The 118,895-nt window shown below is 43.5% G+C and overlaps 1 protein-coding gene across 3 annotated transcripts; it reads left to right on the forward strand.

The window, feature by feature from the left end:
• The first annotated feature begins 9,251 nt into the window (after positions 1-9,251).
• LOC112235892 (1-phosphatidylinositol 4,5-bisphosphate phosphodiesterase delta-1) lies at positions 9,252-98,123 on the forward strand. 3 transcript variants are annotated; one of them, XM_042298659.1, is made up of 16 exons: positions 9,253-9,527; positions 30,429-30,587; positions 57,222-57,450; positions 57,637-57,766; positions 58,147-58,375; positions 58,844-59,045; positions 68,533-68,677; positions 69,022-69,174; positions 73,341-73,394; positions 90,786-90,953; positions 91,752-91,908; positions 92,105-92,221; positions 93,401-93,579; positions 94,063-94,198; positions 97,361-97,510; positions 97,661-98,123. In XM_042298659.1, the coding sequence occupies exons 1-16, from the start codon at positions 9,497-9,499 to the stop codon at positions 97,750-97,752; spliced, it is 2,331 nt and encodes a 776-aa protein (XP_042154593.1). In that variant the 5' UTR covers positions 9,253-9,496; the 3' UTR covers positions 97,753-98,123. The 3 variants fall into 3 exon arrangements, with proteins under 3 accessions (XP_042154595.1, XP_042154593.1, XP_042154594.1); XM_042298661.1 differs by lacking the exons at positions 97,361-97,510; positions 97,661-98,123 and adding an exon at positions 94,447-94,505 and having other exon boundaries at positions 9,252-9,527; XM_042298660.1 differs by lacking the exon at positions 73,341-73,394 and having other exon boundaries at positions 9,254-9,527.
• Positions 98,124-118,895: the final 20,772 nt, after the last annotated feature.

The following is a 118,895-nucleotide window of genomic DNA, read 5'->3' on the forward strand; positions in this document are numbered from 1 at the left end:
TTGATTTGATTTGATTTGCCAAATCACCAAATCGGCTGGCCCTCGCCACATATTTTCGCCAGACCCACTGGCTCCAGGTCATCTATAAGTCTGTGCGAGGTAAAGCTCCGCCTTATCTCAGCTCACTGGTCACGATAACACCCACCTCTAGCACGCTCACCAGCAGGTATATCTCACTGGTCATCCCCAAAGCCAACAACTCATTTGGCCGCCTTTCCTTCCAGTTCCCTGCTGCCAGTGACTAACGAATTGCAAAAATTGCTGAAGCTGGAGACTTATATTTCCCTCACTAACTTTAAACATCAGCTATCTGAGCAGCGAACCCGATCGCTGCAGCTGTACATAGTCCATCTGTAAATAGCCCACCCAATCCACAGACTACAAATGTCAGTGATGTTTGTGTCAGTATGAAGGAAGTTAGAGGTAGTTGTTGGTGATCTGCAGCGATCCAGATGAAGAGTACCTGCTGTCCCGAAGGCATCTGTCCTGTATGTAGATATAAAAGTTATTATTCATGTTCTCTTTAGATAATGTTTTGAAGCATTAGAGAGTTTATGGTTGATCCATTACAGTACAAAAGGGAGAATATACTGCATGTTCTAATATGGTTAAGAAATTTCAGACGACCTCGGCTACGGTGCTAACAGTCAGAGTGAAGCAGAGACAGATCAGACTGCAGATCATGTAGTTGAGGGAAGCGGCACAACTGACAAATGGTATGATATGCCTTATCATTTCATGTATTTAATGGTTTCAAAGAAAAGCGCACTGCACACTGCTCTTGCTAATATCACTTATTATTATTCAAGTGATACTAGCACCTAAAACAAGTTCTCAGATGTGCGAGTGCTTTTTTGAATGATGTATTCAGTAGTGAAATTGTTTAATGTTGATGGAACGCTAATCAACTTTGAAATAACAGAACAAACCAGATTCTCCACGGAGGAGTTTCCCGTTTCAACTACCGACAAGGTAAAGCAGTAAAACAGTGTACGTTTAAAGCATGTAACCTCTTTCCCGTGAGAGCATTTCATCATGTTTTTTGCTGTTTGGTTTTTCATCTCCAGCGTGTCCTTTACAGGATCTATAAAGAGGAAACCAACGAGCAGAGTACAATCCTCAGAATCAGAAATCCTCTTACCACTCTGGAGGACTTTAAGAGACTGGTTAACAGAGTACAATTGTAATAGATGTGATGTCTTGCTCAACATATGGCAGTCCTACAGTAACTGGTAACACTAGTATCACTGTCTTGATTTCACAATTTGATGCTCACTGTCTAGACACCAAGTCATCCCAGCTAGCAGCAGACACCAAGTCATCCCAGCTAGCAGCAGACACCAAGTCATCCCAGCTAGCAGCAGACACCAAGTCATCCCAGCTAGTAGCAGACACCAAGTCATCCCAGCTAGTAGCAGACACCAAGTCATCCCAGCTAGTAGCAGACACCAAGTCATCCCAGCTAGTAGCAGACACCAAGTCATCCCAGCTAGTAGCAGAAATGGAGACCAAGGATGTACGTATACAAATATTAGAAGTATAGTAGTTAATGTTATGTCTGTAACGCAAACATCTCCTCTCGAACACATTGTATTAACAGTGACTTTATTTCTCTCAATAGGTGAAAGCTCTTGTCGTGTGTCATATCCTAGACTAACAGCAGACATGTCCATGAACGTGTCCGGTCTTGTTACCTGACGGTATGATTTAAAAAAAATAAAAACTTTTAACCAGGCAAGTCAGTTAAGAAAACAATTCTTATTTACAATGACGGCCTACCCCGGGACGATGCTGAGCCAATTGTGCGCCGCCCTGTGGGACTCCTAATCATGGCCGGATGTGATACAGTCTGGATTTGAACGAGGGACTGTAGTGACACCTCTAGCACTGAGATGCAGTGCCTTAGACCGCTGCGCCACTCAGGAGCCTATGGAGAAATGCAGACTGACTGAACTTAAATAATATTTAAAAAATGAAATGACTGCTCTCTTGGTTCATATGCATTCGTTCAATTGTGAAAGTATTTTAATCCTTATAAACTCTAAACCAAAATAGGATGTTCAGATAAACGGCAAGATTGTTGTTCCTCAGTGTGTGGGAGCTGATCCTGGGAAAGGAGACCATTACATCCTTTGGGTGAGAGTCCACTTAATGATATATTGAATATCTAAGACTTATTCCCATGTCATTCAAAATGGCTGGTACATGAAGTCTCATGAGATACACATGATATTTTCAAGTCAATAAGGATTTTTTTGCTGGTTCTCGCTTCCCTCTGGAAAACACATTCACCCCCACATTACTACCATACACAAGTCACATCTGACTACCATACACAAGTCACATCTGACTACCATACACATCACATCTAACTACCATATACAAATTCTAACTATCATACAAATCACACCTTACTACCATATACAAATCACATCTAACTACCATATACAAACATCTAACTACCATACATCTTACTACCACAAATAACTACCATACACAAGTCACATCTGACTACCATGTACAAGTCACATCTGACTACCATGTACAAATCACATCTGACTACCATGTACAAATCACATCTGACTACCATGTACAAATCACATGACTACCATGTACAAATCACATCTGACTACCATGTACAAGTCACATCTGACTACCATGTACAAATCACATCTGACTACCATGTACAAATCACATCTGACTACCATGTACAAATCACATGACTACCATGTACAAATCACATCTGACTACGGTATGTGACTGATTGGCTCAAATTGGTCTGAAGTAGAAAAATTGAAATGTTTATTTTTACATTTGATAAAAGTAGAGAATCAGAGCTACAAAGGTATATCATACACTGCATTTTAGAGGAACAATGGGAAAGTCATTCTGCTTTGAAAGTTGTTAAACTTGTAAACTCACTTTTGAGAAAAGGGCCTTTGAATGTTTTGGTACCTACTGTACTGGAGAGCTCTCCTTGTCTACACCCATTCAGCATTGTTCACACACTCTTAAGCCAGCACCACCCATCTCTTTAAGGATTCACACGTAAGGTCATGTGCTAAACAGTGAGTAGTGTAGTAAAGATTAAGACTTAAAGTGGTAGTAGCCTACAATAAGGAAGAATTCCTGGTAAACAGAGTGTCCAGATGAAAATATTTGCTAAATATTGGATGACACTTATCCAGAAACACTGGTCTAAATTGATGGGTCATGTGAAAGAATTGCTACAACCCCCAGCCACAGCCAGTGGTGAAAAAAGTACAAAAGTGTCATACTGGAGTAAAAGTATAAATCATTTGAAATTCCTTATATTTAAACAGACGGCACAATTTTTTATAAAAAATGTTTTTATTGACGGATAGCCTGGGGAACACTCCAACAATTTATAAACAAAGCATTTGTGTTTAGTGAGTCTGCCAGATCAGAGGCGGTAGGGATGACCAGGGATCTTTTCTTGCACAATTTCTGTCAAAAAGTTATTTTGTGTATCGGGAAAATGCTGTCACGACACACAGGTTAAAATATCAAAACAATCTGAACCGATTACATTCATTTGGGGACAGGTCAAAAAGCATTAAACATTTATGGCAATTTAGCTAGCTTGCACTTGCTAACTAATTTGTCCAATTTAGCTAGCTTGCTGTTGCTAGCTAATTTGTCCTGGGGTATAAACAGAGTTGTTATTTTACCTGAAATGCACAAGGTCCTCTACTTTGACAATTAATCCACACATAAAACAGTCAACCGAATCGTTTCTAGTAATCTCTCCTCCTTCCAGGCTCTCTTCTTTGAACTTATATGGTGATTGGCATCTAAACTTTCATAGTATTACCACGATGACCGACAACACAGTGTGTCTTTCAATCACCCACGTGGTTATAACCAATGAGGAGATGGCACGTGGTATCTGCTTCTATAAACCAATGAGGAGACGGGGGAGGCAGGTCTTCCAGCGCTATCTGCGTCACAAATAGAACTGACTATTTTAGCCCTTGGCAACGCAGACGCTCGTTGACGTGTGCGAGCAGTGTGGGTGAAATAATTGAATAATATAGATTTCTACATTTATTTTGCAATGCTCACGCGAAGTGAGCAGTGTAGTCAGGGTGTCAGTGAGGTGCACATGTCCAGTACATAAACAGATGCATAAACAGATGCATGCACCATATATTTATGTGGTGGACACTTGATACGGTCACATGATATTGTTGTGGTGTGTCACAAAATCATGTTACGACCACACAAATATTAATTTTATATATATCAATATTTAGCTAAGTTTTGCTAAGTGGTTGGGTCTCAACAGAAGGTGTAAACGGTACAGCCAAATGATTAGTTGCTGAAAGATTAGTGGGATCTGTGTGGGTAGCTGGACAGGTAGGATGACTGACAGTGAAGGTGAACAGGTGGTCACGTGTCAGGTGACAGAGGAATGGATGAGACTGAGGCAGGAATTCCTTTAACCATAAAGTGGTATATTTACTGAGTAGTCTGTGCTGCATCAAAGGAAACAAATAACATGTATCCAATCAAATTCATAATCAAAGATCAAATCAGATCCTTCATTATTAACATAAGTTAGGGAGTTCAACAGTTCAGTTCATTAAGTCAATAGTAATCATCCGCGAGTCATTTAGGCTCGTAACTATTTATCATAAATCATGAAAGAATACAAACAGTGAATGGTTATACAATCTATAATCCCCATTATCAAAGTCAATCAGTTAGCAAACAATGACGTTTCTCATTTCACTCATTCAATTGTCTTCATGTGTACATTTAATTAATTTCAATACACATGAACCATATCGATTGCATAATTGGCCTATGAGGATCCGTAGGGCCGTGATCATTGACAATTCACATTACACAATATGTTTGAAGCGTGCGCTCCACGCCGCGCTCCGCGGTAATAACTATACACAATAACTGAATGGCCCACTCTCACGATCGCCACAGATAATTCAGATGAAAGGTAAGAGTCGGTGGACTTACGTGGATTCATGGACGCACAGAACTTCTGGATCAGATGGAGTTAAGGAAGAGAAAGCAGCGAGATCAGGCAATGGCAATTTCCTCCTTTTATGGAGTTGAGATCTGTCAGACATTTCCACCTGACCTAATTAAAGCGCCCCTGGCTGAGTAAATGGCAATGAATTTAAAGGGTTATTCCACCAACTCCATGGGCCTTTTCTACATTGTTAGCAATATTGTAGCAATATCAGAAATAGTGTCAATATAAATAAAATAATATACAGTACGTACAAGAACAATATAAATAACTATATCAGTGATAAAGTGAACCAAATAGGTTCAATGTTAGCTAGCAAGCCAGCCATTGAACTTCAGTTGGCTAGCTAACAACATTGTTAACAAACATGCCCCATAAAGAAAATGTGAATTAAAAACAGGTTCAACCATGATCTTGCAGAGTTACTCCGCCTCAAGAATTGCATTTGGCAAAAAGCTTGGCACATGCATACTCAGGCTGACTGGCTCTCGTTCAGGCAAATGAGAAATAAGTGCACTCTATCCAGGTTATCCGGAAGGCCAAAGTTAGTTACTTTAAGGAGCAGTTCTCTCTCTGTGGGTCCTACCCCAAAAAGTTCTGGAAAATAAACCCTCCTCCTCACAGCTGCCCATGTCCCTTAATGTTGACGATGTTGTTACCGACAAGAAGCACATGGCTGAGCTCTTTAATCACCACTTCATTAAGTCAGGATTCCTATTTGACTGAGCCATTGCTCCTTGCCTGTCCAACATTTCCTCATCTCCCACCCCTTCTAATGTGACTAGCCTCGATGCTCCTCCCTCTTTTTCCCCCGCCCCACTACACAGCTTCTCACTCCAGGCAGTCACTGAGTCTGAAGTGCTAAAAGAGCTTAAACTTGATCCCCCAAAAAACATCTGGGTCAGATGGTTTAGATCCTTCCTTCTTTAATGTTGCTGCCCCTATAATCACCAAGCCTGTCTCTCCTTTCTGGGGAGGTTCCCATTGCTTGGAAGGCAGCCACTGTTAGTTCTTTATCTAAAGGTGGGATCAAGCTGATCCTAACTGTTATTGGCCTATTTTGCCCTGTTTATCAAAAGTGTTGGAAAAACGTGTCAATAATCAACTGATCGGCTTTCTTGATGTCTACAGTATTATCTCTGGTATGCAATCTGGTTTCTGCTCAGGTTATGGATGTCACTGCAACCTTAAAGGTCCTCAATGATGTCACCATTCTAATCAATGTTGTGCTTCTAGTTTTATTGACTTGGCCAAAGCTTCTGATTTCCGTAGACCATTCCATTCTTATTGATGCTTCTGAAGAGTCTTTGGCCTGGTTTTCTAACTACCTCTCTCAAAGAGTGTAGTGTATAAAGTCAGAACATCTGCTGTCTCAGCCACTGCCTGTCACCAAGGGTGTACACCAAGGCTCGATCCTAGTCCCCACGCTCTTCTCAATTTACATCAACGACATAGTTCAGGCAGTAGGAAGCTCTCTCATCCATTTATATGCAACTGATACAGTCTTATACTCAACTGGCCCCTCCCTGGATTTAGTGTTAAACGCTCTACCACAAAGCTTTCTTAGTGTCCAACAAGCTTTCTCTGCCCTTAACCTTGTTCTGACACCTCCAAAACAAAGGTCATGTGGTTTGATAACAAGAATGCCCCTCTCCCCACTGGTGTGATTACTACCTCTGTGGGTTTAGAGCTTGAGGTAGTCACCTCGTACAAGTATTTGGGAGTATGGCTAGATGGTACACTGTCCTTCTCTCAGCACATATCAAAGCTGCAGGTTAAAGTTACATCTAGACTTGGTTTCCTCCATCTTAATTCCTCCTCTTTCACCTCAGCTGCCAAACTAACCCTGATTCAGTTGACCATCCTACCCATGCTAGACTATGGAGACGTAATTTATAGATCAGCAGGTAAGGGTGCTCTCAAGCAGCTTAATGTTCTTTACCATTTGGCCATCAAATTTAATACCAATGCTCCTTATAGGACACATCACTGCATTTAAACTCTGTAAACTGGTCATCTCTGTATACCTGTCGCAAGACCCACTGGTTGATGCTTACTTATAAAACCCTCTTAGGCCTTACTACCCCCTATCTGAGTTATCTACTGCAGCCCTCATCCTCCACATACAACATCGGTTCTGCCAGTCACATTCTGTTAAAGGTATCACGTTTTAAAGTATGACCTAGATGCAGCCAGTGTCTAAGAAACAAACGTTTATTTCTAAAATAGGGGCAGGCAAACGACAGGTCAAAGGCAGGCAGGGGTCAATAATCCAGACAGGGTGCAAAGAGTCCAGAACGGCAGGCAGTCTCAGGGTCAGGGCAGGCAGAATGGTCAAAACCGGGAAGGACTAGAAAACAGGAGCAAGAAACAGGCAGGAGAAGGGGAACAAACACTGGTAGGTTTCACGAACAAATGAACTGGCAACAGACAAACAGAGATCACACAGGTATAAATACACAGGGGATAAGGGGGAAGATGGGTGACACCTTGAGGAGGGTGGAGACAAGCACAAACACAGGAGAAACAGATCAGAGTGTGACAAAAGGTCCCCAAAGCACACACATCCCTGGGTCGCTCGTCTTTTCAGTTCGCTGCAGCTAGCGACTGGAACGAGCTGCAACAAGCACTCAGACTGGACAGTTTTATCTCAATCTATTCATTCAAAGACTCATCATGGACAGACACTCTTACTGACAGTTGTGGATTTTTTGCGTGATGCATTGTTGTTTCTACCTTCTTGCCCTTTGTGCTGTTGTCTGTGCCCAATAATGTTTGTACCCTGTTTTGTGCTGCTGCCATGTTGTGTTGCTGCCATGTTGTGTTGCTACCATGTTGTTGTCATGTTGTGTTGCTACCATGCTGTGTTGTCATGTGTTGCTGCCATGCTATGTTGTCATCTTAGGCCTCTCTTTATGTAGTGTTGTGTTGTCTCTCTTGTCGTGATGTTTTGTCCTATATTTTTATTTAATATATTTTAAATCTCAGCCCCTATCCCCGCAGGAGGCCTTTTGCCTTTTGGTAGGTCGTCATTGTAAATAAGAATTTGTTCTTAACTGACTTGCCTTGCGAAAATTGAAAAAAAGTGTTGGATCCATAAGATGTAAAATAAAGGTTAAACAAAAAATACAAATAAAGCTTTAACTAGCAATACAACCCGATTGTGGTTAATTTATCTACTAATTTGATTCGTTTTTTTAAGTGTCACTAATACCTGCTATAACATGGTAGATCACTATCAGAGATAGTGTTTATGTAGGTTGGACATTTCATTGGTATTATTGCTTTTGGTCTGAGACCTGCCATGGGGAGAATTAATAGGTTTTTATTGGATAGTCTGTGGGTCTGTGACCTGCCATGGGGAGAATGAATAGGTTTTTATTGGATAGCCTGTGGGTCTGAGACCTGCCATGGGGAGAATGAATAGGTTTTTATTGGATAGTCTGTGACATCTCTTCCTCTCATACCTTGAAATAAAATATGTTTCACTGTTCATTTCTGTGTCATCAACCTAATAAAGCATTATGACCATGAACTGGCAAAGGACACCTGGGACTTGATTTCTCCCTGGCATTATTGTGAAGACACACAACACAATTAAGTATTCAGTTCCAAATTACACCAGTAGAGGTCATTCGTTACATAAATTATAGCAAAAGTATGATTTTTGGTGACATTCACAACATTAACAAGGCATCATTATTTTGCAATACCAATCAATGCGTGTTGACAATGTATTATTATTCACTTTACTACGAATTGACATTACATTTATTTGTAGTGCTTCCATTTCACTTTCCACTCAACGATTGGTCGAGCAGAGAGTCAAGGTAGCTACTGGCTTCGGGTAAAGTCAGAGACGGTGGGTAATGAAGGGTCCTTGCTATTCTGGGTCCTTTGGATGTCGCTATGCCATTGAAGTTGACATTTAAAATTGTTAAAGTAAAGATTAAGATTATGGCAAAATAAAAATTATGGTTAGGGATTAGAGTAAGGACGTCCCAAGGATCCCGGATAGGACTGTCCCTTGAGTAAGGACTGTCCTTTGTCTCCATGGCATAACCGTGATTAATTTAACCTTGTGTCTTGTTCCAGTGCAAGGAAACACAAAGACACACAGCAGTAGAAATATGTATTGGAAAACAAATCAGAATTTCCCCTGCGTCAGGAATTCCATGAAGAGGTGTAGCCTACCCCAGGCTGCAATACGATCACCCGTCCGACCGGTGTGGCGGTGCGGAGGGTGTTGGCTGGTTGGGCTGAAGGGCAGGGCGCATACTTCGTACTGGTTATGCTGTAGACTACCGGCTACTTTGCGCACTGTCTGTCTGGATCTAATCGGCAGCCGAAAGTGCCCAACGCTTTCTATCGCCGCTTTGCTATTTGTCCATAGAGACACTTGGATTTGTACGTGCGCGTCATTTCTGACCTGTGGAGTGATTTTACGCACAGGCAATTTGGGACTGATCTTATCGAATCCGAATGGAATCAAACGGCAAAGCGGGAAAACATGGTAGGTTGAGCTGCAGATATATGGACTATTGTGTGATATCTGTTCATATTTAGAGAACCTTCTTTTTTATGCTCTACTACCCGAACCACTGCAACATCCGTTTGATTCCATTCCTCAATGGGCGTTGTGACCAGTAATGCTTGAGTGGAATGTGATTTGTTTGTCTGATTTTGTTGTCATGCGTCTTGTATAGGGCTGACTGACTGAGATTGTTGTCCTGCTTCTTGTGTAGGGCTGACTGACTGACTGAGATTGTTGTCCTGAGTCTTGTATAGGGCTGATTGACTGAGATTGTTGTCCTGAGTCTTGTGTAGGGCTGATTGACTGAGATTGTTGTCCTGCCTCTAGTGTAGGGCTGATTGACTGAGATTGTTGTCCTGCCTCTAGTGTAGGGCTTATTGACTGAGGTTGTTGTCCTGCGTCTTGTATAGGGCTGATTGACTGAGATTGTTGTCCTGAGTCTTGTATAGGGCTGATTGACAGATTGTTGTCCTGCCTCTAGTGTAGGGCTGATTGACTGAGATTGTTGTCCTGCGTCTTGTATAGGGCTGATTGACTGAGATTGTTGTCCTGCGTCTTGTATAGGGCTGATTGACTGAGATTGTTGTCCTGAGTCTTGTATAGGGCTGATTGACTGAGATTGTTGTCCTGCCTCTAGTGTAGGGCTGATTGACTGAGAGTGTTGTCCTGCGTCTTGTGTAGGGCAGGTGTTAAACCAAGGATAAAGTAATGGTCGTTATTGTCCTAGGAAGAATAAGTAGAATAAATACTTAACATTTGGAATTAACAATGTGGTTTATTGATGAGCAACAACATGTTTGTGTGCAGCCAGATCAGATGTTATTATGTCTGGAGGCAGGCAGAGAGAGGCAGCCAACCAGGGAGCAGGTAGATAGAGGCAGCCAACCAAATCAAATCAAATTTTATTTGTCACATACACATGGTTAGCATGGAGCAGGCAGAGAGAGGCAGCCAACCAGGGAGCAGGCAGAGAGAGGCAGCCAACCAGGGAGCAGGCAGAGAGAGGCAGCCAACCAGGGAGAATACATCCCAGGAGCCAACTCCTTCCTTCTGTGAATGATAAGTGAAAGGGTAGCCAATGCACCTTAGGCGTTGTTGTATGCTGGATAGGCTGCAACTTGCTGTATCTGACTGCAATTAACTGTGGCCACAGTCATTGATATACCCCTTGATTTTGTCTTACCTTATCCTAACCAAAAAAAGTACAATCATTTAACTCCAATTTACACTTAAATTAACGAGGAAGGACAGAGCAGTAATTAACAGATACTACTTAACATTTGAACTATGTCCAACTGACTCACCACCAGGGTTGGGTAGCTTACTTTCTAAATGTAATCCATTACAGTTACTAGTTACCTGTCCAACATTTGTAACTATGTAACTTTTGGATTACCCAAACTCAGAAAAGTAATTGGATTACTTTCAGCTACTTTTAGATTTCTTTCCCCTTAAGAGGCATGAGAAGAATACAAAAATGTACAGTGCCTTCGGAAAGTATTCAGACCCCTTGACTCTTTCTATATTTTCATACGTTACAGATACATTACACACAATACCCCATAACCCACTGGAAATATCACATTTACATAATTATTCAGACCATTTACTCAGTACTTTGTTGAAGCACCTTTGGCAGCGATTACAGCATTGACTCTTCTTGGGTATGACACTACAAGCTTGGCACATCTGTATTTGGAGAGTTTCTCCCATTCTTCTCTGCAGATACTCTCAAGTTCTGTCAGACTGGATGGGGAGCATTGCTATACAGCTTTTTTCAGGTCTCCAGAGATGTTTGATTGGGTTCAAGTCTGGGCTCTGGCTGGGCCACTCAAGGACATTGAGACTTGTCCTGAAGCCACTCCTGTGTTGTCTTGGTTGTGTGCTTAGGGTCGTTGTCCTATTGGAAGGTGAACCTTCGCCACAGTCTGAGGTCCTGAGCCCTCTGGAGCAGGTTTTCATCAAGGATCTCTATGTACTTTGCTCCGTTCATCTTTCCCTCGATCCTGACTAGTCTCCCAGTCCCTGCCACTGAAAAATATCCCCACAGCATGATGCTGCCACCCCCATGCTTCACCGTAGTGATGGTGCCAGGTTTCCTCCAGATGTGACGCTTAGAATTCAGGCCAAAGAGTTCAATCTTGGTTTCATCAGACCAGAGAATCTTGGTCTGAGTCCTTTAGGGTCTTTTGGCAAACTCCAAACTGGATTTCATGTGCCTTTTACTGAGGAGTTCCTCTCCACAGAGGAACTCCGGAGCTCTGTCAGAGTGACCATCAGGTTCTTGGTCACCTCCCTGACTAAGGCCCTTCTCCCCCGATTGCTCAGTTTGGCAGGGCGGCCAGCTCTAGGAAGAGTCTTGGTGGTTCCAAACTTCTTCAATTTAAGAATGATGGAGGCCACTGTGTTCTTGAGGACCTTCAATGCGGCTGACCTTTTTTGGTACCCTTCTACAGATCTGTGCCTCGACTCAACCCTGCCTCGAAGCTCTACGGACATTTCCTTCAACCTCATCGCTTGTTTTTTGCTCTGACATGCACTGTCAACTTTGGGACCTTATATAGACAGGTGTGTGCCTTTCCAAATCATGTCCAATCAAATGAATATACCACAGGTGGACTCCAATCAAGATGTAGAAACATCTCAAGGATGATCAATGAAAACAGGATGCACCTGAGCTCAATTTCAAGTCTCATAGCGAAGGGTCTGAATACTTATGTAAATAAGGTAATTATGTTTTTATTTTTAATACATTTGCAAACATTTCTAAAGACCTGTTTTTATTTGTCAAGCTCACTGACTGGGGTCTACCTTACAATAACAGACCAATAACAGACCAGATCCTGACTGACTGGGGTCTACCATACGGGTGTCATCACAGATGATAATTTTTTTTAATGACTTATAATTAATGCGTATGTTACCCGTTATGACAGCGTGAACCTCCTTGCCATCCAAGTGAGAGGATACACCCACTGGGACACCACAGAGGATAAACCCACTGGGACACCACAGAGGATAAACCCACTGGGACACCACAGAGGATAAACCCACTGGGACACCACAGAGGATAAACCCACTGGGACACCACAGAGGATAAACCCACTGGGACACCACAGGATAAACCCACTGGGACACCACAGAGGATAAACCCACTGGGACACCACAGAGGATAAACCCACTGGGACACCACAGAGGATAAACCCACACCACAGAGGATAAACCCACTGGGACACCACAGAGGATAAACCCACTGGGACACCACAGAGGATAAACCCACTGGGACACCACAGAGGATAAACCCACTGGGACACCACAGAGGATAAACCCACTGGGACACCACAGAGGATAAACCCACTGGGACACCACATAGGATAAACCCACTGGGACACCACAGATGATAAACCCACTGGGACACCACAGAGGATAAACCCACTGGGACACCACAGAGGACAAACCCACTGGGACACCACAGAGGACAAACCCACAGGGGCACCACAGAGGACAAACCCACTGGGACACCACAGAGGACAAACCCACTGGGACACCACAGAGGACAAACCCACTGGGACACCACAGAGGACAAACCCACTGGGACACCACAGAGGACAAACCCACTGGGACACCACAGAGGATAAACCCACTGGGACACCACAGAGGATGAACCCACTGGGACACCACAGAGGATGAACCCACTGGGACACCACAGAGGATGAACCCACTGGGACACCACAGAGGATGAACCCACTGGGACACCACAGAGGATGAACCCACTGGGACACCACAGAGGATAAACCCACTGGGACACCACAGGGATAAACCCACTGGGACACCACAGAGGATAAACCCACTGGGACACCACAGAGGATAAACCCACTGGGACACCCCTCTGGGACAGAGGATAAACCCACTGGGACACCACAGAGGATAAACCCACTGGGACACCCCCACTGGGACACCACAGAGGATGAACCCACTGGGACACCACAGAGGATAAACCCACTGGGACACCACAGAGGATAAACCCACTGGGACACCACAGAGGATAAACCCACTGGGACACCACAGAGGGATAAACCCACTGGGACACCACAGAGGATAAACCCACTGGGACACCACAGAGGATAAACCCACTGGGACACCACAGAGGATAAACCCACTGGGACACCACAGAGGATAAACCCACTGGGACACCACAGAGGATGAACCCACTGGGACACCACAGAGGATGAACCCACTGGGACACCACAGAGGATGAACCCACTGGGACACCACAGAGGATGAACCCACTGGGACACCACAGAGGATAAACCCACTGGGACACCACAGAGGATAAACCCACTGGGACACCACAGAGGATAAACCCACTGGGACACCACAGAGGATAAACCCACTGGGACACCACAGAGGATAAACCCACTGGGACACCACAGAGGATAAACCCACTGGGACACCACAGAGGACATATAGTATCTGCAGAAGTACAATGTAATTACTATGTGTTACACACGATTGAGCTAGTTAAAATGAAGTGTATATGGAGGGAAACTTGTAATCAATGTCTACCTACATAGTATGTTTCCTCCTGTATATACAGTGACCATACAAAACATTAGGAACATGACATAGACTGACCAGGTGAAACCTATGATCCCTTATTGATGTCACTTGTTAAATCCACTTCAATCAGTGTAGATGAAGTGGAGACAGGTTAAAGAAGGATTTGTGAGACAAATGAGGCATGGATTGTGGGCCATTCAGAAGGTGAATGGGTAAGACAAAATATTGAAGTGCCTTTGAACGGGGTATGGTAGTCGGTGGAAGGCAGACCGGTTTGAGTATGTCAAGATCTGCAACGCCGCTGGGTTCTTCACACTCAACTGTTTCCCATGTGTATCAAAAATCGTCCACCACCCAAAGGACATCCAGGAAACTTGACGCAACTGTGGGAAGCATTCGAGTCAACATGAGCCAGCATCCCTGTGGAAAACTTTCGACACTTTGTAGAGTCCATTCCCCAACGAATTGAGGCCGCTCTAAGGACTTTAGTCAACTTTATCGCAACGTGAAAATACCTTACATTTCCTACAAAACTATATGGATTTTTATTATTTGGTTAATAACTGTATTAATTAGAATTAACAAAGATATATTGGCCTACTCCATAACATAAAATAACTATTTTAATAGTAGTGACTCAAATCTGCAGCCTATAGTCTGGTGAGCAGCCTAGCTAGCTAGATAGCTAATTATGAGAAAACGAGATCGTCATTCTCTACCCTTTTTAACATTACAAGTAGCAAAGGAAATCAACCATGTCTGTTTCTTCTTTATCTGTTTCTTTGTAAGCATTGTCCCATCCTGGAGTCTGAGACCTTGTGGGAGTCTGTGGGAGTGAAGAAGAATATACAACAATTAGCTTACTAGCTAGCTATCATTAGAGAAGGTATAGAAACCTTTCTCCAATATACACTAAAGTATGTGGACACTTGCTCGTCGAACATCTCATTCTGAAATCATGGGCATTAATATGGAGTTAGTCCCCATTTTCTGCTAGAACAGCCTCCACTCTTCTGGGAAGGAAGGCTTTTCACTAGATGTTAGAGCATTGCTGCGGGGACTTGCTTCCGTTCAGCCACAAGAGCATTAGCGAGGTCGGGCACTGATGTTGGGCGATTAGGCCTGGCTCGGAGTCGGCGTTCAAATTCATCCCAAAGGTGTTTGATGGGGTTGAGGTCAGGGTTCTGTGCAGGCCAGTGAAGTTCTTCCACACCAATCTCGACAAATAATTTCTGTGTGGGCCTCCCTTTGTGCAAGGGGGCATTGTCATGCTGAAACAGGAAAGGGCCTTCCCCCAGACTGTTGCCAAAAAGTTGGAAGCACAGAATTGTCTAGAATGTCATTATGTGCTGTAGCGTTAAGATTTCCATTCACTGGATCTAAGGGGCCCGAACCATGAAAAACAGCCCCAGACCATTAGTCCTCCTCCACCAAACTTTACAGTTGGCACTGTGCATTGGGGCAGCTAGCGTTATCCTGGGATCCACCAAACCCAGATTGGTGAAGCGTGATTCATCACTCCAGAGAACGTGTTTCAACTGCTCCAGAGTCCAATGGTAGTGAGCTTTACTTCTCTCCTGCCGACGTTTGGCATTTACGCATGGTGATCTTAGGTTTGTGTGCGGCTGCTCGGCCATGGAAACACATTTCATGAAGCTCCAGACAAACAGTTCTTGTGCTGACGTTGCTACCAGAGGCAGTTTGGAACTCGGTGGTGAGTCTTGCAACCAAAGACAGATGATTTTTACGTACTATGTGCTTCAGCACTCATCGGTCTCGTTCTGTGAGCTTGTGTGGCCTACCATTTCACTGCTGAGCCTTTGTTGCTCCTAGACATTTCCACTTCACAATAACATTTGATGAACTGACTTGTTGGAAAGGTGGCATCCTATGACATCTGGACAAGAGGAATACCTATGTAAGAATGCAGTTCATTGACTATAGCTCAGCATTCAACACCATAGTACCCTCCAAGCTCATCATCAATCTACACACAATATCCCATAATAACAAAGCAGAAACAAATCTTTATAAATGTTGCAAATTGATATAAAAAAACTCATATCACATTTACGTAGGTATTCAGACCCTTTACTCAGTACTTTGTTGAAGCACCTTTGGCAGCGATTACAGCCTTGAGTCTTCTTGGGTGTGATGCTACAAGCTTTGCACAACTCTATTTGGAGTTTCTCCCATTCTTCTCAATATCTGTCAGGTTGGATGGGGAGCGTTGCTGCACAGCTATTTTCAGGTCTCTCCAGAGATGTTCAAGTCCTGGCTTTGGCTTCTTTTTTTTCACCAGGTAGGCTAGTTGAGAACAAGTTCTGGCCAAGATAAAGCATAGCAATTCGACACATACAACAACACAGAGTTACACGTGGAATAAACAAAACATTCAGTTAATAATACAGTAGAACAAAAGAAAACAAAAAGTCTATATACAGTGAGTGCAAATGAGGTAAGTTAAGGCAATAAATAGGCCATGGTGGCGAAGTAACTACAATATAATAATTAAACACTGGAATGGTAGATGTGCAGAAGATGAATGTGCAGGTAGAGATACTGGGGTGCAAAGGAGCAAAATAAATAAATAAATACAGTATGGGGATGATAGGTAGATAGATAGATGGGCTGTTTACAGATGGGCTATGTACAGATGCAGTGGTCTGTGAGCTGCTCTGACAGCTGGTGCTTAAAGCTAGTGAGGGAGATGTGAGTCTCTAGCTTCAGAGATTTTTGCAGTTTGTTCCAGTCATTGGCATTAGAGAACTGGAAGGAAATACGACCAAAGGAGGAATTGGCTTTGGGGGTGACCAGTGCTGCTGGAGCGCGTGCTACGAGTGGGTGCTGCTATGGTGACCAGTGAGCTGAGATAAGGCGGGGCTTTACCTAGCAGAGGCTTGTAGATAACCTGTAGCCAGTGGGTTTGGCGACGAGTATGAAGCGAGGGCCAACCAACGAGAGCGTACAGGTCGCAATGGTGGGTAGTATATAGGGATTTGGTGATAAAACAGATGGCACTGTGATAGACTGCATCCAGTTTGTTGAGTAGAGTGCTGGAGGCTATTTTATAGATTACATCGCTGAAGTCGAGGATCGGTAGGATGGTCAGTTTTACGAGGGTATGTTTGGCAGCATGAGTGAAGGATGCTTTGGTGCGATATAGGAAGCCGATTCTAGATGTAATTTTGGATTGGAGATGCTTAATGTGAGTCTGGAAAGAGAGTTTACAGTCTAACCAGACACCCAGGTATTTGTAGTTGTCCACGTATTCTAAGTCAGAGCCGTCCAGAGTAGAGGTCGACCAATTAAATCGGAATGGCCGATTAATTAGGGCCGATATCAAGTTTTCATAACAATCGGAAATCTGTATTTTTGGGCACCGATTGGTATTTTTTTAATATATATATTTTTATATACCTTTATTTAACTAGGCAAGTCAGTTAAGAACACATTCTTATTTTCAATGACTGCCTAGGAACGGTGGGTTAACTGCCTTGTTCAGGGGCAGAACGACAGATTTTCACCTTGTCAGCTCGGGGGATTCAATCTTGCAACCTTACAGTTAACTAGTCCAACGCAATAACGACCTGCCGCTCTCTCGTTGCACTCCACAAGGAGACTGCCTATTACACGAATGCAGTAAGCCAAGGTAAGTTGCTAGCTAGCATTAAATTTATCTTATAAAAAACAATCAATCATAATCACTAGTTAACTACACATGGTTGATTATATTACTAGATATTATCTAACGTGTCCTGCGTTGCATATAATCTGACTAAGCATACAAGCATACAAGTATCTAAGTATCTGACATTCATTCAAACAGCACTTTCGTGCGTTTTGTTAGCAGCTCTTCGTTGTGTTTCAAGCTTTGCGCTGTTTATGACTTCAAGCCTATCAACTCCTGAGATGAGGCTGGTGTAACCGAAGTGAAATGGCTAGCTAGTTAGTGCGCGCTAATAGCGTTTCAAACGTCACTCGCTCTGAGCCTTCTAGTAGTTGTTTCCCTTGCTCTGCATGGGTAACGTTGCTTCGATGGTGGCTGTTGTCGTTGTCCAGGGAGGAGCCAATGAGAGGGACGGAAGCTATACTTTTACACTAGCAATACTAAAGTGCCTATAAGAACATCTAATAGTCAAAGGTTAATGAAATACAAATGGTATAGAGGGAAATAGTCCTATAATTCCTATAATAACTACAACCTAAAACTTCTTACCTGGGAATATTGAAGACTCATGTTAAAAGGAACCACCGGCTTTCATGTTCTGAGCAAGGACTTAAACGTTATCTTTCTTACATAGCACATATTGCACTTTTACTTTCTTCTCCAACACTTAGTTTTTGCATTATTTAAACCAAATTGAACATGTTTCATTATTTACTTGAGGCTAAATTGATTTTATTGATGTATTATATTAAGTTGAAATAAGTGTTCATTCAGTATTGTTGTAATTGTCATTATTACAAATAAATAATTACAAATCGGCCGATTAATCGGTATCGGCTTTTTTGGTCCTCCAATAATCTGTATCAGCGTTGAAAAATCATAATCGGTCGACCTCTAGACCAGAGTAGTGATGCTGGATGGGCGAGCAGGTGCGGGCAGTGATCGATTGAATAGCATGCATTTAGTTTTACTTGCATTTAAGAGCAGTTGGAGGCCACGGAAGGAGAGTTGTATGGCATTGAAGCTCGTCTGGAGGTTAGTTAACACAGTGTCCAAAGAGGGGCCAGTAGTATACAGAATGGTGTCGTCTGCATAGAGGTTGATCAGAGAATCACCAGCAGCAAGAGCAACATCATTGATGTATACAGAGAAGAGAGTGGGCCCGAGAATTGAACCCTGTGGAGGTGTTCTTATTCTCCATGGACTTTACAGTGTCCTAGAACTTTTTGGAGTTAGTACTACAGGATGCAAATTTCTTGTCCACTCAAGGACATTGAGATTTGTTTCGAAGCCACTCCTGTGTTGTCTTGGCTGTGTCTTACTTGTTGTTTCAGTGTTATTACCCTGTAATAGAGACCCCTTAAAATGAAGCGTTATCATTATTTTTTGCAGTGTAGGGAACACGCCCTGTCCTCGCAGACCTGCGAATGTCATGACTTTTGAGCTTATTTTTGCAAATTTCTAAAGGAAGCATCGGTAGCATCGGGATATATTAGAGGAGAGAAGTGAAAGGTGTTCCTGATGTATTGTTCGCATAAATGTCTGAAAAGGACTAAATCAGAGGAGGTGTTCCAAGAGCACGCGAGAACAGGAGAATGGCAAACTCTTAGGTGTTACCTGTCTGTCGGCTTTCAGTGCAGTCTGTTATATTATTGCAAAGACATAGCATGGCAGTTGCTGAATACACAGGCTGGCGGTAGACAAAGTACTACTCCTGGATCTTCTTTTGGCAAGGGACACCACCGCCACCCATGCCTACAATTGTGATTGGAGCATTTTCTCGCAAGGAGTGTGCAGGAATGCCGCATCAAATCCTAAAATGGCTCAACAATGTAGAAAATTAGCTATGAAAATAGTATTGATAGTGGTGATATGAAGGCATGTCGTAATGACAAAATATCAGGATACATAGTATGAGCCTTTTTACTATTCCAAACATGAATCAGTCACATGGACGACATCAACATACAGTACATAGAATAAATAAACAAACAGTAGGGATGTATTTACATTTGAGTCATTTAGCAGACTCTTATCCAGAGCCACTACAGTAGTGAGTGCACACGTTCTCTTACCTTTTTCGTACTGGTCCCCTGTGGGAATCTAACCCACAACCCTGGTGTTGCAAGCGCCATTGTAACGGCTTTCTTCTATCTCCTCCTCGGACGAGGATGTGTAGCAAGGATCGGACCAAAATGCAGCGTGGCTATTGCAATCCATGTTTATTTAATAATAAACAAACACGAACTTTACAAAAACAATAAACGTAATGTGAAAACCGAAACAGCCTAAACTGGTGCAAACTAACACAGAGGACACTAAGGACAATCACCCACGACAACCTCAAAGAATATGGCTGCCTAAATATGGTTCCCAATCAGAGACAACGATAAACACCTGCCTCTGATTGAGAACCACTCCAGACAGCCATAGACTTTGCTAGATACCCCACTAAGCTACAATCCCAATACCAACACCAAAACCCCAAGACAAAACACACCACAATACAAAAACCCCATGCCACACCCTGGCCTGACCCAATACATGAAGATAAACACAAAATACTTTGACCAGGGCGTGACAGCCATGCTCTACGAACTGAGCCACACAGGACCACATGAAGTCCCAGTGAGACCAGATCTCTTTATATGACTCACTCTTTATCCAGTGTTAATCTGCTAAATTGTAATTATTCACTCCTTTGGCCTATTTATTGCCTACCTCCTCATGCCTTTTGCACACGATGTATATAGATTCCTTTTTTTCTATTATGTTATTGACTTGTTAATTGTTTACTCCGTGTGTAACTCTGTGTTGTCTGTTCACACTGCTATGCTTTATCTTTGCCAGGTCGCAGTTGCAAATGAGAACTTGTTCTCAACTAGCCTACCTGGTTAAATAAAGGTGAAATAAAATAATAACATTTACACAGGAAGTCCCATGGAAACTAGATCTCTTTATTTACACAGGAAGTCCCAGTGAGACCATGTGTCTTTTTATTTACACAGGAAGTGTGTAAATGTGTCTTTATTTATACAGGAAGTCAGGAAGTCCCATTGAGACCATGTGTCTTTTTTTACATAGGAAGTCCCATTGAGACCATGTGTCTTTATTTACATAGAAAGTCCCATTGAGACCATGTGTCTTTTGCATGGGAGCCCAGCTCATCTAAATCTTCAATAAAGGTTGGATGTCCTTTCAGTCCCAGTTACAATATGCCTATAGGGTGTCTTTATACTGTAACTGTTGTAAACAATGTTTAGACGACTGTGGTGTGGCTGTTGAGCTCCCAGAATGCAATATGTGATTGTTATGGAGCTGTTTAATCATCAAGGGAGCACTTTGTAAACTCTGTCTGGCACAAAACACTAGGACGTTGTAAAACTTTTCAACTTTTCACAGTAACATCTACATCTGGTTTGGCGTTGGGGTTAGAATGTGGAATGCTTTATTTTCCCTCCAACACTTGTCAGGAAAATACACTCATCTCTGCAGTGCTGCTGGTCAGCCTGTGGTTCATATAGAAACAGCCAACAGATCAACTATGAGAACACTGGCTTACATCTAAGGGTTCTTCATGTTGCTGTTACTGACAGGTTTTTCTATATTTGCTGAATTTCTCTTTTTCCTGCAAACATTCTTTGTTGAAGAAAATGAAAAATGTTTTATGAAGATGTAAAACATCTTTGCCACAGTCCTCTCTTTCCTTCCACCACCCTGCAGTCCTCTCTTTCCTACCACCACCCTGCAGTCCTCTCTTTCCTACCACCACCCTGCAGTCCTCTCTTTCCTTCCACCACCCTGCAGTCCTCTCTTTCCTTCCACCACCCTGCAGTCCTCTCTTTCCTTCCACCACCCTGCAGTCCTCTCTTTCCTTCCACCACCCTGCAGTCCTCTCTTTCCTTCCACCACCCTGCAGTCCTCTCTTTCCTACCACCACCCTGCAGTCCTCTCTTTCCTACCACCACCCTGCAGTCCTCTCTTTCCTTCCACCACCCTGCAGTCCTCTCTTTCCTTCCACCACCTTGCAGTCCTCTCTTTCCTACCACCACCCTGCAGTCCTCTCTTTCCTTCCACCACCCTGCAGTCCTCTCTTTCCTACCACCACCCTGCAGTCCTCTCTTTCCTTCCACCACCCTGCAGTCCTCTCTTTCCTTCCACCACCCTGCAGTCCTCTCTTTCCTACCACCACCTTGCAGTCCTCTCTTTCCTACCACCACCTTGCAGTCCTCTCTTTCCTACCACCCTGCAGTCCTCTCTTTCCTACCACCACCCTGCAGTCCTCTCTTTCCTTCCACCACCCTGCAGTCCTCTCTTTCCTTCCTTCCACCACCCTGCAGTCCTCTCTTTCCTTCCTACCACCCTGCAGTCCTCTCTTTCCTACCACCACCCTGCAGTCCTCTTTCCTTCCACCACCCTGCAGTCCTCTCTTTCCTACCACCACCCTGCAGTCCTCTCTTTCCTTCCACCACCCTGCAGTCCTCTCTTTCCTACCACCACCTTGCAGTCCTCTCTTTCCTACCACCACCTTGCAGTCCTCTCTTTCCTACCACCCTGCAGTCCTCTCTTTCCTACCACCACCCTGCAGTCCTCTCTTTCCTTCCACCACCCTGCAGTCCTCTCTTTCCTTCCACCACCCTGCAGTCCTCTCTTTCCTACCACCCCCTGCAGTCCTCTCTTTCCTTCCACCACCCTGCAGTCCTCTCTTTCCTTCCACCACCCTGCAGTCCTCTCTTTCCTACCACCACCTTGCAGTCCTCTCTTTCCTACCACCACCCTGCAGTCCTCTCTTTCCTACCACCACCTTGCAGTCCTCTCTTTCCTACCACCACCCTGCAGTCCTCTCTTTCCTACCACCCTGCAGTCCTCTCTTTCCTACCACCACCTTGCAGTCCTCTCTTTCCTACCACCACCCTGCAGTCCTCTCTTTCCTACCACCCTGCAGTCCTCTCTTTCCTACCACCACCCTGCAGTCCTCTCTTTCCTTCCACCACCCTGCAGTCCTCTCTTTCCTACCACCACCCTGCAGTCCTCTCTTTCCTTCCACCACCCTGCAGTCCTCTCTTTCCTTCCACCACCCTGCAGTCCTCTCTTTCCTACCACCACCTTGCAGTCCTCTCTTTCCTACCACCACCTTGCAGTCCTCTCTTTCCTACCACCCTGCAGTCCTCTCTTTCCTACCACCACCCTGCAGTCCTCTCTTTCCTTCCACCACCCTGCAGTCCTCTCTTTCCTACCACCACCTTGCAGTCCTCTCTTTCCTACCACCACCCTGCAGTCCTCTCTTTCCTACCACCACCTTGCAGTCCTCTCTTTCCTACCACCACCCTGCAGTCCTCTCTTTCCTACCACCACCCTGCAGTCCTCTCTTTCCTTCCACCACCCTGCAGTCCTCTCTTTCCTACCACCACCTTGCAGTCCTCTCTTTCCTTCCACCACATTGCAGTCCTCTCTTTCCTTCCACCACCCTGCAGTCCTCTCTTTCCTTCCACCACCCTGCAGTCCTCTCTTTCCTACCACCACCTTGCAGTCCTCTCTTTCCTTCCACCACCCTGCAGTCCTCTCTTTCCTACCACCACCTTGCAGTCCTCTCTTTCCTTCCACCACCCTGCAGTCCTCTCTTTCCTACCACCACCCTGCAGTCCTCTCTTTCCTACCACCACCCTGCAGTCCTCTCTTTCCTACCACCACCCTGCAGTCCTCTCTTTCCTTCCACCACCCTGCAGTCCTCTCTTTCCTACCACCACCCTGCAGTCCTCTCTTTCCTTCCACCACCCTGCAGTCCTCTCTTTCCTTCCACCACCCTGCAGTCCTCTCTTCAAATCAAATCAAATCAAATTTTATTTGTCACATACACATGGTTAGCAGATGTTAATGCGAGTGTAGCGAAATGCTTGTGATTCTAGTTCCGACAATGCAGTAATAACGAGCAGGTAATCTAACTAACAATTCCAAAAAAAAAACTACTGTCATACACAGTGTAAGGGGATAAAGAATATGTACATAAGGATATATGAATGAGTGATGGTACAGAGCAGCATAGGCAAGATACAGTAGATGATATCGAGTACAGTATATACATATGAGATAAGTATGTAAACCAAGTGGCATAGTTAAAGTGGCTAGTGATACATGTATTACATAAGGATGCAGTCGATGATATAGAGTACAGTATCAACGTATGCATATGAGATGAACAATGTAGGGTAAGTAACATTATATAAGGTAGCATTGTTTAAAGTGGCTAGTGATATATTTACATCATTTCCCATCAATTCCCATGATTAAAGTGGCTGGAGTAGAGTCAGTGTCATTGACAGTGTGTTGGCAGTAGCCACTCAATGTTAGTGGTGGCTGTTTTTTCCTACAGTCTGATGGCCTTGAGATAGAAGCTGTTTTTCAGTCTCTCGGTCCCAGCTTTGATGCACCTGTACTGACCTCGCCTTCTGGATGACAGCGGGGTGAACAGGCAGTGGCTCGGGTGGTTGATGTCCTTGATGATCTTTATGGCCTTCCTGTAGCATCGGGTGGTGTAGGTGTCCTGGAGGGCAGGTAGTTTGCCCCCGGTGATGCGTTGTGCAGACCTCACTACCCTCTGGAGAGCCTTACGGTTGAGGGCGGTGCAGTTGCCATACCAGGCGGTGATACAGCCCGCCAGGATGCTCTCGATTGTGCATCTGTAGAAGTTTGTGAGTGCTTGACAAGCCGAATTTCTTCAGCCTCCTGAGGTTGAAGAGGCGCTGCTGCGCCTTCCTCACGATGCTGTCTGTGTGAGTGGACCAATTCAGTTTGTCTGTGATGTGTATGCCGAGGAACTTAAAACTTGCTACCCTCTCCACTACTGTTCCATCGATGTGGATGGGGGTGTTCCTCTGCTGTTTCCTGAAGTCCACAATCATCTCCTTAGTTTTGTTGACGTTGAGTGTGAGGTTATTTTCCTGACACCACACTCCGAGGGCCCTCACCTCCTCCCTGTAGGCCGTCTCGTCGTTGTTGGTAATCAAGCCTACCACTGTTGTGTCAGTCCGCAAACTTGATGATTGAGTTGGAGGCGTGCATGGCCACGCAGTCGTGGGTGAACAGGGAGTACAGGAGAGGGCTCACCACCCTTGTGGGGCCCCAGTGTTGAGGATCAGCGGGGAGGAGATGTTGTTGCCTACCCTCACCACCTGGGGGCAGTCCGTCAGGAAGTCCAGTACCCAGTTGCACAGGGCGGGGTCGAGACCCAGGGTCTCGAGCTTGATGACGAGCTTGGAGGGTACTATGGTGTTGAATGCCGAGCTGTAGTCGATGAACAGCATTCTCACATAGGTATTCCTCTTGTCCAGATGGGTTAGGGCAGTGTGCAGGTGGTTGAGATTGCATCGTCTGTGGACCTATTTGGGCGGTAAGCAAATTGGAGTGGGTCAAGGGTGTCAGGTAGGGTGGAGGTGATATGGTCCTTGACTAGTCTCTCAAAGCACTTCATGATGACGGATGTGAGTGCTACGGGCGGTAGTCGTTTAGCTCAGTTACCTTAGCTTTCTTGGGAACAGGAACAATGGTGGCCCTCTTGAAGCATGTGGGAACAGCAGACTGGTATAGGGATTGATTGAATATGTCCGTAAACACACCGGCCAGCTGGTCTGCGCATGCTCTGAGGGCGCGGCTGGGGATGCCGTCTGGGCCTGCAGCCTTGCGGGGTTAACACGTTTAAATGTCTTACTCACTTCGGCTGCAGTGAAGGAGAGACCGCATGTTTCCGTTGCAGGCCGTGTCAGTGGCACTGTATTGTCCTCAAAGCGGGCAAAAGTTATTTAGTCTGCCTGGGAGCAAGACATCCTGGTCCGTGACTGGGCTGGGCTTTCCTACCACCACCCTGCAGTCCTCTCTTTCCTACCACCACCCTGCAGTCCTCTCTTTCCTTCCACCACCCTGCAGTCCTCTCTTTCCTACCACCACCCTGCAGTCCTCTCTTTCCTACCACCACCCTGCAGTCCTCTCTTTCCTTCCACCACCTTCCACTGTAGCGCTCTCAGGTTGGGCTGTTCAGGTTGGGCTGTTCAGGTTGGGCTGTGTTCACGTTGGGCCGTGTTCACGTTGGGCCGTGTTCACGTTGGGCCGTGTTCACGTTGGGCCGTGTTCACGTTGGGCCGTGTTCACGTTGGGCCGTGTTCACGTTGGGCCCAGTGTTCACGTTGGGCCGTGTTCACGTTGGGCCGTGTTCACGTTGACCCGTGTTCACGTTGACCCGTGTTCACGTTGACCCGTGTTCACGTGTGACCCGTGTTCACGTTGACCCGTGTTCACGTTGACGCGTGTTCACGTTGACCCGTGTTCACGTTGACCCGTGTTCACCCCGTGTTCACGTTGACCCGTGTTCACGTTGACCCGTGTTCACGTTGACCAGTGTTCACATTGACGCGTGTTCAAGTTGACCCGTGTTCATGTTGGGCTGTGTTCATGTTGACCCGTGTTCACGTTGACCCGGGTTCATGTTGACGCGTGTTCATGTTGGACCGTGTTCACATTGACCCGTGTTCACGTTGACCCGTGTTCACGTTGACGCGTGTTCATGTTGACCCGTGTTCACGTTGACCCGTGTTCATGTTGGGCTGTGTTCATGTTGACCCGTGTTCACGTTGACCCGTGTTCAGGTTGGGTTGTGTTCAGGTTGGGCTGCATTCATGTTGGGCTGTGTTCAGGTTGGGATATGTTCAGGGTAAGATGTGTTCAGGTTGGGCTGTGTGTATAAAAGGTGCCTTGTTTACATTATTTACAATAAAGCAGCAATCAGCAATTGAAACATTAACAGAGCGTGTACAAAGCTGAGGGCTGGAGAAAGGTAATCACTCTCAAATTCATAAACAAAGCTATGGATGCAAGGATTGACCATCCATGATATTACAGTAACAGGATCTTTTTAAACATGTTTTGAGGCTGTACAGTGTTTGTTTACATGTACTTTGTTTACAAATATTGGAGTAAAACAAGCTTATATTTTGGGTTCTCATGGAGTGTGACAGTTGAACTAAGCATTTATAAGGCATTTATAAGTTATATATTTCAGGAATCAATTGGTGTATATTTTTTATTTATAAGCTAAGAATGGATGTATAATTGTAGATTGCCCCTTTAAATGAGGGTTGTGAAGCCCCAGACTAGCCCAACCGTTACTACTGCAGATGTAAATACTGTTTTAATTAAAAATACTGCAATGTTTCATTACACCCAAACATGGGTACAGACACACGGACTGACTGACTGGCTGACTGACTGACCGACTAAATGACTGGCTGCCTGGATTACTGACCGACTGGCTGACTGACTGACTGACTGACCGACTAAACGACTGGCTGACTGACTGACCGACTAAACGACTGGCTGACTGGATGACTGACCGACTAAACGACTGGCTGCCTGGATTACTGACTGACTGGCTGACTGGATTACTGACCGACTGGCTGACTGACCGATTGGCTGACTGACTGACTGGCTGACTGACTGGCTGGCTGACTGGATTACTGACTGACTGGATTACTGACCGACTGGCTGACCGATTGACTGACTGGCTGACCGATTCACTGACTGGCTGACCGATTCACTGACTGGCTGGCTGATTGACTGGCCGACCGACCGTCTGGCTAACTGGCTGGCAGACTGACTGACTTTTATTAGCTGGTGTTTATATTGGTTAGAGGTCGGTATAGTGGATGGATAAAGAGTCTGTTTTTAAAGAGCATGTCTCTCTGAGTTTCCATGTCTCACTGGAAACGGATTAGTCAGCTTAAAGACAGGAACAGAAACTATCCACTGCTAAAAGTAAAGGAAAACCAATGGGAAATCCGTCCCATATAAACTGATCAGGTCATATTTACAATGGTAGTGGTTAGGATTGTGTTTATAATGGTAGAGGTTAGGATTGTGTTTATAATGGTAGAGGTTAGGATTGTGTTTGTAATGTTAGAGGTTAGGATTATGTTTATAATGGTAGAGGTTAGGATTGTGTTTATAATGGTAGAAGAACAGCTTCTATCTCAAGGCCATCAGACTGTTAAACAGCCACCACTAACATTGAGTGCCTGCTGCCAACACACTGACACTGACTCAACTCCAGCCACTTTAATAATGGGAATTGATGGGAAATGATGTAAATATATCACTAGCCACTTTAAACAATGCTACCGTATATAATGTTACTTACCCTACATTATTCATCTCATATGCATACGTATATACTGTACTCTATATCATCAACTGTATCCTTATGTAATACATGTATCACTAGCCACTTTAACTATGCCACTTTGTTTACATACTCATCTCATATGTATATACTGTACTCGATACCATCTACTGTATCTTGCCTATGCTGCTCTGTACCATCACTCATTCATATATCCTTATGTACATATTCTTTATCCCCTTACACTGTGTATAAGACAGTAGTTTTGGAATTGTTAGTTAGATTACTTGTTCGTTATTACTGCATTGTCGGAACTAGAAGCACAAGCATTTCGCTACACTCGCATTAACATCTGCTAACCATGTGTATGTGACAAATAAAATTTTATTTTATTTTATTTGATGATTTGAAGTTAGGATTGTGTTTATAATGGTAGAGGTTAGGATTGTGTGTATAATGGTAGAGGTTAGGATTGTGTTTATAATGGTAGTGGTTAGGATTGTGTTTATAATGGTAGAGGTTAGGATTGTGTTTATAATGGTAGTGGTTAGGATTGTGTTTATAATGGTAGTGGTTAGGATTGTGTGTATAATGGTAGAGGTTAGGATTGTGTTTATAATGGTAGAGGTTAGGATTGTGTTTATAATGGTAGAGGTTAGGATTGTGTTTATAATGGTAGAGGTTAGGATTGTGTTTATAATGGTAGAGGTTAGGATTATGTTTATAATGGTAGAGGTTAGGATTGTGTTTATAATGGTAGTGGTTAGGATTGTGTTTATAATGGTAGAGGTTAGGATTGTGTTTATAATGGTAGAGGTTAGGATTGTGTTTATAATGGTAGAGGTTAGGATTGTGTTTATATTGGTAGTGGTTAGGATTGTGTTTATAATGGTAGTGTTTAGGATTGTGTTTATAATGGTAGAGGTTAGGATTGTGTTTATAGTGGTAGTGGTTAGGAGTCTGCCAGACAGACCTACTCTGCAGTCAACATTGAATTGTTTTCTCAAGGTTTCTTGGGAAAGCCTTTAGAAACGTTCATTCAAACAGTGCATGATGACTGGATCGTGCATCACTTCAGACTAAACGTTATGAATAGTGTGCATACCCTTTGTTGCATATCCATTGCTGTTTAAATAAATCTTGATAATAAAAAAGCTAATTGTGAAGCAAAAACTAACGAGACCAGCTCGTTAACACCATAACACCACAACAACCATAAGACTATAACACCATAACAACCACAACACACACAACAACCATAACACCATAACACCACAACAACCATAACAACTATAACACTATAATACCCATAACAACCACAACAACCATAACACTATAACACCCATAACAACCATAACACTCATAACACCCATAACAACCATAACACTATAACACTATAACACCCATATCAACCATAACAACCATAATACTATAACACCCACAACAACATTAACAACCACAACACCCATAACAACCATAACAACATTAACACTATAACAACATTAACAACCATAACACCCATAACACAAATAACACCCATAACAACCATAGCACTATAACACCAATAACGCCCATAACAACCATAACACCCATAACAACATTAACAACCATAACACTATAACGCCCATAACAACATTAACAACCATAACACTATAACACCCATAACAACATTAACAACCATAACACTATAACACCCTTAACACCCATAACAACCACAACACACACAACAACCATAACACTATAACACCCATAACACTATAACACCCATAACACTATAACACCCATAGCACTATAATAACCATAATAACCATAACGACCATAACAACCATAACAACCTTAAAAAGATCCCGGTAACGGGATTGATTTGACAACATCCAGTGAAATTGCAGGGCACCAAATAGAAAAACAGAAATACTCATAATAACAATTCACAAAACATACATGTATAATACATCAAAATAAAGCTTAACTTCTTGTTAACCAAGCCGCAGTGTCAGATTTCAAAAAGGCTTTATGGCGAAGCAGACCATGCGATTATCTGAGGACAGCACCCCGCATACAAACACATGAAAATCAGATTTCAACGAGCCAGGTGCGACATAAAACTCAGAAATAACGATATAATTCATGCCTTACCTTTGAAGATCTTCTTCTGTAACACCCATAACACCTTAACAACCACAACACCCAGAACAACCACAAAACCCATGACACCCATAACAACCACAACACCCAGAACAACCACAAAACCCATAACACCTTTAACAACCATGACAACCATAACAACCATAACACCCATAACAACCATGACAACCTTAACAACCATAACACCCACAACAAACTTAACAACCTTATCAACCATTTTTGGTTCTAGGTCGATTTTCAAGCATTTTGAATGAGGAGCCGTTTGGGAGCCAAATGATGCAGCTCTTTTACGTGACGGTTAATGTCTGCCTGACCTCTAACCTCTGTGTGACCCCACTAGGTTTAGAGGGTGATGTGGACCTTCAGTTCCTGCTGGTGGGGGGAAAGCTGATGAAAGTAAAGTCTTCCTCTTGGAAAAAGGAGCGAATGTACAAGCTGCATGATGACAATGCGACCATATGGCATGAGTCACACAGGATCTTCAAGAGAAAACAGACCTGTGAGTACTGCACTGTTACTGTACCATTCATCTACATCTACAACTGAATTAAAGGTAGCCCATTGATGGGCCTCAAACACATTTACCTCCATTCTGTTATGAAACAACAAAGCCCTGGATACCACTACTGGTCAGGCTGGGGGTTACATCCCTGGATACCACTACTGGTCAGGCTGGGGGTTACATGCCTAGATACCACTACTGGTCAGGCTGGGGGTTACATCCCTAGATAACACTACTGGTCAGGCTGGGGTTACATCCTCGATAACACTACTGGTCAGGCTGGAGGTTACATGCCTAGATACCACTGCTAGTCAGGCTGGGGGTTACATGCCTAGATACCACTACTGGTCAGGCTGGGGGTCACATCCCTAGATAACACTACTGGTCAGGCTGGGGGTTACATGCCTAGATATCACTACTGGTCAGGCTGGGGGTTACATGCCTAGATACCACTACTGGTCAGACTGGGGGTCACATCCCTAGATAACACTACTGGTCAGGCTGGGGGTTACATGCCTAGATATCACTACTGGTCAGGCTGGGGGTTACATGCCTAGATAACACTACTGGTCAGGCTGGGGGTTACATCCCTAGATACCACTACTGGTCAGGCTGGGGTTACATCCTAGATACCACTACTGGTCAGGCTGGGGTTACATCCCTAGATAACACTACTGGTCAGGCTGGGGTCACATCCCTGGATAACACTACTGGTCAGGCTGGGGGTTACATCCCTAGATACCACTACTGGTCAGGCTGGGGGTTACATCCCTAGATACCACTACTGGTCAGGCTGGGGTTACATCCCTAGATAACACTACTGGTCAGGCTGGGGGTCACATCCCTGGATAACACTACTGGTCAGGCTGGGGGTTACATGCCTAGATACCACTACTGGTCAGGCTGGGGGTTACATCCCTGGATACCACTACTGGTCAGGCTGGGGGTTACATGCCTAGATACCACTACTGGTCAGGCTGGGGTTACATCCCTAGATAACACTACTGGTCAGGCTGGGGTTACATGCCTAGATTCCACTACTGGTCAGGATGGGGGTTACATCCCTAGATAACACTACTGGTCAGGCTGGGGTTACACGCCTAGATACCACTACTGGTCAGGCTGGGGGTTACATGCCTAGATAACACTACTGGTCAGGCTGGGGGTTACATGCCTAGATACCACTACTGGTCAGGCTGGGGTTACATCCCTCGATAACACTACTGGTCAGGCTGGAGGTTACATGCCTAGATACCACTACTGGTCAGGCTGGGGGTTACATGCCTAGATACCACTACTGGTCAGACTGGGGGTCACATCCCTAGATAACACTACTGGTCAGACTGGGGGTTACATGCCTAGATTCCACTACTGGTCAGGATGGGGTTACATCCCTAGATAACACTACTGGTCAGGCTGGGGGTTACACGCCTAGATACCACTACTACTGGTCAGGCTGGGGGTTACATGCCTAGATAACACTACTGGTCAGGCTGGGGGTTACATGCCTAGATACCACTACTGGTCAGGCTGGGGGTTACATCCCTCGATAACACTACTGGTCAGGCTGGAGGTTACATGCCTAGATACCACTACTGGTCAGGCTGGGGTTACATGCCTAGATACCACTACTGGTCAGGCTGGGGGTTACATCCCTAGATAACACTACTGGTCAGACTGGGGGTTACATGCCTAGATATCACTACTGGTCAGGCTGGGGGTTACATGCCTAGATACCACTACTGGTCAGACTGGGGGTCACATCCTAGATAACACTACTGGTCAGGCTGGGGGTTACATGCCTAGATATCACTACTGGTCAGGCTGGGGGTTACATGCCTAGATAACACTACTGGTCAGGCTGGGGTTACATCCCTAGATACCACTACTGGTCAGGCTGGGGGTTACATGCCTAGATACCACTACTGGTCAGGCTGGGGGTTACATCCCTAGATAACACTACTGGTCAGGCTGGGGGTCACATCCCTGGATAACACTACTGGTCAGGCTGGGGGTTACATCCCTAGATACCACTACTGGTCAGGCTGGGGGTTACATCCCTAGATACCACTACTGGTCAGGCTGGGGTTACATCCCTAGATACCACTACTGGTCAGGCTGGGGGTTACATCCCTGGATAACACTACTGGTCAGGCTGGGGGTTACATCCCTAGATAACACTACTGGTCATACCGCCACTGACACGGCCTGCAACGGAATCATGCGGTCTCTCCTTCACTGCAGCCGAAGTGAGTAAGACATTTAAACGTGTTAACCCTAAGGCTGCAGGCCCAGGCGGGGCGCCCTCAGAGCATGCCAGACCAGCTGGCCGGTGTGTTTACGGACATATTCAACCAATCCCTACCAGTCTGCTGTTCCCACATGCTTCAAGAGGGCCACCATTGTTCCTGTTCCCAAGAAAGCTAAGGTAACTGAGCTAAACGACTACTGGTCACTCACATCCGTCATCATGAAGTGCTTTGAGAGACTAGTCAAGGACCATATCACCTCCACCCTACCTGACACCCTTGACCCACTCCAATTTGCTTACCGCCCAAATAGGTCCACAGACGATGCAATCTCAACCACACTGCACACTGCCCTAACCCATCTGGACAAGAGGAATACCTATGTGAGAATGCTGTTCATCGACTACAGCTCGGCATTCAACACCATAGTACCCTCCAAGCTCGTCATCAAGCTGAGACCCTGGGTCTCGACCCCGCCCTGTGCAACTGGGTACTGGACTTCCTGACTGGCCAGGTGGTGAGGGTAGGCAACAACATCTCCTCCCCGCTGATCCTCAACACTGGGGCCCCACTGGTTCTGAGCCCCCTCCTGTACTCCCTGTTCACCCACGACTGCGTGGCCATGCACGCCTCCAACTCAATCGGTCAAGTTTGCGGACGACACAACAGTGGTAGGCTTGATTACCAACAACGATAGACGGCTACTGGGAGGAGGTCAGGGCCCTGGGGGGTGTCAGGAAAATAACCTCACACTCAACGTCACAAAACTGGAGATGATTGTGGACTTCAGGAAACAGCAGAGGGAACACCCCCATCCACATCGATGGAACAGTAGTGGAGAGGGTAGCAAGTTTTAAGTTCCTCGGCATACACATCACAGACAAACTGAATTGGTCCACTCACACAGACAGCATCAGGAAGGCGGCAGCGCCTTTCAACCTCAGGAGGCTGAAGAAATTCGGCTTGTCACCAAAAGCACTCACAAACTTCTACAGATGCACAATCAGAGCATCCTGGCGGGCTGTATCACCGCCTGGTATAACTGCACTCACTGGCTCAGGCTAGTGAGGTCTACATGCATCACCGGGGGCAAACTACCTGCCCTCCAGGACACCTCACCACCCGATGCTGGAAGGCCATAAAGATCCCAAGGACATCAACCACCCGAGCCACTGCCTGTTCACCCCGCTGTCATCCAGAAGGCGAGGTCAGTACAGGTGCATCAAAGCTGGGACCGAGAGACTGAAAAACAGCTTCTATCTCAAGGCCATCAGACTGTTAAACAGCCACCACTAACATTGAGTGGCTACTGCATCCACTGTCAATGACACTACCACTAGCCACTTTAATCATGGGAATTGATGGGAAATGATGTAAATATATCACTAGCCACTTTAAACAATGCTACCTTATATAATGTTACTTACCCTGGTTCATCTCATATGCATACGTTGATACTGTACTCTATATCATCGACTGCATCCTTATGTAATACATGTATCACTAGCCACTTTAACTATGCCACTTGGTTTACATACCTCATATGTATATACTGTACTATATCATCTACTGTATCTTGCCTATGCTGCTCTGTACCATCACTCATTCATATATCCTTATGTACATATTCTTTATCCCCTACACTGTGTATAAGACAGTAGTTTTTTTTGGAATTGTTAGTTAGATTACTTGCTCGTTATTACTGCATTGTCCTAGAAGCACAAGCATTTCGCTACACTCGCATTAACATCTGCTAACCATGTGTATGTGACAAATAAAATTTGATTTGATTTGATTTGATTTGGTCAGGCTGGGGTCACATCCCTGGATAACACTACTGGTCAGGCTGGGGTTACATCCCTAGATACCACTACTGGTCAGGCTGGGGGTTACATCCCTAGATACCACTACTGGTCAGGCTGGGGGTTACATCCCTAGATACCACTACTGGTCAGGCTGGGGGTTACATCCCTAGATACCACTACTTTAGTGTGGATGCCCAGCTCGGACGCCAGGGTAGCATCCATAAAGCTCTCAACGGCCCCAGAGTCGATGAGTATCCGGAGAGATTTCAACTGGTTTCCCCACAGCAAGATGGCATGAAAAGGGGTGCAAGTAAGGGGAGAGGAAAAGTTCTCTGTATGGCCCACCGAAGTTCTTGCTCCTACCGTTGAGCCTTGTCTTTAAGTGGACAAGTGGAGACGAAATGACCAGTAATACAGGCAACTCTTAGTGTGAAGCCTGTCTAGCTGTTCGGCTGGGGACAGCCTAGCTCTGCCTAGTTGCATCGGCTCGGGAAGAGGTGAATCGGCAGACTTTGGAGACTCTCGGGGGAAATCGGGTAGCCTCGGGTTCTCTCGGCAACCGAGCCATAGGGGACTTCCGGAATGCTTCGGAGGTGAGGCTTGAGCGGGCGAGTGAAATCGTACCCCCTCTCCTTCCTTCACTCCCGTAGTCGCCCATCGATCCAAATGGTTAGGGCGATGAGCGAGTTGAGATCCGTCTGTAGTTCCCAGGCTGCAAGCTTGTCCTTTACTTCCTCCGATATTCCGTGCAGGAACATGTCGAACAGCGCTTCCACGTTCCAGGCACTCTCAGCTGCCAACGTGCGGATATCCACCGCATAGTCTGGCACACTGCGGGAGGTTTTTTTTGTGATTTTTTTATTGGTTTTGTTTTTTCATTATTTTGTCATATTTATTTGTTTATTTTATTTTATTGAATATTCGAAACATACAATATACTTGCAGTAAAGCCGCTCAACAACTACATCATACCAGTCATCCAACAGACTCCCATTCAGAGTGACACACAGAAGCATCCAGGGTCAATGCCCTGCTCAAGGGCACGTTGACAGATCTCCCACCAGTCCAAAAAACATGAACCCGAACCCTCCAAGATCCCCCCACAGTTCCCCAATACCTGTCCCTCAACCATTCAAGACCCCTCCCACAGTCCCCCCAAGAATAAAAATAAAAAACACAATTAATTCCATTCCCCACCCCCAAGAACCCTGCAATGCACCAACAACCAAGAGATTGAACTAAAGAGAAAATAATAAAAAGATAGAAAACAGCAAACAACAATGCAAAAATGTTTTTACTTAAAGTATATCAATTTTTTAAAAAAGGACATCAAAGACAACTAAAATCATAAAAGCAATGCCAACTGTATGTTTGTGTGCATGTCTGGCACTATTACATTTATGTGTGTGTTCTTGTATGTGTTTATTTGAATGAGAGTGTGTGTATATGCATGTGTACAAACACCTGCACGGCATCAGCCAAACCGGCATTAGTTGTAAAAACACTGCCACTCAGTGTCATTCAAACATACTTTTTATTATGTTGTATTTAGACTTAAAAAACGTTTATCTTTGACCATCATTCTATTTCCCGCACAGCAACTCTACTCCCATTTGTCTCCAATTCCACATCCCAACCATTTCCTCAGCCCATCCCATCTATCTCTACTGGCCACCCACTTCGGGATTCTACTTAACACATATCTTTCAACTATGCTGTGATGTTTAACGTACATTTTCAATCTATCTAATTGAATAGAATCCACAGATTGCGAGTTGAAGATAAATACTTTTACTAAGAGTATTAGTATATTAGTAATTGACTGAACCGGTCTCTCCAGATCTCCTAACAGTACTAGGGTCAGTTCTAGATCAATGCTATTCATTTTCAGCCATTCCTGAACCTGAGACCAGAAACAGGCTACCTGAGGGCAATAACAAAATACATGGTCTATTGATTCTGTATCCTCACAACAAAATCTGCAGAGCTTCAATGATTTTTTGCCCCAAATATTCAACATTTTGTTGGTATACATTTTGTTGCTATACTGGTATACTTTCCTATTTATGCTATTTTTATTCCTCCACCAGTTTTGATCCTTTATATTGGGCACGCAGACAGACCAGTTCCCTACCTCCTCCCCCTGCCACCTGCCTCCTCCATTTTTGGGGCAATGATGTAATCAATTGGTTGTACTCTTGGATTGAGCAGACCTCCATGAAGGACATAACTCTACCATTCCAATTTACAATATCACTTAAGAACAAAATTCCCTTTTCAAACATCTTTCCCATAAATACAGGTATTTTATCAACCAGCACATTTGAGTTCAGCCATAATATTTGTTGTAATATTTGTTCTATCTTTTCAGGGGGATGAAATTGAAATTGTAGCCAGCTCTGCAATGCAGAGAGATACTTTGACAAAAGTATCATTTTCAATTAATCGAAAATGAGACATGGCAATCTGCACAAAGGCGAAAAGGCCATTTTTAAACAATGGATGAGCTTTTCTTAGTCATCTACTTGAGAACCATTTAGGGTTCAAATAAAACTCTTGAATGAGTGAAGCTTTTAGAGAGGTTTAGTGCTTTTATATTTAATAATCTCAACCCACCCAATTAATATTCATTATATAGATAGGCATGTTTTATTTTGTCTGGTTTAGCGTCACAGATAAAGTGAAATATTTTTTGCTCATATTATTTGAAAAAGAAATCACCAGGAGTAGGCAGCACCATAAGTAAGTGAGTAAACTGAGATATGACTAAGGAGTTAATCAGGGCAATTTTTCCATAAATAGACAGGTATTTACCTCTCCATGGTTGCAGGATCTTGTCTATTTTTACAAGGTTTGTATTGAAATTCATTATGGAGAGCTTATTTATATATTTTGTGTTATGAATAACAAGTATGTCTACTTCACCATCAGCCCATTTTATAGGTAAACTGCAGGGTAATGTAAAAGTTGTATTTTTTAAAGATCCAATACGTATTATTGTACAGTTATCATAATTAGGTTTTAGTCCAGAGAGTACAGAAAAGTTATCTAGATCTTCAATGAGACATGGTATCTAGCTCGCGGACTTAATATAAAACTAGAGTCATCGGCATACATGGACACCTTTGTTTTTAAGCCTTGGATTTCTAATCCTCTAATGTTATTGGATCTGATTTTAATATCTAGCATTTCGATGGCCATAACGAATAGATATGGTGACAGCGGACACCCTTGTTTAACTCCTCTTGATGATTCAAAACTCTCTGAGAAGTAGCCGTTATTTACTATTCTACACCTGGGGTTACTATACATTATTTATACCCATTTTATAAAATAATTACCGAAATGGATAAATAAATAATTAAATCCAATAATTCATAAATAAAATCCAGTCTTACTTTGTCAAATGCCTTTTCAAATTCCGCTATAAATACCATTCCTAGCTTCTTATATGTTTCTATTATTTCTAAGTTGTCGTATATTATTATTATTATTTATTTTTTATTTTTTTTATTTATTTTTATTTCACCTTTATTTATCCAGGTAGGCAAGTTGAGAACAAGTTCTCATTTACAACTGCGACCTGGCCAAGATAAAGCAAAGCAGTTCGACACAAACAACAACACAGAGTTACACATGGAGTAAAACAAACATTCAGTCAATAATACAATAGAAAAATAAGTCTATATACAATGTGAGCAAATGAGGTGAGATAAGGGAGGTAAAGGCAAAAAAATAAATACAATATCGAAAATCAGTAAAACACTGGAATGGTAGATTTGCAGTGGAAGAATGTGCAAAGTAGAAATAGAAATAAAGGGGTGCAAATGAGCAAAATAAATAAATAAATACAGTAGGGGAAGAGGTAGTTGTTTGGGCTAAATTATAGGTGGCTATGTTTGGCGACGAGTATGAAGCGAGGGCCAGCCAACGAGAGCGTACAGGTCGCAGTGGTGGGCTAAATTATAGGGGGCTTTGGTGACAAAACGGATGGCACTGTGATAGACTGCATCCAATTTATTGAGTAGGGTATTGGAGGCTAAAACAGTGTCCAAAGAGGGGCCAGAAGTATACAGAATGGTAACGTCTGCGTAGAGGTGGATCAGAGACTCACCAGTAGCAAGAGCGACATCATTGATGTATGCAGAGAAGAGAGTCGGCCCAAGAATTGAACCCTGTGACACCACCATAGAGACTGCCAGAGGCCAGGACAACAGGCCCTCCGATTTGACACACTGAACTCTATCAGAGAAGTAGTTGGTGAACCAGGCGAGGCAATCATTTGAGAAACCAAGGCTATCGAGTCTGCCGATGAGGATGTGGTGATTGACAGAGTCGAAAGCCTTGGCCAGGTCGATGAATACGGCTGCACAGTAATGTCTCTTATCCATGGCGGTTACAATGTCGTTTAGGACCTTGAGCGTGGCTGAGGTCCACCCATGACCAGCTCTGAAACCAGATTGCATAGATTGCATTGCATTGCATAGATTGCATTATCTCCAATGTATCGTCCATGTAAAAAACCTGTCTGATCAATACCTGGTAAAACCCTTTCGCATCACAGCATTGAAGTGTAAGGGGCCTCCAGTTTTTTAGATAGACTGGGTCTTTATATATTATATATATATTTGCCATCTGGGTCTTGTTTTAATAATAAAGAAATCAGACCTTCCTGCTGAGTACCTGACAGACTACCATTTCTATAGGAATAGTTAAAACAATCTAACAATGGAGCTTTTAGTATACCGAAAAAGGCTTGATATACCTCCACCGGTATGCCATCAAGCCCTGGGGTTTTTCCAGACTGAAAGGAATTAATAGCCTCAAGAAGTTGTTCTTCTGTAATTTGGCCTTCACACTGATCTTTCTGTACATTTGTTAATTTTCCATTTTTTATACTATTTGGAAAGAATTCCTTACCATAATCTTCATTCAGAGGGTGACAATGAGACAGAAAAGATAACATCTGCCTAAAATAATTAGCTTCCTCTTTTAAAATATAATTCAGAGAATCATAGATGACTCCGTCTTCAGTGACGAGTTTCTGCAAATTATTTTTGTTAGCGTTCCTATATTGGAGATTCAGGAAGAATTTTGTGCATTTTTCTCCATATTCCATCCAGTTTGCTTTATTTTTGTAATAGATTACATTAGATCGTTCTTGAATAAGTCACTCAAGTTCTTTTTGTTTTTCCTCTAACTTATTTTGCATCTCTGTAGTTTCGTTTTGTTGCTATCTACCTGTACTATTAGTTCATAGATTTCCCTGGTTAGTCTTGTCTCTTTAGCCAGAAACTGCTTTTTATTATTGATGAATATTTAATTGAATGACTCCTGAAGGTACATTTAAAGGTATCCCAAACAATAAGGGGATTTGCTGAACCTATGTTATACATTTTTTTTGTCTTCGTTAAAAACAAGTTGTCCTCCAGTAAACTTTGATTACATTTCCAATATCCCCGTCCATGTGGAAAATCTATAAGAGTTATGTGAATGCAAGTTAGATGAGGACTGGATATTCTGTCTCCTATTAAACTTTTTTAACCTTTGATGCAAGAGAGAAAGAGATAAGAAAGTAGTCAAGATGACTAGCTTGATTAAGTCTCCTCCATGTATATCTCACTAGGTCGGGGTTTTTTAGTCTCCAAATATCCACTATTTCTAATGTGTCCATGATATTTGTGGTTTCCATAAGGGCATGGTGATGATAGTTTGTAGAGTGATTGCCTTTACGGTCCATTGAGGTACTTAACACTGTGTTATAGTCTCCTACCAGGATGATTAGATTAGATCGTTGCCTGTATGTTCAATAAATTGGTATAAATGTTTTCGAAGAAGTGTGGATCATCCTGATTTGGACCATATAGATTAATGAGCCACATCTCTTTTTCGTCCACTTTCATATTCAAAAGGATCCACCTTCCATGCAAATTATTCCTGATTATTTTCACAATCAGATCAACATTTTTGTTAATTAATATCATCACACCCTTTGAGTCCCTTTGTTCATGACAGAGAATTATTTCACCACCCCATTCCTTTTTACACGCAACTTCATCTAAGGATGTAGAGTTTCCTGTAAACAGTATATGTTATATTCCTTTTCTTTTATCCATGTAAAGACTGATCTTCTTTTTTTATAATCTGCTAAACAGTTACAATTATAACTGGCTATACTTATTTCACCCCTTACCATAACTTGATACTATTCTCAGTTTAAATTGACCATAATTAGTGCTTGTAAAGTTACTGCCATCAGAGGTATTATGGAAGGTCAAAACTAGAGCTTTCAAATGTCTGATATTTAGAATTCAAGAAATAGGTTCTAGCAATATTTGTTTTATTGCCTTGCCTGTTTGCCTGTGAGCCAATGCCACAGATGTTAGAAAATTGAGACAAGATATTATGTGTGTAGTAAATCTGAGTAGGTTGATGTGTATGATATTGGATGTGATTTAGTGAGAGTGTGTATGATGTCTGTATAAGAGTAAGACTATAATGTGTGATGTCCAAATAAATAATAACTAATGAAGTGCGTATAGCCTTAATATTCATGATGATAATTGTAATCCATAACGTATAACCATCATATTTGAATCATAATTACCTTTAACATAATTGAAAACACATCCCAACACTTCCATAGCAATTGACGTTTCACATAATCATGAAAGAGACCTTGCATTACTCCAGAGACGGCTTCACTACAGTACAAATGTATTCCATACAATATGTTATTATTCCCCAATGCACCTATTCTGATATCTTCCCCTTACTTGTTGTAAACATATATAAACTTATAGACAAATACATAAAAATGATTGACAAACAGTAAACACATTAAATTATAAAACAGTTCTCGACAATAGAGAGAGGGAGAGAAGAGAAGAGAAAAGAGAGAAAGAGAGAGTGAGAGAAGAGAGCGAGATCAGGTGTCTGTATGTATAAGTCCGTATGTGTAAGCAAGCATGTAATTGAGTACGTGTGTGTTCATTTCCACTTCATAATGTTCAGATATTATTACAGTTCCCATACTTTCTTTTTTTTCATAACCTGAAGTCCCTGTAGAATTTAATACAGCCATGGTGTTATGGAGCTGTCTCGGAATAGCTGTCCATCTATAAAGAGTTTCTCCACAATGATAAAGGCACGCCTACCATCCTTCCTTTGCTGTCTTTGTACCGGATACAGTCTCTTACGACGTTCGTTTATCTCCCTTGGAAATTGGTAATTGAGACTGAATTTGGTCTCTTTAAGCTCCCTTCCTCTGCTTTTGATCAGCTCTTTTTGTTGGTAATGTTCAAATTTTGCAATGATCGGTCAGGGACTCTTGGTCTTGTTGCTCCGAGCTCCAAGTCTGTGTACTCGGTGGAAAGCCACCTTGTTTACAGTCTCTATAAGAAGTTTGAAGGCAGATTGCATGAATTCTCTGATCGCTCCCTCTGGATTATTGGATGCGTCCTCAGGAATCCCAGAATTTGTTTTCTGATTTTCATGCCTGCTACGACTTTGTATGTCTAGTAGCGACTCCCTCATCACCCTGTTTTCCCTGAGTAGACAATCCCTGTTGGAATCGTGTATTTTTACCTTGGCTGTGAGTGCCTTGTTTTCTCCTTGGAGCGTGAGAATGTCACTCTGGCTAAACTCTAAACTCCCCCTCAGCCCTGCTACCTCCTCACACAACTGTTCCAGTGTTGCATGGATTCCAGCCAGAGCACTTGCCTCTACTTCAATGGTAAGTAAATCGTCCGTGTCTGTAGATGAATCTGTTTTTCTTTGTTTTGTTGGGTTAGAGTTATTTTGTGAGGTGATCGGATCTTTCCATGAGGGAGTATGTTGCTCCTCCATAGTGTAAAGCTATTGGTACTCGTAGATTCCCTCAGGATCTCCTTATTATCCAGATTGGCTCTTTACTACAACCAGTTGTTTTACGAAAAGATAACAATGAGTCTTTCCCAAGACGATGACAGGTGTCTGTAGTACAGCCACCTAGCACTCGCGGAATCTTCGCAAAAAAAGGAACACAAACTTGCAGTCCCCGCCGTAAAGGCTAACCACTTCGTGGAATCCTTAGCAACAAAACTTCAGTTCGGATTAAAATCGATTTAATGAAAATGTTTTATTGTAAACAACAAACCGAGTGTAGACCGTACAATTTCCTGTTGCGCTCTCTGATGATGTATGATGACGTCTGCTGAATAGTTAGCTTGTTTAGCTAGTTACCACAAACAGATTGTGTTCTAGATAGTTTGTTTGTTTAGCTAGTTACCACAAACATATCTTGTTCTAGATAGTTAGCTTGTTTAGCTAGTTATCACAAACATATCTTGTTCTAGATAGTTAGCTTGTTTAGCTAGTTACCATTAACAGATCGTGTTCTAGATAGTTAGTTTGTTTAGCTAGTTACCATTAACAGATCGTGTTCTAGATCATTAGCTTGTTTAGCTAGTTACCACAAACATATCTTGTTCTAGATAGTTAGTTTGTTTAGCTAGTTACCACTAACAGATCGTGTTCTAGATAGTTAGTTTGTTTAGCTAGTTGGCCGAAGACAAGGAGGAAATAACAAGTGGTGAATCCTGACTGTTCCCACACTACTTCCCTCTCCACTGTCCAGGCCGGTGTGTGCGTGTGTGTTTGTATGTGTGCGTGTGTGTGTGTGTGTGCTGGTGTGTCTTTCCAGTCCACCCTTGGCTTCCTCTGAGACATCTCCAGACAGAGGACTGTTCATGTTTATCTGCTCAAGCCCAGAACCCAGCCGGCCCCTCCATCCACTCCACCCAACCCAGAGAAGGCTGCTCCTGCTGAGCCTGATAACCTCTGGCCTCTCCCTGAGCAAACACTGGAGCCCGGACCATACCAGTGGCCACACACACCCAGACTGTGCAGAGGCTCAGAGGGGAGTGATCATGTGAATGACCTGGCAAGGCTATTATTTCCTGTGGGTAGGCATGCTATAGTAGGGCTGGAGATGGGTTAGAGCAGGGTCGGAGATGGGTTATAGTAGGGTTGGAGATGGGTTAGAGTAGGGTTGGAGATGGGTTAGAGTAGGGTCAGAGATGAGTTAGAGTAGTGCTGGAGATGGGTTAGAGTAGGGTTGGAGATGGGTTAGAGTAGGGCTGGAGATGGGTTAGAGTAGGGTTGGAGATGGGTTAGAGTAGGGTTGGAGATGGGTTAGAGTAGGGCTGGAGATGGGTTAGAGTAGGGCTGGAGTTGGGTTAGAGTAGGGCTGGAGATGGGTTAGAGTACGGTTGGAGATGGGTTAGAGTAGGGTTGGAGAGGGGTGTGTCAGAAATATTCTAGCTATTTTCACAACCGTAATTATGGGTAATAGCTGGCAGTGGCGAGGGCAGTAACGAGGGCAGTGACGAGGGCAGTGGCTAGGGCAGTGGCGAGGGCAGTGGCGAGGGCAGTAACGAGGGCAGTGACGAGGGCAGTGGCGAGGGCAGTGGCGAGGGCAGTGGCTAGGGCAGTGGCGAGGGCAGTGACGAGGGCAGTGGCTAGGGCAGTGACGAGGGCAGTGGCGAGGGTAGTGGCTAGGGCAGTAACGAGGGCAGTGGCGAGGGCAGTGGCGAGGGCAGTGGCTAGGGCAGTGGCGAGGGCAGTAACGAGGGCAGTGATGAGGGCTGTGACGAGGGCAGTGGCGAGGGCAGTGACGAGGGCAGTGGCGAGGGCAATAACGAGGGCAGTGGCGAGGGCAGTGGCGAGGGCAGTGGCGAGGGCAGTGGCGAGGGCAGTGGCTAGGGCAGTGGCGAGGGCAGTGACGAGGGCAGTGGCTAGGGCAGTAACGAGGGCAGTGATGAGGGCTGTGGCGAGGGCAGTAACGAGGGCAGTGACGAGGGCAGTGGCGAGGGCAGTGGCTAGGGCAGTAACGAGGGCAGTGGCTAGGGCAGTAACGAGGGCAGTGGCGAGGGCAGTGGCTAGGGCAGTGGCGAGGGCAGTGGCGAGGGCAGTGACGAGGGCAGTGGCGAGGGCAATGGCGAGGGCAGTGGCTATGGCAGTGATGAGGGCAGTGGCTAGGGCAGCGACGAGGGCTTGGCCACTCACTTGCCAATCAAATCAAATCAAATCAAATCAAATTTATTTATATAGCCCTTCGTACATCAGCTGATATCTCAAAGTGCTGTACAGAAACCCAGCCTAAAACCCCAAACAGCAAGCAATGCAGGTGTAGAAGCACGGTGGCTAGGAAAAACTCCCTAGAAAGGCCAAAACCTAGGAAGAAACCTAGAGAGGAACCAGGCTATGTGGGGTGGCCAGTCCTCTTCTGGCTGTGCCGGGTGGAGATTATAACAGAACATGGCCAAGATGTTCAAATGTTCATAAATGACCAGCATGGTCGAATAATAATAAGGCAGAACAGTTGAAACTGGAGCAGCAGCACAGTCAGGTGGAAGTTGAAACTGGAGCAGCAGCATGGCCAGGTGGACTGGGGACAGCAAGGAGTCATCATGTCAGGTAGTCCTGGAGCTCAGGTCCTAGGGCTCAGGTCCTCCGAGAGAAAGAAAGAGAGAAGGAGAGAATTAGAGAACGCACACTTAGATTCACACAGGACACCGAATAGGACAGGAGAGGTACTCCAGATATAACAAACTGACCCCAGCCCCCGACACATAAACTACTGCAGCATAAATACTGGAGGCTGAGACAGGAGGGGTCAGGAGACACTGTGGCCCCATCCAATCAAGGCGTTCCATGGCTTAATACTGCATGTGTTTTTTAGGTCATTGACAGTCTTTGCATTGTCAATTCGGCTTTGCATTGTCAATTTTTCATTGTCAATTCAGCTGGGGGCATGAATATTCTCCTCCTGGTTCATTGTGGAGTGATTATACAGATCTTTAAATATCATAGGCTACAGTAACGCAACAGTAGAGAAAATTAACATACATTGTTTTGCTAAATAGTGTCACGTATACTCCCTCATCAGGATGCTGATTATCCCACACACCTGTCACCATCGTCTCGTGCACCAGTGCCTCATGACACTCACCTGGACTCCATCACCTCCTTGATTATCTTCTCTATATCTGTCACTCACCTGGACTCCATCACCTCCTTGATTATCTTCTCTATATCTGTCACTCACCTGGACTCCATCACCTCCTTGATTATCTTCTCTATATCTGTCACTCATCTGTACTCCATCACCTCCTTGATTATCTTCCCTATATCTGTCCCTCACCTGGACTCCATCACCTCCTTGATTACCTTCTCTATATCTGTCACTCACCTGGACTCCATCACCTCCTTGATTATCTTCCCTGTATATGTCACTCCCTTTGGTTTCTTCCCCAGGTGTCATTGTTTCTGACTCTGCTTTCATGTCGGTGCGTTGTTTGTGTTCTGTGTTCAGTTTCTTTTATTCATTAAAACACTCACTCCCTGAACTTGCTTCCCGACTCTCAGCGTACTCATTACAAATAGCCTGTGTTTGGAGTTGTAGCCTAGCCTACATGCTAATTTGTGTTGTATGTGTGAGGCACAATCTCAATAAGAAAAATATAGCCTAGGCCTACCGTTCATTATAGGATTGAATAATTTGGAGGTACATTTGGAGGAGTACATCTTTGGTAACCAGATGAGAGGCTCTCTCTGAAGATGGGGATGGATGCTTGAACAAGCTAAATACAGTATGCAGGTAGGCTGTGTGTGTATGTTTTAGGATGTGCAGGATTGTTTAAATTCAAGGCACTCTGACGAATAGTCCATTTAAACACCTTTTATGGATAGGCTGATTTGCAAGTCCAGGATAAAAAAGAGAAAGCATTGCTGTTGAACCAGTCTTAGTAGCCTAGGACTAGGGTAGGAGTAGCAGAAGGTCAGGGGCAGGCAGAGTGGTCAGGCAAGCAGGGTCAGAGTTAGGACATTCAAGGGTCAAAACCAGGAGGGCGAGAAAAGAGAGACTGGGAAAAGCAGGAGCTGAGACACAAAAACGCTGGTTGACAAACAAGACGATCTGGCACAGAGAGGCAGGACACACAGGGATAAATACACCGGGGATAATAAGTGACACCTGGAGGGGGTGGAGACAATCACAAGGACAGGTGAAACAGACCAGGGCGTGTCAAAGTGTCTATGACAAATCAGGACAGGTAGTTTCACTGAGCAGCCATTACAAACACAGGCTGTAAAACAGTGATCACTAAGGTCATTACAGAAAACACCAGACTGATACCAATCAGGATTATTTGTGAGGATAACATCAAGAAGAGTAGACATTTCTACGTGTTTGGAGTCATATTTTTGGGGATTGGTAATAATCTGAGAAAGATTTAGGGAGTCCCATTGCTTTAGGACTTGGTCAGGTGGTTTCAGCATGTCCCAGTTTGTGTCACCTAGCAGGACAAATTCAGACTTAGTGGAAGGGGCCAGGAGAGAGCTTAGGGCAGGTAGGGTACAGGCCTGTGCTGATGGAAGACGATAACACCCAGCAACAGTCAACAAAGAGTTATTTGAAAGTGTAATGCGTAAAACCAGCTAATCAAATTGTCTGGGGACAGACTTGGTGGAAACAGCCGAGCACTGAAGGTGTTCCTTGGTAAAGATTGCCACTCATCCAACTTTGGAAGATATGTCTTGCCGAAAAAGATTATAACCAGAAAGGTTAACATCAGTGTTCATAATACTCTTCCTGAACCACGTCTCAGTAATGACCAACACATCTGGATTGGAGCTGTGAACCCACACTTTCAATCGATCAATTTTAGGTAATAAGCTTCCAGTGTTAACGTGCAGAAAACCCATGCTTTTACGAGAGCAGAAATCAGTTAAGCAGATATCAGAGCATAAGTCAGAATTTGGGCTATTAACAGTAGATGGGCCAAGGTGTACATGTACATTTCCAGATATCATCAGCAGTAATACAATCAGGGCACGGCAGTGGACAAGGAGAGCTCTACAGTATTGATTTCTAACATTTGAATGTGCATCAGAATGCAACAAGATCATATTGTAGCAGAATTGCATCAGGTAACATGAATACAAAGCTGGCGAGAGGTGTTTAGAATAGGAAGAGGTAGTTACATTGAGGTTTGTCTTTCATTATTTGAGGCTATCTGGTATTAGTGCATAAGCCTAAACTTTAGGGCTTCACTGTACGCACAACAAATATCCCACACAGGCAACTGCCAAATAATGCTTTTGGGAACAGGCAGAAAAAGTTAACGTCAATCCACGGAGGCAAAAAGGACATTGTCGAAGTTTAATTCAATAAGACAAAAGCTGCGAAAGGAGAGTTGAAAATAAAGAGAAGGGAGGGATAGAAAAGTTTGCTTGGAAAAGATTTGGTGAAGTGGTAAAAGAGGATGGAAGTAGTGCTGGCTGTGTTATGTGTTAGACTTCAGTGTAGCTTTTGACATTATTGATCATAGTCTACTGCTGGAAAAACATATGTGTTATGGCTTTACACCCCTGCTATATTGTGGATAAAGAGTTACTTATCTAACAGAAGACAAAGGGTGTTCTTTAAATAATCCAGTTAGAATCAGGAATTCCCCAGGGTAGCTGTCTAGGCCCCTTGCTTTTTTCAATTTTCCTAACAACATGCTACTGACTTTGAGAAAAGCCAGAGTTTCTATGTATGCGGATGACTCAACTCTATTCATGTCAGCTACTACGGCTACTAATGACTGCAACACTCAACAAAGAGCTGCAGTTAGTTTCAGAGTGGGTGGCAAGGAAAAAGTTAGCCCTAAATATTTATAAAACTAAAAGCATTGTATTTGGAACAAAACACTCACTAAACCCTAAACCTCAACTAAAACTTGTAATAAATTATGTGGAAATTGAGCAAGTTGAGATGGCTAAACTGCTTGGAGTAACACTAGATTGTAAACTGTCATGGTCAAAACATATTGATGCAGTAGTAGCTAAGATGTGGAGAAGTCTGTCTATAATAAAGCGCTGCTCTACCTTCTTAACAACTCTATCAACAAGACAGGTCCTACAGGCCCTAGTTTTGTCGCACCTTGACTACTGTTCAGTCGTGTGGTCAGGTGCCACAAAAAAGGACTTAGGAAAATTGAAATTGGCTCAGAACAGGGCAGCACGGCTGGCACTTGGATGTACACAGAGAGCTAATATTAATAAAACGCATGTTAATCTCTCCTCGCTGAAAGTGGAGGAGAGATGGACTTCATCACTACTTTTATTTATGAGAGATTTTGTTATGTTGAATGCACCGAGCTGGTACACAGCTCGGACACCCATGCATATCCCACAAGACATGCCACAAGAGGTCTCTTCACAGTCCCCAAGTCCAGAACGGACTATGGGAGGCACACAGTACTACATAGAGCCATGACTACATGGAACTCTATTCCATATCAAGTAAATTACTCAAACAGTAAAATTACATAAAAAAACAGATAAAAACACCTTTGAGAAGCAACACAAACATTGGCAGACACATACATACACATGGATTTAGTTCTGTAGATCTGTGTTAGTGGTGGAGTAGGGGCCTGAAGGCACACAGTGAGCTGTAAATCTGTGAATGTATTGAAATGTTGCTTTGGCAGCAGCTAATGGGGATTGATAATAAATACAAATACAAATTTAGTAGAAGAGGATGATAGCAGTGCTGGCTATGTTATGTGTGAGATTGAAAAATATGGTAATGATTATGATCACACTTCCTCAATTCAAATATTATGGCGACATTATACCAAAGATGGTTTGGTATGGTTTAGAAACTTTAGAACCAAGCTTGAGTTATTAGTGTAGCCTATTACTGCCTGAAAAAAAACTCCAGGCTTCTGTCATAACTGTCAATTTACAGAATAAAAGCGAAAGAATGTTCTCTAGTAATACTAGTCCCGCGTGAATAGGGCTGTAATCTTAATAATAAATACATAACCAACGTTACATTAAGCATTGCTTGCAGTAAAATGATACCTTTTGACTTGGGAACAGGAGTGGAGATATGTCTTTCTTTCAGCATCTTGAAGGAATGCAATGTTCAGTTAGGCACCATGTGTAGAGGTGCTGTCATAAAAGCTGATAGTGATTCAACCATATAAAATTCTCATCGAAGATGAACTGAAATCTTATCAGAAATATTTGGGTCATTTTCACAGCTTTTGCTTTCCTTACAACCGGTCAAACTGATGTCATTCTTTGTATTTTCTCCCCAGTCCCTTAACTTCTTTGTTGTATTTTCTCCCCAGTCCCTTAACTTCTTTGTTGTATTTTCTCCCCAGTCCCTTAACTTCTTTGTTGTATTTTCTCCCCAGTCCCTTAACTTCTTTGTTGTATTTTCTCCCCAGTCCCTTAACTTCTTTGTTGTATTTTCTCCCCAGTCCCTTAACTTCTTTGTTGTATTTTCTCCCCAGTCCCTTAACTTCTTTGTTGTATTTTCTCCCCAGTCCCTTAACTTCTTTGTTGTATTTTCTCCCCAGTCCCTTAACTTCTTTGTTGTATTTTCTCCCCAGTCCCTTAACTTCTTTGTTGTATTTTCTCCCCAGTCCCTTAACTTCTTTGTTGTATTTTCTCCCCAGTCCCTTAACTTCTTTGTTGTATTTTCTCCCCAGTCCTTTAACTTCTTTGTTGTATTTTCTCCCCAGTCCTTTAACTTCTTTGTTGTATTTTCTCCCCAGTCCTTTAACTTCTTTGTTGTATTTTCTCCCCAGTCCCTTAACTTCTTTGTTGTATTTTCTCCCCAGTCCTTTAACTTCTTTGTTGTATTTTCTCCCCAGTCCCTTAACTTCTTTGTTGTATTTTCTCCCCAGGCTCCACAAAAGATGACAGAGAAAACTTTACCGATGTCAAACTAGATTAAAGAATTCATTCTATCGATCTATTACATTGTTAAGGTTTTATATAGTCATCTAGGGCAACATATAATGACAGAAGAGAAGTTATATGTATCTACTTATAGACAAGCTGACTAAAAATAGCCTACCAAAATGTTGGAGATTATAAGCAGAAAGATGTCATAACAGGCAACAACAAAATCCTGCACAGACTTTGACTGTAGCCTATAGCACATGTTCTATATTAGTGTGTTAGGGTTGGGTGCGGGCCTCAGATTTTCACATCTAGCTTTTTCTTGTGTCAATCATCCACCAGACACAGAATAACTCTAAGGGGAAGTTAACATAGTGAACATAGAATAACTCTAAGGGGAAGTTAACATAGTAAACACAGACATGGTTTGGCTTCCTTTCCCATTCACTCCTACCTTTGGTTGCACCACAGAGTGTTGGATGTTCTTGTTCCACAGAAAGGCTTGATAATTATCAAGGGAATGAATGTGGTCAGGACCACACAGTACTCTTTCTCTCCCTGAATTTCATCTGGTATTTAAGGAATGTGTGATGACTTGGACACTGTTCTGTCTCTGAGAATGGAATTCTGCAACAACCTTCTGTTTGCTGTGTGTGTGTTTGGCTGACTGCTCGTGTGTGAAACAACAGCTTATCTTCTGCTGAGTACTTCTGTGGTATTAGTTCATCCAGCAGTCAGTTAGTCAGCTGAGTGAGTCTCAAGTCTCCAGGACTAGGACCTGTCCATATAAATTTATTCATTATGATATAAAGGCCAAACTGATCCTAGATCATCACTCCTGCTCTGTGATGCTTTGTGGATACGGGCCCTGGACACTGAACATCCTGATACCTCTCAGTGTTCCTGTGTTCAGACATAATGTAGACCTCTGCAGAAAGAGACCTCAGGCTTCTACATATGCTGATAAAGTATCATGTTTCCAGTTAAACATGACACACAGAGACAAACATCTGTTCTGTGAGAGGTCCCTCTACCTCCACCAGCACCTAGTATGGTCAGATTGTGAACCAGTATCAATGTATGGTCAGGTGGGGCTGTATCCGATTGTTCATACCGTTTCTGTACCATACCGGAGTATACGCTATTACGGGAAGTGCCTTGTGGTGCACTATAAAAAAAAAACTATTTAGGCAACAGGGATCTTGATCTAGAAGGGTATTGAATGTCTCTGCCGTAACCTAGAAGCTTGATCTTGACATCTAGCCACTTAGCTAGCAAGTTGCCAAGCCAAATGCATAGTTGGGGCCAAGAGCTAAATATCATTTATTTGACACATCTTAGATTTCTTAGAGTTATACTTACATAGTTATACACACTGGTGTAGCACCAGAGCATGTGAGTGGAGTTGAGCTGTTGGATATCCGCTCATGGCTCATGGAGTGGTGCTTTCCTAAAAACCTCTCCACACTCACAGGAAAAGCAACTGCAGCTCCAAATTCGCTCCATTCAGAAAATGCACAATTTAACCAACACCCATCTATAATCTGTGACTTCCTGGACCTACCAATAGTTTTTAAAGATTTGAAACAAAACCATATAGATTTGAATGACACGTAGTTGAATAAACATGAACAGGTGAATGTATGACATTGACATTTCAAACAGGCTAAATAGCCTATAAACACTCTAAACAGGCCAGCAGCCAGGCTGGAGCCTAAGAAGGAATGAGAATGAATGATTTAGGCTACAGTGCATTTGGAAAGTATTCACACTCATTTACTTTTTGCACATTTTGATATGTTACAGCCTTATTCTAAAATGGATTTCATTGTTTTTTCCCTCATCAATCTACACACAACACCCCATAATGACAAAGCAAAAACAGGTTTTTTTTTGATACTGCTGCTGACACTACTGCTACTGACACTACTGTTACTGCAAATACTGCTACTACAACAACTACTAATACCACTACTACTACTTCTACTACTACTAATAATACTGCTATTACTACTACTAATACTGGTGCTAATACTAGTACTATTGCTACTACTATTAATGCTGCTGCTACTACTACTATTAATACTACTATTGCTACTACTATTAATGCTGCTGCTACTACTACTACTACTGCTACTACTACTGCTGCTGCTGCTACTACTACTATTGCTACTACTAATATGTCTACTACTACTAGTACTACTACTACTGCTTCCAATACTACTGGTGCTACTGCTACAACTACTACCACTACCACTACCACTGCTACTGCTACTGCTACTACTGCTACTACTACTGCTACTTCTGCTGTACTACTGCTAATACTAATACTACTTCTGCTAATACTGCAACTCTACTGCTACTACTACTACTACTAATACCACTACTACTCCTGCTACAACTACTACTGCTACTACTACTTTTGCTATCACCGCTACTACTGCTACTGCTACTACTACTGATACTACAACAGCTACTACTACTAATCTTGCTACTGCTACTACTGCTACTACTACCACTGCTACTGCTACTGATACTATAACTACTACAGCTACTACTACTAATCTTGCTACTGCTACTACTGCTGCTACTACTACTACTGCTACTACTACTTCTACGTCTTCTTCTGCTACTAATACTACTACTGCTACTACTGCTGTACTACTTCTAATAATAATACTACTGCTAATACTACTGATACTACTACTACAGCTGCTGCTACTACTACTTCTGCTACTACTACTACCACTTCTACTACTGCTACTACTAATACTTCAACTACTACTACTACTACTGCTTCCAATACTACTGGTGCTACTGCTACAACTACTACTGCTGCTACTACTACTGCTACTACTACTACTGCTGCTGCTGACACTACTTCTACTGCTACTATTACTGCTACTCTTACTGCTAATACTGCACCAACTACTTCTACTACCACTACTACTACTACTACAACTACTGCTACTTCTGCTGTACTACTGCTAATACTAATACTACCACTACTACTCCTGCTACTACTACTTTTGCTATCACTGCTACTACTGCTTCTGCTACTGATACTACGACTACTACAGCTACTACTACTACTAATCTAGCTACTGCTACTACTTCTACTACTACTACTACTACTATGTCTTCTTCTGCTACTAATACTACTACTGCTGTACTACTTCTACTAATAACACTACTACTGCTAATACTACTGATACTGCTACTACTGCTGCTGCTACTACTACTACTACTTCTGCTAATACTACCACCTCTACTACTGCTACTACTAATACTTCAACTACTACTACTAGTACTACTACTACTGCTTCCAATACTACTAGTGCTACACCTACTGCTACTACTACTACTACTACTGCTACAACTACTACTACTACTGCTGACACTACTGCTACTACTACTACTACTACTACTACTACTCCTACCACTACTACTCCTGCTACTACTACTTTTGCTATCACTGCTACTACTGCTTCTGCTACTGATACTACGACTACTACAGCTACTACTACTAATCTAGCTACTGCTACTACTTCTACTACTACTACTACTATGTCTTCTTCTGCTACTAATACTACTACTGCTGTACTACTTCTACTAATAACACTACTACTGCTAATACTACTGATACTACTACTACTACCACCTCTACTACTGCTACTACTAATACTTCAACTACTACTACTAGTACTACTACTACTGCTTCCAATACTACTAGTGCTACAACTACTGCTACTACTACTGCTACTACTATTGCTACAACTACTACTACTACTGCTGACACTACTGCTACTACTACTACTACTACTATTACTGCTACTACTGCTGCTGCTACTACTACTGCTATTCTTACTGCTAATACTGCAACAACTACTTCTGCTACCACTACTACAACTACTGCTACTTCTGCTGTACTACTGCTAATACTAATACTACTTATGCTAATACTGCTACTCTACTGCTACTACTACTCCTACCACTACTACTCCTGCTACAACTACTACTGCTACTACCACTACTACTAATACTACTACTACTGCTTCCAGTACTGCTACAACAACCACTACTACTGATTCTACTGCTACTGCTACTACTACTACTGCTACCAGTACTGCTACAACAACTACTACTACAGATTCTACTGCTACTACTACTTCTACTAATACTACTGCTACTAGTACTGATACTGATACAACAACTACTGCTACTGATTCTACTGCTACTACTACTACTACTACTAATACTACAACAACTACTACTACTGATTCTACTGCTACTGCTACTACTGCTACCAGTACTACTACTACTACTGCTCCAACTGCTACTACTACTACTGCTACTGCTGCTGCCACCACACCTGCTACTACTACTACTACCACTGCTACTACTCCTACTGCTACTACTGCTGTACTACTTCTATTAATAATTACTACTGCTAATACTACTGATACTACTACTATTGCTGCTACTACTGCTACCACTTCCACTACTGCTACTACTAATACTACTATGACTACTACTACTGCTTCCACTACTACTAGTGCTACTGCTACTACTACTGCTACTGCTACTACTGCTGCTACTACTGATGACACTACTTCTGCTTCAACTACTGCTACTACTACCACTTCTGCTACTGCTACTACAGTGCTATTACTGCTACTACTACTACTACTAATATTACTGCTACTTCTCCTGCTAGTAGTACTACTGCTACTGCTACTGCTCCTGCTACTACTGCTACTACTATTATTACTACTACGACGACTGCTGCTGCTACTGATACTACTGCTGTTACTGCTTCTGCTACTACTACTCCTGCTACTACTACTACTCCTGCTACAACTGCTGCTGCTACTACTACTGCTGCTGCTGCTGCTGACACTACTGCTGCTGCTGCTGACACTACTGCTATTAGTACTACTACTACTACTACTACAACTTATGCTACTACTACATCTACTACTAATACTAATACTGCTACTACTGCTGGTACTACTGCTACTACTGCTACAACTACTGCGACTATTACTACGGCTACTACTACTACACCTGTTGCTGCTGACACTACTGCCACTACTACTACTACTACTTCTACTGTTACTACTGTTGCTACTGCTACTGCTACTACTAATACTGTTACTACTATTACTTCTGCTACTACAACTACTGCTATTGCTACTGTCACTACTGCTGTACCACAGCTAATGCTAATAATACTACTGATAGTACTACAACTACTACTACTGCTGCTACTACTACTGCTACTGCTTCAACTACTACTACTACTACAACTACTACTACAACTACTACTGCTACTGCTACTACTACTGCTTCAACTACATAGCTGGTCCCCTTACTATGTATTGTTGTGACAGAGTGAAAAACACCATGGTAACTACACTGCATACTGGGGCTGGTCCCCTTACTATCTTATGTTGTGACAGAGTGAAAAACACCATGGTAACTACACTGCATACTGGGGCTGGTCCCCTTACTATCTTATGTTGTGACAGAGTGAAAAAACACCATGGTAACTACACTACATACTGGGGCTGGTCCCCTTACTATGTTATGTTGTGACAGAGTGAAAAACACCATGGTAACTACACTACATACTGGGGCTGGTCCCCTTACTATGTTATGTTGTGACAGAGTGAAAAACACCATGGTAACTACACTACATACTGGGGCTGGTCCCCTTACTATGTTATGTTGTGACAGAGTGAAAAACACCATGGTAACTACACTACATACTGGGGGCTGGTACCCTTACTATGTTATGTTGTGACAGAGTGAAAAACACCATGGTAACTACACTACATACTGGGGCTGGTCCCCTTACTATGTTATGTTGTGACAGAGTGAAAAACACCATGGTAACTACACTACATACTGGGGCTGGTACCCTTACTATGTTATGTTGTGACAGAGTGAAAAACACCATGGTAACTACACTACATACTGGGGCTGGTACCCTTACTATGTTATGTTGTGACAGAGTGAAAAACACCATGTAAATGCACATTAAGTCACACTGTGCAGGCTCTATTCATATTTCAGAGCAACCTCAGAGAGTTCAACTGTGCAGCAAGGCAGTTAAGTGAGTTCACGTTGGCTTGGAAGTGATCTGTTTACCACAGTATTACCCAAACCAAAAATCCATGGAATGTGTCTGGTTGGCCAAATCAAGTATTTAGTAAACAACAGTCAGATATAGAGTACAGTGTAGAGTACAGTAGACACCAGGGACTAGGTCTGTCAGGGTGTGTAGGAAGGAGCTGCTTCTCACATAAACTAGAGACCGTTAAGGAAGGAAGTGTGTAGTTAGATAGGGGGCAGGGACGCAATAGACAGACAGACATGCTTTTATCTGCTGTAGGTTTGTGTGAGTTTTTATCTTTTGCACTGGTGGGTGCTGTGAGTGGCAGAAAGCCTTAGATGTCCACCGTCACATTGAAACACAGTGTTTTCCTGTAGATAGATGGGTGGAAGAGGGCCTGGCACACCCTGCCTACCCTCCTCTGTCACCCTGTCCTATCAAACCCACCCTCTCCTATATGTTTCTGTCTGGGGTAGATGCGATAAAGCCATGATTGGGACAGGCTCTGGTGACAGCCATGTCATCACATGGTTTTCTCTCGCCTGGATCTTGAGGCTCTTTGGTTTTAACCAAGGAACTATCAAATGCTCAGGTAGAGCATTGGTCCAAAAGGTTTGAATCTCCGAGCCGTCAAGGCACTTAACCATATTTGCTCCTGTGAGTGGCACTGGATAAGATTGTCTGCTAAGTAAAAAATAACATGCACTCCCCCTCTTGTCTCCCCTTTCAGTTTCCATTGATGACGTAGATTCTGTGCGTAAGGGCCGTCAGTCGGAGGGTCTTCAGAAGCACACAGAGGCCCACGTTGAGGACCGCTGTTTCTCCATCTTCTTTAAGGGGCGCAGGAGGAACCTGGACCTGGTGGCGACCTCGGTGGAGGAGGCTCGGCAGTGGGTCAATGGTCTGGAGAAGATCATCTCTAACATGAAGAAACTCAACCGCCAGCAGACGAGCGAGCAGTATCCTCTTTCGTTAAGCTGCTTGCTTTGAAAATCACAACTAATACGTTGTTTAGATACTTAGAGTAACACATCTGAAACTATTTGTTCAGCCTATGCAGTAAAGTGTATTCCCATCTATAATGTGCTTAGGTCAAAGGTTAATCTCTGTTCAGTGTTTGATCCTTCCATCTGGAGGTATTAAAGCTGGATCTTCAACTGTATGAGGAAAGCAGACAAGAACAAGGACAACATGATGACCCTGAAGGAGCTGAAACACTTCCTCCGCCAGATCAACATCGAGGTGGACGAGACCTACGCTAAATTGCTGTTTACAGTGAGTGGATATCTGTTGATGGATTTACAATGAGGTTGTTAATGACTTACAATGAGGTTGTGATGGACTTACAATGAGGTTGTGAATGACTTACAATGAGTTTGATATAGAAGCTTACAATGAGGTTGTTAATGACTAAAAATGAGGTTGTTCATGACTTACAATGAGGTTGCTATAGAAGCTTACAATGAGGTTGTTAATGACTAACAATGAGGTTGTTATAGAAGATTACAACTGTAGAGGCATGATAGTTCTTAATGCAGTTATTTCATGTTCCTGTATGCATATCAGTTTCATTTAAGGTTCTGCCAGGTCTCAAAGAATTTCATGTCATCTGAGGAGGAAGTCAATGTAGTAAAGTAAATGATCTTGTCCTGTAGAAATGTGACACGTCAAACTCTGGCACCCTGGAGGGTTCTGAAATCAAACACTTCTATGACCTGTTGACTCACCGGGAGGAGATCGATGTGATCTACGAGAAGCACGCTGCCACGGGGGGGCAGATGAGCGCCCAGGACCTGCTCAACTTCCTGCGGAATGAGCAGCGTGAGGAGGCCACCTTGGAGGACGCCTTAAGACTCATAGAGAAATACGAGCTGGATGACTCAGGTGAGAGATGCTCTGTTTTTTTAATTTAACCATTATTTTACCAGGTAAGTTGACTGAGAACACATTCTAATTTACAGCAACAACCTGAGGAATAGTTACATGGGAGAGGAGAGGGATGAATGAGCCAATTGGAAGTTGGGAATGATTAAATACTCTGGCACTGACTCAATATGAGCTGGATGACTCAGGTGAGAGCTGCTCTGACACTGACTCAATATGAGCTGGATGACTCAGGTGAGAGCTGCTCTGACACTGACTCAATATGAGCTGGATGACGGATGCAGTATGGGATGACAAAATACCATTTTATGGTGTTCTAGGAATGTGCTAAAATAGTCCAACCTTTAATATTTCTGTAGCACTTTTCCTTTATAAACTAAATTAAATATATCTGGTAGGCCTACTCCACACGGCCACTCTATCCCCAATCCCCTAATTCATTCTGCCCCCCCACATTCCCTCCACCAGCAAAGCATATGAATCACATGACCAAAGATGGCTTCCTGATGTACCTGCAACAGGAGGAGGGGTCTATCTTCAACCCCGCCCACAAGAAGGTGTTCCAGGATATGAGCCAGCCAATCAACGACTACTTTATCAGCTCTTCCCACAACACCTACCTGATGGAAGACCAGCTCAAAGGCCCCAGCAGCACAGAGGCCTACATCAAGTAACCATGACAACCTCTCATCTAAACTAACCATAAATTACAGCATCTAATCTAAACTAACCATATATTACAAATTGTAATATAAACTAACCATATATTACAATTTCTAATCTAAACTACCCATAAATTGCAATATCAAATCTACCATAATTTACAACCTCTAATCTAACCATACATTACAACCTCTAATCTAAACTAACCATAAATTACAATATCAAATCTACCATAATTTACAACCTCTAATCTAACCATACATTACAACCTCTAATCTAACCTAACCATAAATTGCAACCTCTAATTTAATTTCAATTACAATCTCTAATCTAACCATACATTATAACCTCTAATCTAACCATACATTACAACCTCTAATCTAACCATACACTATAAACTCTAATCTAAACTAACCATCAATTACAACCACTAATCTTAACCAAGATGGCATAGCAGTTCAGACGTCTTTTGTCCTCGTCTTGTCGTGTCCTGTATATATATATATATATATATATATATATATATTTACAACTTTTTTCAAATACATTTTATTTTTATTTTCCATCAACTCATCTTCAAAACACTCTCCTGCAACCCGCCTCACCAATTTATATTTATAAAAAAGTATTATTTACCTCAAATCTGTAATCCCCCAAGAAGCTAGCCAGAAACTCCAAGAAGCTAGCCAGAAACTAGCCAGAAGCTAGCCAGGAGCTAGCCAGAAGCTAGCCCAGAAGCTAATCCAGAAGCTAATCAGAAGCTAGTTCAGAAGCTAGTTAGCTTCTTTACTGGCAAATCGTTAGTATTCAGCTAACTACGGTTTGTGGTCATCAGCTATCGCCAGTTTTGTACGGCGCAGCGCGGCTCGGAACGGAACATACCGGATTTTACCAATTTTTCTCTCCATGTCCCTGGATTTCAACTGCTCTCTGGACATTCATACCCGGATCTCACAGCTAGCTAGCTGCTATCCGTGTGACTATCGGCTTTCGTCGATTCCGGAGCAAACATCAATTATTCCGGAGCTAGCCAGCTCTGTTAATCACTCCTGAGTTCCATCAATCACTCCTGGGCTGCAGTCACCTATCCGGACCCGTTTTACTGCCTACGCGGAGCCCCACCGGGCCTTCACAACTGGACTGCCGACATTATCTACCCGAAGGAGATCCGGCTGGCTCCTCCGTCGCGATGTTTTTGTTTTTGTTGTTGTTGTGTGATTTGGATTAATCCCCTCTACCACACGGAACCCCACTAATCTACTGACGGAACGCAAGAGGTGGCTAACAACAGACCTCCATCCTATGCTAGCTTGCTACCGATGGCCTGGCTAGCTGTCTAAATCGCCATGACCCCCAACCAACCTCTCCACTCACTGGACCCTTTTGAACACTCGACTAAGCATGCCTCTCCTTAATGTCAATATGCCTTGTCCATTGCTGCTCTGGTTAGTGTTTATTGGCTTATTTCACTGTAGAGCCTCTAGTCCTGCTCACTATACCTTATCCAACCTATTAGTTCCACCACCCACACATGCAATGACATCTCCTGGTTTCAATGATGTTTCTAGAGACAATATCTCTCTCTTCATCACTCAATACCTAGGTTTACCTCCACTGTATTCACATCCTACCATACCTTTCTGTACATTATACCTTGATGCTATTTTATCGCCCCCAGAAACCTCCTTTTACTCTCTGTTCCAGACGTTCTAGACGACCAATTCTTATTGCTTTTAGCCGCACCCTTATTCTACTCCTCCTATGTTCCTCTGGCGATGTAGAGGTGAATCCAGGCCCTGCAGTGCCTAGCTCCACTCCTATTCCCCAGGCGCTCTCTTTTGACGACTTCTGTAACCGTAATAGCCTTGGTTTCATGCATGTTAATATTAGAAGCCTCCTCCCTAAGTTTGTTCTATTCACTGCTTTAGCACACTCTGCCAACCCGGATGTTCTAGCTGTGTCTGAATCCTGGTTTAGGAAGACCACCAAAAATTCAGACATTTTAATTCCAAACTACAACATTTTCAGACAAGATAGAACTGCCAAAGGGGGCGGTGTTGCAATCTACTGCAAAGATAGCCTGCAGAGTTCTGTCCTACTATCCAGGTCTGTACCCAAACAATTTGAACTTCTACTTTTAAAATCCACCTTTCCAGAAACAAGTATTTCACCGTTGCCGCTTGTTATGGACTCCCTCGGCCCCCAGTTGTGCCCTGGACACCATATGTGAATTGATCGCCCCCCATCTATCTTCAGAGTTTGTACTGTTAGGTGACCTAAACTAGGACATGCTTAACACCCCGGTCATGCTACAATCTAAGCTAGTTGCCCTCAATCTCAACAAATCATCAAGGAACCTACTAGGTACAAACCTAAATCCGTAACCATGGGCACCCTCTTAGATATTCCTGACCAACCTGCCCTCTAAATACACCTCTGCTGTCTTCAACCAGGATGTCAGTGATGACTGCTTCATTGCCTGCGTGTGTAATGGGTACACGGTCAAACTACCACCCCTCATCACTGTCAAAACGCTCCCTAAAACACTTCACCGAGCAGGCCTTTCTAATCGACCTGGCCCGGGTATCCTGGAATGCCTGGTTGCTCTTCATACAGTAAGTGCTTTCCTCTCCATCTTAAATAAGCATGCCCCATTCAAAAAATGTATAACTAAGAACAGATATAGCCCTTGGTTCACCCCAGACTTGACTGCCTTTGACCAGCACAAAACATCCTGTGGCGTTCTGCATTAGGATCGAATAGCCACCGTGCAACTTTTCAGGGAAGTTAGAAACCAATATACTCAGTCAGTTAGGAAAGCTAAGGCTTGCTTTTTCAAACAGAAATTTGCATCCTGTAGCACTAATTCCAAAAGGTTTTGGGGCACTTTGAAGTCCATGGAGAATAAGAGCACCTCCTCCCAGCTGCCCACTGCACTGAGGATAGGAAACACTGTTACCACTTATCAACGATGATCGATAATTTCAATAAGCATTTTTCCACGGCTGGCCATGCTTTCCACCTGGTTACCCCTACCCTGGCCAACATCTCAGCACCCCCTGCGGCAACTTGAACAACCCCCCTGCTTCTCCTTCACCCAAATCCAGACAGCTGATGTTCTGAAATAACTGCAAAATCTGGATCCCTACAAATCAGCTGGGCTAGACAACCTGGACCCTCTCTTTCTAAAATGATATGTTGAAATTGTTGCAACCCCTATTACTAGTCTGTTCAAACTCACTTTCGTATCGTCTAAGATCCCCAAACATTGGAAAGCTGCAGCGGTCGTCCCCCTCTTCAAAGGGGGAGACACTCTAGACCCAAACTGCTACCGACCTATATCATATCTATACCATATCTATCCTACCCTGCCTTTCTAAAGTCTTCGAAAGCCAAGTCAACAAACAGATCACGACCATTTCGAATCCCACCGTACCTTCTCCATTATGCAGTCTGGTTTCCGAGCTGGTTATGGGTGCACCTCAGCCACGCTCAAGGTCCTCAACGATTACATAACCGCCATCGATAAGAGATAATAATGTGCAGCCGTCTTCATCAACCTGGCCAAGGCTTTCGACTCTGTCAATCACCACATTCTTATCGGCAGACTAAACAGCCTTGGTTTCTCAAATAACTGCCTCGTCTGGTTCACCAACTATTTCTCAGATAGAGTTCAGTGTGTCAAATCGGAGGGCCTGTTGTCCGGACCTCTGGTAGTCTCTACGGGGGTGCCACAGGGTTCAATTCTTGGGCCGACTCTTTTCTCTGTATGTATCAATGATGTTGCTCTTGCTACTGGTAATTCTCTGATCCACCTCTACGCAGACGACACCATTCTGTATACATCTTGCCCTTTTTGGACACTGTGCTAACAAACCTCCAAACATACTTCAATGCCATGACACTCCTTCCGTGGCCTCCAAGTGCTTTGAAATGGTAGTAAAACTAAGTGCGTGCTCTTCAACCGATTGCTGTCCGCACCCTCCAGCCCGACTAGCATCACTACTCTGAACGGTTCTGACATAGAATATGTGGACAACTACAAATACCTAGGTGTCTGGTTAGACTGTAAACTCTCCTTCCAGACTCACATTAAGCAACTCCAATCCAAAATCAAATCTAGAATTGGATTCCTATTTCGCAGCAAAGACTACTTTGCTGACTACTCATGCTGCCAAACATACCCTCGTAAAACTGACTATCCTACCGATCCTTGACTTAGGCGATGTAATTTACAAAATAGCCCCCAACACTCTACTCAGCAAACTGGATGCAGTCTATCACATTGCCATCCGTTTTGTCACCAAAGCCCCATGTACTACCCACCACTGATCTGTATGCTCTCGTTGGTTGGCCGTCACTACATATTCGTCGCCAAACCCACTGGCTCCAGGTCATCTATAAGTCTTTGCTAGGTAAAGCCCCACCTTATCTCAGCTCACTGGTCACCAGAGCAACACCCACCCATAGCACGCGCTCCAGCAGGTATATTTCACTGGTCATCCCCAAAGTCAACACCTCCTTTTGCCGTCGTTCCTTCAAGTTCTCTGCTGCCAATGACTGGAACAAATTGAAATAATCTCTGAAGCTGGAGTCTTATGTCTCCCTCTGTAATTTTAAGCATCAGCTGTCTGAGCATCTTTCCGATCACTGCACCTGTACACAGCCCATTTGTAAATAGCACACCCAACTACCTCATCCCCATATTATTACTTACCCTCTTGCTATTTTGCACCCCAGTATCTCTACTTGCACATCATCATCTGCACATCAATCACTCCAGTATTAATGCTAAATTGTAATTATTTTCACCTCTATGGCCTATTTATTGCCTACCTCCCTACTCTTCTACATTTGCACACAATGTACATAGATTTTAATATTTTTATTTTATTTTGTGTTATTGACTGTACGTTTGTTTATGTGTAACTCTGTGTTGTTGTTGTTTGTGTCACACTGCTTTGCTTTATCTTGACCAGGTCGCATTTGTAAATGAGAACATGTTCTTAACCCTAACCCTACCACGTTAAATTAAAGTGAAATTAAAAATAAAATAAATTACATCAAGTAATCATAACAACCTCTAATTTAACATAACCATACCTTTCTACTTATAGTCTATTACCTTGCAGCACTGAGACCTATATCAAGTAAAGATATATATTAAAGCACATTACAACATAGCACATACATATTACAACATAGCACATTCATATTACCTATATATTACAACAAATTACATACGTATTACATACATATTACAACGATATTACAACATATTACAACATAGCACATACATATTACATAACATTACATACATATTACAACATTTTACATACATATTACAACATAGCACATTCATATTACATACATATTACAACATAACACATACATATTACAACATATTACATAACATTACATACATATTACATATATATTACAACATATTACAACATATGACATACATATTATAACATAGCACATACATATTACAACATAGCACATACATATTACATAACATTACATACATATTACATATATATTAAATATATTAACACATATTACAACATAGCACATACATATTACATACATATTACATACATATTACAACATAGCACATTACAGCATATTACATACATATTACAACATAGCACATACATATTACAACATAGCACATACATATTACAACATAGCATATTACAACATATTACATACATATTACAACATAGCACATTACAACATATTACATACATATTACAACATAGCACATACATATTACAACATAGCACATACATATTACATACATATTACAACATAGCACATACATATTACAACATATTACAACATAGCACATACATATTACAACATAGCACATACATATTACAACATAGCACATACATATTACAACATTTTACAACATATCAAATACAAATTACACGTTAGATATATATTACATGCATATTACAACATATTACATCATTTTACAACATATTATACATATTACATGCATAGTACAACATAGTACATACATATTACACGTTAGATATATATTACAACATATTACATACATCTTACAACAACATATTACAACATATTACATGTTAGATATATATATATATATATATTACATGCATATTACTACATATTACATACATATTACTTTCATGTTACAATATATTACAAAATAGTAGATCCATATTACAACATATTACATGCATATTATTACATATTACAGCATATTACAACATAGTCCACACATATTACACAATATTACAAAATAGTACATACATTTTACAACATATTACATACATATTACATGTTAGATACATATTACAACATATTACATACATATTACATACATATTACAAAATAGTACGTACATATTACCACATAATACATACATATAACATAAATATTGCAACAAATTACAACATATTGTAATCATCGATGGGGTTGTAGTGGAGCAGGTTGAGAGCTTCAAGTTCCTTGGTGTCCACATCACCAACAAACTAACAAGGTCCAAGCATACAAAGACAGTCATGAAGAGGGCACGACAAAACCTATTCCCTCTCAGGAGACTAAAAAGATTTTGCATGGGTCCTCAGATCCACAAAAGGTTCTACAGCTGAACCATCGAGATTCTCCTGACTCGTTGCATCACTACCTGGTATGACAACTGCTCGGCCTCCGACCGCAAGGCAGTTCAGAGGGTAGTGCGTACGGCCCAGTACATCACTGGGGCCAAGCTGCCTGCCATCCAGGACCTCGAAACCAGGCGGTGTCAGAAGAAGGCCCTACAAATTGTCAAAGACTCCAGCCACCCCAGTCATAGACTGTTCTCTCTGCTACCGCACGGCAAGCGGTACCGGAGGGCCAAGTCTTGGTCCAAGAGACTTCTAAACAGATTCTACCCCCAAGCCATAAGACTCCTGAACATCTAATCAAATGGCTACCCAGACTACTTGTATTGCCCCCCCCTTTTACGCTGCTGTTATCTCTATTATTATCTATGGATAATTCACTTTAATAACTCTACCCACATGTATATATTACCTCAATTACCTCGACTAACCGGTGCCCCCACACAATGACTCTGTACCGGTACCCATGTATATAGTCTCGCTATTGTTATTTTACTGCTGCTCTTTAATTATTTGTTACTTTTATTTCTTATTTTTGTAGGTATTTTTCTTAAAACTGCATTGTTGGTTAAGGGCTTGTAAGTATTTCACTGTAATACCTGTTGTATTCGGCGCATGTGACAACTAACATTTTATTTTATTTTATATTACATACATATTACGTACAGTGGGGAGAACAAGTATTTGATACACTGACGATTTTGCAGGTTTTCCTACTTACAAAGCATGTAGAGGTCTGTAATGTTTACACTTCAACTGTGAGAGACGGAATCTAAAACAAAAATCACATACAGATACAGTACTAGATATAGTAGTACTAGATATAGTAGAAATAGTACTAGATACAGATATAATAGAAGTTATTGGGGCGGCAGGTAGCCTAGTGATTAGAGCGTTTGGACAGTAACTGAAAGGTTGCTGGATCGAGTCCCTGAGCGGACAAGATAAAAATCTGTTGAATATCTCATCTTCAAGCTTGAGGCCCTGGGTCTCAACCCGGTCCTGTGCAATTGAGTCCTGGACTTTCCGACGGGACGCTCCCAGGTGGTGAAGGTAGGAAACAACATCTCCACTTCGCTGACCCTCAACACTGGGGCCCCACAAGGGTGCGTGCTCAGCCCCCTCCTGTACTCCCTGTTCACCCACGACTGTGTGGTCATGCACTGCCCTCAATCGCAAGGCTCTCCAGGGTGGTGCAGTCTGCACAATACATCACTGGGGGCAAACTACCTGCCCTCCATGACACCAACAGTACCCGTTGTCACAGGAAGGCCAAAAATATCATCAAGGACATCAACCGCTGCGAGGTCAGTCCAGGTGCATCAAAGCTGAGACCGAGTGACTGAAATACAGCTTCTATCTCAAGGCCATCAGACTGCTTAACAGCAATCACTAACTCAGAGAGGCTGCTGCCTACATTGAGACCCAATCACTGGCCACTTTAATAAATTGATCACTAGTCACTTTATACAACGCATTCTAAATACTGCCACTTTAATAATGTTGACATATCTTACATTACTCATATCACATGTATGTATATACTGTTTTTTTTTACCATCTATTGCACCTTGCCTATGCCGCTCAGTCATTGCTCATCCATATACTTACATGTACATATTCTCATTCACCCCTTTAGATTTGTGTGTATTAGGTAGTTGTTGGGGAATTGTTAGATTACTTGTTAGATATTACTGCACTGTCGGAACTAGAAGAACAAGCATTTCGCTACACTCGCATTAACATCTGATCACCATGTGTATGTGACAAATAAAATGTGATTTGATTTGATTTACTAGATATAGTCGATATTGTACTAGATAGAGATACAGTACTAGATCAAGTAGATGTAGTACTAGATACATATAGTACTAGTTATACTAGTTATAGTAGATATAGTAGATAGCTACAGTACTAGATATAGTAGATATTGTGCTATATAGAGATATAGTACTAGATATAGTAGATATAGTACTAGATACAGATATAGTACAAGTTATAGTAGATATAGTAGATAGATACAGTACTAGATATAGTAGATATTGTGCTATATAGAGATATAGTACTAGATATAGTAGATATAGTACTAGATACAGTGGATATAGTACTCAATACAGATACGGTAATAGATACAGTAGATATAGTACTAGATACAGATACAATACTATATATATAGCAGATATTGTACTATATACAGATACGGTACTCTTAATAGTAGATAGTGTACTAGATACAGACACAGTACTAGATACAGTAGATATCGTTAGATATAGATATAGTAATATGTATAATAGAACTAGTACTAGATATAGTAGATATTGTCCAAGATACAGTACCAGATATAGTAGATATAGTACGAGATACAGTACTAGATATAATATATATTGTACAAGATACAGTACTAGATATAGTAGATATTGTCCAAGATACAGTACCAGATATAGTAGATATAGTACGAGATACAGTACTAGATATAATATATATTGTACAAGATACAGTATTAGATATATTAGATGTGGTACTAGATATATTACTAGACATAATAGAAAAAGTACTAGATACAGATCTAGATATAATAGATATAGTACTAGATGCATTACTAGATATAGAAGATATTGTACTAGATACAGTAGTAGACATAGTAGATGTAGTACTAGATACAGTAGTAGACATAATAGATATTGTACTAGTTACAGTATTAGATATAGTGGATGTCGTTTTAGATACAGTTCTAGATATAATAGATATTGTACTAGATGTAGTACTAGATGCAGTAGTGGATATAACAGATATAGTACTAGATAAAGTACTAGAGATACTAGTAGTACTCTATGTTTGTGTTGTGGTCTTTAGGGCCCTGATGAAGAGTTGTCGCTGTGTGGAGTTAGACTGTTGGGACGGGGCCCATGGGGAGCCAGTCATCTACCATGGCCACACCCTCACCTCCAAGGTCCTGTTTAAAGATGTCATCAAGGCCATCAAGGAGTATGCCTTCAAGGTAACCATAACACCTGACCCTAACCCATCATAGAGTACGCCCTCAATGTCAGTGTAACCTTGACCATTTTGATGACCATTTTTATGTCTCTGTGTCCAAAATGAAGGAAGTTGCTAACTACCTCTAGCACAATTGCTAAATAGCGTTAGTACAATGACTTGAAGTCTATGGGTATCTGCTAGCATAATAACAGATACCCATAGACTTCCAGTCATTGCGCTAACTCTAGTTAGCACTGACGTGAAGTTTGTGAAGGTGAAGTTTCACCATGAAGTCAAACCAGCCCTGTGATGACCAGTAGAGATGGACATGACTGCTAATGTTATGTTGTTGTCCTCCCCCAGACATCAGAGTACCCAGTGATCCTGTCCCTGGAGAACCACTGTACACTGGAGCAGCAGAAACTGATGGCCAAGCACATGATCTCCATCCTGGGCAGCGCCCTGCTCACCTCCCCCCTGGAGGACCAGATGCCAACTGCCTTCCCCTCACCCCAGGTCAGAGACTAACAGATAATCCATCCATCCACCCACCCACCCACCCACCCACCCACCCACCCACCCACCCACCCATCCATCCACCCACCCACCCACCCACCCACCCATCCACCCACCCACTCATCCATCCACCCACCCACCCACCCATCCACCCACCCAACCTTGTTTGTTTTTCAACCCTCATTGTTTAAAGCCTGGAGCTTCGTAACCACATACCCAGTATTTTAAAAATGAACACTAAGAGGCAAGCCTGAACAAGTTGTGGATGCTAGACAGATGAAAGTCTAAGTCAGCACTGAGAGTGTGAAGGAAGAACAATAACACCTTGTCTGACTGGTTAGGATATGATTGGGGTGTTACCAGAAGGAATTTGATTTCCCTACGAACAGTATCTGTCTGTTAGAGCCTGTCTGTCTATAGGGCTAACAGTATCTGTCTGTTAGAGCCTGTCTGTCTATAGGGCTAACAGTATCTGTCTGTTAGAGCCTGTCTGTCTATGAGGTTAACAGTATCTGTCTGTTAGAGCCTGTCCATAGGGCTAACAGTATCTGTCTGTTAGAGCCTGTCTCTCTATGAAAGCCTGTCTCTCTATAAAACAAGAAGCTCCCACGCTGAGGTCTGTCCAACGCTGGTCCGACCAAGCTGACTCCACACTCAAGACTGCTTCCATCACGTGGACTGGGAGATGTTTCGTATTGCGTCAGACAACAACATTGACGAATACGCTGATACGGTGTGCGAGTTCATTAGAACGTGCGTTGAAGATGTCGTTCCCATAGCAACGATTAAAACATTCCCTAACCAGAAACCGTGGATTGATGGCAGCATTCGTGTGAAACTGAAGGCATGAACCACTGCTTTTAATCAGGGCAAGGTGTCTGGTAACATGACTGAATACAAACAGTGCAGCTATTCCCTCCGCAAGGCTATCAAACAAGCTAAGCGCCAGTACAGAGACAAAGTAGAATCTCAATTCAACGGCTCAGACACAAGAGGTATGTGGCAGGGTCTACAGTCAATCACGGACTACAGGAAGAAACCCAGCCCAGTCATGGACCAGGATGTCTTGCTCCCAGGCAGACTAAATAACTTTTTTGCCCGCTTTGAGGACAATACAGTGCCACTGACACGGCCTGCAACGGAAACATGCGGTCTCTCCTTCACTGCAGCCGAAGTGAGTAAGACATTTAAACGTGTTAACCCTCGCAAGGCTGCAGGCCCAGACGGCATCCCCAGCCGCGCCCTCAGAGCATGCGCAGACCAGCTGGCCGGTGTGTTTACGGACATATTCAATCAATCCCTATACCAGTCTGCTGTTCCCACATGCCTCAAGAGGGCCACCATTGTTCCTGTTCCCAAGAAAGCTAAGGTAACTGAGCTAAACGACTACCGCCCCGTAGCACTCACATCCGTCATCATGAAGTGCTTTGAGAGACTAGTCAAGGACCATATCACCTCCACCCTACCTGACACCCTTGACCCACTCCAATTTGCTTACCGCCCAAATAGGTCCACAGACGATGCAATCTCAACCACACTGCACACTGCCCTAACCCATCTGGACAAGAGGAATACCTATGTGAGAATGCTGTTCATCGACTACAGCTCGGCATTCAACACCATAGTACCCTCCAAGCTCGTCATCAAGCTCGAGACCCTGGGTCTCGACCCCGCCCTGTGCAACTGGGTACTGGACTTCCTGACGGGCCGCCCCCAGGTGGTGAGGGTAGGCAACAACATCTCCTCCCCGCTGATCCTCAACACTGGGGCCCCACAAGGGTGCGTTCTGAGCCCTCTCCTGTACTCCCTGTTCACCCACGACTGCGTGGCCATGCACGCTCCAACTCAATCATCAAGTTTGCGGACGACACAACAGTGGTAGGCTTGATTACCAACAACGACGAGACGGCCTACAGGGAGGAGGTGAGGGCCCTCGGAGTGTGGTGTCAGGAAAATAACCTCACACTCAACGTCAACAAAACTAAGGAGATGATTGTGGACTTCAGGAAACAGCAGAGGGAACACCCCCCATCCGCATCGATGGAACAGTAGTGGAGAGGGTAGCAAGCAGGAGGCTGAAGAAATTCGGCTTGTCACCAAAAGCACTCACAAACTTCTACAGATGCACAATCGAGAGCATCCTGGCGGGCTGTATCACCGCCTGGTATGGCAACTGCACCGCCCTCAACCGTAAGGCTCTCCAGAGGGTAGTGAGGTCTGCACAACGCATCACCGGGGCAAACTACCTGCCCTCCAGGACACCTACACCACCCGATGCTACAGGAAGGCCATAAAGATCATCAAGGACATCAACCACCCGAGCCACTGCCTGTTCACCCCGCTGCCATCCAGAAGGCGAGGTCAGTACAGGTGCATCAAAGCTGGGACCGAGAGACTGAAAAACAGCTTCTATCTCAAGGCCATCAGACTGTTAAACAGCCACCACTAACATTGAGTGGCTACTGCCAACACACTGTCAATGACACTGACTCTACTCCAGCCACTTTAATCATGGGAATTGATGGGAAATGATGTAAATGATGTAAATATATCACTAGCCACTTTAAACAATGCTACCTTATATAATGTTACTTACCCTACATTGTTCATCTCATATGCATACGTTGATACTGTACTCTATATCATCGACTGCATCCTTATGAGGGCTATCTGTCTGTTAGAGCCCGTCTGTCTATGAGGCTAACAGTATCTGTCTGTTAGAGCCTGTCTGTCTATGAGGCTAACAGTATCTGTCTGTTAGAGACTGTCTGTCTATAGGATCAACAGTATCTGTCTGTTAGAGCCTGTCTCTCTATGAGGCTAACAGTATCTGTCTGTTAGAGCCTGTCTATAGGGCTAACAGTATCTGTCTGTTAGAGCCTGTTTGTCTATAGGGCTAACAGTATCTGTCTGTTAGAGCCTGTCTATAGGGCTAACAGTATCTGTCTGTTAGAGCCTGTCTATAGGGCTAACAGTATCTGTCTGTTAGAGTCTGTCTATAGGGCTAACAGTATCTGTCTGTTAGAGCCTGTCTGTCTATGTGGCTAACAGTATCTGTCTGTTAGAGCCTGTCTATAGGGCTAACAGTATCTGTCTGTTAGAGCCTGTCTGTCTATGAGGCTAACAGTATCTGTCTGTTAGAGCCTGTCTGTCTATGAGGCTAACAGTATCTGTCTGTTAGAGCCTGTCTGTCTATGAGGCTAACAGTATCTGTCTGTTAGAACCTGTCTGTCTATAGGGCCAACAGTATCTGTCTGTTAGAGCCTGACTCTCTATGAGGCTAACAGTATCTGTCTGTTAGAGCCTGTCTATAGGGCTAACAGTATCTGTCTGTTAGAGCCTGTCTATAGGGCTAACAGTATCTGTCTGTTAGAGCCTGTCTGTCTATGAGGCTAACAGTATCTGTCTGTTAGAGCCTGTCTGTCTATGAGGCTAACAGTATCTGTCTGTTAGAGCCTGTCTGTCTATGAGGCTAACAGTATCTGTCTGTTAGAGCCTGTCTGTCTATGAGGCTAACAGTATCTGTCTGTTAGAGCCTGTCTATGAGGCTAACAGTATCTGTCTGTTAGAGCCTGTCTATAGGGCTAACAGTATCTGTCTGTTAGAGCCTGTCTGTCTATGAGGCTAACAGTATCTGTCTGTTAGAGCCTGTCTATAGGGCTAACAGTATCTGTCTGTTAGAGCCTGTCTATAGGGCTAACAGTATCTGTCTGTTAGAGCCTGTCTATAGGGCTAACAGTATCTGTCTGTTAGAGCCTGTCTGTCTATGAGGCTAACAGTATCTGTCTGTTAGAGCCTGTCTGTCTATGAGGCTAACAGTATCTGTCTGTTAGAGCCTGTCTGTCTATGAGGCTAACAGTATCTGTCTGTTAGAGCCTGTCTGTCTATGAGGCTAACAGTATCTGTCTGTTAGAGCCTGTCTGTCTATGAGGCTAACAGTATCTGTCTGTTAGAGCCTGTCTGTCTATGAGGCTAACAGTATCTGTCTGTTAGAGCCTGTCTGTCTTCGAGGCTCGGCAGGAATGCTACAGCTGCTTCTGATTTAATATATTAACAGTATTTCTGAATTAATTTGTCTTCATACAGCCAACACAAAGAATGTTGCTGGAGAAAAACTAAATTAACCTTTCTCTCTCTCTCTCTCCCCAACATGGAAATAATTAAAGAAATGTGTGTATAGAGTATCAGCAAAAATTTTGGACACACCTTCTCATTCAAAGGTTTGTCTTAATTTTTACTATTCTTTACATTGTGGAATAATAGTGAAGACATCAAATCTATGAAATAGCACAAATAGAATCATGTACCAAAAAAGTGTTAAACAAATCAAAATATATTTTATATTTTATATTCTAAAAAGTAGCCACCCTTTGCCTTGATGACAGCTTTATACACTTTTGGCATTCTCTCAACCAGCTTCATGAGGTAGTTACCTGGAATGCATTTCAATTAAAAGTTATGCCTTGTTAAAAGTTAATTTGTGGAATGTCTTTTCCTTCTTAATGCATTTGAGCCAATCAGTTGTGTTGTGACAAGGTAGAGGTGGTTTACAGAATATAGGGCTATTTGTTAAAAGACAAAGTCCATATTATGGCAAGAACAGCTCAAATAAGCAAAGAAAAAAACGACAGTCCATCATTACTTTAAGACATGAAGGTCAGTCAATGCGGAAAATGTCAAGAACTTTGAACGTTTTTTCAAGTGCAGTTGCAAAGACCATCAAGTCCTATGATGGATTTTGATCATTTGTGTGTATAGTCCTAATTCTGCTCTGCATGCATTATTTGGGGCTTTGCTTTGTGCTCTCATGCAGAGTCTCAATTGGGTGTTAGTCCCATTTTGTGAATTCTTAGTTGGTGAGTGGACCCCAGACCTCACAACCTTTAAGGGCAATGGGTTCATTAACTGATTGGAGAATTTTTAGCCAGATCTTAGTTGGGATGTCCATTTTTAAGTTTCATTTGATGGCTTAGAAGGCCCTTCTTGCCATGTCTCTCAGATCGTTCACAGACTCGTGGAAGTTATCTGTGGTGCTGATGTTTCAACAAGCTCTCACAGTGTCAAGTCAGAATTAGACGTTCATCATCTCAAAGTGTTTGGTTACTTCTCTGTACTGTTCCAAGGTTAAGTTGTCATTAACTCTGAATGATTAAGGTTAGGCATTGACTCTGAATGGTTAAGTTCTCATTAACTCTGAATGGTTAAGTTCTCCTTAACTCTGAATGGTTAAGGTTAGGCATTAACTCTGGATGGTTAAGGTTAGGCATTAACTCTGGATGGTTAAGGTTAGGCATTAACTCTGGATGGTTAAGGTTAGGCATTAACTCTGGATGGTTAAGGTTAGGCATTAACTCTGGATGGTTAAGGTTAGGCATTAACTCTGGATGGTTAAGGTTAGACATTAACTCTGAATGGTTAAGGTTAGGCATTAACTCTTAATGGTTAAGTTCTCATTAACTCTGAATGGTTAAGGTTAGACATTAACTCTGGATGGTTAAGTTCTCATTAACTCTGAATGGTTAAGGTTAGGCATTAACTCTGGATGGTTAAGGTTAGACATTAACTCTGGATGGTTAAGGTTAGGCATTAACTCTGGATGGTTAAGGTTAGGCATTAACTCTGGATGGTTAAGGTTAGGCATTAACTCTGGATGGTTAAGGTTTGGCATTAACTCTGAATGGTTAAGGTTAGGCATTAACTCTGAATGGTTAAGTTTCCATTAACTCTGGATGGTTAAGGTTAGGCATTAACTCTGGATGGTTAAGGTTAGGCATTAACTCTGGATGGTTAAGGTTAGGCATTAACTCTGGATGGTTAAGGTTAGGCATTAACTCTGGATGGTTAAGGTTAGGCATTAACTCTGGATGGTTAAGGTTAGGCATTAACTCTGGATGGTTAAGGTTAGGCATTAACTCTGGATGGTTAAGGTTAGGCATTAACTCTGGATGGTTAAGGTTAGGCATTAACTCTGAATGGTTAAGTTCTCATTAACTCTGAATGGTTAAGTTCTCATTAACTCTGAATGGTTAAGTTCCCATTAACTCTGAATGGTTAAGTTCCCAGGCATTAACTCTGAATGGTTAAGTTCTCATTAACTCTGAATGGTTAAGTTCTCATTAACTCTGAATGGTTAAGGTTAGGCATTAACTCTGAATGGTTAAGTTCCCATTAACTCTGAATGGTTAAGTTCCCATTAACTCTGAATGGTTAAGGTTAGGCATTAACTCTGGATGGTTAAGGTTAGGCATTAACTCTGGATGGTTAAGGTTAGGCATTAACTCTGGATGGTTAAGGTTAGGCATTAACTCTGGATGGTTAAGGTTAGGCATTAACTCTGGATGGTTAAGGTTAGGCATTAACTCTGAATGGTTAAGTTCCCATTAACTCTGAATGGTTAAGTTCCCATTAACTCTGGATGGTTAAGGTTAGGCATTAACTCTGGATGGTTAAGGTTAGGCATTAACTCTGGATGGTTAAGGTTAGGCATTAACTCTGAATGGTTAAGGTTAGGCATTAACTCTGAATGGTTAAGTTCTCATTAACTCTGAATGGTTAAGGTTAGGCATTAACTCTGAATGGTTAAGGTTAGGCATTAACTCTGAATGGTTAAGGTTAGGCATTAACTCTGAATGGTTAAGGTTAGGCATTAACTCTGAATGTTAAGGTTAGGCATTAACTCTGGATGGTTAAGGTTAGGCATTAACTCTGGATGGTTAAGGTTAGGCATTAACTCTGAATGGTTAAGGTTAGGCATTAACTCTGAATGGTTAAGTTCTCATTAACTCTGAATGGTTAAGTTCTCATTAACTCTGAATGGTTAAGTTCTCATTAACTCTGAATGGTTAAGTTCTAGGCATTAACTCTGAATGGTTAAGTTCCCATTAACTCTGAATGGTTAAGGTTTGGCATTAACTCTGGATGGTTAAGGTTAGGCATTAACTCTGGATGGTTAAGGTTAGGCATTAACTCTGGATGGTTAAGTTAGGCATTAACTCTGGATGGTTAAGTTCCCATTAACTCTGAATGGTTAAGTTCCCATTAACTCTGAATGGTTAAGGTTAGGCATTAACTCTGGATGGTTAAGGTTAGGCATTAACTCTGGATGGTTAAGGTTAGGCATTAACTCTGGATGGTTAAGGTTAGGCATTAACTCTGGATGGTTAAGGTTAGGCATTAACTCTGGATGGTTAAGGTTAGGCATTAACTCTGGATGGTTAAGGTTAGGCATTAACTCTGGATGGTTAAGGTTAGGCATTAACTCTGGATGGTTAAGGTTAGGCATTAACTCTGGATGGTTAAGGTTAGGCATTAACTCTGGATGGTTAAGGTTAGGCATTAACTCTGGATGGTTAAGGTTAGGCATTAACTCTGGATGGTTAAGGTTAGGCATTAACTCTGGATGGTTAAGGTTAGGCATTAACTCTGGATGGTTAAGGTTAGGCATTAACTCTGGATGGTTAAGGTTAGGCATTAACTCTGGATGGTTAATTAACTCTGGATGGTTAAGGTTAGGCATTAACTCTGGATGGTTAAGGTTAGGCATTAACTCTGAATGGTTAAGGTTAGGCATTAACTCTGAATGGTTAAGTTCCCAGTAACTCTGAATGGTTAAGTTCTCATTAACTCTGAATGGTTAAGTTCTCATTAACTCTGAATGGTTAAGTTCTCATTAACTCTGAATGGTTAAGGTTAGGCATTAACTCTGAATGGTTAAGGTTAGGCATTAACTCTGAATGGTTAAGGTTAGGCATTAACTCTGGATGGTTAAGGTTAGGCATTAACTCTGGATGGTTAAGGTTAGGCATTAACTCTGGATGGTTAAGGTTAGGCATTAACTCTGGATGGTTAAGGTTAGGCATTAACTCTGGATGGTTAAGTTCTCATTAACTCTGAATGGTTAAGTTCCCATTAACTCTGAATGGTTAAGGTTAGGCATTAACTCTGAATGGTTAAGGTTAGGCATTAACTCTGAATGGTTAAGGTTAGGCATTAACTCTGAATGGTTAAGGTTAGGCATTAACTCTGAATGGTTAAGGTTAGGCATTAACTCTGAATGGTTAAGGTTAAGCATTAACTCCAAAATGGTTTTACATTTGATAAAAGTAGAGACTTAGAGCTAGAAAATCATATATCATACACTGCAGTTGAAGAAGAATGGGAAAGTAGTTCTGCTTTGAAAGTTGATAAACTGGTAACCCCACTTCTGAGAAAATGGCTCTTGAATGTTTTGGTACACCTACTGGAGAGTTCCTCTTTGTCTCCACCCATTGATCATCATTCACACCCTCTTTTTTTACCACATTCTTATTTACATTGACAGCCTAGGAACAGTGGGTTAACTGCCTTGTTCAGGGGAAGAAGGACACATTTTTATCTTGTCAGCTTGGGGATTCGATCTAGCAACCTTTTGGTTACTGGCCCAATGCTCTAACCACTAGGCTACTTGCCACCTCTTAAACCATGACCTCATCCATCTCTTTAAGGATTCACATGTGAAGCCATGTGCGAAACAGAGTGAGTAGTTTAGTAAAGAACCAAAGATTTCAAGGCGAATCCCTGAGCTGACAAGGTACAAATCAAGGTACAAATCTGTCATTCTGCCCCTGAACAGGCAGTTAACCCACTGTTCCTAGGCCATCATTGAAAATAAGAATTTGTTCTTAACTGACTTGCCTGGTTAACAAAAAAGTGTGAGCATTATGTTCTTGGTCACTTCCCTGACAAGGCCCTTCTTCCCCGATTGCCCAGTTTGGCGAGTTCTAGGAAGAGTCATGGTGGTTCCAAACTTCGTCCATTAAAGAGTGATGGAGGCCACTGTGTTCTTGGGGACCTTCAATGCTGCAGAAAGTTTTTGGTACCCTTCCCCAGATTTGTGCCTCGACACCATCTTGTCTCGGCGCTCTACGGACCATTACTTCAACCTCATGGCTTGGTTTTTGCTCTGACATGCACTGTCAACTGGGATCTTATACAGACAGGTGTGAAGCCTTTCTAAATCATGTCCAATCAATTTAATTTAGCACAGGTGGACTCCAGAAACATATGAAGGATGATCAATGGAAACAGCTTAAGGGTCTGAATACTTATGTAAAAAAGGTATTTCAGTTTTTTATTTTTAATACATTTGCAAAAACGTCTAAAAACCTATTTTCACTTTGTCAAAATGTTGAAAAAGTCAAGGGGTCTGAATACTTTCCAAAGGCACTGTGTGTGTATATAGTATATATATATATATATATATATATATATACATACACATATATAGATAATATATATAGTATATATATCCGACTTCAACTATATACTGTATATATATACACAATGGGGCAAAAAAGTATTTAGTCAGCCACCAATTGTGCAAGTTCTCCCACTTAAAATTTTTGCTCACCGTTCTTGTGATCATTTTGACCCCACAGGGTGAGATCTTGCGTGGAGCCCCAGATCGAGGGAGATTATCAGTGGTCTTGTATGTCTTCTATTTCCTAATAATTGCTCCCACAGTTGATTTCTTCAAACCAAGCTGCTTACCTATTGCAGATTTAGTCTTCCCAGCCTGGTGCAGGTCTACAATTTTGTTTCTGGTGTCCTTTGACAGCTCTTTGGTCTTGGCCATAGTGGAGTTTGGAGTGTGACTGTTTGAGGTTGTGGACAGGTGTCTTTTATACTGATAACAAGTTCAAACAGGTGCCATTAATACAGGTAACGAGTGGAGGACAGAGGAGCCTCAAAGAAGAAGTTACAGGTCTGTAAGAGCCAGAAATCTTGCTTGTTTGTAGGTGACCAAATACTTATTTTCCACCATAATTTGCAAATAAATAAATTAATAATCCTACAATGTGATTTTCTGGATTTTTTTTCTCATTTTGTCTGTCATAGTTTAAGTGTACCTATGATGAAAATTACAGGCCTCTCATCTTTTTAAGTGGGAGAACTTGCACAATTGGTGGCTGACTAAATACTTTTTTGCCCCACTGTGTGTGTGTATATATATATATATATATATACTTGCCAAAACTATAGTTAGTTAACAAGAAATGTATGGAGAAAAATTATGTAATTTCTTGTTAACTAACTATAGTTTTGGCAAGTCGGTTAGGACATCTCGGAAATTTTTCCAACAATTGTTTACAGACAGATTTGTTTATCTTATTATTCACTGTATCACAATTCCAGTGGGTCAGAAGTTTACATACACTAAATTGACTGTGCCTTTAAACAGCTTGGAAAATTCCAGAAAATTATGTCATGGCTTTAGAAGCTTCTGATAGGCTAATTAACATAATTTGTGTCAATTGGAGGTGTACCTGTGGATGTATTTCAAGGTCTACTATTGCTTGACATCATGGGAAAATCAAAAGAAATCAGCCAAGACCTCAGAAAAACAAGTGTAGACCTGCACAAGTCTCGTTCATCCATGGGAGCAATTTCCAAATGCCTGAAGGTACCACGGTCATCTGGACAAACAATAGTACATAAGTATATACATCATCGGACCACGCAGCCGTCATACCTCTCAGGAAGGAGATGCGTTCTGTCTCGTAGAGATGAGCGTACTGTGGTGTGAAAAGTGCAAATCAATCCCAGAAGAACAGCAAAGGACCTTGTGAAGATGCTGGAGGAAACAGGTACAAAAGTATCCATATCCACAGTTAAACGAGTCCTATATTGACATATCCTGAAAGGCCGCTCAGCAAGGAAGAAGCCACTGCTCCAAAAACGCCATAACAAAGCCAGACTACGGTTTGCAACTGCACATGGGGACAAAGATCGTACTTTTTTGAGAAATGTCCTCTGGTCTGATGAAACAAAAATAGAACTGTTTGGCCATAATGACCATTGTTATGTTTGGAGGAAAAAGGGGGTGGCTTGCAAGCCAAAGAACACCATCTCCACCGTGAAGCACGGGGGTGGCAGCATTACATTGTGGGGTGCTTTGCTGCAGGAGGGACTGTTGCACTTCACAAAATAGATGGCATCATGAGGTAGGAAAATTGCGGATATATTGAAGCAACATCTCAAGACATCAGTCAGGAAGTTCAATTTTGGTCGCAAATGGGTCTTCCAAATGGACAATGACCCAAAGCATATTTCCAAAGTTGTGACAAAATGGCTTAAGGACAACAAAGTCAAGGTATTGGAGTGGCCATGACAAAGCCCTGACCTCAATCCTATAGAAAATGTGTGGGCAGAACTGAAAAAGCATGTGCGAGCAAGGAGGCCTACAAACCTGATTCAGTTACACCAGCTCTGTCAGGAGAATTGGCCAAAATTCACCCAATTTATTGTGGGAAGCTTGTGGAAGGCTACCCGAAACGTTTGATCCAAGTCAAACAATTTAAAGGCAATGCTACCAAATAATAATTGAGTGTATGTAACCTTCTGACCCACTGGGAATGTGATGAAATAAATCAATCTGAAATAAATCATTCTCTCTACCTTTATTCTGACATTTCACAATCTTAAAATAAAGTGGTGATCCTCACTGACCTAAGACAGGGAATTTTTACTAAGATGAATATATATATAATATATATATATATATATATGGTACCAGTCAAAAGTTTGGACACACCAACTCATTATTTTTGACTATTCTCTACATTGTAGAATAATAGTGAAGACATAAAAGCTATGAAATAACACACATGGAATATGTAGTAACCAAAAAATTGTTAAACAAATCAAATATATGTTATATTTGAGATTCTTCAAAGTAGCCACCCTTTGCCTCGATGACAGCTTTGCAAACACTCTTGGCATTCTCTCAACCAGCTTCATGAGGTAGTCACCTAGATTGCATTTCAATTAACAGGTGTGCCTTGCTAAAAGTTCATTTGTGGAATTTCTTTCCTTCTTAATGTGTTTGAGCCAATCAGTTGTGTTGTGACAAGGTAGGGGTGGAATACAGACAATAGCCCTATTTGGTAAAAGAACAAGTCCATATTATGTCAAGAACAGCTCGAAAAAGCAAAGTTAAACGACAGTCCATCATTAATTTAAGACATGAAGGTCAGTCAATGCGGAAAATATCAAGAACTTTGAAAGTTTCTTCAAGTGCAGTCACAAAAAGCAAACGCTACGATTAAACTGGCTCTCATGAGGACCACCACAGAAAAGAAAGACCCCTGCTGCAGAGGATAAGTTCATTAGAGTTAACTGAAAAAAAATCCAAAATAAATGCTTCACGGTGTTCAAGCATGAGGAGACTGAATGAATCAGGCCATCATAGTCAAATTGCTGTAAAGAAACCACTACTAACGGACACCAACAATAAGAAGAGACTTGCTTTGGCTAAGAAATATGATCAATGGACATTAGACCTGTGGAAATCTGTCCTTTGATCTGATTTGAGATTTTTGGTTCCAACCACGTGTCTTTGTGAGATGCGAAGTAGGTGACCGAATGATCTACGCATGTGTAGTTCCCACCGTAAAGCATGGAGGAGGAGGTGTAATGTCCACAGACCTACTCCAAAAGGCTTTCGGAGCCATCATCGACTCAGTGGGTTTTGTCCAACATGTCTCCGGACCTACGCATTGCCACAGTCATACCCTGGATCTAGTTTTGTCCTGTGGAATAAATATTGTGGATTGAAATGTTTTTCCTCATAATCCTGGAATTTCGGAAAACCATTTTATTACATTTGCAATTGCAACAAATAATCTGCTCTGACCCCAACCAAGGATTACTAAAAGTTGCGCTATAAATTCTCAGACAACCCAAAGATTCCTAAATTCCCTTCCAGACTCCCTCCACCTACCCAAGGACGTCGGAGTAGGAAAGTCAGTTAACCACCAATCTAAATGTAACATTGTGAAATACGCTAGATGCAGTCACACCCCTAAAAACAAAAAACATTTGTCACAAGAAATTAGCTCCTTGGTATTCAGAAAATACCCGAGCCATGAAGCAAGCCTCCTCCAAATTGGAAGTCTTCTGACTAGTGTCGTGTCTTTGGCTATGCCGGATCAAGTGATATGACATGCTATTCTATAAAATCCTTTCTCCGTAATTAATATTACCTGATTGAGCTAATGATGTAAATGTAATTAACTAGAGAGTCGGGGCACAACAAAATAATATTTATAGAGCTGTTATGTTCCGAATAAACTCTTAAAGACCTAGTAATATTTTACATCAATAGCAGTCAATATTAATCGTCACCTTCATTCAGTCTCATCTGAAAGTTGTAAATTCTTCACGAACCCTGGCTAACAAGTTGAATCAGCAATACAAAATTGGGTTTAATTATGTATTTACTAATTACCTAACTAATCACACAGAATTACATATACACAGAATTAATTATACCGTGATTACAAAATACGTCATAAAGGAAAACGTCCCTAGTGGGCGGAACAGATATGACAGCTGGTTGCGCAAAAGAAAAGGGGCTGGGTTTGAGTGAAAGAGCTGGGAAGACTGAGGGACAAAGGGAGAAGCTGTGCTATCGTAAATACAGTATCTTATTGTTGAAGGAATTCTAAATTCCTCTGTATTATTTCCCAATCAGAATTAAATACTCTGTCAATGCATTCAAAGGGTTTGTAAGACCCTATATATTTATAAGAATGGACAGAGCCCCGGTCTTAAAAGTCAGGTAACAGCGTTTAATTCAAGAGAGTACTCCTTACATACACATTTTTCCACAGGTTATAAACTGAAAATGACGTCAGCGTTTTCTAAATGTTCCGTCTCTTCATGACACGGGTAGAGAGGCCCTATAGTTCTCGAGGCTTCCCTCCTCGCCTGAAGCCAAGGTCAGTCGTTGTAAATCAGCATTCTAGACAGTCTGGAGATAGTTCATTCATTTGTACAAAGGAACAGACCGTCATTGTTACTAAACTCCTGACTATATTATATACAATTGGGAATGGGAGCAAGAGAGAAAATTCATTATGTACAGTACATAATAGCATTTGGACTAGTCAGTCCTGATTGAAATGTATACATAATTAGTCATCATTGATAAAAATTCCCTTAACACTTATGCATTCTAAAATTACCGCCCATTTGGAAAAGGAAAATGCAATAAATATTTACTCTGAGCTGCGCTTCGGTAGGTTGGTGGTAGATGGAAGGTCGTGTTTAAATTTAAGTTGAACAACAATTCCATGTGAATCCGATAACTACAATGTGCAGACTTTCCACTGTAGAGTTTATGTCATCTTATCATTGATGAGAATGTGTCAGATGACAACCGAACTGACATCATATTCATTAAGTACCACTGCATATGTTCAATTGGTCGGATTACCAGAATATAGTTAATTTCCCCTCACCTTCTGATGTTCCCAGAATCTCTATGTTAACCAAGGGGTTTTCAAATTTCACATCAGTAGGGTAGAGAGAGGAAAAAGGGGTTCGATTATCCTATTTTTCCAACCTAATTGAGGAGAATAAGAGCAATCCAAAATGTATTTTTGATACTGTCGCAAAGCTAACTAAAAAGCAGCATTCCCCAGGAAAGGATGGGTTTCACTTCAGCAGTGATGAATATTGATGGTTGTACAGTCGTCTCAAATATATTTATATATTTTTTTTTATTTCACTTTTATTTAACCAGGTAGGCCAGTTGAGAACAAGTTCTCATTTGCAATTGCAACCTGGCCAAGATAAAGCAAAGCAGTGCAACAAAAACAACAAACATACAGTCAATAACACAATAGAAAAAGATATATACAGTGTGTGCAAATGTAGTAAGATTAGGGAGGTAAGGCAATAAATAGCCCATAGGGGGGAAATAATTACAATTTAGCATTAACACTGGAGTGATAGATGTGCAGATGATGATGTGCAAGTAGAGATACTGGGGTGCAAAAGAGAAAAAACAATAACAATATGGGGATGAGATAGTTGGATGGGCTATTTACAGATGGGCTGTGTACAGGTACAGTGTCGGTAAGCTGCTCTGACAGCTGATGCTTAAAGTTAGAGAGGGAGGTATAAGTCTCCAGCTTCAGTGATTTTTGCAATTCATTCCAGTCATTGGCAGCAGAGAACTGGAAGGAAAGGTGGCCAAAGGAAGTGTTGGTTTTGTAGATGACCAGTGAAATATATCTGCTGGAGCGCGTGCTACGGGTGGCTGTTGCTCTGGTGACCAGTGAGCTGAGATAAGGCGGGGCTTTACCTAGCAAAGACTTATAGATGACCTTGAGCCAGTGGGTTTGGCGACGAATATGTAGCGAGGGCTAGCAATCGAGAGCATACAGGTTGCAGTGGTGGGTAGTATATGGGTCTTTGGTGACAAAACAGATAGACTACATTCAGCTTGCTGAGTAGAGTGTTGGAGGCTATTTTGTAAATTACATCTCCGAAGTCAAGGATTGGTAGGATAGCCAGTTTTACGAGGGTACGTTTCACAGCATGAGTGAAGGAGACTTTGTTGTGAAATAGGAAGCCAATTCTAGATTTGATTTTGGATTGGAGATGCTAAATGTGAGTCTAGAAGGAGAGTATATAGTCTAACCAGACACCTAGGTATTTGTAGTTGTCCACATATTCTATGTCAGAACCATCCAGAGTAGTGATGCTAGTTGGGCAGGTGGGTGCAGGCAGCGATCGGTTGAAGAGCATGCATTTAGTTTTTCTGGCATTTAAGAGCAGTTGGAGGCCACGGAAGAAGTGTTGTATGGCATTGAAACTAGTTGTTGTTGAAGCTCATTTGGAGGTTTGTTAATTAACAAAGTGTCCAAAGAAGGGCAAGATGTATACAAAATGGTGTCATCTGCATGGAGGTGGATCAGAGAATCACCATTGGCAAGAGCGACATCGTTGATATATACAGAGAAAAGAGTCGGCCCAAGAATTGAACCCTGTGGCACGACCGTAGAAACTGCCAGAGGTCCGGACAACAGGCCCTCCATTTTGACACACTGAACTCTGTCTGAGAAGTAGTTGGTGAACCAGGCGAGGCAATCATTTGAGAAATAAAGGCTATTGAGTCTGCCGATAAGAATGTGATGATTGACAGAGTTGAAAGCCTTGGCCAGGTCGATGAAGATGGCTGCACAGTACTGTCTTTTTATCTGTGGCGGTTATGATATCGTTTAGGACCTTGAGCGTGGCTGAGGTGACCCTTGACCACCTCTGAAACCAGATTGCATAGTGGAGAAGGTACGGTGGGATTCGAAATGGTCAGTGATCTGTTTGTTAACTTGGCTTTCGAAGACCTTGGAAAGCAGGGCAGGATGGAGACAGTCGGGCAAAAAAGTATTTAGTCAGCCACCAATTGTGCAAGTTCTCCCACTTAAAAAGATGAGAGAGGCCTGTAATTTTCATCATAGATACACTTCAACTATGACAGACAAAATGAGAAAAAAAATCCAGAAAATCACATTGTAGGATTTTTATGAATTTATTTGCAAATTATGGTGGAAAATAAGTATTAAGTCCAAAATAAGTCCATAGTCTTTACAGTGTCCAAAACCTTTTTGGAATTAGTGCTACGGGATACACATTTCTGTTTGAAAAAGCTAGCCTTTGCTTTCCTAACTGACTGAGTATATTGGTTCCTGGAATCCCTGAAAGGTTGCATATCGGGGGGGCTATTCAATGCTATTTCAGGACGCATTAGATGTTTTTGTGCTGGTGAGAATGAGGGCATCTAGCTTAGATAGTAGGATGGCTGGGGTCTTAAGCATATCCCAGTTTACTCTGAAGATAGATGGGGGGCAATCAATTCACATGTGGTGTCCGTGGTACAGCTGGGGGACTCTAACAAGTGGCAACAGTGAGAGACATGTTTCTGGAAGGGTGGATTTTTTAAAGTAGAAACTCGAACTGCTTGGGCACAGACCTGGATAGTATGACAGAACTCTGCAGGCTATCCCTGCAGTAGATTGCAACTCCGCCCCTTTTGGCAGTTCTATCCGGACATAAAATGTTGTAGTTGGGGATGTAAATTTCAGAATTTTTGGTGGCCTTCCTAAGCCAGGATACAGACACGGCTAGGACATCAGGGTTGGCTGAGTGTGCTAATGCAGTGAATAAAACAAACTTCGGGAGGAGGCATCTGATGTTAACATGCATGAAACCAAGGCTTTTACGGTTACAGAAGTCAACAAATGAGAGTGCCTGGGGAATAGGAGTAGTACTGTGGGCTACAGGGCCTGAGTTAACCTCTACATCACCAGAGGAACGTTGGAGGAGTAGAATAAGAGTACAGCTTAAGGCTATAAGAACTGGTCGTCTAGTGCGTTGGGAACAGAGAATAAAAGGAGCAGATTTCTGGGCGTGGTAGAATAGATTCAGGGCATAATGTAGAGACAAGGGTATGGTAGGATGTGAGTACAGTGGAGGTAAACCTAAGCATTGAGAGACGATGAGAGAGGTTGCATCTCTGGAGGCACCAGTTAAGCCAGGTAAGGTCTCCACATGTGTGGGGGGTGGGACAAAAGAGCTATCTAATGTTGAGCATGTTTGCATGTTGAGCAGGACTCTACAGTGAAATAAAACAATAACAACTAACCAAAACAGCAGTAGACAAGGCATATTGACATTAGAGAGAGGCATAAAGCAATCACTGGTATTGATTGGTAGAGCTAAGACAACAACGGGTAAATGGCGATGAATGGGCTGAGAGGGTCAGTTAGGTACACACAGATCCTGAGTTTGAGGCTGGGGCCGACAGATTAACAAAATGAGGTACCGTGTTAGTGAGGCAACAGTTGTGTAGCCGAGTGATCATAGGGTCCAATGAGCAGCAATAGGGGAGTCAGGGAGCCGTTCGGTAGTCACTACTACGCTAGGCGAGCGGGAGACACAGCGTTCAGAAAGCTAGCGGGCCGGGGTTGGCAGATGGGTCTTCGGTGACATCGCAACGGAAAAGCCTGTTGAAACCACATCGGACAATTACGTCAGGCAGACCAGTCGTGATGGATCGGCGGGGCTCCTTGTCGACAATAACGGGTCAATGCAAACTGCCAAAAGAGGTATTGTAGCCCAAGAATTAGCTTGTTTACTTCGTCGGCTAGCCGGGAGATGGGCCTGGTTCGAGGCTAGCTCAAGGCTAACTGGTGCTTGCTTCGAGACAGAGGCGTTAGCCAACATTAGCCACTCAGTTGCAGCTAACTAGCTGCGATGATCTGGGGTAATGGTCCAGAGCTTGCAGCAGGAATCCGGTGATGTGGTAGAGAAAACAGTCCAATATGCTCTGGGTTGATATTGCGCTGTGCAGACTGGCAGGTATTGTCCGAGCTAAAGCTGGCTGATGTCCGGGCTAAAGGTGAAGACCACTAGTAGTGGCTAACAAAGACTAATAGCTAGTAGCTGGTTAGCTGGCTTGCTCCTGATGGAGGTACCGGTTATGAGGTATAAAAATAGCAGATCCGTACCACATTGGGTGAGGCGGGTTGCGGGAAAGTATATTTAGTTCATAGATGGAAAGGGAGATTAAAATATGTACGGAAAAAAAAACCAGACTATTTACACAGGACAAGACAAACACACGTCCGACTGCTACGCCATCATGGATATGTAAAATGTTACATCTTTTGCACTGGAATCAGGCTGTATTAGCTAGCTATGTTTGCGCCGACTCAGTACTTTTACTGCTACTAACTAGCATGCTACTAAATCAGCATGTTAGACAGGTATTTACCTCTCCATGGTTGCAGGATCTTGTCTATTTTTACAAGTTTTGTATTGAAATTCATTGTGGAGAACTTATTTATATATTTTGTGTTATGAATACCAAGTATGTCTACTTCACCATCAGTCCATTTTATAGGTAAACTGTAGGGTAATGTAAAAGTTTAAAGATCCAATAGGTAATATTGTACACTTATCATAATTAGGTTTTAGTCCAGAGAGTACATAAAAGTACATACAAGTTATCTAGATCTTCATTGAGACATTGCAGGGATCTAGCTCATGGACTTAATATAAAACTTGAGTCATCAGCATACATGGACACCTCTGATTTTAAGCCTTGGATTTCTAATCCTCTAATGTTGTTATTGGATCTGATTTTAATAGCTAGCATTTTGATGGCCATAACGAATAGATATGGTAGCAGCGGACACCCTTGTTTAATTCCTCTAAACAATTCAAAACTCTGAGAAGTAGCTGTTATCTACCATTTTTACACCTGGGGATGCTATACATTATTTTTACCCATTTTATAAAAGAATTACCGAAAATGTAAAAAAATATATAAATAAAATCCAGTCTTACTTTATAAAATGCCTTTTCAAAATCCGCTATGAATACTAGGCCTGGCTTAGATGTTTCATGATGACTGGGTCTTTATATTTACCATCTGGGTCTTGTTTTAATAACAGAGAAATCAGACCTACCTGCTGAGTACCTGACAGACCACCATTTCTATAGGACTAGTTAAAACAATCTAACAATAGAGCTTTTAGTATATCAAAAAGGCTTGATATACCTCTACCGGTATGCCATCAAGCCCTGGGGGTTTTCCAGACTGAAAGGAATTAATAGCCTCAAGAAGTTATTCTTCTGTAATTTGGCCTTCGCACTGATCTTTCTGTACATTTGTTAATTTTCCATTTTTAAGAAATACTATTTGGAAAGAATTCCTGACCGTAATCTTCAATCAGTGGGAGAGGATGAGACAGAAAAGATAACAGCTACCTGAAATAATTAGCTTCCTCTTTTAAAATATCATTCAGGGAATCATAGATGACTTCGTCTTCAGTAACGAGTTTCTGCAAATTATTTTTGTTAACGTTCCTGTATTGGAGATTCAGGAAGAATTTTGTGCATTTTTCTCCATATTCCATCCAGTTTGCTTTATTTTTGTAATAGATTACATTAGATCGTTCTGGAATAAGATCCTCAAGTTCTTTTTGTTTTTCCTCTAACTTATTTTGTATCTCTGTAGTATCATTTTTATTGCTATCTACCTGTACTATTAGTTCATAGATTTCCCTGGTTAGTCTTGTCTCTTTAGCCAGAAACTGCTTTTTTATTATTGATGAATATTTAATTGAATGACTCCTGAAGGTACATTTAAAGGTATCCCAAACAATAAGGGGATTTGCTGAACCTATGTTATACATTTTTTTTGTCTTCGTTAAAAACAAGTTGTCCTCCAGTAAACTTTGATTACATTTCCAATAATCCCGTCCATGTGGAAAATCTATAAGAGTTATGTGAATGCCAGTTAGATGAGGACCCGATCATATTCTGTCTCCTATTAAACTTTTTTAACCTTTGATGCAAGAGAGAAAGAGATAAGAAAGTAGTCAAGACGACTAGCTTGATTAAGTCTCCTCCATGTATATCTCACTAGGTCGGGGTTTTTTAGTCTCCAAATATCCACTATTTCTAATGTGTCCATGATATTTGTGGTTTCCATAAGGGCATGGTGATGATAGTTTGTAGAGTGATTGCCTTTACGGTCCATTGAGGTACTTAACACTGTGTTATAGTCTCCTACCAGGATGATTAGATTAGATCGTTGCCTGTATGTTCAATAAATTGGTATAAATGTTTTCGAAGAAGTGTGGATCATCCTGATTTGGACCATATAGATTAATGAGCCACATCTCTTTTTCGTCCACCTTCCATGCAAATTATTCCTGATTATTTTCACAATCAGATCAACATTTTTGTTAATTAATATCATCACACCCTTTGAGTTCCTTTGTTCATGACAGAGAATTATTTCACCACCCCATTCCTTTTTACACGCAACTTCATCTAAGGATGTAGAGTTTCCTGTAAACAGTATATGTTATATTCCTTTTCTTTTATCCATGTAAAGACTGATCTTCTTTTTTTATAATCTGCTAAACAGTTACAATTATAACTGGCTATACTTATTTCACCCCTTACCATAACTAGATACTATTCTCAGTCTAAATTTACCATAATTAGTGCTTGTAAAGTTACTGCCATCAGAAGTATTATGGAAGGTTTTCAAATGTCTGATATTTAGAATTCAAGAAATAGGTTCTAGCAATATTTGTTTTATTCCCTTGCCTGTTTGCCTGTGAGCCAATGCCACAGATGTTAGAAAATTGGGGCAAGATATGTGTGTAGTAAATCTGAGTAGGTTGATGTGTATGATATTGAATGTGATTTAGTGTGTCCATTGTCTGTATAAGAGTAAGATAATATTGTGTGATGTCCAAATAAAAAATAACTACGCCAATTTGAATGGTTGAGTGTCTGTGTGTGTAACATGTATTGCGTAAAGCCTTAATATTCATGATGATAATTGTTATCCATTTCATATCACCGTCATAGCTCAATCCAAATGACCTTTAACATCATTGAAAATCACATCCCAGCATTTCCATAGCAATTGACGTTTCACATGAGAGACCTTGCATTACTCTAGAGACCGCTTCACTCTAGCACAAAGGTCTTCCGGCATTGCATGACAGGGTGTGGTCTATGGGCCTTTACCATCATGTCAAGTTGCACCCTCCTTAGCCTTACTATTTCATGGGAATTTTCATGTTCATTTTCCTTGCTAGAAGAACCGGTATAATAACAATAACGAAAAAATACAATAGGGCTTAACCAGCTTTGCTGTTGAACCCTTAACAGGGTATCCTGGGATTTAGTAGTCATTCAATTATCTAGTATAGATGCATCTCCATTAACACAATGTGTATCTGTCTGTCTCTGTGTAGGAGTTGAAGGGTCGGTTCATCATCAAGGGGAAACGTCTGAACAAGCTGGATGCCGTCTTCAGCAATACTAGTCCTGGAGTAGAGGAAGACTGTGTCTCCGAGGAGGACGAGGCTGCAGAGACCAACAACTCCAAGACAGACACCAACGGACAGAAGGCCAAAGCCAAGGTATGGTAACACGCTGCTGTGGTGCCAAGGTAGTCAAAGCCATGGTGTCCCAAATGTCACCCTAATCCCTAGTAGTGCACTACCAGCCCATAGGACAGTGGTAAGAAGAAGTAGAATAGAGTGCCATTTTGGACATGGTCATGCTACAGTGGTGTCAAGCTACTGTTGCGCCAAGCTACTGTGGTACCATGCTACTGTGGTGCCAAGCTACTGTGGTGCCAAGCTACTGTGGTGCCAAGCTACTGTGGTGCCAAGCTACTGTGGTACCATGCTACTGTGGTGCCAAGCTTCTGTGGTGCCAAGCTACTGTGGTGCCAAGCTACTGTGGTACCATGCTACTGTGGTACCATGCTACTGTGGTGTCATGCTACTGTGGTGCCAAGCTACTGTGGTGTCACGCTACTGTGGTGCAAAGCTACTGTGGTGTCACGCTACTGTGGTGCCAAGCTACTGTGGTGCCAAGCTACTGTGGTGCCATGCTACTGTGGTGTCACGCTACTGTGGTGCCAAGCTACTGTGGTGCCAAGCTACTGTGGTGCCAAGCTACTGTGGTGCCATGCTTTTGTGGTGTCAATCTACTGTGGTACCATGCTACTGTGGTGCCAAGCTACTGTGGTACCATGCTACTGTGGTGCCAAGCTCTACTGTGGATTAGCTGCAAAACTGTCTTCAGCAGAACTAGTTCCATTTCAGGCCATATGCCAAGGAAAACACATATGGGAATACTTTGATAGAAATTCATTCAAAACATCTCTATTTCTGTAGATTTGATAAAAATGCTGTTTTATTGCTTTTCAGAAGTCAAAGATCAAGCTAGCCAAGCAGCTGTCTGATCTGGTGATCTACTGTAAGAGTGTCCACTTCTCGGGGTTTGAGCACGCTAAAGACAACCAGGCCTTCTATGAGATGTCCTCCTTTAAAGAGAGCAAGGCTGTTAACCTGGCTGAGACAGCAGGTAAAACCCTCTGTTCTGTTACAGCAAGCCTGAATAACAGCAAGCCTGAATAACAGCGAGCCTGAATAACAGCGAGCCTGAATAACAGGACCATTCAGCCTTGATTCAGTGTACTATAGACATTTCATTATGCATGTTCTAGAACAGTTCTTACAAGGATTGCACCATTAACCTGTCTGGTTTACATCTCTTCCAGCTAAAGCCTTTATCCACCACAACATGACCAAGCTGAGCCGTATCTACCCAGCTGGCTCCAGAACAGCCTCCTCCAACTACAACCCAGTTCCCCTGTGGAACGCAGGCTGTCAGATAGGTACAGTCTCTTCAATTAGACTTATATTTAAGAATCCGCTGATAGAATTGACATGAACAATCTCTGCACCAGCTCAGGTCACAGTCTTCCCCTTTCTCTATAAATGAACAATCTCTGCACCAGCTCAGGTCACAGTCTTCCCCTTTCTCTATAAATGAACAATCTCTGCACCAGCTCAGGTCACAGTCTTCCCCTTTCTCTATAAATGAACAATCTCTGTACCAGCTCAGGTCACAGTCTTCCCCTTTCTCTATAAATGAACAATCTCTGTACCAGCTCAGGTCACAGTCTTCCCCTTTCTCTATAAATGAACAATCTCTGCACCAGCTCAGGTCACAGTCTTCCCCTTTCTCTATAAATGAACAATCTCTGCACCAGCTCAGGTCACAGTCTTCCCCTTTCTCTATAAATGAACAATCTCTGCACCAGCTCAGGTCACAGTCTTCCCCTTTCTCTATAAATGAACAATCTCTGCACCAGCTCAGGTCACAGTCTTCCCCTTTCTCTATAAATGAACAATCTCTGCACCAGCTCAGGTCACAGTCTTCCCCTTTCTCTATAAATGAACAATCTCTGCACCAGCTCAGGTCACAGTCTTCCCCTTTCTCTATAAATGAACAATCTCTGCACCAGCTCAGGTCACAGTCTTCCCCTTTCTCTATAAATGAACAATCTCTGCACCAGCTCAGGTCACAGTCTTCCCCTTTCTCTATAAATGAACAATCTCTGCACCAGCTCAGGTCACAGTCTTCCCCTTTCTCTATAAATGAACAATCTCTGCACCAGCTCAGGTCACAGTCTTCCCCTTTCTCTATAAATGAACAATCTCTGTACCAGCTCAGGTCACAGTCTTCCCCTTTCTCTATAAATGAACAATCTCTGTACCAGCTCAGGTCACAGTCTTCCCTTTCTCTATAAATGAACAATCTCTGCACCAGCTCAGGTCACAGTCTTCCCCTTTCTCTATAAATGAACAATCTCTGCACCAGCTTAGGTCACAGTCTTCCCCTTTCTCTATAAATGAACAATCTCTGCACCAGCTCAGGTCACAGTCTTCCCCTTTCTCTATAAATGAACAATCTCTGTACCAGCTCAGGTCACAGTCTTCCCCTTTCTCTATAAATTCATGATCGATGCTTTATTGATCGATGCTTTATTGATTATGATTTTTCTTTCCAGTGGCGCTGAACTTCCAGACTCCATCTAAGGAGATGGACCTGAACCAGGGCAGGTTCCGATCCAACGGGCTGAGTGGATACATCCTGAAGCCTGAATTCCAGAGATATGCTGGGTCAGAGTTCAATCCTATGACCCTAACCAAGGGACCCTGGATCAAACACAAGGCCTTCCACATCATGGTGAGAGGATCACCGTTATAGTGTGTTATATACTGTATATATATACACTCTATGTATTATATTGATTCATATATGATACTATAGTGTATTACATTAGTGGAAAATCACTAGTGTATTATAATAGCTACTATTAGAACACAGTGAAGGCTACTACAGAGAATGTTACATTGATGAATAAAATAGCAATATATTGAGGAAGGAAAATGGCCTTCTGATAACATAAATGAGTTTCTGTGCAGTATATTGAGTTTTTAATTTTAGATCGTATCTTATAGTGAACACTGCTAAGAGGGGGCTAGGAACTGAGTGGCATCGTTTCAAATTAGAAGATTTGATTTGATTGAGATGAGATATGGTTCAAGAGGGATTCATTATGTTGTGTACGAAACAGCACTACAATATATCAAATGCTTTGAAATATCCTTAATCATTAGGCTTCTGCTATACACCTCTGTGTTTGTGTGTGCGCGCGCGTGTCTCCAGGTGATCTCAGCCCAGCAGCTGCCCAAGCTAAACAAGGACAAGCCTAAATCCATCGTGGACCCGCTGGTTAAAGTGGAGATCTACGGTGTTCCAGCTGACACGTGCAGCAAGGAGACACGCTCCATCGAGAACAACGGTGAGACACATACAGGCACACTCACACACACACACAGCATCAGTATCTGATCCAGGCTTTCTGTTCCTCTCACCAGGTTTTAACCCCATGTGGAATGATGTTCCTCTCTGCAGGTTAAATGTGGAATGATGTTCCTCTCTGCAGGTTTTACCCCATGTGTAATGATGTTCCTCTCTGCAGGTTAAATGTGGAATGATGTTCCTTTCGGCAGGTTTTAACCCCATGTGGAATGATGTTCCTCTCTGCAGGTTTTAATCCCATGTGGAATGATGTTCCTCTCTGCAGGTTTTAATCCCATGTGGATCCCATGTTCCCATGTTCCCATGTTCCCATGTTCCTCTCACCAGGTTTTAACCCCATGTGGAATGATGTTCCTCTCTGCAGGTTTTAATCCCATGTGGAATGATGTTCCTCTCTGCAGGTTAAATGTGGAATGATGTTCCTCTCTGCAGGTTTTAACCCCATGTGGAATGATGTTCCTTTCGGCAGGTTTTAACCCCATGTGGAATGATGTTCCTCTCACCAGGTTTTAATCCCATGTGGAATGATGTTCCTCTCTGCAGGTTTTAATCCCATGTGGATCCCATGTTCCCATGTTCCCATGTTCCCATGTTCCTCTCACCAGGTTTTAACCCCATGTGGAATGATGTTCCTCTCCCCAGGTTTTAATCCCATGTGGAATGATGTTCCTCTCCCCAGGTTTTAATCCCATGTGGAATGATGTTCCTCTCCCCAGGTTTTAATCCCATGTGGAATGATGTTCCTCTCTGCAGGTTAAATGTGGAATGATGTTCCTCTCACCAGGTTTTAACCCCATGTGGAACGATGTTCCTCTCCCCAGGTTTTAATCCCATGTGGAATGATGTTCCTCTCACCAGGTTTTAATCCCATGTGGAATGATGTTCCTCTCACCAGGTCTTAATCCCATGTGGAATGATGTTCCTCTCACCAGGTTTTAACCCCATGTGGAATGATGTTCCTCTCCCCAGGTTTTAATCCCATGTGGAATGATGTTCCTCTCCCCAGGTTTTAATCCCATGTGGAATGATGTTCCTCTCCCCAGGTTTTAATCCCATGTGGAATGATGTTCCTCTCACCAGGTTTTAATCCCATGTGGAATGATGTTCCTCTCACCAGGTCTTAATCCCATGTGGAATGATGTTCCTCTCTGCAGGTTTTAACCCCATGTGGAATGATGTTCCTCTCTCCAGGTTTTAATCCCATGTGGAATGATGTTCCTCTCTGCAGGTTTTAATCCCATGTGGAATGATGTTCCTCTCACCAGGTTTTAATCCCATGTGGAATGATGTTCCTCTCTGCAGGTTAAATGTGGAATGATGTTCCTCTCACCAGGTTTTAACCCCATGTGGAATGATGTTCCTCTCACCAGGTTTTAATCCCATGTGGAATGATGTTCCTCTCCCCAGGTTTTAATCCCATGTGGAATGATGTTCCTCTCTGCAGGTTTTAACCCAATGTGGAATGATGTTCCTCTCTGCAGGTTAAATGTGGAATGATGTTCCTCTCACCAGGTTTTAATCCCATGTGGAATGATGTTCCTCTCTGCAGGTTAAATGTGGAATGATGTTCCTCTCCCCAGGTTTTAATCCCATGTTCCTCTCACCAGGTTTTAACCCCATTTGGAATGATGTTCCTCTCTGCAGGTTAAATGATGTTCCTCTCTGCAGGTTAAATGTGGAATGATGTTCCTCTCTGCAGGTTTTACCCCATGTGTAATGATGTTCCTCTCTGCAGGTTAAATGTGGAATGATGTTCCTTTCGGCAGGTTTTAACCCCATGTGGAATGATGTTCCTCTCAACAGGTTTTAATCCCATGTGGAATGATGTTCCTCTCACCAGGTCTTAATCCCATGTGGAATGATGTTCCTCTCACCAGGTTTTAACCCCATGTGGAATGATGTTCCTCTCCCCAGGTTTTAATCCCATGTGGAATGATGTTCCTCTCCCCAGGTTTTAATCCCATGTGGAATGATGTTCCTCTCACCAGGTCTTAATCCCATGTGGAATGATATTCCTCTCACCAGGTTTTAACCCCATGTGGAATGATGTTCCTCTCCCCAGGTTTTAATCCCATGTGGAATGATGTTCCTCTCACCAGGTTTTAATCCCATGTGGAATGATGTTCCTCTCTGCAGGTTAAATGTGGAATGATGTTCCTCTCCCCAGGTTTTAATCCCATGTTCCTCTCACCAGGTTTTAACCCCATTTGGAATGATGTTCCTCTCTGCAGGTTAAATGATGTTCCTCTCTGCAGGTTAAATGTGGAATGATGTTCCTCTCTGCAGGTTAAATGTGGAATGATGTTCCTCTCTGCAGGTTTTAACCCCATGTGGAATGATGTTCCTTTCGGCAGGTTTTAACCCCATGTGGAATGATGTTCCTCTCACCAGGTTTTAATCCCATGTGGAATGATGTTCCTCTCTGCAGGTTTTAATCCCATGTGGAATGATGTTCCTCTCTGCAGGTTTTAATCCCATGTGGAATGATGTTCCTCTCTGCAGGTTAAATGTGGAATGATGTTCCTCTCCCCAGGTTTTAATCCCATGTGGAATGATGTTCCTCTCTGCAGGTTAAATGTGGAATGATGTTCCTCTCACCAGGTTTTAATCCCATGTGGAATGATGTTCCTCTCACCAGGTCTTAATCCCATGTGGAATGATGTTCCTCTCCCCAGGTTTTAATCCCATGTGGAATGATGTTCCTCTCCCCAGGTTTTAATCCCATGTGGAATGATGTTCCTCTCTGCAGGTTAAATGTGGAATGATGTTCCTCTCTGCAGGTTAAATGTGGAATGATGTTCCTCTCTGCAGGTTTTAATCCCATGTGGAATGATGTTCCTCTCTGCAGGTTAAATGATGTTCCTCTCTGCAGGTTAAATGTGGAATGATGTTCCTCTCTGCAGGTTAAATGTGGAATGATGTTCCTCTCTGCAGGTTTTAACCCCATGTGGAATGATGTTCCTCTCTGCAGGTTTTAATCCCATGTGGAATGATGTTCCTCTCTGCAGGTTAAATGTGGAATGATGTTCCTCTCCCCAGGTTTTAATCCCATGTGGAATGATGTTCCTCTCTGCAGATTAAATGTGGAATGATGTTCCTCTGCAGGTTTTAACCCCATGTGGAATGATGTTCCTCTCTGCAGGTTTTAATCCCATGTGGAATGAGACGTTCCAGTTTGACATCCAGGTACCAGAGCTGGCCATGTTGCGTTTCCTGGTCGAAGACTATGACGCCACCTCACAGAACGACCTGATTGGACATTACTGCCTGCCACTGACCAGTCTACAGAACGGTAATACCTCCCTCTGTCTCTCTCTGTCTTGTCCCTCTCTCTTCTTTCTCTCACTCTTTCCCCCCCCTCTCTCTCTGATGTTCCTCTCTCGCCTTCTCTCCTCTCATTGCTGACTGCTGACTTATTCAAACCTCACATCCTGTTTCCCAGGCTACCGCCACGTCCCTCTGCTCACCAAGCGTGGTGATGTCATCCCCTCCGCCGGCCTGTTTGTTCACCTCATGCTGCTGGACGCCAAATAGATCCCGACCCACTTCACACTGACGCCTCCCACATCACGCTGACCCCTCCCACGTCACACTGACCCCTCCCACATCAAGCTGACCCCTCCCACACCGACCACTCCCATACCACACTTGCCACTCCAACATTATACAAACCACTCACATACCACACTGACCCTTCCCACATCATACTAACCCCTCCCACACCACACTGACCCCTCCCACATCATACTAAAAAGTCCAATCCACACTGACCCCTCCCACATCATACTAAAAAGTCCAATCCACACTGACCCCTCCCACATCATACTAAAAAGCCCAATCCACACTGACCCCTCCCACATCATACTAAAAAGCCCAATCCACACTGACCCCTCCCACATCATACTGACAATTCCCACATCATTGAGTTATAACTGATAAGGTTTTTAATATGTCGATATTTAATGTTTTATCTACTTCTTTTAAGTTTGTTCCACCTGAGTAAGTCTGACCACAAGTCAGAGACCACTGTGATGACACACCAAAATGTGTTTGATGGATCGCTGGAAAATAGGATTTTGTAGGCTACAGTCCAAACTGTTGTTTTTGTCGCACTGCTTTGCTTTATCTCGGCCAGGTCGCAGTTGTAAATGAGAACTTGTTAAATAAATTAAAATATATATATATGTTTTCCAATGGTGCGATTTCTGTCGGTATGCAAATATTATCCAACTTGAATAAACTCTTGGAGGTAAGGATGACAGCAGTGGTGTAGTCTACGGTGATACGGATATCACTTATTATTGATATCTACTTAGCACATTGATGTGAATCACACTGCTGCTCTCTCATTTAGCTATTTACGCCTTACCTATTGTGGTTGTTGGCTGTTCACAAATCTAAATGTGTATTTGAACCCAATAATGGTTGAATTCAATAAGTTTAAACTGCCTATCAATCATTGTTTTTAAAACCAGTGGACAGCCAGTGAAAAATGCGCTCTGGCAGCAGCTGCATAGCGTGGATCCCAGCCTATGTAATAAAAGTGGGGCTTTCATTGCTCAATCTAATTCATGCTGATTAATAACAAATACAAGATCCACAGGCCTAATGGACACATGATCAAACTCATTATGACTGTTGTTACTGACTGTTCATGTGAAACGCACATCAAGCCCTACTTGACCTACTGTGGTTCCTCTTAACACTCTTCTCTTGATATCAGCTGTGTAACATATAACAGAGTATAGTAGCTGTGGTAGTAATATCTTGCTGTTGTTTTTCAGTAAACTGCATTTGCACATGCTCTTGAATAAAATCATAATTTAGAAAAGTTGTTTGATGGTGAATTCTTTTTGAGAGAGAGATTTTGTGGCAACTTTATGATAATTAGCCATGTTGTTATGGAAGGGTTAGTTCAATATGATCGTCAAACTGAGTTGCAGTAAATATAACAAAACACAAGCCAGCAAGATCTTCCTTGATTTAATTCATTTTGAATGTTAAAAACCACTCCTGCTTCTTATGCTGTTCAGCTGGTAGAACATGTCAGTGAAGGACTGGGCATGTTTTTCTTCAATAAAAAAATGATAAAGGGACTTTGTTAAAGACACTGAAAATGAAAGTGGTATTGCTGTTGGTAACATCCAGCATCTGGTAGGTTCTCGTCATCAGCTGGAGTATAATAATAATCTTATTTAAATTGTAGAGCGCATAATGTATGCATGTACAGTTCCTCTAGCTTGAACTGTATTTGAAAAGTATGGCAACTTAAACACAACATGGACACAATCAATGAAAATATAACCATTCAACTCTAATAAGATATGTGCCCTTGTCATCCCAACTGACTGACTCCGCCCACTCAAAACAGCCCTGCCTTCTTCAGGTCGTTTTACCGCCACTTGGGCAGCCGCTGGAAACCAGCCCGAGAACAACCCAGCAGGTTCTCCAGATCCACATCAGAGAGACAGTCCTGACAACAGAGAGAGAGAGAGAGACAGTCCTGACAACAGAGCGAGAGAGAGAGAGACAGTCCTGACAACGGAGAGAGAGAGAGAGAGACAGTCCTGACAACGGAGAGAGAGAGAGAGAGAGACAGTCCTGACAACGGAGAGAGAGAGAGAGACAGTCCTGACAACGGAGAGAGAGAGAGAGAGAGAGAGAGAGAGTCCTGACAACGGAGAGAGAGAGAGAGTCCTGACAACGGAGAGAGAGAGAGAGTCCTGACAACAGAGAGAGAGAGAGAGACAGTCCTGACAACGGAGAGAGAGAGAGAGAGAGAGTCCTGACAACGGAGAGAGAGAGAGAGAGTCCTGACAACAGGAGAGAGAGAGAGAGTCCTGAGAGAGAGAGAGAGAGAGAGAGTCCTGACAACAGAGAGAGAGAGAGAGAGAGAGAGAGAGAGACCTGACAACGGAGAGAGAGAGAGAGACCCTGACAAAGGAGAGAGAGAGAGAGTCCTGACAAAGGAGAGAGAGACCTGACAAAGGAGAGAGAGAGAGAGAGAGTCTGACAAAGGAGAGAGAGACCTGACAAAGGAGAGAGAGAGAGACCTGACAAAGGAGAGAGAGAGAGAGACAGTCCTGACAACGGAGAGAGAGAGAGAGAGAGAGAGAGTCCTGACAACAGAGAGAGAGAGAGAGAGAGAGAGAGTCCTGACAAAGGAGAGAGAGAGAGACCTGACAAAGGAGAGAGAGAGAGACCTGACAAAGGAGAGAGAGAGAGACCTGACAAAGGAGAGAGAGACCTGACAAAGGAGAGAGAGAGAGAGAGAAAGAGAGACAACGAGAGAGAGAGAGAGAGACAGTCCTGACAACGGAGCGAGAGAGAGAGACAGTCCTGACAACGGAGAGAGAGAGAGACAGTCCTGACAACGGAGAGAGAGAGAGACAGTCCTGACAACGGAGAGAGAGAGAGACAGTCCTGACAACGGAGAGAGAGAGAGACAGTCCTGACAACGGAGAGAGAGAGAGAGAGACAGTCCTGACAACAGAGAGAGAGAGAGACAGTCCTGACAACAGAGAGAGAGAGAGAGACAGTCCTGACAACAGAGAGAGAGAGAGAGAGAGTCCTGACAAAGGAGAGAGAGAGAGAGAGACCTGACAAAGGAGAGAGAGAGAGACCCTGACAAAGGAGAGACAAAGAGAGAGAGAGAGAGAGTCCTGACAACGGAGAGAGAGAGAGAAGTCCTGACAACGGAGAGAGAGAGAGAGAGAGAGAGAGAGAGACAGTCCTGACAACGGAGAGAGAGAGAGAGAGAGAGAGACAGTCCTGACAACAGAGAGAGAGAGAGAGAGTCCTGACAAAGGAGAGAGAGAGAGAGTCCTGACAAAGGAGAGAGAGAGAGAGTCCTGACAAAGGAGAGAGAGAGAGACCTGACAAAGGAGAGAGAGAGAGAGAGAGAGAGAGAGAGAGAGAGAGAGACAGTCCTGACAACGGAGAGAGAGAGAGAGACAGTCCTGACAACGGAGAGAGAGAGAGAGACAGTCCTGACAACGGAGAGAGAGAGAGACAGTCCTGACAACGGAGAGAGAGAGACAGTCCTGACAACGGAGAGAGAGAGAGACAGTCCTGACAACGGAGAGAGAGAGAGACAGTCCTGACAACGGAGAGAGAGAGAGAGAGAGAGAGAGTCCTGACAACAGAGAGAGAGAGAGAGAGAGACAGTCCTGACAACAGAGAGAGAGAGAGAGAGAGACAGTCCTGACAACAGACAGTCCTGAGAGAGAGAGAGAGAGAGAGAGACAGTCCTGACAACAGAGAGAGAGAGAGAGACAGAGAGACAGACAGTCCTGACAACAGAGAGAGAGAGAGAGAGAGAGAGACAACAGAGAGAGAGAGAGAGAGGAGACAGTCCTGACAACAGAGAGAGAGAGAGAGAGAGAGAGAGAGAGAGAGAGAGAGAGAGAGAGACAGTCCTGACAACAGAGAGAGAGAGAGAGAGAGAACGAGAGAGAGAGAGAGACAGTCCTGACAACGGAGAGAGAGAGAGAGAGAGAGAGAGAGACAGTCCTGACAACAGAGAGAGAGAGAGAGAGTCCTGACAACAGAGAGAGAGAGAGAGAGACAACAGAGAGAGAGAGAGAGAGAGACAGTCCTGACAACAGAGAGAGAGAGAGAGAGAGAGAGACAGAGAGACAACAGAGAGAGAGTCCTGACAACAGAGAGAGAGAGAGTCCTGAACAACGAGAGAGAGAGAGTCCTGACAACGGAGAGAGAGAGAGAGTCCTGACAACAGAGAGAGAGAGAGAGACAGTCCTGACAACGGAGAGAGAGAGAGAGAGAGTCCTGACAACGGAGAGAGAGAGAGAGTCCTGACAACGGAGAGAGAGAGAGAGTGTCCTGAGGAGAGAGAGAGAGTGTCCTGACAACGGAGAGAGAGAGAGAGAGTCCTGACAACGGAGCGAGAGAGAGAGAGAGAGTCCTGACAACGGAGAGAGAGAGAGAGTCCTGACAACGGAGCGAGAGAGAGAGAGAGAGTCCTGACAATGGAGCGAGAGAGAGAGAGAGAGAGACAGTCCTGACAACGGAGCAAGAGAGAGAGAGAGAGAGAGTCCTGACAACGGAGCGAGAGAGAGAGAGAGAGAGAGACAGTCCTGACAACGGAGAGAGAGAGAGAGAGAGAGAGAGACAGTCCTGACAACAGGAGAGAGAGAGAGAGACCTGACAAAGTCCTGACAAAGGAGAGAGAGAGAGAGAGAGAGAGAGAGAGACAGTCCTGACAACGGAGAGAGAGAGAGACAGTCCTGACAACGGAGAGAGAGAGAGACAGTCCTGACAACGGAGAGAGAGAGAGACAGTCCTGACAACGGAGAGAGTCCTGACAACGAGAGAGAGAGAGACAGTCCTGACAACGGAGAGAGAGAGAGAGAGAGAGACAGTCCTGACAACAGAGAGAGAGAGAGAGAGAGAGAGAGACAGTCCTGACAACAGACAGAGAGAGAGAGAGAGAGAGAGAGACAGTCCTGACAACGGAGAGAGAGAGAGAGAGAGAGACAGTCCTGACAACAGAGAGAGAGAGAGAGAGAGAGAGAGACAGTCCTGACAACAGAGAGAGAGAGAGAGAGAGAGAGAGAGAGACAGTCCTGACAACGGAGAGAGAGAGAGAGAGAGAGAGAGAGTCCTGACAACAGAGAGAGAGAGAGAGAGAGAGAGTCCTGACAACAGAGAGAGAGAGAGAGAGAGAGAGAGAGAGACAGTCCTGACAACAGAGAGAGAGAGAGAGAGAGAGAGAGAGACAGTCCTGACAACAGAGAGAGAGAGAGAGAGAGAGAGAGAGACAGTCCTGACAACGGAGAGAGAGAGAGAGAGAGAGTCCTGACAACAGAGAGAGAGAGAGAGACAGTCCTGACAATGGAGAGAGAGAGAGAGAGAGAGAGAGAGAGAGTCCTGACAACGGAGAGAGAGAGAGAGTCCTGACAACGGAGAGAGAGAGAGAGAGAGTGTCCTGACAACGGAGAGAGAGAGAGAGAGAGAGTGTCCTGACAACGGAGAGAGAGAGAGAGTCCTGACAACGGAGCGAGAGAGAGAGAGAGAGAGTCCTGACAACGGAGCGAGAGAGAGAGTCCTGACAATGGAGCGAGAGAGAGAGAGAGAGTCCTGACAACGGAGCGAGAGAGAGAGAGAGAGAGAGACAGTCCTGACAACGGAGCGAGAGAGAGAGAGAGAGAGAGACAGTCCTGACAACGGAGCGAGAGAGAGAGACAGTCCTGACAACGGAGAGAGAGAGACAGTCCTGACAATGGAGAGAGAGAGAGACCATCCTGACAACGGAGAGAGAGAAAGACAGTCCTGACAACAGAGAGAGAGAGAGAGAGAGAGAGACAGTCCTGACAACAGAGAGAGAGAGAGAGTCCTGACAACAGAGAGAGAGAGTCCTGACAACGGAGAGAGAGAGAGTCCTGACAACGGAGAGAGAGAGAGTCCTGACAACGGAGAGAGAGAGAGAGAGAGTCCTGACAACGGAGAGAGAGAGAGAGAGAGTCCTGACAACGGAGAGAGAGAGAGAGAGTCCTGACAACGGAGAGAGAGAGTCCTGACAACGGAGAGAGAGAGAGAGAGAGAGTCCTGACAACGGAGAGAGAGAGAGAGAGAGAGTCCTGACAACGGAGAGAGAGAGAGAGAGAGAGAGTGTCCTGACAACAGAGAGAGAGAGAGAGAGAGAGTCCTGACAACGGAGAGAGAGAGAGAGTCCTGACAACGGAGCGAGAGAGAGAGACAGTCCTGACAACGGAGCGAGAGAGAGAGAGAGAGAGAGAGAGAGAGAGAGAGAGACAGTCCTGACAACGGAGCGAGAGAGAGACAGTCCTGACAATGGAGAGAGAGAGACAGTCCTGACAACGGAGAGAGAGAGAGACAGTCCTGACAACGGAGAGCGAGAGAGACAGTCCTGACAACGGAGAGAGAGAGAGAGACAGTCCTGACAACGGAGAGAGAGAGAGAGACAGTCCTGACAACGGAGAGCGAGAGAGAGACAGTCCTGACAACGGAGAGAGAACGGAGAGCGAGAGAGAGACAGTCCTGACAACGGAGAGCGAGAGAGAGACAGTCCTGACAACGGAGAGCGAGAGAGAGACAGTCCTGACAACGGAGAGCGAGAGAGAGACAGTCCTGACAACGGAGAGCGAGAGAGAGACAGTCCTGACAATGGAGAGCGAGAGAGAGAGACAGTCCTGACAACGGAGAGAGAGAGAGACAGTCCTGACAAAGGAGAGAGAGCGAGACAGTCCTGACAACGGAGAGAGAGAGGGAGAGAGAGAGAGACAGTCCTGACAACGGAGCGAGAGAGAGAGAGACAGTCCTGACAACGGAGAGCGAGAGAGAGACAGTCCTGACAACGGAGAGCGAGAGAGAGACAGTCCTGACAACGGAGAGCGAGAGAGAGACAGTCCTGACAACGGAGAGCGAGAGAGAGAGACAGTCCTGACAACGGAGAGCGAGAGAGAGAGACAGTCCTGACAACGGAGAGCGAGAGAGAGAGACAGTCCTGACAAAGGAGAGAGAGCGAGACAGTCCTGACAACGGAGAGAGAGCGAGACAGTCCTGACAACGGAGAAAGAGAGAGACAGTCCTGACAATGGAGAGAGAGAGACAGTCCTGACAATGGAGAGAGAGAGACAGTCCTGACAACGGAGAGAGAGAGAGAGAGACAGTCCTGACAACGGAGAGAGAGAGAAACAGTCCTGACAACGGAGAGAGAGAGAAACAGTCCTGACAACGGAGAGAGAGAGAGAGACAGTCCTGACAACGGAGAGAGAGAGAGAGACAGTCCTGACAACGAGAGAGAGAGAGAGAGACAGTCCTGACAACGGAGAGCGAGAGAGAGAGACAGTCCTGACAACGGAGAGCGAGAGAGAGAGACAGTCCTGACAACGGAGAGAGAGCGAGACAGTCCTGACAACGGAGAGAGAGCGAGACAGTCCTGACAACGGAGAAAGAGAGAGACAGTCCTGACAATGGAGAGAGAGAGAGACAGTCCTGACAACGGAGAGAGAGAGAAACAGTCCTGACAACGGAGAGTCCTGACAACGGAGAGAGAGAGACAGTCCTGACAACGGAGAGAGAGAGAGAGTCCTGACAACGGAGAGAGAGAGAGAGAGAGAGTCCTGACAACGGAGAGAGAGAGAGAGACAGTCCTGACAACGGAGAGAGAGAGAGACAGTCCTGACAACGGAGAGAGAGAGAGAGAGAGAGAGAGAGTCCTGACAACGGAGAGAGAGAGACAGTCCTGACAACGGAGAGAGAGAGAGACAGTCCTGACAAAGGAGAGAGAGCGAGACAGTCCTGACAACGGAGAGAGAGAGAGTGAGAGACAGTCCTGACAACAGAGAGAGAGACAGTCCTGACAACGGAGAGAGAGAGAGACAGTCCTGACAACAGAGAGAGAGAGACAGTCCTGACAACAGAGAGAGAGAGACAGTCCTGACAACAGAGAGAGAGAGACAGTCCTGACAATGGAGAGAGAGAGAGACAGTCCTGACAACAGAGAGAGAGAGAGTGAGAGACAGTCCTGACAACAGAGAGAGAGACAGTCCTGACAACGGAGAGAGAGAGACAGTCCTGACAACAGAGAGAGAGAGACAGTCCTGACAACAGAGAGAGAGAGACAGTCCTGACAACAGAGAGAGAGACAGTCCTGACAACGGAGAGAGAGAGACAGTCCTGACAATGGAGAGAGAGAGAGACAGTCCTGACAATGGAGACAGAGACAGTCCTGACAACAGAGAGAGAGAGACAGTCCTGACAATGGAGTTAGAGAGAGACAGTCCTGACAATGGAGAGAGAGACAGTCCTGACAATGGAGAGAGAGAGAGTGACAGTCCTGACAATGGAGAGAGAGACAGTCCTGACAATGGAGAGAGAGAGAGAGACAGTCCTGACAACGGAGAGAGAGACAGAGGGAAGTTAAGGGAAGAGAGAGGAGAGAGAGATGGAGAGGAAGGAGAGCAAGAGAGAGATGTGTTATGCTGCCCAGTGCTGTCGATTTACAACCATTACCAATGTGTCTCACCTCTACTGGGTTAGTGATAGTCAATGTGTCTCACTTCTACTGGGTTAGTGATAGTCAATGTGTCTCACTTCTACTGGGTTAGTGATAGTCAATGTGTCTCACTTCTACTGGGTTAGTGATAGTCAATGTGTCTCACCTCTACTGGGTTAGTGATAGTCAATGTGTCTCACTTCTACTGGGTTAGTGATAGTCAATGTGTCTCACCTCTACTGGGTAAGTGATAGTCAATGTGTCTCACCTCTACTGGGTAAGTGACAGTCAATGTGTCTCACCTCTACTGGGTTAGTGATAGTCAATGTGTCTCACCTCTACTGGGTAAGTGATAGTCAATGTGTCTCACCTCTACTGGTTTAGTGATAGTCAATGTGTCTCACCTCTCTCCTGTTAGGGTCTTCTCCCTGGGGTAGCTCATTGGGGCTCTTGTTGAGCAGCAGCTCAGCGGCCAGGTACTCTCAAGTCCTGGGGGCCGAGGAGGACAAGGTGGGAGACAGAGTGGTGCTGAAGGTGTTGGACAGGTTGGGTCTGGGCACCAGGGGTGGCTGGGCTTGAGGGGCGAGATGAGCCTCCTCCCTCTAGATGGAGCTTGTAGGATGGGCAGTGGTGTAAAGTACTTAAGTAAAAATACTTTAAAGTACTACTTAAGTATTTTCGGGGGGTATCTGTAATTTACTTCAATTTATATTTTTGGCAACTATTACTTCTCTACATTTCGAAAGAAAATGTACTTTTTACTCCATACATTTTCCCTGACACCCAAAAGTACTTGTTACATTTTGACAGGAAAATTGTCCAATTCGCACACTTATCAAGAGAACATCCCTGGTCTTCCCTACTGCCTCTGATCTGGAGGACTCACTAAACACAAATGCTTTGGTTGTAAATGTCTGAGTGTTGGAGAGTGCCCGTGGCTATCCAGCAAAAAAAATCATAATAATTGTGCCATCTGGTTTGCTTAATATAAGGAATTTGAAATTATTTAAACTTTTACTTTTGACACTCCTACTCAAGTAGTATTTTACTGGGTGACCTCTACTTGAGTCATTTTCTATTAAAAGGCATCTTTACTTTTTCTCAAGTATGACAGTTTAGTACTTCTTCCACCACTGAGGATGGGGGAGAGCTAAGCTGGTCTGGGCCTCCTGGAGCGCTGTATCCACCACCTCCACTACTCCCCCAAGTAGAACCCTTAGATGGAGCTTGTAGGATGGGGGAGAGCTAAGCTGGTCTGGGCCTCCTGTATCCACCACCTCCACTACTCCCCCAAGTAGAACCCTTAGATGGAGCTTGTAGGATGGGGGAGAGCTAAGCTGGTCTGGGCCTCCTGGAGCGCTGTATCCACCACCTCCACTACTCCCCCAAGAAGAACCCTTAGATGGAGCTTGTAGGATGGGGGAGAGCTAAGCTGGTCTGGGCCTCCTGGAGTGCTGTATCCACCACCTCCACTACTCCCCAAGTAGAACCCTTAGATGGAGAAAACCTGGGCCTCCTGATGGAGAACCCTTGATGGATGGGGGGGAGAGCTAAGCTGGTCTGGGCCTCCTGGAGTGCTGTATCCACCACCTCCACTACTCCCCCAAGTAGAACCCTTAGATGGAGCTTGTAGGATGGGGGAGAGCTAAGCTGGTCTGGGCCTCCTGGAGCGCTGTATCCACCACCTCCACTACTCCCCCAAGTAGAACCCTTAGATGGAGCTTGTAGGATGGGGGAGAGCTAAGCTGGTCTGGGCCTCCTGTATCCACCACCTCCACTACTCCCCCAAGTAGAACCCTTAGATGGAGCTTGTAGGATGGGGGAGAGCTAAGCTGGTCTGGGCCTCCTGTATCCACCACCTCCACTACTCCCCCAAGCAGAACCAGCTCAGGTCTGTGTTACAGACACGTAAGAAGAGGTTGAGTGATAACCACCAGCAGGTGAAGGCCGATATCCACCAGCACGATATCCACCAGCAGGTGAAGGTCGATATCCACCAGCAGGTGTAGGCCGATATCCACCAGCAGGTGAAGGCCGATATCCACCAGCACGATATCCACCAGCAGGTGAAGGCCGATATCCACCAGCAGGTGAAGGCTGTATGGAGGATTTAGAAAATATGTAGATTCATGTTTCTTCTGTCACAATCATGCATGTTTGATGCATGCGAAGGTTAGGCTTGTATTGGTTATATCATAATGACTTTGAAATGTGGTTAATGGTTATAGAGATAGCCTGCAAAGTAATGTCATACTTTCCAGGTCCATACCCAAACAGTTCGAACTACTAATTTTGAAAATTACTCTCCAGAAATAAGTCTCACTGTTGCCGCCTGCTACCGACCCCCCTCAGCTCCCAACTGTGCCCTGGACACCATCTGTGAATTGATTGCCCCCCATCTAGCTTCAGAGTTTGTTCTGTTAGGTGACCTAAACTGGGATATGCTTAACACCTCGGCAGTCCTACAATCTAAGCTAGATGCCCTCAATCTCACACAAATCATCAAGGAACCCACCAGGTACAACCTTAAATCTGTAAACAAGGGCACCCTCATAGACGTCATCCTGACCAACTGGCCCTCCAAATACACCTCCGCTGTCTTCAACCAGGATCTCAGCGATCACTGCCTCATTGCCTGTATCCGCTACGGAGCCACAGTCAAACGACCACACCTCATCACTGTCAAACGCTCCCTAAAACACTTCTATGAGCAGGCCTTTCTAATCGACCTGGCCCGGGTATCCTGGAAGGACATTGACCTCATCCCGTCAGTTGAGGATGCCTGATCATTCTTTAAAAGTAACTTCCTCACCATTTTAGATAAGCATGCTCCGTTCAAAAAATGCAGAACTAAGAACAGATACAGCCCTTGGTTCACTCCAGACCTGACTGCCCTCGACCAGCACAAAAATATCCTGTGGCGGACTGCAATATCATCGAATAGTCCCCGTGATATGCAACTGTTCAGGGAAGTCAGGAACCAATACACGCAGTCAGTCAGGAAAGCTAAGGCCAGCTTCTTCAGGCAGAAGTTTGCATCCTGTAGCTCCAACTCCAAAAGGTTCTGGGACACTGTGAAGTCCATGGAGAACAAGAGCACCTCCTCCCAGCTGCCCACTGCACTGAGGCTAGGTAACACGGTCACCACCGATAAATCCATGATTATCGAAAACTTCAACAAGCATTTCCCAACAGCTGGCCATGCCTTCCGCCTGGCTACTCCAACCTCGGCCAACAGCTCCGCCCCCCGCAGCTACTCGCCCAAGCCTCTCCAGGTTCTCCTTTACCCAAATCCAGATAACAGATGTTCTGAAAGAGCTGCAAAACCTGGACCCGTACAAATCAGCTGGGCTTGACAATCTGGACCCTCTATTTCTGAAACTATCCGCCGCCATTGTCGCAACCCCTATTACCAGCCTGTTCAACCTCTCTTTCATATCGTCTGACATCCCCAAGGATTGGAAAGCTGCCGCAGTCATCCCCCTCTTCAAAGGGGGAGACACCCTGGACCCAAACCGTTACAGACCTATATCCATCCTGCCCTGCCTATCTAAGGTCTTCGAAAGCCAAGTCAACAAACAGGTCACTGACCATCTCGAATCCCACCGTACCTTCTCCGCTGTGCAATCTGGTTTCCGAGCCGGCCACGGGTGCACCTCAGCCACGCTCAAGGTACTAAACGATATCATAACCGCCATCGATAAAAGACAGTACTGTGCAGCCGTCTTCATCGACCTTGCCAAGGCTTTCGACTCTGTCAATCACCATATTCTTATCGGCAGACTCAGTAGCCTCGGTTTTTCGGATGACTGCCTTGCCTGGTTCACCAATTACTTTGCAGACAGAGTTCAGTGTGTCAAATCGGAGGGCATGCTGTCCGGTCCTCTGGCAGTCTCTATGGGGGTGCCACAGGGTTCAATCCTCGGGCCGACTCTTTTCTTTGTATATATCAATGATGTTGCTCTTGCTGCGGGCGATTCCCTGATCCACCTCTACGCAGACGACACCATTCTATATACTTCCGGCCCGTCCTTGGACACTGTGCTATCTAACCTCCAAACGAGCTTCAATGCCATACAACACTCCTTCCGTGGCCTCCAACTGCTCTTAAACGCTAGTAAAACCAAATGCATGCTTTTCAACCATTCGCTGCCTGCACCCGCACGCCTGACCAGCATCACCACCCTGGATGGTTCCGACCTTGAATATGTGGACATCTATACCTAGGTACCTAGGTACCTAAGTACCTAGGTGTCTGGCTAGACTGCAAACTCTCCTTGCAGACTCATATCAAACATCTCCAATCGAAAATCAAATCAAGAGTCGGCTTTCTATTCCGCAACAAAGCCTCCTTCACTCACGCCGCCAAACTTACCCTAGTAAAACTGACTATCCTACCGATCCTCGACTTCGGCGATGTCATCTACAAAATTGCTTCCAACACTCTACTCAGCAAACTGGATGCAGTTTATCACAGTGCCATCCGTTTTGTCACTAAAGCACCTTATACCACCCACCACTGCGACTTGTATGCTCTAGTTTGCTGGCCCTCGCTACATATTCGTCGCCAGACCCACTGGCTCCAGGTCATCTACAAGTCCATGCTAGGTAAAGCTCCGCCTTATCTCAGTTCACTGGTCACGATGGCAACACCCATCCGTAGGACACGCTCCAGCAGGTGTATCTCACTGATCATCCCTAAAGCCAACACCTCATTTGGCCGCCTTTCGTTCCAGTTCTCTGCTGCCTGTGACTGGAACGAATTGCAAAAATCGCTGAAGTTGGAGACTTTTATCTCCCTCACCAACTTCAAACATCTGCTATCTGAGCAGTTAACCGTTCGCTGCAGCTGTACATAGTCTATCGGTAAATAGCCCACCCATTTTTACCTACCTCATCCCCATACTGTTTTTACTTATTTACTTTTCTGCTCTTTTGCACAGCAATATCTCTACCTGTACATGACCATCTGATCATGTATCACTCCAGTGTTATTAATCTGCAAAATTGTAATTATTCGCCTACCTCCTCATGCCTTTTGCACACAATGTATATAGACTCCCCCTTTTTTTCTACTGTGTTATTGACTTGTTAATTGTTTCTTCCATGTGTAACTCTGTGTTGTCTGTTCACACTGCTATGCTTTATCTTGGCCAGGTCGCAGTTGCAAATGAGAACTTGTTCTCAACTAGCCTACCTGGTTAAATAAAGGTGAAATAAAAAAAATAAAAAAAATCTTGGTTATTGTTAGAGTTTTCTAGTGAATCACTTACTGCAGTATTCTGAGAGATAGACGCAATGTCGCCCAGCTTTTGTTACATTTCCGCGTGTTGCCCAGTGACGCAAGCCTACCAGATGGGCTAAATGCCTTTTATGCTCGCTTTGAGGCAAGCAACACTGAAGCATGCATGAGAGCACCAGCGTTCCGGACGACTGTGTGATCACGCACTCCGTAGCCGATATGAGCAAGACCTTTAAACAGGTCAACATTTACAATGCCGCTGGGCAAGACGGATTACCAGGATGTGTAATCGGAGCATGCGCGGACAAACTGGCAAGTGTCTTCAATTACAGTTTCAACCTCTCCCTGACCGAGTCTGTAATACCTACATGTAATACCTACATGAGACTACCATTGTCTCTGTGCCCAAGAAAGCGAAGGTAACCTGCCTAAATGACTACCGCCCTGTAGCACTCACAGTAGCCATGAAGTGCTTTGAAAGGCTGTTAATGGCTCACATCAACATCATCCTGCCAGAAATCCTACACCCACTCCAAATTGCATACTGCCCCAACCGATCCACAAATGATCCACACTGCCCTTTCCCACCTGGTCTAAAGGAACACCTACGTGAGAATGCTATTCATTGACTACAGCTCAGCATTCAACACCATAGTGCACTCAAAGCTCATCACTAAGCTAAGGACCCTGGGACTAAACACCTCCCTCTGCAACTGGATCCTGGACTTCCTGACGGGCTGTCCCCAGGTGGTAAGGGTAGGTAACAACACATCTGCCACACTGATCCTTAATCCATTTTAGAATAAGGCTGTTAGGTAACAAAATGTGGAAAAAGTCAAGGGCTCTAAATACTCTCTGAATGCACTGTACATAACAATTATTGGCTATACAGCTAGCTAGCTAAGTTTACTAGCTAACAGTGAGGACAAACAATAATGCAACAATTTACTGTTGTAAATCTCAAACTGAAACTTGTTTTACTATAAAACTATTTGCCTAAGCATGCCTGATAGTATCTAGCTATGGCCATGTCTGTCTACCTACCTAGGTACATTTGTACAATCTGGTCACTGTGCAAAGGTTGATGGTCATGCCATATTTATTTCTATTAGGCTAGATATTGTTCTAAATGTACTCTCATTGCTGTGTACATGTATGCATGTTCAACTATTCTAACCTATTGTTGATGTTATGCTGGCACAATTCAAGTGTCCTTCAAACTGTACAGAGTAAATTTATCATTTTGTCTTCCAAACAATACTGTGTGGTGCCTGGGCTTCTTCCTGGAGTGGATTCTAGAAACGGAAACATAATTCCTTTGCCTGCGTCATTGTAGCAGACCTGTATTCCTCTCGAGGGATTAGACATTATGCTGCATTTCAAGCAGATGACTCATGAGGAGCTGAATAGCAGTTTGATCATGACAACACTCCTCCCACAGCTGTGCAAGTATACCGTGAACTTAGTGTGTTCCTTTGTGAATGGCAGTTTCATCATGACCATCTCTCCCATCATCTGCTGATCACCAGTTATCTTAGCCACAGACTGTTACACCAGTTAGTGTGATTTAACCAGATTGTTGGTGTCCATTACTGGAAGTTAAATGTAAGGTACTGTTCGGTGCAGCATAGAGAATTTTCAACAAACCTTAGCAACATCCTTGATATGTGGAAACAGGAGTCCAATAAAATGTCCATGTTCAGTTGCAGGGCATCAGTTTTAATTTAGAAAATGCTACTATAATAAAAAATAATCGAGGAAGTAAACATACAACACTTTAGGATGGACGCCCTATAATGAGGACCATCATAACATTAAACTCAGCAAAAAAATAAACGTCGCTTTCTAGGTCTTTCTATTGATTCTGAAAAACACCAAAAGAAAGATGCCCAGGGTCCCTGCTCATCTGCGTGAATGTGCCTTAGGCATGCTGTAAGGAGGCATGAGGACTGCAGATGTGGCCAGGGCAATAAATTGCCATGTCCGTACTGTGAGACGCCTAAGACAGTGCTACAGGGAGACAGGACGGACAGCTGATCATCCTCGTAGTGGCAGACCACGTATAACAACACCTGCACAGGATCAGTACATCCTAACATCACACCCGAGGGACAGGTACAGGATGGCAACAACAACTGCCCGAGTTACACCAGGAACACACAATCCCTCCATCAGCACTCAGACTGTCCGCAATAGGCTGAGAGAGACTGTTATAAGGCAGGTTCTTGCCAGATATCACCAGCAACAACGTCGCATATGGGCACAAACCCACTGTTGCTGGACCAGACAGGACTGGCAAAAAGTGCTCTTCACTGACGAGTCGCAGTTTTGTCTCACCAGGGGTGATGGTCAGATTTGCGTTTATCGTCAAAGGAATGAGCGTTACACCGAGGCCTGTACTCTGGAGTGGGATCGATTTGGAGGTGGAGAGTCCGTCATGGTCTGGGGCGGTGTGTCAGCATCTTCGGACTGAGTTTGTTTGTACGTTACATTGTGCGTTACAGGGAAGACATCCACCTCCCTCACGTGGTACACTTCCTGCAGGCTCATCCTGACATGACCCTCCAGCATGACAATGCCACCAGCCATACTGCTCGTTCTGTGTGACAGGAACGTCAGTCTTCTGCCATGGTCAGTGAAGAGACCGGATCTCAATCCCATTGAGCACATCTGGGACCTGTTGGATCGGAGGGTGAGGGCTAGGGCCATTCCCCCCAGAAATGTCCGGGAACTTGCAGGTGCCTTGGTGGAAGAGTGGGGTAACATCTCACAGCAAGAACAGGCAAATCTGGTGCAGTCCATGAGGAGGAAAAGCACTGCAGTACTTAACGCAGCTGGTAGCCACACCAGATACTGACTGTTACTTTTGTTTTTGACCCCCCTCTTTGTTCAGGGACACATTATTCAACTTCTGTTAGTCACATGTCTGTGGAACTTGTTCATTTTATGTCTCAGTTGTTGAATCTTGTTACGTTCATACAAATAGTTACACGTTAAGTTTGCTGAAGATCAACGCAGTTGACAGTGAGAGGACGTTACTTTTTTTGCTGAGTTTAGAAGCCCTGTCCATGAGGACCATCATAACATCTAGAAGCCCTGCCCATGAGGACAATCATAACATCTAGAAGCCCTGCCCATGAGGACCATCATAACATCTAGAAGCCCTGCCCATGAGGACCATCATAACATCTAGAAGCCCTGCCCATGAGGACCATCATAACATCTAGAAGCCCTGCCCATGAGGACCATCATAACATCTAGAAGCCCTGCCCATGAGGACCATCATAACATCTAGAAGCCCTGCCCATGAGGACCATCATAACATCTAGAAGCCCTGCCCATGAGGACCATCATAACATCTAGAAGCCCTGCCCATGAGGACCATCATAACATCTAGAAGCTCTGCCCATGAGGACCATCAGAACTTCTAGAAGCCCTGCCCAGTCTGATGACCATCATAAGATCTAAAATCCCTGCCCATGAGGACCATCAGATCTTCTAGAAGCCCTGCTCAGTCTGATGACCATCATACGATCTAGAAGCCCTGCCCATGAGGATCATCAGAACTTCTAGAAGCCCTGCGACTGTGTGGCTGAGGACAGCAATATTTTTCAGTCACACAAATAATCATTTCAAAGAACAATGACAGCTGCAAGGTCAAGGCTTTTCTGATTCCTTCCAGATCAGTTTGTCTTATGTCACTCACTTCTAGATACAGTGCATTCGGAAAGTATTCAAACGCCTTCCCACATTTTGTTACGTTACAGCCTTATTCAAAAATGGATGAAATCAATGTTTTTCCTCATCAATCTACACACAGTACCCCATAATGACAAAGCGAAAACAGGTTTAGAATTAAAATGTATAAAAAACAGAAATACCTTATTTACGTAAGTATTCAGACCCTTTGCTATGAGACTCGAAATTGAGCTCAGGTGCATCCTGTTTCCATTGATCATCCTTGAGATGTTTCTACAACTTGAAAGTCCACCTGTGGTAAATTCAATTGATTGGACATGATTTGGAAAGGCACACACCGGTCTATATAAAGGTCCCACAGTTGACAGTGCATGTCAGAGCAAAAACCAAGTCATGAGTTCGAAGGAATTGTCCGTAAAGCTCCGAGACATGATTGTGTTGAGGCACAGGTCTGGGGAAGGGTACCAAAAAAATGTCTGCAGCAAGAACACAGTGGCCTCCATCATTCTTAAATGGAAGAAGTTTGGAACCACCAAGACACTTCATAGAGCTGGCCGCCTGCCCAAACTGAACAATCGAGGGAGAAGGACCAAGAACCCGATGGTCACTCTGACAGAGGTTCAGAGTTCCTCTGTGGAGATGGTTGTCCTTCTGGAAGATTCTTCCATCTCTGCAGCCCTCCACCAATCAGGCATTTATGGTACTGTTGCCAGACGGAAGCCACTCCTCAGTAAAAGACACATGACAGCCCGCTTCAAGTTCGCCAAAAGGCACCTAAAGGACTCTCAGATGATGAGAAACAAGATTATCTGGTCTGATGAAACCAAGATTGAACTCTTGGCCTGAATGCCAAACATCACATCTGGAGGAAACCTGGCACCGTCCCTACAGTGAAGCATGTTGGAGGCAGCCTCATGCTGTGGGGATGTTTCTCAGCGGCAGGGACTGGGAGACTAGTCAGGATCGTCGAGGGAAAGCTGAGCGGAGCAAAGTACAGAGAGATCCTTGATGAAAACGTGCTCCAGAAGGTTCACCTTTCAACAGGACAACAACCCTATGTACACAGCCAAGACAACGCAGGTGTGGCTTCGGGACAAGTCTGTGTGTCCTTGAGTGGCCCAGCCAGAGCCTGGACTTGAACCCAATCAAACATCTCAGGAGAGACCTGAAAATAGCTGTGCAGCGGCGCTCCCCATCCAACCTGACAGAGCTTGAGAGGATCTGCCGAGAAGAATGGGAGAAACTCCCCAAATACAGGTGTGCCAAACTTGTAGCGTCATACCCAAGAAGATTCCTTGCACCATTAGCAGCTGTAATGGCTGCCAAAGGTGCTTCAACAAAGTACTGATTAAAGGGTCTGATTACTTATGTATATGTGATATCAGTTTAATTTTTAATACATTTGCAAACATTTCTAAAAACCTGTTTTTGCGTCATCATTGTGGGGTTTTGTGTGTAGATTGATTAGAGAAAAAAGCATTGAATCCATTTTAGAATAAGGCTGTAACGTAACAAAACGTGGAGAAAGGGAAGGGGGCTGAATAGTTTCCAAATGCACGTTAGTTCACTGTTGAAATTGCCATGAACAAATCAAATCAAATGTATTTATATAGCCCTTCGTACATCAGCTGATATCTCAAAGTGCTGTACAGAAACCCAGCCTAAAACCCTAAACAGCAAGCAATGCAGGTGTAGAAAAGTCATGTCACTTATAAAGTATTTGATCAGAGTTATTTAAGTGAGAATGAGTGCAGAGATTGTTGCATTTCAATGAGACTGGACACAGCATTAGTGTCGCGTTCCCCTGCTCAGACTTTGCATGGAACGGTTGCGTGCCATGTCATCGACTGCAGTCGGGCACCAAATTGCTATAATATATGTGGTTAGCTGATACGTAGAATACTTTCCCCTGCCTAAGATCAGGCGTGCGTCAGCAACGTCTGAGCATGGGAACATAACCAATGTGTAGTCTCAGTAATGTTTCCTTCCCCACCCATACTAATGGAACACAGACCACTAGAATAGTAGTGTAGTTTCCCTTTGGAGGGGATATAGAAAATACCTCAATTACAGGGTGAACATGTCTGTTTTGTCTCGAGCACAAATTAATTTGTTGTAAAGAAAACTGTCACTCTGCCCTCTGGTGGACAGTTGTAATACAATATGAGTTCCATATAGTGTCAAGTCTAGTGGTTCCCAAACCTCTCCTCTGGGACACCCAGCCATTCCATGTACTTGATCTATTCCAGGGCGATCACACATGGTCAACTAATCATCAATCCTTTGACTAGGTAAATCAGGTGAGCTAGTTCAGGGCTACAATAAAATGGTGAAACGTCTGGGGTTGACCAAGGAAAGGTTGGAGAACCACTGGTCTAGGGCATTTTTTTTAAACAAGGCAAGTCAGCTAGGGGCCTGGTCTAAAGTAATGCAGGCTAGGGGCCTGGTCTAAAGTAATGCAGGCTAGGGGCCTGGTCTAAAGTAGTGATGCAGGCTAGGCCCCTGGTCTAAAGCAGTGATGCAGGCTAGGGGCCTGGTCTAAAGCAAATCAAATCAAATTTTATTTGTCACATACACATGGTTAGCAGATGTTAATGCGAGTGTAGCGAAATGCTTGTGCTTCTAGTTCCGACAATGCAGTAATAACCAACAAGTAATCTAACTAACAATTCCAAAACTACTGTCTTATACACAGTGTAAGGGGATAAAGAATATGTACATAAGGATATATGAATGAGTGATGGTACAGAGCAGCATAGGCAAGATACAGTAGATGGTATCAAGTACAGTATATACATATGCGATGAGTATGTAAACAAAGTGGCATAGTTAAAGTGGCTAGTGATACATGTATTACATAAGGATGCAGTCGATGATATAGAGTACAGTATATACGTATGCATATGAGATGAATAATGTAGGGTAAGTAACATTATATAAGGTAGCATTGTTTAAAGTGGCTAGTGATATATTTACATCATTTCCCATCAATTCCCATTATTAAAGTGGCTGGAGTTGAGTCAGTGTCAGTGTCAGTGTGTTGGCAGCAGCCACTCAATGTTAGTGGTGGCTGTTTAACAGTCTGATGGCCTTGAGATAGAAGCTGTTTTTCAGTCTCTCGGTCCCAGCTTTGATGCACCTGTACTGACCTCGCCTTCTGGATAATAGCGGGGTGAACAGGCAGTGGCTCGGGTGGTTGATGTCCTTGATGATCTTTATGGCCTTCCTGTAACATCGGGTGGTGTATGTGTCCTGGAGGGCAGGTAGTTTGCCCCCGGTGATGCGTTGTGCAGACCTCACTACCCTCTGGAGAGCCTTACGGTTGTGGGCGGAGCAGTTGCCGTACCAGGTGGTGATACAGCCCGCCAGGATGCTCTCGATTGTGCATCTGTAGAAGTTTGAGTGCTTTTGGTGACAAGCCGAATTTCTTCAGCCTCCTGAGGTTGAAGAGGCGCTGCTGCGCCTTCTTCACGATGCTGTCTGTGTGAGTGGACCAATTCAGTTTGTCTGTGACGTGTATGCCGAGGAACTTAAAACTTGCTACCCTCTCCACTACTGCTCCATCGATGTGGATAGGGGGGTGTTCCCTCTGCTGTTTCCTGAAGTCCACAATCATCTCCTTAGTTTTGTTGACGTTGAGTGTGAGGTTATTTTCCTGACACCACACTCCGAGGGCCCTCACCTCCTCCCTGTAGGCCGTCTCGTCGTTGTTGGTAATCAAGCCTACCACTGTTGTGTCGTCCGCAAACTTGATGA

Source organism: Oncorhynchus tshawytscha, linkage group LG16 (genome assembly GCF_018296145.1).
Source record: "Oncorhynchus tshawytscha isolate Ot180627B linkage group LG16, Otsh_v2.0, whole genome shotgun sequence".
In the NCBI taxonomy this organism is placed as follows: domain Eukaryota; kingdom Metazoa; phylum Chordata; class Actinopteri; order Salmoniformes; family Salmonidae; genus Oncorhynchus; species Oncorhynchus tshawytscha.

Bases quoted from the DNA above. Each gene is read 5' to 3' on its own strand.
- LOC112235892 (XM_042298659.1), top strand. From the start codon at position 9,497: ATGGAATCAAACGGCAAAGCGGGAAAACATG. The intron at 57,451-57,636 runs GTATCCTCTTTC...GAGGTATTAAAG, and splicing joins CGCCAGCAGACGAGCGAGCA to CTGGATCTTCAACTGTATGA. The intron at 68,678-69,021 runs GTAACCATAACA...GTCCTCCCCCAG, and splicing joins TCAAGGAGTATGCCTTCAAG to ACATCAGAGTACCCAGTGAT.